This window comes from Periophthalmus magnuspinnatus, chromosome 8, assembly GCF_009829125.3.
Source record: "Periophthalmus magnuspinnatus isolate fPerMag1 chromosome 8, fPerMag1.2.pri, whole genome shotgun sequence".
Lineage (NCBI taxonomy): Eukaryota > Metazoa > Chordata > Actinopteri > Gobiiformes > Gobiidae > Periophthalmus > Periophthalmus magnuspinnatus.
Window position 1 is genome coordinate 23,342,587 of NC_047133.1, and position 144,179 is coordinate 23,486,765.

The 144,179-nt window shown below is 39.9% G+C and overlaps 7 protein-coding genes across 8 annotated transcripts in view; 5 read left to right on the top strand and 2 right to left on the bottom strand.

The window, feature by feature from the left end:
* Positions 1-18,215: 18,215 nt before the first annotated feature.
* col5a3a (collagen, type V, alpha 3a) lies at positions 18,216-54,992 on the bottom strand. Its single transcript, XM_055223658.1, has 67 exons — positions 54,721-54,992; positions 46,693-46,860; positions 46,088-46,301; positions 45,840-46,002; positions 42,000-42,113; positions 40,830-41,243; positions 39,994-40,101; positions 39,807-39,914; positions 39,666-39,719; positions 39,557-39,598; positions 39,412-39,474; positions 38,929-39,003; positions 38,706-38,789; positions 38,512-38,568; positions 38,379-38,432; positions 38,215-38,268; positions 38,078-38,131; positions 37,632-37,685; positions 37,330-37,383; positions 36,889-36,933; positions 36,027-36,080; positions 35,846-35,890; positions 35,564-35,617; positions 35,396-35,440; positions 34,779-34,832; positions 34,393-34,437; positions 33,421-33,474; positions 32,583-32,627; positions 32,426-32,479; positions 32,244-32,351; positions 31,813-31,866; positions 31,164-31,217; positions 31,034-31,078; positions 30,293-30,346; positions 29,949-29,993; positions 29,475-29,528; positions 29,318-29,371; positions 29,186-29,239; positions 28,989-29,096; positions 28,672-28,761; positions 28,167-28,220; positions 27,890-27,997; positions 27,595-27,702; positions 27,470-27,523; positions 27,294-27,347; positions 27,105-27,212; positions 26,971-27,024; positions 25,537-25,590; positions 24,675-24,728; positions 24,531-24,584; positions 24,350-24,457; positions 24,219-24,272; positions 24,085-24,138; positions 23,925-23,978; positions 23,746-23,799; positions 23,530-23,637; positions 23,351-23,404; positions 23,220-23,273; positions 23,033-23,140; positions 22,909-22,962; positions 22,678-22,713; positions 22,197-22,250; positions 21,660-21,939; positions 21,425-21,537; positions 21,241-21,309; positions 20,574-20,807; positions 18,216-19,754 (listed from the first exon to the last, which is right to left on the bottom strand). The coding sequence occupies exons 1-67, from the start codon at positions 54,803-54,805 to the stop codon at positions 19,611-19,613; spliced, it is 5,568 nt and encodes a 1,855-aa protein (XP_055079633.1). The 5' UTR covers positions 54,806-54,992; the 3' UTR covers positions 18,216-19,610.
* Positions 54,993-60,575: 5,583 nt separating this feature from the next.
* rdh8a (retinol dehydrogenase 8a) lies at positions 60,576-66,323 on the top strand. Its single transcript, XM_033971184.2, has 6 exons — positions 60,576-60,970; positions 62,676-62,837; positions 63,541-63,720; positions 63,913-64,006; positions 64,093-64,276; positions 64,930-66,323. The coding sequence occupies exons 1-6, from the start codon at positions 60,865-60,867 to the stop codon at positions 65,155-65,157; spliced, it is 954 nt and encodes a 317-aa protein (XP_033827075.1). The 5' UTR covers positions 60,576-60,864; the 3' UTR covers positions 65,158-66,323.
* A 33,617-nt stretch (positions 66,324-99,940) lies between these two features.
* On the top strand, positions 99,941-124,472 carry notch3 (notch receptor 3). Its single transcript, XM_033971606.2, has 33 exons — positions 99,941-100,198; positions 100,924-100,996; positions 110,099-110,241; positions 110,320-110,655; positions 111,244-111,366; positions 111,450-111,683; positions 111,760-111,915; positions 112,096-112,281; positions 112,974-113,087; positions 113,822-113,935; positions 114,743-114,976; positions 115,057-115,167; positions 115,254-115,446; positions 115,757-115,902; positions 115,994-116,227; positions 116,309-116,461; positions 116,545-116,773; positions 116,864-117,065; positions 117,185-117,341; positions 117,418-117,602; positions 117,688-117,820; positions 117,923-118,180; positions 118,266-118,378; positions 118,458-118,984; positions 119,073-119,399; positions 119,479-119,627; positions 119,705-119,930; positions 120,036-120,126; positions 120,208-120,376; positions 120,470-120,774; positions 120,873-121,020; positions 121,103-121,200; positions 121,278-124,472. The coding sequence occupies exons 1-33, from the start codon at positions 100,138-100,140 to the stop codon at positions 122,721-122,723; spliced, it is 7,374 nt and encodes a 2,457-aa protein (XP_033827497.1). The 5' UTR covers positions 99,941-100,137; the 3' UTR covers positions 122,724-124,472.
* Positions 124,473-125,195: 723 nt separating this feature from the next.
* LOC117375364 (microfibril-associated glycoprotein 4-like) lies at positions 125,196-127,090 on the top strand. The gene is made up of 5 exons (XM_033971664.2): positions 125,196-125,237; positions 125,308-125,499; positions 126,030-126,126; positions 126,584-126,751; positions 126,822-127,090. Exons 1-5 carry the CDS (start codon positions 125,223-125,225, stop codon positions 127,073-127,075), a joined length of 726 nt encoding a protein of 241 aa, XP_033827555.1. The 5' UTR covers positions 125,196-125,222; the 3' UTR covers positions 127,076-127,090.
* A 2,738-nt stretch (positions 127,091-129,828) lies between these two features.
* On the top strand, positions 129,829-132,064 carry soul5 (heme-binding protein soul5). The gene is made up of 7 exons (XM_055223935.1): positions 129,829-129,909; positions 129,989-130,048; positions 130,189-130,267; positions 130,869-130,974; positions 131,104-131,306; positions 131,762-131,910; positions 132,001-132,064. Coding segments are annotated over exons 1-7 (663 nt in total). The 5' UTR covers positions 129,829-129,907.
* Positions 132,065-136,204: 4,140 nt separating this feature from the next.
* On the top strand, positions 136,205-139,257 carry nr5a5 (nuclear receptor subfamily 5, group A, member 5). Its single transcript, XM_033970535.2, has 7 exons — positions 136,205-136,418; positions 136,746-136,861; positions 136,950-137,091; positions 137,207-137,955; positions 138,070-138,189; positions 138,269-138,416; positions 138,782-139,257. The coding sequence occupies exons 1-7, from the start codon at positions 136,319-136,321 to the stop codon at positions 139,027-139,029; spliced, it is 1,623 nt and encodes a 540-aa protein (XP_033826426.1). The 5' UTR covers positions 136,205-136,318; the 3' UTR covers positions 139,030-139,257.
* Positions 139,258-139,275: 18 nt separating this feature from the next.
* The window catches only part of camsap3 (calmodulin regulated spectrin-associated protein family, member 3), a 17,774-nt gene continuing 12,870 nt past the window's right edge, over positions 139,276-144,179 (bottom strand). Inside the window, exons 11-18 of one of the 2 annotated variants that reach the window (XR_008648770.1) lie at positions 142,954-144,179; positions 142,744-142,868; positions 141,967-142,259; positions 141,790-141,883; positions 141,554-141,663; positions 141,235-141,353; positions 139,586-141,127; positions 139,316-139,521 (exon numbers count right to left, since the gene is read on the bottom strand). The exon at positions 142,954-144,179 is cut by the window's right edge and continues 842 nt beyond it. Coding sequence is in view for 1 of the 2 variants with exons in the window: in XM_033970532.2 (XP_033826423.1) it covers positions 140,828-141,127; positions 141,235-141,353; positions 141,554-141,663; positions 141,790-141,883; positions 141,967-142,259; positions 142,744-142,868; positions 142,954-144,179 (2,267 nt within the window). In the remaining variant the exon portion in view is untranslated. Of the gene's footprint in view, positions 141,128-141,234; positions 141,354-141,553; positions 141,664-141,789; positions 141,884-141,966; positions 142,260-142,743; positions 142,869-142,953 lie in introns of both variants that reach the window. The other variant, XM_033970532.2, reaches the window with a different exon arrangement.

Genomic DNA, 144,179 nt, shown 5'->3' on the forward strand with positions numbered 1-144,179 from the left:
AGGGCTGGTTCATAGTGCATTCAGAAAACATTAGTAGTTCAGAAAGCCTTTATGGTTAAGCACAGTGCTGACATGCCCCACCCCTGCTGCTGCTCTCCGTGGCACAGTGCACAGCCCACTATTTTCCCAGTTGGTCCAAAGCAGAATACAGTAAATCGAGTCAGTGAAAAAAGCCAATAAAAGATAAAATAAAAGCAAGAATATTTGGTTTATTCTAGCTTCCTGGGGCAATATTTTAACACATCATCTGTATATTTGACATGTGAATAGCACCTCTGATTAATAGGGGCAAGTATGTAATATTGAATCATTGCATTAGGTCAGCATGATGTCCTGTCCTAGAGGGTTGTTTATCACACAAAGTATGCCCCATTTTTCATTGTCAGAGATGTAACACATGCCTTTGTCTTTGCACATGCCCAAGAGAAAGGGCAGAATGGACCTGCAGGGGAGGTGGTGTTGTGAGAAGAAGCTTTTTGTCCCTTGCTGCCACCTCTCCATGTGAGTGCACTCAAGGAGGATACATGTGTGCAATAATCCAGCATGTTCAGCCACCATACATTTTCTCCTCGGTTTTGAATTCATAGTGCACTGGCTGATATTTCACATTTATAATATTATCTGTACCTTACCCCCATACGATAAAATGTATCTATGTGTATCTGTGTTTGTGAACGGTACATAGAGTGTACTGCTTTGTGCGGACCTGTGACTTTTTTATATAGATGCAATAAGTGGTGTTGTTTGGAGAGTAAGATGAACAAAGATGATGATTTGAGATTTGTTGGTAGTTTAAAAGCTTAAAATTAAATCAACACACTATCACTACTATCTATATTTTAGCCTGTACCCCTGCTGTTTAATCTCTACATGCTGCTGTTAGGCCAGTTAATACGCAGCAATAATGTGTCTTACCACAACTCTGCAGATGACACTCAGATCTATGTTTCACTAGCAGCAGGTGAATATGAACCAGTGGATTCACTCTACCACTGCATCCAACAGATCAGTGTGTGGATGCAAAACAACTTTCTTCTGCTAAACTCAGACAAGACTGAAGTCACTGTCCTTGGCCCACAGAAAGATAGAGAAAGTGTCAGCAGTCACCTCCAGTCTCTCTCTCTAAAACCTTCAACTCAGGCTAGAAATCTAGGGGTAATAATGGACTCTTTACTTTTTTACTCTTTACTATCTTAACTTTAACAGCCACATCAAATCAATAACATCTGCAGCTTTTTACCACCTAAAGAACATTGCAAAAATCAAAGGTTTACTGTCAAAACCAGACTTAGAGAGACTTATCCACGCATTGTCTCCAGTAGGTTAGACTACTGTAACGTCCTGCTCACTGGTCTCTCCAAACGAGCCTTAACACAGCTGCAGTACATCCAGAACGCTGCTGCTCAGGTCCTGACAAGAACCAGGAAGTACGAGCACATAAGTCCTGTGCTCAGGTCTCTGTACTGGCTTCCTCTAGCTCAAAGAATAGACTTTAAAGCAGCTCTGCTTGTGTATAAGTCTCTCCATGGCCTAGGTCCAAAGTATATCTCCAACATGTTAGTGCCATATGAACCATCTCGCAATTTGAGGACTTCAGGGATCGGCCTCCTGCTGGTCCCAGAGTCAGGACTAAACATGGGGAATCAGCATTTAAGTTTTATGCAGCTAAAACCTGGAACAGTCTTCCTGAAGATGTGAGACAGGCCTCTACTTTGACAATGTTTAAATCCAGGCTCAAAACAGTTCTGTTCAGCTGTGCATATGACTGAAAGGTTTTTATTCTGCACTCTTCTCTTTTAATGGTAAATTTATGATGATTAGATTGTATGATTTGTGATTATTTATGTTTTGATTTGTGTGATTTCAATGTCTTTCTTATTCTGTAAAGCACTTTGAATTACCTTGTGTACGAATTGGGCTATACAAATAAACTTGCCTTGCCTTGCCTTGCCTGTACATGTTCTGATATGGTACTTTTTCATGACAAGTAAAAAGTATTAGTAGTAAAAACATGCAGTCAAAATGTTTTTTATCCAATATGGCCGGCTTCCTGTTCATCATAGAGCAGTGCTTCAGTTCATTTTTAGGCATGTTTCATGGAGCTCTGTCACTGCTCCGAATTTTGTGAGTTTATGCCAGAATTTGGTTGGCTCCTCTCCTGTATAGGTCCATTTCTAGGCCACGCAGTTGAGGGAATGGGCATTGAACATCCTCACGATGCCCATTTTATACATTTTTTGTATAATTATTTTTTATACCCATATTTGAGACTTTTGGTTGAGGTTCAGAGGGGGAAAAATTTGATCATTTTGTCAGAAAAAAATAGCAAAACAAAGAAAATACCTCTCTCCAGTTACCCTTTGTTATTATCGAGGCACAAGAACTAAAATAATCAGATAACCCAGTTATAAGATCAGATTTTTGGTGTGCATTTATATGCACAAAATATCTGATCATTAAAAACACCTGGTGACATGTGTCAGGATTTTTTAGTAACTGTTGTGTTTGGAAGACAAAATAATTCATTCAGCTTTTAACATTTTCTTTTCATTTTTGTTTTTGTCACTTTAGTTTGCCAAAATGTGCATAATTTGCCTTGTACAATAAAGAAATCAGATCACTCACATGAGATGTATGTGTTTTCATGGCATTTCAATAATCTGAACCCAGGCTTGTCTGGTCCAGGTTTTATTTGTTTGTGTCTAGCCGTAGCCAGTGTCATCACAAATCAAAAGGCACATCTGTAATACGCTACATATTCTGGATGAAATCCCATGTTTTTATGAATAGGATGAGATGAGAGGTTTGACATAAAGGTCATTACCCAGAGTTCACAGACTAACTGGATTAGTCCATCTGAACATATCGGTCCTCAGGTTGTGATTATTATTGATCTATATAATGTCTGTCCTACTCTTGAGTTATTGTACAGCAGGGCTACGGCTGCTCTCCTTATGGCAGTGTACACTATGAGGCAGATTTGTGGTTCTATGAGTAATGCTGATTGCATAAAATGCAATGCTTAATGTTTATTGGACACACAAGACACCTTCCTAGAAATCACATGTCGATAAACAGCCAGATGGAGGAGTGTTAACCCTGACACTCAAAGATAACACAGATATTTAGTGCAAAAGCCGCATGCAAACATTTCCCAGCATGCCCCTCACCGCCGACAGACATGTTTCCTAATGACTCTCTAATCAACTTGCGCCTGTGTAAACAGCATGTTGCACCTCATTCAGTTTTCCCAAGAGCGCCTATGTAAAGCCCATGGAGTGCCATAGATACACACACATCCTGCTGAGTCGATCCAACTGCACATAAACACGCTTTGTTACTTTTACCACATTCCAGTCTCTGTTTACTATGTACTAGAATAAATGCGACAATATTTTCAATTAGAGCCATTATGGAAGAAGATTTAAGAAGAATATATTCACCTTATTCTGGAAGTTGCCATGGGTGTCACCATTGCCTTTCAGGCTGTAATACTTTGCGTGGCGTTGCTGCAAATAAGTTCTATAGGGACTACAAAGCTGGTGTAAAGCCTCCCAGAGAACTGGTGCAGTGTTGACTTGTTGGTCACATGAACATTGAAGATTTCACACACATTAACCTATTTCATTTCATATTTTACAAAACGTTTCTTAAATTCTCCATTGAAATGAATGAGATTCCCACTTAACCATAAGTGCCACCACAAAGAAAATGCAAAACATTTAGTCACATTTACGGCAAAAGTTGGTCAAGGTCAATAGTATTAAGAAATGATCATTATCATCCTGTTGTGAAATCTGGTGGTGTAGCAATCATTCGACTATGAACCTATGCAAAGCTTTGTTGTATTAAGCTATTATATTGTAATGTACAAATTAGCATATTTATTATAATCTTAGCTAACGGCCAAATAGAGCTTTATGTATTTTTAAAACAATGCTACAGGCATGCATACATTTTTCTTCACAATTGTTTATTTAAAATCACAAGGAGGACTTTGTTTATTGTTAAGAAAAACACTTTTTTTTCTCTCTCTCTACAACAGATTTGTATCAACACAACTCACTATACAAAAAGGCCATTGTTGCCTACATTTTTCTTCCGAGTCAATCTTTGGGTCGTGAGGTTAAGAGTGCTCTGTTACCATGGCAATGCTTTGGTAAGTGGCCAAAGGGGAAGGTGTGAAGCGCCTATGTGTCTGTCTGAGGATGGAATTAAACATGGCTTTTTGCTCCCTCCCTTGAATCGTCTCACTTTATACCTGCACGTATCCACGGCAACCAGGGGCAAGGACAACAGAGGACTTTAGCAGGGGTTTTGCACAAGAGATGTCCTGCCATGCTTCATGCCGGTTTTTTTTCTGCTTAATTCGCCAAACATCATCAATCTCCATTTAGAGGAAGTGGACCATAACAAGCTCACTTCACTTTTTAAAACTGTGAGAAACAAGAGTTATTTTATACACCTAAAGAAGTGCTTCTCAAACTGTGGTACGTGAGCTCCTTCATGTTGGTACTTGGACAGCTCTTCAGTTTGTAAGTTTGTCTAATTTAGAGTAATTTTATTTCTTCGACTTAGAGCATTTACCCCTGAACTAGAAGAAACAAAATTTAGCCCTAATAAAGCATGAAAAAAGACTGAAAGTGCCCATATTAAGCTATTTTCTGATCTATGTTATAATGTTGTTTCCTCATCACAAACAGCACTGGAGTTGTCATTGTTTCATTCACACACGTTTAACACACAAATATTTGGGCTGAGTTCTTCTCTCAAACAGAAAACACTCTGTTCCACCTTGTGATGTCATGTGGTGATACAAGAAGTGTTCCACTGTGTTTTTAAACCACACACCTTCACTAGAATCATGTGGATGATTTCAACTCTGGAAGTGCCAATCTCTACTGAACAAAAGGTAAAATGTAGCTGTTAACTTGACACTTCATGACATCATGAGGTGGAACAGAGCATTTTAACCTTTGGAGATGTAAACAGACTAATAATAAAGTATTACTCAAACATGTGTGAATGAAACAAAACACAACATTTAACATGGTTTAAAGCTCACAGGAGTCGGTTATGAATTAAGCCTTTGTTCATCATGAATGTTCTCTATCTACCTTGTATATCACTAAAATCCACCTGAAGTTATAAACCGCCCCTTTTCTTTGCTGTGCGCCTGTTTTACCACATTATTCGGCAAATACCATCAATCACAGTGAGCCTGATGTGTATGCAGCCTGCTCATGTTGCTGAAAACAAAACCAAAGCAAAGCACTGGCCTCCAAAGACCCATATAAACACTAACAGACTGGCAGGAATTCACATCCGCAATGCCAAGAGGTGCATCTTTTAAGTGAGGCCACCTGGAGCAAAGCAAAAATACATGCATTTCTCAAAAACATCCTTTTGCTTTTTTCTTCTACCTTTCATTTTTCCCTCCCCTTGTTTACACCGAGTACAGATGCTTAATACTTCATAGCCCACATTTTCGGTTTAATTGGTTGAAAAGATGATGCACAATACACATTTAAAAAAAACGCAAGCGAGCTGAAGTCCACATCGCCCGCGGCAACAGAAAACCAGCAGCTATTTGTTGTTGACATTTTCCCTGCTGTTTTTTCTGCTCCATTGAAACAGTGGCACATTCATGTTTGTAACCGCCTGTGCTTTTTTCACTCTGAAGCCTCATATTAAGGCAAACTTTGTGCACATCTCACGCTTTGTAAGCACATAAATGTGAACAGGAGTGTAGTCATTTTTGTACAACTGGAAAATGACTGTATTGATGTTGCTGTACTGGAAGTAAGGCTGTTGTTATTTGAGGTAGGATAGAAGATGTTTTCCTCTGCATTGCCTCTGTAATAGGCTAAATTAAGCAGGATTAAACTGTGAGAGAACTGACCTTCAGAGTTTCCTACATTTCTGCATTTGCTGCCATTGCGAGGCTAATGATACTTTAATATAATGATCTGATATATTGTGTTAAGTTCAGAGTTGACACTTTTTTGTATCTGTTTATGTGTTGTTGCTAATGTAACTGCTTTTGTATACACCACTAGGTTGCTATGCCAACAGGTAAATGTGAAGGTTTTATTCTTTAGTTATTGGTCTGGCTGTGGCTCTAGTGAGAGAATAAACAACCAGAAGAAATTTGAGGTAGGTCTGTTGAGGCTGAGGAAATGTGGCATCTTTCTTTACACCAAAAAAACTACAGTACAGTAAAATAAAAAATATTGTTTATAATTGGACTTCGTGAACACATTTTGAAAACTGAGCCCTGAACCAGAAGACCACCATTTTGAGTCAAATGACATTTGACACCTAGAGATTTTGGTAAATCTCGTCTTGTATGTTGCTAGATGACATTTTACTTTGTGCATGCTAAGATGGAAAATATGGAAACCCCATTTCATAAGGATCTTGGATAAACCAAAGAAAAAAAGTCCAAGTAAAAAATAAATGTGGAAAAAAAAAAAAAAATCCAGTAGCAATTCTTGGGTCCATTAGTTTCCATGTGTCCTGGAGTAGAAAGTAGACAGTGAAAGCACTTTAGGTTATGAATCTCTCAATTCCTGTGTAACTGCATGGACTGAGTCTTTCTGTGACAGCTCTGTACTTCTGCTGAGAGGAGTTGCAGTTAGCGCAACTCTTCATCTGAACTTTGACCTTTTGCCAAACTACTCTTCTCACTGTACTTTATCTTGGCGCATCCTTCTGGCTCTGACAATTGGCTGCAACATCCTCTCATAGTTGGTATCTCCTCTCTCACTCTTCTCTGTGTCACTGTGCTTTTGTGGAGCCTGTTGTATTCACAAGACGAGACCCTGACTGAGTGGGAAAGAGCAAGAGAGACACTAGTGGGATAAAAGAATGGTTTTACATAATTAAACAGATAGAAGTGATTACAGCGGCTTATCCACAGAGCACGAACTGCGCACATCCAGCCTCATTATGAAGTTAAAGACTCAAACTGTCGCTGATGGCTTAATTACAGTTTCACAGTGGAACCAATGTTTTAGCGCCAGTGCAACAGTTTACACAAAACATTTGCCTGACGCCAGACAAGGAGCTGCCTACACTCCTCAAGTCTAAATAAGGTCTGCTTCTACATATTGTATGCAGGATTTCCATGAAAAAATGATTTCTTCAGGTTTTTACCATTGCTGCTCTAAAAGGGAATGAATGTAAAGGAGGGATTATAATGATGAATAATGAATCCCAGAATAAAACAGATAAGGTATATCAAATATGTTAATAATGGTTTAAATAATTATAACCATCTTTCCAGAGTTTGCATCAGTTTGTGTTGTTGGGAGATACAGAGTCACCAGCTATAGTTTTTCAGGACTTCTTCTCGTCATGTAATGTGGACTCTTGTAATGTGTGGATGCTGTATGGTTCCTGTTTTGACAGTTCTCTGACCGCACAGAGGAGCAGCAGCAGCAATGGACTGTGGACTCAGCACTACTCATCACTGTGAACCTGGGCACTGGCCTGTCTCTGCATTATTGAATCTCTGAGCCGCCTCCAAACCTCACACTGGACATAACCTGGAGGAACATGCAGATTTGATGAATCTATATTTTCACTGGAACATTGTGGAACATTGCTGATTGCATTAGATGGGGACTCTGAAATGCTACTTATGTTGTAGCGCATTGACTTCACGGGATGTCCAGAGATGTGTGTTATATTATATGCAGTATCACACCTCTTTACACACAACCCAAATGCACATATGTGCATATACGGCATGCTCTCTCCCCTCAAGGCCTTCATTAGATAAAAGGAAAACAGCTCTTTCCCGAGCTGCAGTGCAATTATTCAGTGTAGTCAAGCATGTCTGTGTGTGACAAAGCAAATTGCTTTTTCACTGTGCTGTTCCTGATACAGATAGAGCTTTGAGAATCTGAGGGGGCTTCGCACCACTGCTCCCACCGCTGACAGATATGGCACTTATTTACCCCTCTGTGTGTCCATGTTTACAAACCACTCCACTGACGCTGGGCATTTCTGTGCAGTGCTGCTGTTCTCTCTTGTTTATGGCGATCAATCAGCTTAGTGCGCTTCAGTCAAATCTGCTGTGATTGATAGTGGACTACTGTAATATACGGCATTATAGTCTGCATCAGAGGAGATTAATACTTCTGTATGCCTCCTACCATTTCTCCAAGCTCACACAGGCACACACTGTTGTATGTATTGTCTGATGTCTGTTGTTGTATACTTATTTATCATCTTCTAAATTTGCATTTGATTCTATAACTAAATTAGGCATAGATATTAATAATAATATATATATTTTTATGTGATTCAATATGAAATGGCCTCAATATTCAAAATCACATTATGTCAGTACAGATTTTTCAATCTGATCTTTGTGATGATCAAATATAAAACTGGTTTAATTTGCCTGAAAACACTCCAGAGGAAACCATCTTTTTAAGGTGTGGCAGATAATTATCCTTGCTGTCATGTTAAGGCAGGTGAGAGAGGACTTCATGGGCTTTATTTATCTTCTTTCTGTTCCCTCCAGTAGATCTCGATCGATAAGAAAAACTGGGAGTGGGAGACAGACAGAACAAGCCAAGTGCAGAGAGCCAGAGCGGAGAGAGTACAAGGACAGAGCAGAATTTATGTGTGCTGCTGTCGGATGGTGGCCACACACTATAAGACGAATGCTTATGGGGCGCTCCTGAGTCTCCCCTGTGATTATCCAGCACCTCCATTGATTTTGTAATGATTTTGGCTGTCGCTGAGATATTGGCTGGTCATAGGTGTTCTTACTTTATGATGACACTTACAGCTGATGGGAAAAGAAAGCCAACAATAAATACCTGACAGTTATAGAGAAAAGCTTTATTTTGTAGTTTGTTTAACAACAGTAGAAGATGCTGAAGTCAGTTTGTATACAGCACACGGGCCTGTCAATCACCAGAGAGCTTTGTCAAATAGAACAAATAATAAAAAACTGAATGATTAACTTATTTCATTATAATTTCAGATTTATGCAAAAAAAAGGAAATTACTATATTGAGTTTAACCTATCCTTGGCTTTATTAATTACATTTTAATATTCTGATTATATTTACTAATTAAAGTATCAAAATATTTAGCTTAATTTTACTGTTCTTCTATCCACCATCTGTCTTGTCTCCACATTTCTTCACCTGGAATGTTCCACAGTCTGCATTAAACATCTATCTTTTAGCATTTATTCAGTTAGATGTGTTTTTATAACTAAAAATACACATTGAAAAGCTTACTGTGAGTGGGCTTGCCTCTCCACAAACCTCACCTGTAATTTCGCCTTGTCACATGGAGATAGATTAGTTTAATGCAATACTGTGGAACATTCCAGGTAAGGCAAAAACTCATCCATGGAGACAAAAAAGGTCGCAGACCTTCCACCAGAAGAGTTACACAGTGCACTTTTAATGATCTATGTTCAAATATATGTCTCATCCTGCAAACCTGCCTGTTGCCATAGGTACATGTTGTCAGGCCAACAAGAAAACTAACATCATGTAATGTCATGATCAAAATGGCAATGTAGATGTTTACCATTGAGCTGCTTTTCATCATCCTCCTTTCAAGAGAATTTATAAAAATAGATATAACATTCACTCAAGTTACATTTCCACAAAACTAGTACTGCCGGTCTACTCTGCATACAAAGAACAGCTTTGGGCATCACAAAAATATTCATGATTTATACTTGTCAGTTCTGACCATGTGTGCCTGGAATATCTAATCTACTCCTGCATTGTAGTGGCACTCATATTTCGAAAGTGAGGAGAGATAGAAATAACATGAGAAGTGGACGACATTGAAAAATGGTAGGAATTCAGATGTGACCCTATATCATACGCAGCAAAGGCAAGCAGTGAAGCTCAGTGTAAAGTAAGGTTGAACGCTGGCCTTGTGGAACTCGCTGACCGCTGTAATTATTCTGCATTTTCTTCAAAAATATCTGCAACACTGTGATAGGCTCCCCGGAGATGTAACTGGCAACTCATTTTCTCCGAGATTCAATTCTATTCTATCTGCCGCCGTCTTTTACATATAAAACACTTTCTCAATTATTCTCACGACGTTCATATCTGTATTACGTGGCACGCTCGCCTATTCAAAGTGACTACTCATTTGGCCCCTCTCGCTGCAACTAGAATCAATCGGAGGCTCATTGGAAGACAGGGGCAGTAGGATAGAGTGTGGAGAGTGCACACTACAAAAGGAGGGAGTAAAGAGTGACGGAGCAGGTGAGGCCCATGTAATTATACGTGCCTGCGATGCCAAACAAGTGGTTGGACCGTTGTGCTGTGTGTATTCAGTGGGTCTAGTTAACTGTCTCATTTGTTTTTATTATTACTTGAATAAAACGACAGATAGTTTTCTTTTTGCCACAATATAAATAGATATTGAAGAGAGTTATTACGTTTCAGCTCGATCTTTAATACAGAAGAAAATGTTGAAATTGAGGGGGTTTACCACAAGGGTCCATTTTAGGGCCCATCTTGTTCAATTCCAAAAATGCTGTGGTAATTTCTGTCATAAAAATAGCATGTGTTGTATTTCAGGAAAAAAAAAAAAAAAACTAAAACAAACAAACAAACAGTGTATCAAATGCTACAAACACTATACAACTATGTCACCTGCTTGTTTCCATGGAGATAGACAAGTTTAATGTCATACCAGACAAAGGAATAATACGCAGGTGGCAGCAACAAAAAAGTTACATAGTGCTGGATGTCTGCTGCAAAAGGTGAATACTGTATTTTGCATGGAACTTTTTTAAATGTAGAAAATGGCTGCTGACACTGTGAAGAGATCAGTGAGTGGACTCGAGTTTATTCAGCTCTATTTTGGTGTTTTTTAGATTTCAGATTGTGATGATGTTATATTCCCAGATGAGGGGCAAGAGCCAGTTTCTGTATTGATTGCATTGTATTTTGTTATGAAATGCCCAAAATATAAATGCCCAAATGTTGAATCTGATTCTTTCTAGAGCCAAGAACCCACTGTACTACAACAAAAATCAGCATTTTAACTTTATTCATTTCAGCCACCTCCATCTGTATTAAATATTATAGGCCCATAAAATGTTGAGATGTCATCTGAAACCCAGCAATATGCGAATGGCTCATGTTAATATTCTGTTATTTTCCTGCATTTATCTATCTATCATCTATCATTTCTACGGAAAAGTCCAAGTTGGCCACGTGTATTTAAGAAGCGCTATGAAGGACTCTCTTGTGAAGCCTGTCTCCTGTCCTCCTTAGGCCGTCCTTGTCTATTACCTGCTGTCTTTGCAATTTCCTGTGTGAGCTACACTGCCTTATACGCCTCGCGGTCAGGTCATTTGTCAACATCTAAGTAGAATTTGTGTTACGCTTGTAGTTATAGTGTCAAGCGGATAAATACAACACAAAAACGAAGTCTGCATTTGCTCCTGAATGTTATTGACAGGCACTTGTGGCGTTTAACCCAACTGTTAGGCAATTATATCTTTCCAATACACTATAGTTTGTACAGGGCAAGAATACACACAGACTTTGGGCAGACATAAAAGATTTTTGTTCCCCAGTTACTAAAACAGCACAGCTTCTCGCCGCTCTTGTTAGGTTTCGACTGTGCCTGTCAATAAAGTGTTTTCAAAATAGAGCAAGTGCAGAGGAATCAAAACATATTGGTTATTATGTGTGTAATGTGGGTTCAGTCTGAAAACAATCACTTAAGGGAATGATTTCTACTGAGGAAATTTATTGTTACTACTTGTTCTATTTGTATAAAACATCTTAAAATAAAACAGATTTTAGATTTTATATATATATATATATATATATATATATATATATATATATATATATATATATATATAAATTGCAAAAGATATCTTGTCACCTTCAAAAAGAACTGTATCTTAACACCAGCGGTGGAATGTAACAAAGTAAAAGTAAAGCAAAGTAAAGTACTTAAGTAATAATTTTAGGTATCTGTATATGTAACTAAATTAAGTAAATTTATTTATAAGAGGATACTTTTTTTTTTTTACTTCACAACATTTGAGAGAAGATATGTGTACTTTCTGCTCCACTACATTTTTTTTACAGGAACATTTTTTTTTTTTTTTTTTTTTTTTTTTTTTTTGAGACCTGCTGAAAAGGCTCAAAGGTTATTTTTAACACCTTTATAGTTTGAGCTAACAAAATTATAGAAATAAAAACAGCTCGGAAAAAAGCTATCAATTCAAGTATTTCTGTTGAACAAAATTCAGCTCAAACCTTTATCAAAATCAACATTTGACACTTCATTAGATCTCAAAATCTGCGCAAAATACTTTTATTTTTATACGTTTACTCAAGTAATTTTTTCATTTGATGCTTTTACTTTTTTTTTTTTTTTGCTCTGGTATCTGTGATTTTACTTAAGGAACAAAAGTACTTCTTCCACCACTGCTTAACGCGCAACACCCTTTATTTAGCTGATTGTGTTGCATTTATTAACACATTAATTTCATCATTATACCGTCCATGAATGAAGGGTTAAAATCCTCCCATTACCCCTGTCTTACACAGATTGCGGCTTTTAGCACCACATAAATTCACTGAAGTGCACTCAACACAATAACTAGGTCGCCTTGTAATAGAATTTTAACATTCTTTGCGGGTTATTAAATTTAAAGAAAGTCAGACAAACTCGGGGGATTGAAAACTTTTAAAGAGAATATTCCTTTGGTGCTCTTGTTTTAAAACTATCATCTTTTTCAATGCAGAATCCTCAATATTTACATGTACCAGGTGTGTGTGGGTTTTTTTTTTGTTTTTTTGCAGGGTTGTATTCCATTGAGAGCTATGGGAGCACATGAGTAATAGGCACACAGAGGGGAGAGTGGATGTGCGTTAGGCCCAGGGGGATAGAGATGAAGGGGATACAAACTCGTGGGTTAGCTAGTGCAGGCTGTGGAGTGTATATAAGTATGTACTGGTGTATACTGAGGGGCTGCTCCTGTCTGCACCTGACAGACAGTCTCCTGGTTAATGAGCAGCTGTCGACCATCACTATTCATGAGTGCTATCAGTGATCTGCTCTCTGCCCTGGCACCCCAAACAGAAAAAAAAACCTATTACTACTGCACATGTATAGTGTAGTCTGTACAAGCAGCCCTGGAAATGAGTACTGCAGAGGATATAAAGTCACATTGGTCATTGATCATTGGATAATGTATCAAATAAATCTTAAACTTAACAAAGCTTCCTTTTATGTTTGTTTTTCAGTGCTGTAACTGGGATTAAATAACAATCATTCTTTTGGCTGTGACAGTCAAAAGTGCCTCTAAAGGATACTTCCTCTTGTTTGGATCACCTCTTGTCTTGTAGGCTTTCTTTTACTGAATTGCCTGCGTGTCACTGAAGTGTGTTAGGGAATTACCACTTGCTTAGTGAGTCGGTCTCTCCTACTTTCTGTTCAAATGCAAGTGGATCTGAAACGACCATTCTTACTTGGGAGGTGCCAATGATCGCTGCTAACTGGTTAATGTCCCAGTGTCTCTCAGTAATGAAAGATGTCTATTCTCAAATATTTTCATGTGATTCAGAACAAAATATAGAACTTTCCACAGGATTAACAAGCAAAGAAATGTTTGTCAATCATCTGTGTTTTTTTTTTTTTTTTAACCTGTAAACCGTCGTGTTTGTTTTGACGCCAACAGACCATATGTTTCTCTGATTGGTCAATCTGCCTGTCGACCACATTCAGACTCATGAAGACTGGAAATGGTTTCAGACTCAAATATTTCTGTAAAAGTGTATGGTCTTGGCTGGTCAGGCAAAATACACAGTGCAGTTTAGTGTAATATGTTTTTGTGCGTAAATCGTGACTTGCAGTGCTGTTGGAACTAAAATTGTACCAACTAATAATTAATACTGCTTTTAAACAGTGTCATTAGATCAGAGTAATGTTCTTTGATGTGCTCTGATCTCTATTTGTTGAAGACTAGTTCTGTCAAATATTAATGTATTACCTCAAATTTTGAAATGAAGTCTTAGAACGTGTGTGCAAATTTGAGATTCCTCTCCCTTCTCCGAGCACATCTAATTGTCTTGTATAAATAGGCTGTAACTATTTTTAACCAAAGAGCAGTAGTTCAAACAGAGAAAGATCTCATCAGCCAAATATTTGCTGCAGTACTTTTCACAGCAGTTTAATTTGGAGCAGTGGAGACTCTGACCACACAATGAGGCAAATAACACTAAAATCAAACTCACACATGACTCCTCTTTTTAGAGATTCATGTTTATACTGGTCTTCACTAAAGTTAAAGCCTTTCTATTTCAAATACTGCTCTTATTTTAAAATTAGAGCTTAGAAATATAGAACTGAAAGTAAACAGTAATTTCAGCGTGCTGCCAACTGCACACATACATACATTTGAACACTGGTAGATGATAGAGTCAGAACTAAAAGGTTTATTATTTTTATTTTCTGTATAAACGAATGCGAGTAGACTGGATGTAGAGTCTTATGTGACTGGAGAGTGTTTCCTGAAACAGAGGGGCAAGGACAGGAGAGTTTGGAGGAATAAATCCACACACCTAAACCTTCAAATAGAGCTACTAAATTGGACCTGGAGGACTAAAGAGGAGAGTGAAGGGAGAGAAGGGGCGGTGTCTGGGGGTAAAAGGAACAGTGTGATTGGTCTAACAGGTATCCACGCTTCAAACTCCTGGTAGCCTGGTGTTTTTGATCAGAAACACCGGGTTGTAATCATGGCAGTCTTGTGTGATGTCACCAACTACTTCACATTGCAGAAGCTACTGAAGGCAGCACACACTTAGATATTTTTGAACAGAAAACTGCAAATTACCTAGTTTATGAAAAATGACAGGAACAGTTTGATGGTATTAAAGTACAATGGACACGATTCAGCGTTTGTTGGAAGAACTCATCATATTTAGGTATCGGATTTTCAAAGGAGGAGGTTGGAGTTTAAACTGTTACACAAACTCTTTGGCAAATTGTTGGTCTTCACATGCACGTGTTTTTGCAAACTTTATAACTGCTTTTTCACACGCCGAAACAGGGCACACTGCCAACACGTTATCTTCCCAAAACACCACTGTATCAGACGGCATTCTCCTGGACTTAATAAATGAGCTTTCCTTCACTAAAGTACAGTTCCTTATTTCCTTATATGTATTTATGTATATATATTCAAAACTTGCATCGTTTTGTAATAAATTAAGGGCAAAGGTTCTGAAAGCGCGTGATGAAAAGATGAGAGATAAACGTGAAAAACGCGGGGCTGCAGATATTATTCCCTGTTGGAAATGCAAAAGTGTGGTTTGATGTCTCAGGTGGAGTTTGAATTATTAAGGGATGTGAGAGCCAGGCACGGGTGCACTCATTACTGGCAACATATGAAAGCATAATTCAAACGGTGGCACCAACAAGTAGAGGGAATTAGATGTTTCTGCAGCCTGTAAGTGATACCTGGGCCTATCTGTTCCTTCTATTCAACTACACAGATTACTTCACATCCCAATCTCCTACTGGAGGTGAAAATCCATCTCCAAAAGCAATGCAATTTCAACAGCTAGAATCTTGTCTGCATTAAATGAGGCTTTGAGGACCAATATATTTCCTCTTTTACTTTTTCTGAACTCACCTCTGCCAGCTGCTATTTATAAATGTCCACAAGTGCATTGAAAAATCGCGTGTCACATTCTCTGACATTGAGAAACAACCTTGCCGGTGCTATTAGGGGCCGGCTTCAATGATCATTTAGTGACATAGAAAGATGGAGTGTGCGAGGTGGAGGTGAGGAGAGGTTGAGGATTTCCTTAGCATTCAAGATGGTCGACATGGGTAACCAGTCACATAAAGGTGAATGGGAATGATTACTTGCTCTGACTAGGAGCTGAGGTCTGTGCCAGCCAGGAGTGCTCTTGCTGCTGGATGCACTTTGTCTCTCTCTGTCTCTCTCTCTCCTCAGCTGCCAGGCCTGATTTATGGGGGAAAATCATCTTTATTGAGCGATGGGGTCATGTTGCTTCCACTCTCAAGCTCACATTCACTCAGTAAGAAATCATAACACACACCAAATGAAACCTACAGCTCCTCTGAGACTGTGTCTGTGATATTTACAGATAAGGTTTGTTCAATATTCTGTCTAGTTTTTTTTTATGGCGTAAAGGTAGAGGCAATTCATTACATCAAAACAACTAATAAATAATTGATTTCTGGTCTGGGTATTGTTGCAGTTAGAAAATATTTAGCTAATGTTTACTTATAGATGCACTAACTACCTGCTTGTGTCTTATAGTGTTGCCTATTGCTCCACACTATGGCATTAAAGCTATCTCTCCACTGTACCAAGCAGCTCACAGTAGAAATTTATGATATTTGATTTTTTGTTTTTTTGAGCAATAAAACACCTGTAAGCAAAATGGTAGGTAAAGCAAATGTGGCAGACACCTTTAAACTAGTTGTTCTTTTAATGTGTTAAGTGCTTTTTCTTAAAACTGTATTCATTCAGATCTACTATTGCATGAAATGGCAAATTACGTGTGATGATCTGTGCTTTGTTCTGTTAAAAAAAAGGAAAAAGATGAAAGAATTATGTGAAAGATTGATCTGAACCGTTAACATCGATTGGTAGAAGCAATGGTATATAATTTATTACAGCGGCGGAGGTGATTTCTTTCTCCTCAGAACACTCACATCCTAACATATGGGACCTTGGGTGTTCAGACCATCTCCAAACCGTCCATCCATCCACCCTGGGCTTTCTATCATCATACCTAATCTAAGTGCTATTTTTTCCAACTGGTCAGCTAATGTTAGCTTTGCAGATAAGGGCTTCTGACGGAAAAGGCATTTTCAGAAATAATTCCCCGCCCTGTGTGTGATAAAGGGGCTGTGGATGGGCCCTGGCAGGAGAGACGGCAGCGTGCACACTAATAAGAGGAACCCTGCAACACTCAACGATTTGAAATCCTCCAACACATTCAAATGAGTGTATGTTCTGTGAAGCAAGTTTTAAATAAGCTCTGAAGGATTTGGAATTTCAGGACATCGTTGTATGAAATATTAGATTTGCAGAGAGAATCTATTCATCCAGGTCAACAAACATAAAAATCAGAATTGAAAGGATTTACTTGGCACATACATGATATTTTATACATTTAGTACTTTGATCAAGCCCGTGGTAAACGTGTCTATTTATTGAGGAGAACCTGCTTGTCTATTGTTACAATTGTTTTTATTAGTTAGTTTGTTTCTTCTTTATGGTAAAATTACTTCCACGGTCTTTTTTAAATAGCTTTAAATTTGTATACAATACCATGAAATACATCTTGGCCAGGGCTTTCACGTGGATGGAGCAAGTCTACTTAGATTCCAACAAAAAGTCATCCCAAAAACAACATAACATGGGTGCTTGCCTCAGTAGCATTGAAAGATAAGTCAAATACAGGGACAATATCTTAACTCTATCATTATTCTGCTGATTACACCTCTCACTAAGGTAAGTTTAACACTGCAGTATTAAGTAAAGCACCCACAGTATCAGTTTACAACCCAATCTGAAAAGGTCTAAAAGCATTGCAAATAGAATCACTGTGTTGACAGCTACAGCAACCAATAAAGGATGATCTTTATTCTGAGATATTGGCAACTCATGACCTTTCCCGGATGACACTTGTGCTTTGGATTCTAAAAGAAAAAAGCACATGCTAACGTTTATTCTGTCATTGATGCTAACCTTGAGCAATGGGCCCCAATGGGAAGAGCGTCTTCTCTTCAATGTGCTGATACAGTAAGCTTCAATGTGCTGGTGTGTGTGTTTGTGTGTGCGTGTGTGTTCTTGTATGTGTGCATGAGTGTGTGTATGCATGTCTGTTTGTGTAACCTCAAGATAAGCAGAATGGAATAAGCAAAGCAAATTACTAACATATTTGTATTAAGTCAGTATTTCTTACTCTTATTATCTACACACTTACGACCTAGCCTTGTTCTTGTCAGTTATCTCTGCCATGAAGTCATGTTTGACCCCTTTTACCGCTGAACTAGAGGATTCACACTATGCATCCGGGTCTGGGCCACTATGTCAGCCTCATTGCAAGATTGGATCAGTGGCATGGTTGTGGTCTGATGCTTTAAATTAAGTAGTAAACCTTCTATTGTCACAATTCAAACAATATTTTTCATTGTTTAAATCCACAACAATTTTACTCATTCAGACAACAGGTTATTTTTCACAACAGAACTGTACAGTATATAACATTAGAACAACGAATACTATACAAAAGAGGTGAACAGGACAGGAGGAGATGAGCTCATTGCTGCAATGAGTGAAGCAAAGTAAACTGCCTAACTACTTTTGTTTGAGCTGAAAATAAAAATACATTCACGTTTACAAAGCAAGTTTTACAAAGCTTACAATTGCACTAAGCGTTTCAAATAAATGCCTATGACACATGGACCATGAATAATGTTAAAAATAACAGTGTAATAGAGTGTATAGTGTGTATCCATGATATAATACCATAATGATATGACTGAAGACGTTAATGGTCAGTCTTTAATTAGTGCTAACATTTGTTCTCATCCAGTGAAGTAAAAGGCACCTTTATTTTTGTGAATTTAAATAAATAAACACCTACGCTGAAAAACATGTGTTGTGAGACTTAACATTACCCACTTTTGCATTTACCCATGATAGTTTTAGCACCAGTCAACAAAAAGGAGTTATCTTTTACCAATGATCAAAGTTAAACCAGGCTAATATTATGAAAAACTGCCTATTACGCAGCTTCATCTAACTGTACTGTGTTACATTATAGCTGGTTTTGATACATATAGTCACCTTCATAATGTTATGTCTGATTTGTGTTCACACATCTAACGTGAAAATAAAAACATATGTAACCGACTTTATAATGATAAATGTCTATTCAGTGTGCACTTGTATCACTGAGATGCAGTTTCTATAGAAAGGGCTCATAAAGCTGTGTAAAAAGAAGTGAAGAGCTGCCCAATGAGGGAAACAACCTTATCCGTTCAAGTAAGGCTCAATAACTACATACACTTATTGAATACTAATCAAACTAAATCACTGGTGAAGGGTAGAAAGGACAATTTCTCCAACACTGGAAATTAATTGTGTTTCTGGTACAGAATTAATATGCAAGCCTGGTTCACTGCTATACAATTGTCTTGCTAATGAAAAAATAGCATCTCAGGTTTTAGTTCAGTCCCAGAGTTTAAATTAGGTAGTTTCCATTCAATGTCTAGAAGGACCCACTTATCAGACCCATCACACAGAGTAACAACACAGATACAGTGGTGTTTTTCAGGCAGTGCAGTTCTCAAGGAAAAAAATACAGCACACTCAAAGCAGAGTGAGAAGAACAAAACACAATTAAATACAAACTGTATAATGCAAATTCCCTTTGGTGTTTTCACTGTTGCATATGTTCCGTTTAGAGTCCATTGTGGCTGTAAACTGAATTTCAAGCACCATTCGGTCACCACATAAAAGTAGTAATAAATATTGCTCATGGTAACTGTCAAAGTCTTTGCTTCTTCTGTGCGTTGTTGGCAAGTGGTTAACCATTGAAACATACTGGTCCTACTCGGAATCCAAACTTCTGATTGTTGCGACCAAAATCCACAGGAGCAACGTCAATAATAGGAAGCAGCTCAGCAGAAGAGTTGACCTCTAAGACTGTCCTCTCCTGGCCCGTACGAGACTGAAAAGGAGAAGAAGTCTTTTAGCAGCATCAAAAGACCACATGTCAGCCTGCTTAGCAAAGAAAAACACATTTCTATCAAGACTACAAATAATAATAATAATAATAATAATAATAATAATAATAATAATAATAATAATAATGATAATAATAATAATAATAATAATAATAATAATAATAATAATAATAATAATAATAATAATAATAATAATAATAATAACTCTATTAAAATATACTTTATAGTTTAAAAAGTTCACCGAAGAAAAGATCTGTAGTGTTTTTAAGCAATAGCATTTTGCCCATATGGTGGATTAGTTGCTCATCCTGGATACATAACAGAAAATAACAGAATAACAGGGAGCTCCCAGAGGTTGGTGTGATCCTATTGAGAGTTGCTCTACCACACTGAACATTCAATTATTAGATAGTAGATTAGTAGAATAACATAAAAAAAATGTGTCACTGTAATACCCTGATTTGTCAACAAGAGCTATAATTTCATTGCCATCTAAAGTATCACTGGGCCCTTTCATATGCCCACTAAAAATCAGCTAACTAGAATAATCAGATATTGCAGTAATAAGATTGGATACTTGGTGTGTGTTTGCATGCACAAAAGACATCTGAACTAATCAAAAGTCAGATGTAACTGTTTACATGTCATTTCAATAATCCATAAATCAAAAAAATGATAAGATTTCATGATCTGCCCTCTCTCTCAGTATGACACTTGTGGAAGGGTTTCTACTTATTGATCTCCAATAAAAGCACACTTGTATTTAGTTTACTATAGAGTAATTACATTCTTTGAGCACTGACCTTGCACCCATCATACACAACGTGGATAAAGGGGCTCTTGCTCTGGCTCAGCTCCTCCTCATTGTGGGCTCGAAGGCGCAGGGCGTGCTGGTAGGATAGGGATGTGCTGTCGAACCATCCCGCTGAGTTCTGACAGGTGTAGGTGAAGCTCTGTTTGGCCGTGGCACTGAGCAGTTTGAGGAAGGTCATCTGAACCACATGCACCGGGTTCTCGTCTCTGTCAATGTAGGAGAACTAGAGGACATGCACAAGGAGGGGAAACGTGAGCTGGGCTGAACGCTGGGAGACAGGGCTCACAAGTGCAAACTGGGCACTAAGTTAAAATGTGTATTATTTATTTCTGTAGTTTCACTGAAAGTAGAAATGCCATTTGAATACTGTCATCATTACACACACAATATAATGTATCATAATCACATCATATAATCAGTAAATAGGGCCACAGCATGCTAGAAAAGACCAGTACGTACTGAGTTGATCACCAATCAAGTAAGTAAATTAACTCTTGTTCACGTCTTGTTTATACAGTACATAAACCTAACACAGAATATATATACACAGAATGACGTGAACATTGGTGATGAATTATGGCTATATTTATGAAAGAATATGTCTGACAGTTGGAAGCAGACAAAAATCAGTGTAGGTGAATTTGGTTAGCAATTACCTTCTTTCCTTTCCTGAACTGACTATACCACTTTCCAGGCTTCTCCCTATTCCACGATGCTAATTTGACCTAGACAGAGGGAAGAGAGAGAGAGAGTATGCTGAGTCTCACAAATGTACAGTGGTGAGTGATTTGAATGGTGATGCAATATGACAGCATTTGCTTTGTGAAGCTTGATAGTTACCGTCTCAATCCTTTTGTCAGGATAGAGACAGGTCTCCCCTTCTGCTGTGAAGTTACAATAGACCTTGATAGAGTCCTTGTGACAGCCTTGGTTTGGATCTATCCAGTACTCTCCTACACAAGAGACATCAATCAACATTAACCTGGTGTTTGACAATGGACACATTCTAGATAATAGGATTACTGCTTCATTTGCTGCTAATGGGCTGAGTGTGCGGCTAATGAAATGGCTTTACCGTTTTTGTAATTGGGCTGGACCATCATAAGCTCTTTGCAGGTGCGGGCCGGGCTCTCATAGGTTCCTAGGGGCCGCCTCATCAGCTCCACCTCAGTCTTCATGGAGGCGAGCGAGGCAAAGACTTCCTCCATGCCCTCTGCATCCTCCAGTGCCTCGTCCCCTTGGAAGAACTCGCCTCCTGTGGACAGGGCTGGATCTGCTGCTCGCTCTAAATGTCTTTTTTTCTTGCGCTTGCCTTCCCTGATGGGCAACGGCTCCACGTATGCTGCAGGTGGTCCCTAGAGGTCAGATTCGGGAAAAGTTTTATTGCCTTTGTCAGTCTATAAAATTCACTGTTACTAGGAACTTGCTTCATGGTACAACATGAAACACTGAATAATAATGGTCAAACATAAACTATGGTTAAAATAAAGGCTTATATAAAATAAGGTGTTGAAATAAAATAGACTAAATAAAAATACAAAACTATGCAGTATGGACAGACCACAGGTGTGCATCCAAAAATAATCTGAGATAGAAAATTCAAGGAACGTACTGGGGGTCCGGGTGGTCCTGCTGGTCCGGTGTCTCCTCTGGCGCCAACAGCTCCCTGTGAAATAGAGCAAAGGCGTGTATAAACCTCTGTGCACCTGAAAGGCTCTCACACATCTGACTAGAGCCCAGCCTCAGCCGAGCAGATATGAGGTTGTTTATGGGATTATCCAGCTGTGTGCATTTGCACTCTATGGCCAAAGCCTTAGCTTTCAAGATACATTATAGTGCTTTTCATAATATCACATGCACCAGAACCAAATCCTATTAAAAGACCCAATAGAGAAATCACACATAAGCTGAGCGTAGCAGTGCAGCCGGATTTTAGCTCCAAAGACATGCACTAGAGTCACTGGAGCACAATTATAAGGCATGGTACATTTATCCAACAAACTTACTTTCCCCCTTTACGCAGCATATGGTCCTGGCAGCTGCTGACCAAGCGGAGGTGTGAGCACAAAAATAAGATGGATTACTGAACTCACCGTGTCTCCCTTTGATCCCTTCTCACCAGCTGGACCCTGAGAGCCAAAAGGAAAAGTCAGTCAGAACATATGAGTCAATTTAATTTTAGTGTAATACATGCAGTTGTTTTGTGAATAAATTAATAAATCATAAAATACATTTAAATACTTTTTTTTTGAATGGACAGAAGGGATAAATAGAGTTTTACCCATATTGACTTTCTAAGATTTATTCATAAAACTCTTACTTACAGATAAGCCAGGGGGTCCTAGTGGGCCTGTAGGACCCTGTTGACCAGCTGTACCCTGCATACATAGCACATATATTTTATTAACCCATACTATTCTGAATGCACGGATCAAATCCATTATGTACCTGATCTCCTTTAGGCCCTTGAGCACCCTCGCTGCCTGGTAAGCCCCTGTCTCCTTTTTCTCCAGGCTCTCCTGGTGGACCAATTAGACCGATCAACCCTCCGTGACCCTGCGCACAGATATGCTTCATGACCCCTGCTTCACAGGGATTTGGTGTGCAGTGTATCTCTGTCAGGTCTAAAACCCACCTTATCTCCCTTTGTTCCTGGGTCTCCTTTAAGTCCTGGCAGTCCTGCTGGGCCCTGGAACATTGGACATGGCATTTGTGTTTCATGTTAAACATTAATGTAAATACATGTATTACATATGATCATCTTACTGTTGGTCCTGGAGGTCCGGCTTGTCCTGGTGGACCATTCAACCCGTGCTCCCCCTGAAAATTATTAGTCACATATAAACTGTTGCAACACCTCCATTTTCAGAATATCTTGTAAAAAAGGAATGTGTTAGCCTCCATAAAATCCATTATTCTTTACTATTTTGTCATAAAATACTAACCGCAGGCCCTGGGATGCCTCTCAGTCCCTCGGGACCGTCTCTCCCCGGCTGTCCTTGAGCTCCCACTGGGCCGGTCTTTCCAGCAGGACCCTGTGTTCCTGCTGCACCCTACAGAGCATAAAAACACATTAGACATTCTACCACACCCTGACAATGTGATTTACAAGCATGTAATTATCTTACACGTACAGTGTATGTATAAAAAGCTTTACTTACTTTGGCCCCTTTCACTCCTTGCTTTCCTTCCTTTCCTGCTGGACCAATATGACCCTAGAAGAGAGAACATCACCAATGATGAAATGTGACTCATTAACAAGTCAGCAAGTGTCCTCCATAGACTTCAGTTCCAGTCTCTCAACATTTCCCATCTACCGTGGGCACAATCATTAAGTTACCCGTCGTCCAGGAGGGCCAGAAGGTCCTGGTTCCCCAGATGCTCCAGGGGGTCCCTACAAACATGTCAGAATTAAGACATTTTAAGCAGCTCAACAACACTAGGTAAAATCTATCAATTAATGAAACAGGTTTATAAAAACAGGTTTATGTATCACTTACTGCTTTTCCTGGTTCTCCATTGTCTCCTTTCGGCCCTGCTACACCATCTAACCCCTAGGTAAAAACAGAAAGCATAAAATTACAAAATGTCTGAAAATAACACAAAATATATGTAATAACTGCATGAAACTTACATTGGCACCAGGTTCACCAGGGGGTCCAGGATCTCCAGGAAAACCAATAGGACCCTGTTGATAAAAGAAGTGGAGGATTATCATGTACATGCACTATATAATAAACCAATTCAGTCTACAGAGACACTTACAATGTGTCCCTTGGCCCCATCCTCGCCAGGCGTTCCTCTTGGTCCTGGGGGTCCGGCTGCACCAGGAGGACCAGAGTCACCCTTCTCCCCAAACTCGCCTTTAGTTCCCTGCAATAACAAAAAACTGTATGTCAGTAATTAAAAGGACACTGAAGGGAAAATAACAAAATGTATGACTCACAGCAATACCCGGTTCACCAGGGGGGCCTGGGTTTCCAGCTTCTCCGTCCTCACCCTAGGAAATAGAAGGCCTTTAGAAACGGGCCCTACATGCAGCACATTTGCTCAAACACATGCGGTTAATTTGCTGATGGCCATAACTGACCTTCTCTCCAACAATTCCAGGCTGACCAACTCCACCAGGCAATCCAGCATGGCCCTGTGAAGAGACAAAACAGGGCTTACTTTCAAATAGTCATGCGCTTTGGTTACAGTGACTTGTTTGTCAGCATTTGTGTTCAGATGCATAGACAATGAAGTGGGTCATATCCCTTTTGGTTGTGCGTGCTTATATTTTAGTGTATGCATGTTAGCTGGAAATGTGCATTTGATGTTTTGAGACAAGCTGAATAAAGTCTTTGGTGCACAGAAGAACATGAGCGCTCACTCTTTAACTGTAGCTGTCATCTACTCTCACCTGACTCCCTCCCACCATTTCTGTATCAATCCATTTATAGATCCAGTCCTTTCTCACCACTACAGTATTTCCACTGAGGGAGCACTATCCTAGCTCTGCAGTGAATAATTGACCAGAGTGACTGTGACTGTAGCAAGCCAGCCATTACCGGGGGTAAATATAACGGGCTCTTAGGGATGATAGTCTAATACTGTTTAATGATTCATAGAACGGTATATATAACTCCCTCTGTGGGATTACATACTATTAAATCATTTATGTTTTAAAAGAAGAGAAGAGAACAATTGTGCTAAATAAGAGAAAGTCGTGCATTTTAGTATAGTAATAGTAAACATGATGCATGATTTGCTCTTATTAATAATGATACATGAGATGTAATATTTAGACCAGTTTATATTAGAGATTAGATTTGTTGTATAAAACAGCAAATGTTAGCTGTATTTGAAAAATGTATCAGTGTCTGATGTATATAATAATAATATATGTATATAGTGTTAGGAGTCACAGTAAAAGCAGTAGAAGTGGAATGACAGAATGGTTGTCACTTTACCTCTGCACCAATGGGACCTGGTGGCCCTCTTGGTCCATGCTGTCCTGGGGGTCCCTGTGAGAATAAAATGATATTATATTACACAAATGTCAGAACAGCTGCCAAGTCCAAGTATATGATTAGAAACCCTATGTACTGTACGCAGAGGCTGATTTTCACCTGATTGAAGCCCTGGTGTCTTATGGTACAGTGCTATTATCTTCACATTGATGATTATTACAGCAGTGCCATGATGAAGACATCCAGACAGGTCATTACCCTCAATATGACACCGCCTGTGATTCTTCCTCATTTCTCCATAACCTCTCACCCACTCATTTTCACACTTTCTAATACAAAACAACTCGTCCGGTATCGGCAATACCATTTTCTTACATCCAGCCCCGACACTAGATTTCGACTCTAGTACTGCACCACCAAGCAATTAATCCTCACTGCTTTCCCAATTTCAGCTTTCGAGCAGTGGGTCGCTCTGATGTCTCTGAGTGTGTTTTTAAAGCGCTAGAAAGACACTGCGAGGGAGTGGAGAGAGAACACATATCTTGTGATGGGGAGCTGCTTAAGCATTAGAGAGGAGAAGTGTGTGATCCGTAGCACTCACACATGAATGAAACTTCCCCACAGAGTCCTGACTGTCTCTTGTGCTCTTTTTCGCTTTTGTTTTTGGTTCCATTTTGATGCATTTCTTCCCTAATCTGGCTGCTGGAGAAGGCAGGCCATAGAGGATGTGGCAGAGCTTGCGTTCATGGTTGACAGCGTTGTGAGAAGATGACTGTCACAAAGGACGATGCTCATTAGACAGCACAGGCTCAAGCTAATCTGATTAACAGCTGTCACACCGCACAATCAGCAGCCGCCTCCATCGCACACACCACTGGTCTGCTCCTCTGTGTCCTCTGCTTGACAATCTCTTCACCATCTTACCAATGATGTCATGATGTCTTGGTATTAATGGTACAATTATTGTGAACTGAAACATTGTGATTTTACCATTGTCATGATAATGGAACATGAGAGGCAATACCCAGTGAATTCCTTTATTCACACGGTCTAATTAACATTTCCTGTCTATGTCCAGCATATTTTCTTATTTGTTTCTTTTTGCTGTGACATACATGTGATTTCCATACAGCATCATAATAAATGCTTGTAATAAGTACTTGTTTTTTGGTTCTAAATGTATTCATTATCTCTAGTAAAAACGAAAACTCCTACAGAGCAAGACAAGAGATTACACAGATCCTTTTATTTAGCACAGGTGGTTTTGTAAATGAAGAATTGTATCTGTAATATTCAAGTGAAAATCTGCATTCTCCAGCATTTGACATTTCAAAGTCAAAGCTATCAAAAAATCAAGTGTCACCAGAGAGAATGAATTCTTTAAATCATTGCTACAGCATTAGACTTAAGATGAGTGTGAATTGTCGTACTTACCAATGAACCAACATGCCCACTTTCACCCTTCTCTCCAGGCAGTCCAGGCATCCCCTGTACACAGACACATATATATGAAGTGTGACTACTGTATTATCAAAGTGTGTATCTGTTTAAACCTGAACATTTCTAACCTGAAGTCCAGATGGACCTGAGGCCCCTTTGAAGCCTCTTTGTCCCTCGTCTCCTTTAGCCCCGTTCATTCCCTGCTGACCCCGAGGCCCAGTCTCTCCATCTGAACCCTACCAAAGAAACACTCAGGCACTCAATATTATGGACTCTGAGTTTGTAAACTGTATGATTATTTGAGTGAATTGGCATACCGGTGGTCCAGGTGGGCCAACAGGTCCTTGAATTCCAATTGGTCCTGGTGGTCCCTAAAGCAATAATTGAACAATAAGTAAAAAGTGAATCCTGTCAGTTCAACCTTATTAGCATGATGCACTTAACATGTAAAATGAAAACCTCCATAATGCCTGAGCTTCTACATGATACTCACAGCTTCTCCTTTGTCTCCTTTGCTGCCTTTCTGGCCCACTACTCCTGTTTCTCCCTATGAAGTAAACACATCATGAGTCTCAAAATAATCTCATTGCTAGCAACAGAGCAGCTCATTATAAGTACCTTATCTCCATCCTCTCCTGGAGGTCCAGGAGATCCTGCAACCCCGGGTGGTCCGATAGGCCCTTGTTCACCATCCTTCCCCACTGGACCCACAGGTCCTTTCTCTCCCTAAAGAACAGATGAGAACAACAACAAACCTTCAGCCAACACAAGGTGGTTGATAGTTCATAAAATATGCAGTGTAACTTGTACGATCTTGTTTAACTTTCTTTTTTTCACTTGTTTAATCCCAACAGCAGAGCTCATATGTTCCAAATAGTCTGTTACCAAAGAAATGTTTTGTCTCAGCTCTTACCGGATCTCCTTTCTCTCCCATAGGCCCAGCAGGCCCCACGCCTCCGGGCCGTCCAGGCTGGCCAATAGCGCCAGCTGGCCCAGCAGGGCCCCTCTCTCCGGTGGCACCCTGAAATGAAACGAGAGGTGAGATAAACATGATTCACTCTCTGATATTAGAGCTTTGGTCAAGATTACACATCACCATGGAAACAGCCTCTATTCATATGTTCCTGTGCTGTGTTGAAGGCGTATGTCGTATACACTTTGTAGGGTTCAAGAAATGGAGTATAACTTACCACTAGTCCTGCAACACCAGGCAGACCCTCTCCACCCTTCAAACCTGCAGGACCCTACATCACACAGGCAAAAAACACATTTATATCAAACGTCTGTGTAATCCCTCAGTCATCCAGGTCTGATCCATAGTAAAAGCCAAAGTTAAATCTGTCGACTGAATAAAAAGTTGTAGGAGTGAAACTATTTATATAAAAAAAATATTTGATATGATTAATGATTTCTTTCTTGTTAGGCAGACAGTCTGTTCTCTTGCTGGCTAACTAAAGTTAGTGACTGCATTTAAATGGCAACAAAAATTGTGACTTATAGAGTAGCTGTTAAAATGGGAGGCATATCTGAGAAGTTGCGCTGTAGCCTGGCCCTGCCCCAAACTTGAAGTTAAAGCCATTAACTTAACAAGTCAAACAGTTTGTATTTGACTTTGAGTTATTACAAATACATTTTCAGAATGTATATATTTTTCAGAACAATTTGAAGATGATGACACAAAAACTAATGAATTACCATTGCTCCTGGAGTCCCTCTGCTGCCTCTAAAGCCCTGGAGTCCACCTGGGCCACTTTTCCCTGGTGCACCTGCTGGGCCAGCATCTCCCTGAAACACACAAGTGATTAGAAAGGAGCCAAGTGGCTCACAGACAGCTGGCTCCTACACAAGGCTAAAGTAAAAGACTAAACTAAAACTAAACAGTGTAATACAAAGCAAACTACTCAGCATTTTGCACACAACAGAGCAGGATGAATATTTCACAACCATACACACTGTACATTAGCTCATGTGACATCAGATGAGTGGTTATGACCTGCACAAAGATATCTGACCTTGGTTCCTTCCTTTCCAGCAGATCCGGGTAAACCATGTTCTCCAGGAGGTCCTGGTGACCCTGGGTGGCCTCTATCGCCTGTTGGTCCAGTGTCACCAGTTTTTCCCTTTAAGAAAAGACATGACAAATTTTATCACTTCTTTCTGAAGATAAATAACATACGCACAAGATAGTCATAACAGTGCATTAACTTACCTGTGGTCCCACAACACCTGGAGGCCCAGGAGGCCCATTTTTGCCTTGAAAACCCTACAGTATATAATATATCTGTTAAAATGTGGTCTTGGCATTTTCAGCAAGTCATCCTCTACTTTACAAATCACTCACTGGTTCGCCTCTCTGTCCTGGATGACCGGGCAGTCCATCTTTTCCAGGTGGACCCTAAACAATATTTTTGTTAATAGAAGTAAACATAAACACAAAACAAAAGCTATATCATTTGAACAGACAAATATAAAACACATTTTGTAAAACAGTATCTTACATTAGGTCCCCTTTGTCCTGTTTCACCTTGCCTTCCCTGTGGTCCTTGGGGTCCCTGGAACACAATTGCATTACAGCTTATGTGTTTATATTGTAGTGTTCTGGGGTAAGGAAATGCACCAAATTTCTTCTTGTTTATTTTCTTAACACAAGGGCTACAGTAGGCCATAACCCACACCAAACAAGAACAAAACAACAGCAAAACAACAGCAGTCTCAACTCACCAGAGCCACTCCCAAACTGACCAGTAACTGAAGAAACAGAACCTTCCCCTTAACTTGTCGGCATAGCAACCAAGTGTCACATACAAAAGCAGTTACATTAACAAGAAGAAGAAGAAGAAGAAGAAGAAGAACAACAACAACAACAACAACAACAACACCAACACATAAACAGTTACAAGAACAACAAACAAACAATATACTCCCAGGTGTGACTGCTACATGCTTCCTTTGACATGTACTTAAATCTTTACCTGTTCACCGGGAGATCCTGGGGGGCCATCTTGTCCAGCAGAACCCTTTTGGATGAAAAAAAGGAAGCAGTACGTTTTAGTCCTGCGATCACAAACAAGTTATTTCCCAAGCTGATCTTTGAGGACGAGAGTGTAAACCAAGGCCTCCCCTGCCAGACACCATCCTCACTGCAGCAGATGGTCTGTCATTTAGAAGTGAACAGCAACAACCCGTTCCAGCTCAGTCTGTTCATTCATCCATACTTCATGAGGCAACCAGGTGTGTGTTTGCAGAATTACGCTTTGTGCATATGACTTTGTATGTGTTTATATGTGTTTGTGTTTGTGTGTGCTGTTGTGGTCACCTTTTCTCCCGATTTTCCAGTGGGCCCTCTTGCACCTCTCCCCCCTCGAGCTCCCTGTTAGAAAACAAACAAGTGTCTATGCATAACTTATCTGTGAGTGCACTGCAGTGATGCAACATCATGGCTGTCTCCCACTCACCATGGCAACCACATTTCTAATTGGTTGTGTTCACCTTTCCATTGACTTATAGTACTGAATTGAATTTGGAATGTTGTCAGGCAAAAACAATTCTTAAATCTTATCGAATTGTTATTAGAGGGTAGGGATTTCAAGTTAATGCGGTTAGTTCCTAATCGTGATTATTCAGGTCACAATACAAGAAGTAAAAAATAACTCTGAGCCATTTGAATTCAATCCACACTCCAAAAAAAGTAAACTCAGAACTATCTGTCAGTTTATGTCATATTTATTTCAACATTCACAAAGTTTGGAATGGTAACATATCAGACAATAATGAAAGAAAAGTAATAATTTCACTGTTGTTTGGCCATAGTGTTGATAATTGAAAATATTTGTTGAATCGAAATTACAATAATCATAAAACTAAAATTGTATACACAGTACTTTAGTATTGCATTTAACTATTGTCTAAACTGCTGAGCCCATCATTGCTGCCATCGGAGGATTCTGCATTAAGATAAATGTTGTGACAAATGTACTTGGACAGCATCATATTTACAATATGAACACATCCTGTTAGAATATGGCACTGTTAAAAACAGCATTAGTTGAATACTCACATTTGGACCTCTCTGGCCCCCTTGCCCCTGTTGTCCGGCTGGACCCTGCATTGAAAAGGTGAACGGTTATTCACAGAGTCATACATTTAATCATCAGGGACTGTCATTACTTATGCAGAGTTGTCCTTACTCTTCGTCCTTTCTCTCCAGAGGCTCCTGCCAAACCAAGGAAGCCCAGTGACCCCTAAAGACAAAAGGTTAATCAGCACCAACTTTCAATACATCGCACATCATGCACAATGACTTATTTATCCGGTTAAAGTAAATTGAATCCAGAAGTTCAACATGGATTTAAATACATCATTCATCAAGAAGTAATGAATTGATGTCACTGATTAACTACTAATAAAATTACCCTTTTTAAATAAGCTATTCATCACACTTTATTTTTAATCAGACAGAATACAGACTGCGAGCGTGAAAAGCGTTTTGTTTTTTTTCAGGGAAGATTGTAAACACAAAACTACAAAACCTCTGTTAAGGAACTGACCCTATCTCGCAATGGTAAATAAATGTTTGCATATATTTCATTTCATTTTTGAGGTGAAGGCTTTTTCCATTGAGTTGTAGAAAAGCATCATATTCCACAAAAATATAAAAGACCATTGGAGCTACATAATTAGTGATCTAAATTTGAAATAAAACCACTGGTCACACATGATAATTCTGAATTTTTAAAGCAAGTTCCCAGGATATTTTAATCACTTTTACACAGCGCTCTATTATGGTTAATACAATAAGCACAAGCATGAGCATGGAGTCATCATGGCTTTTTTTACCTTTTGTCCTTGTCTTCCTGGATATCCGGGCAGCCCAGGTACACCAAGGTTACCCTAGGAGCAGACCAACAAAACAGGATGATAAGGACTATATAAAAGAGATTTGAAAATATTAAAGTGCAGGATAACCATTTAATTAAGTGTTGAATGCCATAGTGCTGACTGTGCACATGATGCTACAGGGCTATCTCTGAAGTATTGCACACAGTCATGACAGAAAGATTAAATGCCTCAGCGTTTACTGTGGTTCAGCAGCCGTTTGGCTTTAACAGGGAGGTAAGTCAGGATGTTATATGTAAATGGGGACATAAAAGTAACAATATTTCAGCATATGCCTGGCTGTAAAGGCTTGTGCAAAATGAGTTTCTTCCAGCCTTTTTGGTTATACCTTTAGATGCTGATGTTTTGTAGCATGATAGATAATATTGTACCTTTTCACCAGCAATACCCGCTGCTCCTGATTCTCCATTTGGTCCAGCTTGTCCCTTCTGTCCTTCTGGTCCGTCCTCTCCTCGGGCACCCAGGGGTCCACTATCACCCTAAAATCAAAAAAGCATGAGTAAACAATAAATATATGTCAAGCTAGTTAGCATAGACTTTAGTCAGTGCTTACTCTGTCTCCTTTTAGGCCCATATCACCTTTGAACCCAGGGAAGCCATCTTCTCCCTGCAGAGCATTTAGGTCCCATTAGGTCAATAGTATTGACAGCTCACTGATGATGAATCATGTCATTAAAATGTACTCCATCAATCTTTTGTGCAAAGCTCACCTTCTCTCCTTTGTTTCCTTTCAAACCTCGGATGCCGTCAGCTCCCTAAAACCAAAAAAGAAATACAGTAGTGACTCAAAGCAATAATAATAATAATAAATAATTTGATTTATAATACACTTTACATTTGAAGGCAAAACTCAAAGTGTTACATTAAAAGAAGAACAACAACAATAAACATCAATAGACAGATTAAAACTAGTAGGAATATGCTTTTTCAAAAACGTTTTTGAAAAAGCATATTAAACTTTTTTAATAGCATCCACCGTCTGTGGAGCCCTGAGGTGGTCTGGTGGGGTGTTCCACAGACGGGGAGCAGCAGCCTCGAAGGCCCTGTCTCCCATGGTCTTGAGTCGTAGAAAGAAAGTATAGTGTGCTCTTAGCACAAGTTAATATAATGAAAATGTGAAATTATTATATTTATAACAACTTGACAGACAATTGTGCTCCAGCCTCCTGATGTAATGCTTGTATAGCAGTATCTCCTGTTTATTTATACATGTGCATTGTTTTTCTCTTGACCTACATTCACATAAACTCACAATTGAACACATTAAACTTTCACTACACAGCTTTAAAGCCAATATCATTATATTTCTTTTGTTCAAAATAGATGTTTCTCCAGTCTTCCATACCCCTCTAACCCTGACATGCCTTTTATTCATCAAATGTTCCTGTTCATGTTAACAGTTCCCCTGAGATCCTTAGTGCTTACCCACCACCTGCCAACTGTCAGTGCGGTACTTAAACAACTTGTCCACAGTAAAAAGATTTAGTCTGGCATAAAGTGTGGAAGAATAACAATCATGCTGGACATTAAATCAAAGATTATGATTACCTTGACTCCACGGGCCCCTGGGTAGCCAACAGGACCCTGAGCACCAAGTAAACCCTAAAAGAAAAGCAATTAAATGCAGTTTTATTAGAACCAAGTTCAAAATTCTGTGTTGGAGGGACCAAACAAAATTTCTGACTATATAAATATGAATCAAAAGGCACTGGGTCAAAATGCAGTAACATGGTAAAGTAGAAATCAAATATAACTACATATGCCATGATCCTTTGCAAGAGAATTCACCGAACCCTTCTTTATTGAATTTTTTTTTTTTTTTTTTTTTCCAAATTCAAGACATATGTATGTTTTACTGGTGCACAAAATGAATCGTGCATTAACATCACTGTGTTCAAAGAATAAAACCAATTCAATGCATGAACCCACAACAAATTACATACATACCTTTTAACAAAGACAACACCTTTTTTAATACTACCACACTGAAATCATTTAAATTTTTAACCTTATGTATTCCAATAATTAACTTATTGTATTTATGCTATTTATTATTTTTAACATTTTAACACACACCCATCACCTAATTTCCACCAGGCTACAATAATAATGAATATTTACTGCAAATCAGTGTGACTTCTGCTGTTGCCTTTGGGAGACCAGGTCAGAAATGCAGGGTTTCACCTTGGCCACTCTCATGACATTTTTATAGCAAAGTCTGTTCCTTTTCTTCGTTTTTATGTCGTTTTATATTTTTATGCTGTTCAAACGGCTCATTTAAGTCGGGCGGGTACTTCAATAGGCACATCAAAGGGTGCATTTGTTGAATATTGGGACACGGCCAGTGTCTGGAGACGCTTGCAGTCCGCGAATCATATGAGTTGGGTGTGTGTCTTGACCTCTGCCCCTGACACTGACACTGACTCACCGAACCCCTAGGGTTCGATCGAACCCAGGTTAAGAACAACTGCTCTACAATAACCATTCAAATCAATGTTATTTGTTTATTTTTCTACTTACTTGGATACCCTTCTCTCCGGGGGGGCCCTCTCTCCCGGGGTGACCCTATAGTAAAAGAGGACTGATTTATAAAGCACTATGGCACAGATCCATCATAACTGTGTAATTAAATGAAAAGCACTCACACAAGGCTAATGCAAAATGAATTAGAACAGTGAAGGTCTCTCACAGAAAATTATTGTATTGCTTTTATTGCTGTTTGAGTCATTTACTTTTGGTTCAGGGGCCTATATTTAAAATGCTCTGGTATATAATGTAGACTTATATTTCATTTTATTTATTTGTCAGCCTTATTGAAGACTGAGTGCCATTTAACTTAATATGGTTGCCTTTCAGAAAAGCAATTTCTGTTTAATTCAATTTCATGTGTATTTAGGTGTACTCACAGGAGGACCATCGATGCCCGGTAGACCCTGCATTCCTTGTTTTCCTTGAGGACCCTGCATAAGATAGAAAATATTTAAAGTAAATAATAAAAAAAAAAGTATTTACGTGCATACTTTTCTTAAGAGATTGAAGGAGTACAGAATACCTTTTATTACAATGGCTAGAACATAGTACATTTGTAAGTGGTATAAAAAGTAATTCCACAAAAACTGTTAAATGAAACAGTTAAAACATGTAAAAATAATAAGTTTATGATTTGTTTAAGTGCATTTATAGCTGTATTTGGGACAGATCCAATTTAATTTAGCAACTTCCACTTGGAATTGGACTAATGTGATTTTAATAATGACCAGCCTTTACATAAACAGTTTTTACATATATTAACTTCACAGTCACACCTTCTACTCTAGGCAATGCACCACCCAAGGTCTTTGCTAGCGTCTGTCATGGCTACGTGTGTTTCTAGGATATTGATTTTCTGTCAGACTCTTTCTTGTCTGAGCGCTGGCCAAAAGTGGTTGGATCGCACAGTTCTGCTCTCCTCGGGGAGTGTGATGACAGGGGTCGCAAGGTCGAAGCTTTAATTCCTAAATTAAGTGAGAGACATGCTACCTACCTTCTCTCCGGGCAATCCGATGGGACCTTGAGGACCTGGCAAGCCCTGAACCAGAACAAAGCATCAATCAGGTCACAACAGTGGTGGGAGATTGGACAATGGGTGCACAGTCTATTTATTGTGTATCACTATAGAGCTTAATATTTTACTTTGGACTAAACATTTTACCTGTGCTCCTGGGTTTCCTTGTTGACCAGGTGGGCCTAAGTCTCCATGTGCCCCCTGTAAATGTATAGCATAGTTTATTTCTACCTTATTTTCTTTCTTTTTATGCATTTGAGCTACTATGACCAAGCAATTTCCCATGAACAAAATCAGAAAATGTTCATTCTATTTTTGCCTCAATGTAGCAGTTCAGCAATATAATCAATACTATCATTATGCACTATCACAACAATGTTCACTATTTTATTAATGTATTCAAATATATTCATGGATGACAACACTGACCAAGTTTCCCTTTGACCCTTGAACTCCATCAGCGCCACTGATGCCCTAAAAATGGACACACAGTTCATTATACAATACACTAGATGGCATTGTACCAAGCAGATGACACATTTTTGAGCTTCATGTCAGCCTTGCATTTTTATTTTACATGGGTGAATTGTATCTTAACTGGACGACTTACTGGTTGACCAGGTGGACCAGGTGAACCCCTCGGCCCAATCAGACCCCGTGCTCCCTGAATACAAAACAAAGAAAGCATTTAACCTGCTAATCACATGAGTTTGTTTGTTGAATATTAATCTACAAATTTGAATCAAAAAGAAAGAAAACATCACAGAAAAGCGTGTATGTATGGATAGGGCTGTGCATGTAAAAGCTATGACAGTCTTGTGTGTTTGCGCATTCGTTTTTTCGTCCTCTTTGTAGACCGGCCAAGCCACCTGTTCCACTGTCACATCTGTGATCTCCTGGGAGGTGATTGATATGGAAATATAATCATTCAGGCCAGGATGTTATCTCCTCTTCCTCCGTCTCTACATCTTTCCTCTAACGTGTCTCTTATCGCATTTATGTGCAGACCAAATTTCTGTCTCTTTATTGCTGTGTCTGGGTCCCCTCCATTTCTCTCCTTGTGCTGTGTTTTTGTTGTCTTACAGAGTCTTTCAACAATGTTTTTAAATGTATTTATTTTTGAGAATGCTATTTCTTCAAACTCCCAGAGATCCATTTGGAGGGACAGGACCCCGCTGAGCCCTGACCTTACCCACAGGCAGAGAGATAGGATGTGAGTCATAAGCAACCACAATGAGACACTAAAAGACATATTTTGATGTACGAAATGTTTTTTCTGAAAAATATACCACCTGAATCTACAGAGGAGATGTGAGTAATGTGTCAAATTACTTTTTCAGCTCCTTTTTCTAAACAATGTCTATAGAATCTAGCTATACAAGGTTCACCTATACCTATTTATACTTGTAAATGTATTAATTGTATGCTTTTCCAAATATATGTATTATACATGTCCATTTCCAGTTACTTACAGGCTCACCCGGTTGTCCTCTTGGTCCCACAGGTCCGTCAGATCCCTAAAAGGAAAAGTGAAAAGTATGCAAACATAAACACTTTTAATCAGATGTAAGCTTGTCACATTCATATCCACGTAGACATAATCTGTGGAAGAAGCTTATTAAAAAAATTCACTGGCTGACAGATGACTCCCTTCAAAGAAAGACTAATAGACTTAGCTCCACAAATTCACCCATTTGCTTGTGTAAATTGATACAATCTTGACAAGAGATTCAGTCTGTCACATGCTGTCATATTTGTTGCTGTTTGGTTGCACAGATTTTTTGTCTTCAGCAAACTGTGAAACCATTTGAACTGCCTACAGTTTGTGAGTCTTGTTCTTGACACAATTCTGTATTTGTCTCATTGTCTTTTATTGGTGAATTTGTTATCTCAAAGTTTGAAAGTTTAAATACCTTCTCCCCTGGTTCTCCAACAGGTCCAGGAGGACCTGGCTTGCCTCTATCACCCTAAATGATAAAAAGATCAGTCACAATTCTCAAGAAATGTCAGACAGTTTTGTTCAAAGCAAAGAAGCATCAAGCAGATGCTTTTAGTATATTGTGTCATTACAGAAATCACACAATCATGAGGATCATATTATGCAAATAAACATCTGCCACAAAGCGTGTCATGCCTCCACAAATGCTGTGCTGGTATGTGGTGTTAATGATGAAAAATAAAACAGTGACAATGTCACATTATGGAATCTACTCACTCTGTGGCCCTTGTTTCCCAGGAGACCTGGCAGACCATCAAAGCCCCTGTCGCCCTGAGAAGTCATAGAGGAGCATTAAACCAGAACTCACATATGGTAATGTGTAAACATTAGCAGAATAGTGCTCAAAGTCTCCCCTGACAGAGCTCCCCATCTGCCGCATGTGTATCAGAGATACAGCGTGCACACTGCTGTAGGTTTAGTCAAACGCTGCTTTCCCCGATAAAGACTGCATTCAATCACATAGGCATCAGGGAATCGGGTTTATTTTTTCAATCTGTCGGCAGCTTTAAACTATTAAGTTGCTTCATGTCAAAACATACATATAGATTTCACACATGTGCTCGAGTTTAATTTTTACCTTGTTCCATTCACACTTGACGTTCTCCAAATTGTAGAGAACTCCACTCCAATTATTCCCACATATAATAGAATAAGCAACAAACCTTAGCGCCAGTTTCACCTGGTGCTCCACGACCACCATCTGCTCCTGCGTGTCCCTATTTAAGGTAAATAACAACTGTTCTTAAATGTAATTATGTTTTCAGTGATGGGCAAAATCATTTAAAGCCAGATGACTTACTCTCTTTCCTGCCTTCCCATTAGGCCCTGGAGGACCTGGCAAACCCGCTGGCCCCTAAATGTGAAGAACCAGGCAAATCCAAAATGATGAGAAATACAACATACAATATAGTTTGTAAATAATGATGCTTTAATGATGACTAATAAATGACTGTATAGCTTTACAGGGGGGCCACTGTCTCCACTGTCTCCTTTTATACCAGACGTTCCCGGGACACCCTGAAAATGGAAACTTTAAGTATAAAGCCTATAGGTCACTTGTTACTCTATATGTAACACTGTATGTTAGGTGTCTTACCTGAGGACCTGGTCGCCCTGTAAGACCTAACGGTCCTGGAGGGCCCTTCAGTGAAATCTAGAATGAAAAACACAACCACAGAAACTAATTAAGTTTAATATTCATAATAAAACATTTCACTTGGAGCAATCTGTATTAATAACCATCATATCTAACAAAGTTCTGATTAATAGAGCTCTTATACTTTACTGTACCTGGGCCTGCTGCAGGATGGCATGTGCTTGGGCTTCTTGAGGAGATATCACTGGCCCCTTTTGGGAATCACCTCCATACTGGAACTACAAGCAAATGAAAACCATCAGTGCAGTTTGCAGTGATTTCTGAATGCAAATTATTAAAGCAACACAACCCCCCCTTGTGGCCGAGTTGCTGCACTGCAGTGGGAGAGGCTGGGCTACAGGAGCAGAGTGTTCTTACTGGCAGCATTAGCACTGTTCCAGGGGGACCTGGAATCCCATCAGCCCCAGGAAGACCTGGCCGTCCCTGTGGACCCTGTGAAGTGAAAGGATAAATGGTATAGACTGAAAGTATACTCTGAATGTGTTTTTGTGTGAGTGTGTTCTGATAAATGAGGAAACAATGAGAAACAGACTGCATGAGCAGACAATATCCAACATCTCAAGTCAAAGTGAAGGGACTGGGTACTCATAGACAGAATCATGGAGCAAATCAAATGGCTTGCACAGATATTATTGAATAAAATCTCTATTGCAATGACTGTAGCTGCAATGACGAAATAAAATACTCTTTTCTCTAAATAACAACTCTACAGTCATTGCAGGTTAGGTTGAATTTTATTGTGTTATACCTCTCCTACACATGTGCTCAATAATGATTCAGAATTAGCTTTCTTTTTCAATAAAAAAAAAATAGATACACATTTGGGAAAGTAAAACTCACCACATCACCCGGATCACCCCTCGGTCCTGGGGGGCCAACAGGTCCAGCTGGACCACTCATGCCCTGCAGAGAGAACACAAATCTCAGTGAATATCAGTTGGATCTGTGATATTAACATTCAAATACAAACTGTTATCCAGCTGACCTGGGGCCCTTGTAAACCTGGAGGCCCTTCTATCATTGTACCCTATAAAAATGAGACATATTAATAAAAACATTCTGAGTTCAGTTTTTTAAAAATGACTGAAGCTCACCGGCTCAACAACAGCAGGTTCTCCCTTCTGGCCCTTCTCTCCTCTAGCAGCACCCTTTTAAACACAAATACGCCACATAAAGCCAATCGTAAATAATTAAAGATTACACCATCTATCACCTATGTCTGAATTTAAACGTACCTGTCCCGGCCATGTTGTTTCTATTTCTCGTTCTGCAAAATCGTAGCTGTCTTCATAAAGTTCATATTCTTCAGAGCTTGTGTCGTTCTTAAAGTCATACTCAAAGGTCTGTAATATAAATTAAACATTTTATTACTGTGTGACATAAGGACATTATGAGATGTGTTGAGTGATAAAGTCAATCCACCTCATAGTCGGTCACATTTGGCCCCACTGTTACTGTGGAAACTGACAGAGCATCATACAGGTCATCTTCAGGACCCTCCACCACTGCTGTCTTCACTAGCTCAGGATCCTGGAGGCCAACGCAACAAAATACATGAGAAAAACAGAAGCTGTTGTAAATTCTTGGAGGATAATAAAATCCCATTGATGGCAGGTGAAACATGCTTATTTAGGGTGCAGCTCAACAGGTGCAGCTCGACAGGTGCATGGTTAATGCGCACAATTAGATGACAGCAGGTGCACATGGCAGGGTGATACAGAGTAAAATAACAACTAAGCAATGGTGGAAATTAGTCTACTCAATGAGATGATACGCTTTAAGCACCATGCATACTATGAAGATACTGGCATACCTTTAAAATTAAATCAACTTAATATAAACACTACATTTATGATGATTGCTTTGACAAAAAATCTACATCTTTTTTTCACAATTATAATAATGTTGTGAATTTTACCCTATTTATGGGTTTCAGCTTCCTGTTATTTGAGGGCATTTTATTTTGTTTTTCCACAATATTCATAAAAGTTTTTTTATGTATTTATATGTATTTCTTTTTATGCTATGTTTTTATGTTCTGTTTGAATATAGGTAAAATGCCAGTCGTATAGTATGCATGTAGAATAGTATTAGGATCACTACCTACAACACAATCAAAGACATTCATGATTAGAACAGCGATGGTTACGGACATTGCATAACAACACTTTCTACAGACGTTACAGGGGGTATTAGGGGAGTGGTTAAATGTGACGGTGGGGTTTAGGGACATCTACTGGTGAACATACAATTTCTACCTCCTTTTCAACCTCAGGATCTAGTACTGTACTGGGTCCTGCGGTGGAGGACTCAGAGACGAGGTTTGACTCCTGAGTGTTCAATTCCGACAAGCCCTTAACATATTCTTCGGTGGGACTGACAGTGGGAACGGTTGCTTCAGTTGTGGTTGAGGTCAGTGGCACCTCCGTGGGCTCAACTGCTTCCAGGGACAAATACTGAGGTAGTGCTGTAGTGGCGTGTAAGGAGCCATCTTGGAACTCTTCTTGATGCTTCTTCTTCCTGGATCCCTTCTTCCCCTTGCGTTTACCTTTGCCCTTTGACCCCTTGTTCCGATTCTTTTTGTTCTTTTTGCCCTTTTTCCCCTTCTTTGATTTTTTCTGTGAATCGTCGAGTTTTTCATTTTGAATTGGGGCATCGGACTTCAGGGACTTCTTTTATTGGAAAGGTAAAATTGTGATTAGGGGGTGGGAAGAAAATGAAATGAATATATTAAAGGCTTTAAAAAACACAATTAAAAGTTACAAGTTGCAAAAAGCTTGAACAGTTGGATAGTTGAATCACCTTTTAGATGGCACTATATCTGAAAATGAACCAAAATGACCATTCACACAAGTACAATTATGCTAGCCAGAACCATAAACTATAAAATTAGGATCAAATATTTTTTATACTTTCTGACTGGGTGTAGCAGACTAGTGTGCGAATGTTATGGGAAGTAGGTCAATGGGCTGACAGATGTCGAAATGCACTGGCTTTAGCCCATACTGCTCAGCTGCTGCTTTATACAAGCCAAATACAAGCGTTTCACACATCCAATAATGACCCATCCCTGGAGCATACGCCAGACTCAAAACAGCCAAATGCATATAATAACATTGTTCACATGTCATCTCTTTAAACAATATACATAAAAAAACAATTCTAATTCAAGTTATGTGCCTAAAACAAGGGCGACCTCTTACATCATGGACCTAAAATGTCTGGAATTCACAATTATTTGAGCATTTTGTCTCAGTCTATCAAGCTGACAGCGAACACTTGTCTCGCTGACCCCAACTTGGCAGTCACCCAAGACATTAGGTTTTCATTTGGAAGCCTTGAAATAAGTAAACAAAACAATAAAAATACGTCTATCGCTTGCTTGTTCAATAGTATTATGTTATTATATTGTTTGTGCTTTTTCTAACCTGTACACTCTGGATGCTGTACGGCAGAGGAGCGTCACAGTCGGGGATGTATCGTTCACAATAACTGGCTGCGGCATCAGGGTCTTCCGAGATCAGGAGCTGTTGAATGTCTCCCTATAAGACACACACATATGTAGTACACAGATAATATATTAATAGAAATTAGTATCAGAAAGTCATTGTTTAGTCCATTTCCTACCCGTAATATTGAACACTGCTGTACTTCCCAGTACAGTTCAACAAAATATAACGTCAGCTTTTGTCAACTTGTGTATTTATTTATTATGTAGCGCTACACTCAAGCTGCTAACAATTATCAAAGTGACACAACAAGTTTTAAATGACATAACGCAGCAATCTTTTTCTTTTTCTCCATAATGATTGCACTTAGATTTATGTTTTTACAGGCCCAGAGATTTAGCAATGCATATTCTTTGAGCAGTAAAGTGAATGTAACTTATAAACAATATCCACATTCAAACAAGCACAGGCAGAGCTGTGTGTTTGACAGGCTCAGATTGCCGCAGTGATAGGAATCAGAAGTAACTGACAGGCTGTTGCGCGCATTTTGTGGGATGAAATGTTATCCGGAGACATCTGGAGAGCCATTTGTGATCAATTAAGTTGAGTTAAATGGTTGATGCGATTGTAATTACACTCCAATCGAAATCTTTCCTAATGATACTTTACTGAGCAGAGGTGAAATCAATCATAACATATCAAGCCTGTTTTACCTGCCAGCATCTCATACATCCATAATAAAACTCATTAGGCAATAACTGGGAGCCATACATTTCAATTCACTCTGGCAATTTGTGCTTTAATATATGGAACAGTAGAAGCTGTTTTTCATTCATCGTGTTGCCTTTATAGATGGGCCTGCAGCCAGACACAAGCACAGGAAATTAATGTGCGCTAAGGTGATAGAAGAAAGGGAAGTCAGAGAGAGAGAAAAGCAACAGGGAGATAATCCAATCAAATATAATCTTGATTCTAGATCAAAAGCACCACTTTCAGAAAACGCTCACCTATTTTATAACTGGCCCCATACTTGGCCACCAACTGGCCTGTAACAAAATGCTCCATTTCTGTAAAGACCTGTGCATCATTACAACAGAATACTGTGTAATAGAAATGTTTTATGGTGATATGCCTCATTGTGGACTATATACTTTTATTATTAGGGCTCGATGGGTGATATTGGCAAAAGTGAATTTCTCCATATGTTTTTGTATTTTCTTTATAATAGTACTCAGACAGTATTTTAAATGTGCTAAAATGTGCCTGTAAATGTAAAAGGGTAAAAAGTGAATGAACTATAAAATAAATCATAAAATGCCATAATTATCACTGCATATCCTTGTGGAAGATTACACAGCCTAGATACATACATACATACATATATATTTATTCACCTTACATACATACATATATATACATATACATACATATACATATACATACATATATATATATATATATATATATATATATATATATATATATATATATATATATATATATATATATATATATATATATATATATATATATATATATATATATATATATATATATATATATATATATATATATATATATATATATATATATATATATATATGGGGGGGGTGCATGTGTATGTGTGTATATGTATATATTACATTTATCTAGGCTTTGGACTTCTACAAAGAAACCATTGCTGACCCCTTGTGGCTACATTATAAATTGTGCATAAATTTAGTTGGATTTGATTAAAAACTATAACCTTACAACCACAAAATAATAAATAAAAATCTACTACACTACTACTATACTACATGGATTGACTGTTAAAACCATTTATGCTTAAGCTGCTTAACAAGATGGAAATGTTCTAAACGCCTTCAGTTAACTTCACTTGGATCTTATCGTAGCAGTTAGCAAGTTGGCAGCACAAATCTGCGCATAGCAGCCAAGAAGCAGCACAGCCCATTTGAGGACAGTTTGCTTAGCTCTGTTTGCAAGCGCAGTGTGAAGTTTGGAAATCAAACTTTGCGAGTCATTTGTAAGCAATCTGGAAGCAATAGAGAAGTTAGTGGCTGCCCACAGTCCACACAGGCTCCCATGCAAAGCTCCCACGCTGGAAAGACTGAGCCCTCTCCCAGAACCAGGGCCTGGGAACAGAGACCCAGAGGTCAGCATGGATGATCCACTGTCCCCTGGAACCAAACGCACCCCATGTATACAATGTGAACTACATTTACATAAGCACAGACTGATGTGTTTAAAAACAGAGAGAACTGTGACAGTAGTTTATACAGGCCAATGTGAGATGCCACAAGGTCAAATTTTAGTCATGAAAATGTGTTTCATTTGTCATTTACATACACATTCATATGTTTTGGAATAGGGACTAAGTTTAAAGGTGAACATGTATATTATCTAGTGGAGGGTCAGCCACCTGCTTGTCTTAATGAAGATGTTATTACTTTGCCTGAAACATTCCTTAGTATGGCATTAAACTTATGTATCTCCATGACGTATGTAAAGGCTCACAGTAAGAATGCCCAACCAAACCACGAACATTTACATAGCAGACCCCAATCAGAAAAGTTACTTAGTGCACCTTTAAATCAGGTATTTTTTTCTAAACGCCATGCAAGTCTTGTCCAAATATCTCATCACAATTGTAAAATTAGAAAACTTGCTGGCAGTGCAGCCGCCAAAACATGTCATGAAAAAGAAAGATTGAAGCTAACTGTGAAAATCAATCAACTCTAGTTAAAGTGAAGGAAAAAATAATTGCGGTTTTCAAAACACAAGCAATTGCACATCTAATTAAAATTCAACAGCTGAATTTGAAAAAAGGTGACAGAGTGATCGCCTGGGAGGATCTTGACCTCAGGTAAAGGGTGTTGATGAGTGGACATTTTTGAAGAGCTGGTGATTAGTCCAATGAGTAACCCAGGGCAGTGGGTGTGTGCTGGGTTGGCCTGACGCTGACATTGTGGGTGAAAAGGAACAAGTTAATGGTTGAATGGTTTAAGCAGCAATAGCATGTTTCTGTGCTCTCTACATTTCTACACTGTTTATCCCTCTGAAGGCTTACAACCCAGGTCACTTGAGGGACACATGGAAATAAAGGATTGAATAAGATATTTTTCCTCAATTGTGTTATATATCTTTATTTGGCCTTATATTCCACTCTGTTTTGATATAAGACAGCACCACATGATCATGGCCACAAGAGACTGAGACACTTATGCATCAGGTAAAAGAAGAAACACAAAGGCATTAAAACAGAGATTTCTGAAAACAGTTTGATTCTAAAAACCTTGTTGTGACATTGGACATGACCCGACTGTAAAAAATGTTGTGGGCCAAATATATCTTCCTGTTTTGTAGACAGTAGTTTCATCCAGACGGGGAAAAACAAATATTTTCTTTTCTTTGTAAGTGGACATGTCTGGACAACAAGTCCCCTTTTCAGCCGTTTCAATTCATCCTTTTTTTTTTTTTTTTTAACTTTGTTCCAACATTTGATTGACAGAGACCCTATCACCCCATAACCTCTTGAACCGTGATTTTCTTTTCAAATCTTCTAAGAAGATTTGCTGTTTTACAAGAGGATTGTGTAGAATTGAAAATACTTTAAATGCAAAGGGAAAACCCCATCTTCACTGTTTGTTTTACAGAATCTACAGATATTTCTAAGACTGCATCAGTATTCATGTGTAACATAGAACATACCACCCATACCTCTCAGTTAACACCACATCTATAATGTTCATGCCTTTTTGTTGCCGCCTAAAGAGGCTTGTGTGAGCATGTAGGTGATTTGTGTTTAGTATTTCTTACCTCAAACACTTCTTCATCCAGCAGTCTGGTCCCAAACACAGTGACACCATCTGTGCTGACCACCGCACTGTCCCCACGAGGCAGATCCAGAGTCTGAGCCTTCTGACAGTCCAAGTAGAGAGTGACCGACTTCCCAATGACGCTGTAGGCTATTCTGCGCCATCTGAAATGGCACATAATGTTCACTGATAAGACACGCATATTTTAAACATAATGTAAATATCATTGGGATTTTTGAAGCTACCCACTTTCCGTCTGCTGTGTTGATTTTCTTAAAGGTGGGGTACTGTTCAGGAGTAGGATGTCCATTCTGGTCTTCATAGAGGAACACAGGAGAACGTCCAATCTCTAGTCCTAACTGCTGCACCCCCTGATCATCATAGATGGACAACAAGAAGAACTGAGAGTCCTTCTTAGCTCGCACTGTGGCCATTAGAGAGAAGTTCTCTGGAAATTTTGAATCTGGAAAAATATCAAAAGAGGTATTTTACAAGTACCAAGTTTCACATTGATAAATGAAACTATAGTGAGTGAATTGTTTGCAGTGGTCTAAACTTGTTACTCACTTTCCTGACGCATTACTAGCATCCTATATATTCACAGTGATTAGACTCTGCTTTCAAGAGTTTAGCCATCATAATGCTAAAAACAACTAGTAGCCCATGTTACCAGCACTCCAGCCTTACCTCCTGGTATACAGATGACAGAAATGCTTCATAATTAGATGCAGACATCACTCATTTTGACATTAGTTCTTTTGTACAATATACCTGTACACGTTTACTTTATTATATGAAAAAATCTGGTACAGACTCTTTAAGTATAATATGAATAAAGTTGTAATACATTTTACCTGGAAACAGTTGTTTGGTGGGGGCACTGAGTTGTATCTTTTTGCCTATTCTGTAAGCCAGGTCGGTCTCCTGTGTCACTCTTCTGTTACTGCACAGCCCCGCCTCCAAAAACACTCCCTCCATGTTTTCTGTCAGATCCAACTCTCTCAAGACGTCAATGTGAGCAGCTGTGAAAGAAGAAAAGAACAGTTAAAATGAACAAAACTTTCAAAATGGTGGCATGTTTTTGAATGATCTGTTGTTAATGTCTTGTCTAATGAGTTTCAGAGTGCAGTCACTTCCTGTAATCGGAAGGCCCCATCCTCTTGGAGTGTGTCGGCAGGTGTCCAAGCTGTGATAGCTGTTATTATGGTGTAGGGGTGGCACTCAGACTTACTCATAAGCCAGAGCAGAGCACACCTGACAGCTGACACCTGCACACAGCTCACCCCACTACAGTAATACGTCTGCTTCTATTACAATTAGGCCAATTCACACATCAGACCGTTAAACTAAACGCTAAATGCACTTCTCCTGTATTCTCTGGTTGTAAAAGAGAGAGCTGATCATAACACTTTATTCTACTGCAAAATGATGACTTCAGATGGCAGTTGTTCCTTTGGTTAGCCTCATTTTAGTTCATTGGATTTACACTTTTATGTGGCAGAAATAACTGGGCATGAAATTGTTGATAAAACACAGTACAGCTGGTCTCTCTCAGAGCTATATTATTCTAACTGAGTGTTTTGTACAATTGAACATCAAAAAACAATCACAATCATTGGGCTAAGTGAATGAATGGCCAATTCCTGGTTCAAATCCAAGTCTGGACACAGTATATTACAATTGCAACATATCAGCCAGTGAGTTGAGTGGCAGAGTGGCAGGTTTACTCCCTATTTGAGTCACAATTATTCACTCATTTGCAAATTAGGGACAATTTATTCCCAGCATACTTTGCAGAGTAAATGTGCCAAGTTGGAAATTTGTGTCACAGACGTAGGTGCATGATAGAAGTTTAACGTGAGCGCGCTAAAGCCTTATGTAAAGTAAGTATCAAAAGTCGAAGTCTAAGTAGGTCACACTAGCCTCGAAATAGAACTGTCAAAAATCAATACCTAGATAGAAATTCTTAACCAGTATCGAAACTGGATAATCAACTGTACAATTATTGAAACTAACAGAATGTCAGAATGTTGTAAATACGACTTAGTTGGTCTTGATGTACTGTATATCATAACTAGTAAAAGACTGCAAGGTACAAATACACAATCAATCAATATCGAGTATCATTTTTTTCCTTAACATAAGTCAGAAATGGGCCCTAATCAGCACCAAGTAATTAAAGGAAAGATTTGATACCTTATATCAGGGGTCACCAACCTTTTTTAACCTGAGAGCTACTTTATGGCACTGAGTCATACGAAGGGCTACCAGTTTGAGACGCTCTTCTGAAATAACACATTTTCTCAGTTTTTTGCCTTTAGTTATACATTTTTAATAATGATAAATTATAATCATCTATGTGAACACACTGATCATGTTGCAAGACACTGATCACATTAATGATTTCTCAAAATGATTATCAACAATGAGCAAGGAGGGAAACAGATATCAGTATTCAGAAAAAAAGAAAAAAGCCTGTTGTTTACCCAAAGCTGCGTTTAGCTCTGGGCTTGTTCTGCCCATAGTGTGCGCCCCCGTGGGGAGTGCGCGTCCCCGTGGGTAGTTAGTGTGGAGTTTTGTGAGACGTAGTGAAGTGTCCCTCCACATTGTGCCGCTTTGCCGTCACCACAATCTTAAATCGTTGTGAAAGTGATCTCTTTATTTTCTACCATGTTTTGGAGTAAGAAACTGCATTCAGCACATCCTCACAGCGCTCGCGACCGGAGCACTGGTTTTGTCACACGCACAATACTGACCTTTGAAGTGAGTAGGTCAAAGTTCACCTTAACTTATCTAAACTTCACGTATAATGAACATATGTTTAAGATATTGTCATTTTTAAATCTATATAAACGCAAGGGTGATAAAAAAAATATAGCAACAGAATAAAATTAAATTTTAGATGCAGCTCATTAGTGAGTTGTGCTATTTTTAGAACCGGTCTGCAGGCGACTCATGTGGGGCTTGGGCACGACATGGCGCCCCCGGGCACAGGGTTGGTGACCCCTGCCTTATATTATATGATATATGTACATCACACAGTATAATTATGTGTGCTCTTCTCAACAAAGCAAAGACACTGTGCCCTAAACCTTATTTGAACCCCCAACACCAAACCCATCTTTACACTTTAGTGCAATCCTTAATGTCTGTGTTAAATTAAAACTCAATTTTATGCCTCATCTTTCATGAGTTGTGGGAGGCTATGACGGCAAATCAATTTCCTCTAAGTAGCAAAGTTGAACGTTTTTGTTTAGTTAAAGCAGAAAAAATCCCCCTTTTCCAGGATTCCTCTGCTGTTGGTCTGACTGTATCTCTCATGCATATTCCTTCTGAGGTCAGGGAGTAATCGTGGTTGGATTGGTTTGAATAATGCACTAAATTAAAGCCATATGAATGTAATTAAGTCAGTGCATGTTTATACTCTGGGTATATGGATAGTGGCAAACAAAAATAAGTTACAAATTGAGTTTCTAATTAGAATGAAATACGAGGCAATAATACAAACTGTCAATACGGCAATTGTAGCCAGTTAATGAGCTATGCCTGTAATTAAGATGGATGCCACAACGGATACTGAATGCCTCACAAGTCTTTATCCTCCACAACAATTTCTCTTGCATGTTCCAACTATGTCCCGTCCGAAGTTGACCCTCTCCGAACAAAAGTTTAGCTCTGTAACAATGCCACAGGGAGAAATTTGAGACAACTTGTAGAAATTCCTCCCAGAAAAGAAAGCGCTTCCTCAAGTTAAACATTGGATACTGGCATCCCACAACTAAGTGTGCAAAATAAATTGGCCAAGACTTAATGAGCATGTGAGAACAACCAATGTTTGACTTTAGCCGACCCCACTGTCCCAGAGTTTGTGTGACTAAAGAAACAAAAACACAAGCTAGAAAGTCCCTGGTGATTGTATACTGAGTCATTCGGTGCAGTAGATGTGGCCTAGTTGGGGAATATAGCAAACAATTTAAACCATACAGTCGATAGAAAGTAGTTTTTGGATTTATTGTGGTCAGTGTACTTTGAGGTTGTCTTCTTTTTCTGGTAGTTCAGTATTTTTTATGGTTAAAAGCACATGTCACTTATTCAAGCAAACCAATAAGATGAGTGGGTGGGGAAAAGTAAATTACATGTGGTTGTTGTTAAGCATAGACTTGTATAAACAGAAAATCCCTCAATATTGACATGACAATCTTTCCAGATTCTCATACAGGGTCAGATCACAATTAAGAACTACCCCTGCGGAGTCTTGGTCAGTTATGATTCAGTTTGATGAGCAACAGGCCAACAATGCAGCCTGTCTAATCAAAACTCTTAAATGTAAGCAGCTTTTTTCCTTAGAATGTGAGAGCAAGAACCAAAACAATCAACGCTCACTTGGTTGTGTGAGAGTTGACAGGTGCAGCAGGTGCACAATGGTTTACATGACATGAGGCACTGTGTTGCTTTTTTCTTCAATATTCCAGGAGACAGCTGTGTGTGCCCAGACTATGGCAACCTGACAGAAGTGAGGAGAGCAGCACCCACTCGCGATCACCTATGCTGTTTTATCCCTTTTGTACACCGCACTCTCCATCTGTGTAGCTTGTTGCTGTCCTCCAGCCTCCTTCAGCCCACGGCATCTCCAAACATGCGCGCACGGTGTTCTATGTCTAAATGTCTCCACTGACAGCATTCATGACTCATGCCTCCTACACTCCCAGCCCATTGCGCACACTGTCCAAATACAGGGGAATTTCACTCAAATATGCAACCTGAGCTCAAACTCCGGTCGGGTCTAATAAGGCAAAAAATTTATCATAATTTTCAATGTATAAACAATCCACTTTTGAACTAATCACTGCAATTAAAATCAAAATAATCAGATAGTCCAATTTCTTCCTTCAAAGTCTGAACTCTGCACACAACATTGAGCTTTTACTGACAGCTGTGGACCTCTGGAATAAAAAGATCCAAGCTCATAATTAGATTCTGATAAATGCATAATACTGAAACCTAAATAGAATAGAATAGAATAGAATAGAATATGTCTTTATTGTCATTGCAACATGCCACATGTACAACGAAATTTTAAAAGTGTTGAGCAGTTTAAGGTATATATATATATAAATATATGCACATTAATTACATTTGACACTTATGGGTACAGGAGTAGACCCTAACCCATATTTCCCCAATACCAAAATAACTGGGAAGGAAAAAGCTTGATTCTATAAAACTATTCAGAAAACTCAAAATTTGTGATATTTATGTTTCACTGTCAAAGTAGACTTTTGATACTAATTTCTGGATATCAATTTTTGGACAATCTTACATTCAAAACAGTTGCAATGAATTACAAAGGAGCAGAAATGCATCAATGAGCACCATATAAAATTAAGATTATGGGATATTACTGAGATTATTATGGAGTAAAATGAATGCCTGGGTGACAGCAGGGTGTGTGAAACAAGAGCATAAATCTTGCACTTGGCTGAACTGATGGCTTCATCTATAAATTAAATTCAGACCTAGCCAGGAACCTATCCCCGGAACTCACATGCGCAACTCCAACTTTGTAACAGAACAGCCAAAACATATGAATAATTTTGGCACACACTTCAGAAAACTCCACAAGAGAAAGAAATCTGGGAAACACCAAAAACAATTGCACAAGAAATTGATAAAATCGTCCCATATTCCATAAGGAGGGTTTGTGAGTTAAACTTGACATCCAGACACGCAGACAAGGGCAAAGAATGGATGTAATACATTTTATGGGGCCATTTCTGGAGGGAAAAGGAAATGCTTTATGTCGGAGGTATCCTGACAGGAAGAGGTATAGCCAACAAGACTTAACACGCACAAGGAAACACGAAAGTCTGCAGCTCTGATTTGGCTCATTACAAATTCACACTTTCTAGCTCTTCTTCTTGACTTTCATCTAATTTATGGATTATTTTAATTAGGTCAGTGATATAAGACACTGACTTGTCGACTTTTTGCCTAATGAGGGGAGGTACAGAGGAGATGAATGCTGTAAAATTGCATAGAAGTGCATTTCTTTTAAACACAATAATGAAGCTAGACAATGATTTTTTATGTTGGCTTCTTTTAACCACATTCTGTTATATTTTTAGAAACATCTTATGCCTCCCATCTGACTAAGCCTTCTTCTTCAGTTAGACTTTCAGTGAATGTATATAAATCATTATAATACAACTGGGTCTTTACGTATCTCACATGGTGCCATCAGACAAGTTACAGGTTAGTTCTGTGGAGAGGTGACCCCACTCACAATAAGTATGCATGTTTTTGAGCAATAAAAGCACCCTTAGTGAAATAGATATATTCGTTTAATGCTATACTGTGGTAGATCAGAGATGATATCTCCATGAAGACAAGCAAGTAAATAGTTTCAGTTTTCATTGCATGCAAAAATAAGTTCCAGAATGAAATGTTGTGTACTTCTCCATATGTGCCTCTAGACTTACCCATCTTCAGTCTGATTTTAGAGCACTTGAGTGAGGCCATTAGTTTGATACAGCAGCCCTCACTTAGCCTCTCAGACATAACACTGGGGGCTTCTATTATGGCCTGTACGAGGCTGCAGAATCAAAGCATCAAAATTATACACAAAGACACACCCTCTGCACACTGCTGTCTGTCTCTCTCTCTCTGCTAACAGTCTGTGACAGCATTAGATTCTGAGAAAAGTCTGATTAAGAACATGTTTTTGTATGTGTGCTGTGGCAATGGCATTGAATTTCCTGTTTATTTTTATTTAGTCTTTATTCATATTATTGGACCATTAATCTGGCTTTAAACTGAATCGTGCTTTTTGATATGCCCATGCAATTTTTCTAGGCCTAGTTTTGTTTAGCTGAGCATAAATCTGAAATGATTCTGTTTGCACTTTCCTCATTTACAAACAGTGATTACAAAAGATGATTAGTCTACTGATGTTTTTGTTTGTGATGTAGTTTTATTGCAGCTTTCTTCTTCTGTAAAGCACTTCGAATTATCATGTGCACAAACTGTTCTCTATAAACGTGCTATTTTTACCCCAGTCTTACTTTTTCATTCATGATATTTTGCCAGATTTCCGGTAACTCCGGCTACGGCCCTCCGGCAGAGCACACAATGAAGAGTAAGCAACTAGTCACAGACACCCATTCACTCACTCATTCTGTCACTGTGAGAAATTCTGTGTAACCAGTTCATCTTTCACATCAGGTCTTTGAACCATCAGAGGAAGCCAGAGTTCCCAACCCAAGGATGTGACCTACAACATACTAACTCGAAGCATTTCTTTCATGGCACCTGAACAAATAAATATTTGCCTACTTAACAAACAAGTCATTATCACATCATTTCAGAGCTGCTTTTTATATCAGGAATACAAAGCTGGAAGCCAGATGTTGCACACTAAAGTTCCCAGAGTGATGCCATTAACTGATTCATTTTATATTAGACATTAGATGACTATTAAACACTTGACATATTTGCAATGATTTACATTCACAATCAGCGTCTCCACTCTTACTGCTTAAACCCCCTGTTACAAATGTGTAAATACGTAACAGTGGGATTTACAAGGGCTGACTTCAAATCATCCATTTTCTGGTGTTTAAATTTGCTGGAAATTTGTAGTTGAATCAGAGAAGAACAGGCTTGGCAGCATCCTTTAGGAAGTCTGTTGTGAATGATTGGCAAAAAGGATGGATCAAACAGGATTCAGTGAGGGGACTACTGCCTGCACTGTATCCAAGGAAGAACCAAGCTGGGGGGAGGAGAAAAAGGCATGCAACTCAAGTGATAAAGCATCCAATAAAAACATGCACTCCCTATTCCCAAATGCTGAGCGAGACACAACCAAATGTGTTAAGGCCAATGAATAGAAGGTCTAAATGAACTATAAAGTGTCTAACGCTGTCAACAAATCTCACTTTACCAGCAGTTGTAGTTGCGCATCTGTGGCATCCAGACATTCACGAGATGCCATTAGAGTCCAGGGTCTGATGTGATCACTGAACTGCCGGTTGGCTCATTTCCTGAAGTTACTGCTTTATTTCTGCCGCTTGGATTCCAACCAATTCCTGCCAGCTATAAAGTGCCGGCGCGTGGAGTCATTATTGTAAATGTAAAGCACTTCTAACGGCCCCTGATGTAGCCTGGGGTTAGCTTTTTATCAAGGCCAGACCGTAAACAGCAGCACCTGCGAGAAAATCGGCCAGTAAACGTGACAGCTACAAGGTATGGCTGCTCTTCAGAGCCTAAACTTCAAGGATGCACTGCAGCAGGACTATGGATACTGGACAAACCTGCACTAAAACCGGTTATATGAAGACAAACTACAATCTATGGCCTGCAAGGGTTTATTCAACAATGGCACAATAATTACAACATAAGCATTTAAGAGTGTTAGTGTTAATCTCTCCAAACCTATGCATGTCTGCAGAGGGCACGTTAAACAGATCCATGACAGGAATTTTAATCTACTCAGTTGGTCCAGTGTTCAGCCAATGACCTCGTTCTCAAACCAACGTTAAACCTTTTCGCAGTAAACCTCCGCCGGTCACAAGCAAACTCCAACATGACGTCAGCGCGTGCATCTGAGCGTGTGCGCACGAGCCTCCTCTCGTCCGAAGACCAGACTGGACAGATGCATGCTTCGTGATGTTTCGGATTAACCTTTGATGGAATTTCAGCTTCCATAAAGACGTAATAAGCGCAAAACCACGTTAAATGCACCGTAATAACTTTTTCACGTAAAGCGACGGGGAACGTGCGTAAACGTGACAGGGACAGGCAACTTCACTAGACAGAGGCCAATTATTTTGCTTTTTTATATATATTATGTCTCTATTTTGTGTGAGAACTCCAAAACACGTTACCTGCTTGAGTCGACACTATGTGTAGTAAGATGTACAGTAGCAGCGGTATCCTCCTGCGCCCTTTCCTTCGTATTAAACTGTCCATCTTCAGAGGCACAGACGCGGAGGCAACTCCGCCAAGCTGAACTTTGTTCGAACAAGTGAAACTGAGCAGGAGCTAAGCGTCCATCCGTGGAAAGGGAGAGGCGCACTGTGTAGTTCCACTTGGTTGGTCTTGTTGCAGAACTTTTTCTTGTGTATAGATGGACTCCACGCTCCCTTCTATCCCACTCATTCAATTTCTCCCTCTCAGCATCCCTCCCTCCCTCTGCTCTCCACCTCCGCTCCCTCCCATACGTGTCCCGGGACGCGAGGGGCAGCCCCATAAATCACCTTTTACGCAGGATTATTTGTTAGCTCTCACTTCTTAGAGGCAGTCATTATTGTACTCTGAGCGAAAAAGCATTGCTCCTTTACACAAGACCTGTCAATTTAAGTCCCTAAATCTCGCCGACCATATCAGAACTATGGAGAGAACTTCATTACACCAGACCCCACCTAGTGTTATAAGGCACCTGTAGAATTAACTTTACAGTGAGCTGAAGTGGAAATAAGTGACCCCAGACCTACAGTCCCAGACAGACTCGAGACTGACGGGGTCATAATGCTGCAGAATGTGTCAGATACACTCCACACATTTGATCTTTACTCCATTCTATTAGAACGCTTAATTTCTCTTTTTTTAAATGAACTAAATTACCAAGTAATTGACCTGAAGCATTCAGATTCCTTAAACGTTTCACTGCGGAGTTGTAGGAAGCAAAATAATTGCAAATTTAATGATAAATAACTTAAATAACAAACTCATAATAGTCTGAAGTGTATAATTTCATAAGAAAGCTAATTTATTCTGGAAGATACTTGTATATGGTTCAGACATGCTTAGAGTGTTGGACTGTCTAATTGGATAATCACCAAAGATGATGTTTTGTGTCCAAGCTTGAACAGGCCTTTGTACAAGACTGGGGGCTAAAAATGCTAAGTACATACAGGGAACCATAGCCAAACTTTAATTTCTCAAATGAGATGAGTCTGCCATCACCAGAAGAGCAAGAAACATGCTTTATGAAAAAGCCCTAATCCTTTGGTTCAACGTGAGCCCATTGACCCCTGACCCCTGTTGCCTGTCCTCCGTCCCAGAATCAGAAGCACATTCCTCTAACTTTTTAGCAGATAGTTACTAAGAGTCCAGTGACTAGTCTGAGCGCCCAGTGAGAAATATTTCTAGAGCATGTGTTATATGGCTCTCCTAAACACTGGACTTAGGGGTAGTTCATTTATCTTCAGCCCTTTCAGCCATGACAGAAACCTCGAGTAATACCTCTGACAAGAAACATCGACATTTTTGTTTATGGACATTTTCAAAGGTCAGAATGATAAATGAATGTGGATACAAGCCAGTAAACTGCACTCTCTAAAATAAATAATTTGTTTATTATCTATTCCAGTGGTTCCCAAACTGCAGTATCACTAACACTGATGGCACATGGGATTCTTGTGACAGTAATGGAGGATTATCTTCCATTTTAGTTTGATTTGTTTGTACCTGGACATAACATGGTCCTGGTAAAGTCTTTATACTGGCGGCACAAACTGTTTTCAAGGTGGTTGTAACAGACAAACATGTGAGAACTACTTGTCCATACCAAAGGGATTCTGAGCTATTGGATTATTTGTAGCATGAACTTGGACTTTGGAGAGTTTTTTAATATAAATCAAGTCGCACCTTTGATTGTTGAATGATATGCTTTGAAATGACTGAAGAAATAGTGCTGGAAAAAGTTTAAATTCTCCAACCAATCATTTTATAATGCTGACTGACTGAAATCATTCTTTTTAATTGTTTGATCACGCTTCAACACTAATAAATGAGCCTAGCAGACCCTGTGATAGCATCATATTTCACTTTCACTCCTCTAAGTCCATCTCGCAGTAGAACATGCTCGGACAGGACCGCAGACAGACGACAGGGGCAGCGAGAATATGAAGGTAAACTTTAAAGTAATGGTGTCTTTCTTCTTGTCCGTTAAGATTTATGAGTTCGAGAAGGGATATAACGTCTTGTATTTGGAAGTTACCTGTGGGCATGTCACATCAGAAGTCATAGCCAGTGGGTCCGTTATGTAACAACTGTCACGATTCAAATATGCAAACAATAATTAGATTTCAGAGCATGCTTTTTTCATCTGTCAGTCAAACCAACATCCCTAAAAAGTTTGATTTTTTATGCGAAACTGTATAACCTGCTTGTCTTTTGACTTTGTGGCACTTTAAGATGTATATTGTCAAGGGTCACTAAAATATAAGTGTTTTTTGTTTGTTTTTTAGAGCTGGATTTGTAGCACAACAGCTAAAGTATTCATCATTTCAATATAGAAGATCAAAATGAGCCCAGTTCTCTGTACTTTGGTCGACTATTGCAAGAAAAGACACTATCCTCAAGTTACCCGCTTTATATTTAATCACAAAGGTTGTATATGTTTTTCACTGAAATTGACAAGCCCCCTCTCCTCTGCCTTTACCACATCAACATGACTGACATCTGAGCATGTTCCCTGAGATTTCAGACAATCTTCAGGCATCTTCCCTTTGTATTCGTACGGCTGGTGTCTATAAATCTGCAACAAACCGCATACGCAGACTTCAGTTCAAAAGATCACACTAAACAAGTACTCGCTATTTCATCACTTATGTTCTCTACTCTATCACCAATTATAGCAAGTATTTCAACATGCCCCTTTGAGACATGCGCAGGAAGCAAGATAATATTCTATAGAGACAAAACGGAGGAAACCCAGAAACCCAGAATGTTGTCCCATATTATCAGCTGCTAAACCTCGCTACGCTACACTGACTATAACCTGATATGTGAACTCTCTCTTTTACTTTCTGCATTTTTGGCTTTTTGGACTGCGAGAGGAACTGCCAGTCCGGTGATAATTATAATCATTAGAGATGGGGGTAGACTAAACTAATTAACATCTAAGGACCATGCCTGTTAAATGACCTGCTCAAACAAATAGACTAAATACACCCAGGCAGCAGGCACACTCAAAACTACACTGCCCTCCAAGCCTCACTGACAGCAACAGTAAACTGATTAAAGAGAAACAAAAAACTGACAAGCTGATTTTGTACAGTCATATAATACATGTTTGAACCATAAAACTGTTACCATTACTTCAAAATGTGTAGTAAAGGAAGTAAAAGTACATGTGTTGTAAATTTATTGCAAAAAGTAGCATGTTTTTTCTGTTGAAAACATCCTTCATTAAATTAAAAAGTGTTAGTAGCTTATTAGAAAAATGTCGAACTGAAATATGTAGTTTTCTCCACCATATTGACCTTAACTATCTATTCATTCTCTTCAGACAGTGAGAATATGACATAGTTGTTCCATGTTATGTCCTGAATTCAGTGTGTTCAATGCATTCCTGAAAAGTCTAAATGACGTTTTATGGCGGTCACTGGTCAGTTCTGTCTGAAAGCTCTCTTTGTAGAGTGCCCATTGTGTGTGGTCTGCAGCTGCCACCAGATTTGTACTTCATTTTGCCTCTGTCTCAAACCCTCTTGTTATTTTTAAGCACTGACTCTTCCTAAAGCTGTATCTCACTCATTTTAAAAAGACTTCTAAACAAATGCATTTCTGGGCCCATGTATCATTTTAGATCCATTTTGCTTTTTAGTTTCCAGACTACAGACCCCCAGTGTCTTTTTTCTTTCTTCTTTTCAGATGAAGTTTGCATTCCACACCTTCTCAGCACAAAAGAGCAGACAGCGTCAAACATTCCAGTCTCTCATGGACACGACACATTTTAATACATTGTACAATTTGCAGATTCATTCATCAAGGTGCACTATACAAACTTTCTTGCAGAGGGTTCAGCCCCTGCTTGTCTCCATGACGATGCTATAGTTTTGGCTGGAGGGTTCCACAGTTTTGCATTAAACTGGCATATCTTGCACTTATTAAATCACAGGTGGTTTAATTGCTAGAAATACATTGAAAAACATACATTCTTACTATCTCCACAGATCTACTGTAATCTGTGACCTGGACTGGCAGCTGCTCGATTCAAGGAGATAAGTTTAATGTAAAACTGTGGATCATTCCAAGCAAATGCAGTCATGTTAGGACATCACAAATACAACTGCATTATCAAACACACTCATTTACTATTTCATTGGAATATTTTAACTTTTGCAAGTTATTAAGAAAACCATTCTTGAGAGAGGTCTGTGCTCTTCAAGTGCTTTAGTTTATGCTTGGACACAAACACAAAAAATACCGTACGTCTAACAGGAGAATGTAAGTCCAGTTCAATTTAAAGTTGAGATGGTGTGAGTAATCTTTTGTGTCGCCTGAAAAAGTGAAAGGTTATTGTATGGAAAAGCATGTATGGACCTGCATTACCTCCTCCTCCAGTCTCTATCTTCACTTCTTTGTATGTTGAGACTAAATGTTTTGAAATTCCACGAAAATAGCTCAGGGCTTTTGAGTGTCCAGCATGTCCTCCATCACTGTCCACTGTCCACACCTGTAGGCAGAGACAGGGGAACACCACTCCCCTTAACTGCTGTTCACTCTATAGTAATATAATAGAACTTTAAACTGCAGTTTTAATGTGCCAGGTACCAAGCACGGGTGTGTTTTGTTCACGTTACATGAACAAACTACAAATCTATTTTTGAACATTGTACTGATAAAATCAATGAGTGATGGGTGAAGATTAGAGCTTTAAAAGCCTAATCACAACAAGAGTAATCTTGCCTCCAACAACAACTCCACTTTGGGAGCACAAAATGATAAATAAAATAAAACTATTTTGACTTGAGGCTTGGACTAGTTTGATTTTGAAGCTTATGGAAAATGCAGTCACCCCTTCTTCTTACAGCTGCCAGTGATCACACGTCTGTTCTAAATATAATACTTTAATAATAATGTACTTTGAAAATCAGATTTCATTTACATCAAATTATTCTGATAATCTTATAAAGAACTGCAATTGTTTGTTTTGATTTTACTTTTATTGTTTTGTTTTTTTGTTTGTTTGTTTGTTTGTTTGTTTGTTTTTGTTTGTTTTCTTCATAATGAATGAGATTAGAGTTCCCAGAAAATGTCCAAGACTTTTGAATGGTCCAAATCAGAGTTTTCAAATGTGTAATATTATACAATATGTGTTGAATCATATACTTATTAATTACATTGTTTTTAAGTCGTGTACTCTGGCATTTTAAAAGAGACAAATCTTCAACCTAATCAGGTGCACTTTGACCTCTGACAACATCAACCCATTACATCATTCTTGTAACAGTTAACCTACTTGTTTTGAGTGTTGAACCAAGTACCTATATGTTTTGAGTTGTACCTAGTAAACATGTGAACGGATTGGACAATGCACTAGTGTAATTTTCAATGAGGTAAAACTGTACAAAGTTTATAATGAGTTTGTAGAGGAGTCTCAGAGGTGTGAGGTTGGACTTCTTCTTCTTACCAGCAGATGGCGGTGTAATGCAACGCACTGCGCCTCCAGCTCTCAATGAAAAGTGAGTGAGGGTCTTTATAGATGCAACATGTTTTGAGTGTGAATATATTTATACAAAATAGTAAACATTACAAACTATGCCTAGGCTTACAGTATATGGGTAATGTCGTGCAACCATTGTGTTTTAATTATGTAAATGTTTTGGACGGAGTATTGTCTGATGAGAATTAAAGTAGACCTCCCATGGAAGCATAGGCTGGACAGTGGACACACAGTAGGCCTAAGTTCAGAGTCAGAATCTAACCACAGTGACACAACAGACTAAGCACTGCCCCTTTGTGACACGCACGCACGCACTGCAACATATTTTAAAGATTTTTTTTTTTCCTGTTTGCCAAGCTGCGACACTTATCAACGCGATACGTGGTCTGCAGAGGTGTCGAAGCCGTGTCGCTTTGGATGTTGCTTTTATAAACCATGTGACTGAATTAGGCGCTCACATGGCCTAGTGGCTGCATGATCCGCTTTAGTTTTTTTAAGTCCGGGGAACGGTAGCTCCCTCAGCAGCGACCATCCGGTGCAGAGGCCGCTGGAAACACATCGCCTATCTGGATAAATCATGGCGAACAGCGGGCAGAAAGTTGTGTTGATCACCGGCTGTTCCTCCGGCATCGGGTTACGGATCGCCGTCACGCTGGCCCGAGATGAAAAGAAGCGTTACCATGGTAAAAGCGCTTTCTTTTGCGTTGATTCTGAAATTAGTCGCGAGCTCACTGGTGTTTGCAGACCCTCTCCTTGTTTACTTTCTGTGTAAAGGTAAAGGTTAATTGCTCCATGCCTCTTTTGCGCACACTACTGTACCTCGCCTGTGTTTTGCGCAGCTACCCATATTTTGATAAGTGCATGGAAGTCTTTGTCATTCAATCAGCTAGGCTTAGTAACACAATGATTCAGACCATCAACATCTGTAAACTCTTTTTGTTGAATGATTACTTGAAAGCAAAGTTTCTAGGCTACTGCTCTACGAGGATGCCCGTTCGCTCGCAGGCGGAATCATAAAAGGAGGCTTGTCAGTTCTCTTTCAAGTGACTTCTCCCGCACAAAGCCCCCTTTTATGGACCTGAATTGTAGACCGCCCGCTCCGGTTTAGTACCGTGTCTAATGTGGCTATAGTCCCTCAGAGCGCAGAGTGTTGAAAGGGGGACAAAGTTTGAGACCTGTACAAGCGAGGGTTCACTGTGAACCAGGGCCTGGTTTTAAGTCTTCATTGGTGCTCATTGGAGTTGGGATGTACTCACTCTGACAGATTTGCTCTGAGCGCCTCCTCTGCAGTGTCCCAAACGTCATTACTGTCACCTGGACTTAAAACCATGTCATGTCATGGCTTTTGATCATTCCTATGAAACCATTTTCTTATTGTATATGAGCTGCCATTAAAAGGAATTTAATCATAGCCAAAGTGAATAGTAATTGATGTATTAGTAAGTTGCCCTGGTGAAAAAGACTACAGAGTTGCTGAAGCACTAAAACCTCCAGAATACTTTCTTGAATGTGCTGCAATGTGGCTCTTTCAAGAATGCATAAAGCTGCCCAGGAGCAATTCCTGAAGGAGCCGAGGAACAATGGGCCTCTTGTTCAAGTCTCAACCAAATGCGTAAATCTCTTTGTTGCTTCACTGACACACCATTTGTTAATCGTAAGATTAAACTTCATTAGATTTTATTAGGCAACATTGTGCCTGAACAATTTTCTTGCACTGATGTACTCCACAGTGTACGTTTCTATAAAATACTTTCTCTGGGGAACAGTGTGTCTGTCCTCTGCTCATCCTGTTTACAAAGGAAATAGGTATAAGACCATCTACAAGCAACATATTGTTTACCAGCAGAGCTATTGTGCAACAGCACTATCTGCTTCCATTGATAATGGCAGTTAGTGGAACGAGCTGAATACAGCCAGGTCATCACCAGCTGATAGCCACTGGCTTTGTTCCTGATAGATGACTGTGTTGTGCAGACTAACCCTGTTCCTGGTGTGAAGTTCAAAGACCAGGGTTTTAGTGCAGTGCTCTTTAAACTAAGGCGACTTCTAGGAAGTCTGACCATGCGCCCCTCTCGCTCTGAGCACATACCACTACAGTGCACTGGAGACACGCTGTGGCACTTTGCACTGATCAGGTTTCACTGTCCCATGTGTCACCTTCCACTGAAGAAACTGGGCTTTTCCTTTTATAAGTAATGCTTTTAACTATAGAAACAAAGGCTTCCAAACACTATCTAAATATTCTTTAGTTAATAAATGCAGAGGTTTAAACCATAACAATCTGCAAATCACTGAAGGAAAGGACAATGTTTAGAAGAGCCTTAAGTGGAAAAGTAAAGATATAATGTAATAAGGTTGTTATAAAATAGTTGTATTTGTCTTTATCAGTTATTGCCACAATGAGAGACCTGAGGAAGAAAGACAAACTGGTGGAGGCGGCTGGTGATGCGTTTGGGAAAACTCTGACGCTGCTCCCTCTGGACGTGTGCAGCGATGAGTCAGTTAAAAGTTGCATCAACAGCGTTAAAGACCGCCACATCGACATCCTTAGTAAGTATAAATGCAAGTACAGGCATGCTCCCACAAGCTACCACACTACACTAAACTGTGTGCTTATTAGACCTGTCACAATAACACAATAAGTCTGATATGTTTGTGATACAGAAAAAAATCACAATAAACATTGAAACTACCTTGTGCCACTGAAACTATAACCCTAAAGCAGAATAACCCCAGTAAATCTCTTTCTGTATGTCTTGCTAAATATCTTTAAAAACATGAGCTGCAACTAATAAAATGCCAAATTAAACACTTCAGTTAGTTCTACAATACATTAGTACAACATTGTCATTAGTGCAAAGAAAATTTACAAGCAAAAAATATTCTGCCCCGGAAACATTGTTCCATCTTTCAGTAACTGAACAATATGCCAATAAAGTAAGTATTGTGTCAGACCTAGTGATTATTTAATCACAATCACGGCAATTCATGACAGACTTTGAAGCAGCTTATACACTTGCAACATAATCACGTCTGTTTGTTGATGAAACTAAGACATAATTTGTATCCCACTGAACCTTTTACCCCATTACACAAGACTCATTCATTTGTATGGTGATGTTACGTCACTACAAATGTTGCTGTTGTTACTTGCTGACCCCTGGTGGTAGTCTAAAGAAAGACAGTTTGTCAAAAAGTGTAAAATGTACTGAACTTTGATTATAATTAACATAATATTTTATTTCTTTTGTAGTTAATAATGCTGGTGTAGGCTTGCTCGGACCATTGGAAAGCATCAGTATTGAGGAGATGAAGAGAGTGTTTGAAACCAACTTTTTTGGTGTGGTTCGAATGATTAAAGAAGTGATGCCTGACATGAAAAAGAGGCGTTCAGGGCACATTGTGGTCATGAGCAGTGTCATGGGGCTCCAAGGTAATATATGTTTTAGTGATTTGTTTTTTTTCAGCATGTTTATTTTTTACAATAATGAAGTTATAAGTCAGGTTTAGTTGTAGCTGTTATTCAGCTCAATACACAAGAATTAAAGAGTTGTAATGGGTCATAATAGTATGCTTGAAATATAATACAATAGATATCACAATGATTTTACTACATGCTTTTCAGGAGTGGTCTTCAATGATGTTTATACAGCCTCCAAATTTGCTATGGAGGGGTTTTGTGAGAGTATGGCTGTACAGCTGATGAAATTCAATGTCCGGTAAACACTTCCCTTCATTGTCTTGTACATTAAACCTAATTATTTTACCATATACATATCTAACATTTTCATCTGACCATCTACAGGGTGTCCATGATCGAGCCTGGCCCAGTGCACACAGAGTTTGAGACAAAGATGATGGATGATGTGGCTAAAATGGAGTATCCAGGAGCAGATGCAGACACAGTTCGATATTTTAAGGATGTTTATCTTCCTTCTTCTATAGATATATTTGAAGCCATGGGCCAAACACCAGAAGACATAGCTAAAGTAAGACATTCTTGTAAAATCTTGTATACATTGTAGCACCCAATGCTAACAGAACACACAGAATGAAATATCTGTCTGGCTAAACTGTAACTAATGCATAATAATCCTATTTAATATTTAATAATCCTGTTTAGAAATACAGAGAGAATATGGACTTAAAACTACTTTATTAATATATAAGCAAAAGAAAAATAAAATTCTGTCAACTGGACAAAGGTTTTAGAGTGAAGACGTTTTGCTGTTTATCCAAGTGGCCTCTTCAGTTCTGGTCAGATTACTGGTGGACATGGTCTTATATGTATCTGGAGGGAGGAGCTACACTGAAACTAACAAACCTATTTGTTTACAGTTTCTGTTTGTTATCTTGGTCTATTGAACTGTGCCAGAGTCATTTTGCATAATTGTTCACTTAAAAATTACTTCAACACAGTATCTCAGCAACACAATATAAAAACACTCCTTAATAACAAATGGTAAATAGAATAGCAATAAACATCTAAATAATTAGAGTAGAAAATAATATATGGATATAAGTAAAAATGTATCGGTGTACCTCTATAAACAGATGGACATGGGAGCTTTGATATATGTTTATGCTTCACTCAGTAATTTTGGGGCAGTATTTTACTAACAGAAACCCTCTTTGTTTCCAGTGCACTAAGAAAGTCATTGAGTCGAGCAGCCCGCGGTTCAGGAATCTGACCAACAGTTTGTATACTCCGATTGTGGCCTTGAAGTATGCAGATGAGACCGGGGGGCTGTCTGTCAACACCTTCTACAATCTGCTCTTCAACTTTGGGCCTCTCATGCACATCACCATGAGCATCCTCAAGTGCCTGACCTGCAGCTGCCTGCGGAGGCGCACTATCTCCCCCAACTGAAGAGCTATACCACTATCTCACTCTGATGCCAGCTGTCGCCAGGTCCGCCTACTGCCTTTTACGGTCATGGCCTGGGATAAGCAGGTAGTCTATGGTTATTAAGACAAGCAAACAATGTGCCTTTTAGTGGAAAACGTAACCATAATAAGCTTTGAGAAATCATGCACAATTGCACAAATTGCCTACTATTATATATAGTATGGACCCATAAAGACATAAAGACATATAACGTGATGCAGTCACCTACTAAGCATAAAATGAATGTAATTGCTATTAATTATATATTAGTAATCACATTTGATTAACTCCATGCTGTGTCCCAAATTACAAGCCTCAAACTAATCCTTTGCACAAAAAGTATACAAATATTTGTTCCAGCTTAAGGCCATGGTGTAAATATGTATAAGTAACTATAAATAAGTTATAGGTTCTGAACTTTCTCTTTGTATCATTTTGCATTGGTTTACATGATTGTATTACTCTACAATGACATCAGTCAGTATTAATAGTGTTCTGCAGTGTTGAAATAGTATTTTGTAGACTTCCAACTAACTTAACTTGCTTAAATCCCTGAAGTGATGCTTCATTGCGTAATGGCTGCACAGTGTTACTAGTTTTACTGGAAGTATTGCAGTATGATGCGGTCACACATTATTGGACTACAGCAACAACTGAAAAATCCTGGACTTTTTAAAGCTGTGGACTCACATAGAGCACAAGAATAAATAAATATTTGGACTATACTGAGTTACAGAGAAGCAGTAACTTTGTATGTAAAGCTTTGTTAGTAGTGCCTGTAAAGTGTCCTAAAAAGATTATGCCTTTTGCATTTTTTTGCAATTAATGTTGCATAAATTGTGCTTGGAATTGTTATACCTGGATGAACGATATTTTAATCCATGGATGATTTAAGTTGTATTTTTATTTTTGAATATACAAAATCAAAGTTTTTGTTTTTTTGTTTGATTTGTTTTTAATTGCGTCTCTGATTGAAAAAATAAACGCCCTGATTTGCCTCGCAGCTTTGTTTTCTCAGAGCAATAGCAGGCAGTGACCAACAGGGGTCAATATTTTCCTACACCATTGCCTCACTACCAACCTGTTGACAAGCAGAGCTATTGGGTGTATGGGAATGTGTCCTCAATGGGCTGTGATAAGGATGAGGAATACAAGTAGTTGCTTTAATCATTATCTCTGTGTCATTTTACCAGCAAAACAGAATATTCTTTAACTTTAACTACACTTTTTTTTTTAATTGTATGAATTTTGCTTAAGTTTTTGTTTATTCTTCAAGTGCATGGCTCAAGTTAGTGTTGTGTTGATGAATATAAAGAGGTCATGGCCTGCTCCTCCCTTGAACCCCCAGCCTGCTTGCACACACCCCGCTTTGTACCATGTGAGAGAATGTGACCTGGTTCCCATCCACGAGGAGGGGTGAACTCCAATGACAATCTACCCAGACGTACTATAACACAGCATTGAGACTCCCCTCACCAGCTGCCCTCTTTGCTACTACCCCTTGGTCCAGATAGGGGCTTGATAAGACCACTTTCCGTACTTCTAATCTTCTACCAACATTGCAGTGGGTATGTAGTGATACTGGACAGTGACTAACTTGTTGCGTACTTGTTGTTTATGTGCATATTCACTCTATGTGTCTTCATCAGAGGCGACAGCTCAGCAACAATAGAACAAAGACACTGTCAGTCACAATCAAGATGGGTGTGTGCGCGGTGGGTGCAGGGCATGCGGTCCACGGGATGCAAGTGGTGGATAGGGGGAGTCTATGTAGGACGCCGTAGAGCAGAAGGAGGGGGGTGTGTCGGATTTTGGAAAATGAGAATCGAGGCTGCACGTAGACCTTGAATGGGAGATCTGTTTACTAATTGAGTGAACACTGAGTTACAGCAAAGTCTCATTCAACAAGAGGTCTCACACCATTATTGTGCATCTTTGTTTCACAATCAAGAACATAATAGGTTTATAATGAGGGCAGCATGACATGGTCTTGTCTTAACTGGAACACTCATAGTCTATGGTAGAAATAGGACTAGTGCAAGCTCTGTTCTATAGGGTCACATTTAATCATTAAAGACATTGTCATTTGTCCCCTTTTACAATGTGAAGCTTGTTTCCTTCGCTACATAAATTTATGAGAAGGATTGTGTGGTTAACAATGGCGGAGTGGTTTGCTAAAAATTGAAAAATGGTACAAGACTGATTTCTATAATACATGAGTACTACACTACATCGATCCAAAGTACTTGAAGTTAACAAATCGCCCAAGGAATAAGAATATGGTGCAGATTGTAGATGATGATGTCAGAATCTCAGAAAGGTCTGTGTAGACAGTAAGAAATCAACAAAGAAAATTCACAAATTTAACCTGATTTATTTCAAAAGTAGAAATAAGTTCATATATATTATTAATGGTTATTTTATATGTGTATCTAAGGTCACACCTGGTGCTGAATAGAGCACAATTTAGTCATGATTTGGTCTTGGTTTGGTCCTGTTCTAGTTCTTGGTGAGTCCTGGTCTCGTCCATATTTAGTTTCTACTCTAGTTTTGGTTTAGTCCCAATTTTGGTGTGTGTACATATAGACTTTAATAAAATTTTAGGTAATTCTCTTATTTTTTGTTTTGTGGTCAGCTCGGTTCAACCAATAACATATAAACAGAACCCAAAACGAGCCCTTTACTGTGTTGTCGTCTGCTCCTTCAATTATTTCATCTACTTGTCCTCTTTTTACTGCCAGTGCCAACAACCAGCCACACCTCACTCTGACACAACCATCTCATAAGACAGTCAACCCAACAGACAGCTGCACATTTAATATATTTGTAAATAGGCCAAATTGTAATATAGTAAAGACGAGAGAGTCAAATTAAGAAGGAAGATGTCTGCGGATGAGTTCATTGTGGCTCTTGTCTAGACAGAGTGCTTGAGTCTGATCCCAAGTCATGGATCAACACCTTTCTGAGTTGCTGAGTTGTTTTTTTGTTTTGTTTTTTTCCACACCCAATGATACCAAACTGGAATTCAAAGGTGACTGTGCACTTTAATCATTAGACGTGTTAGGAGAGATCTTTTGCTGAGACAAATGCACTACTTATAATGAGCATTTATAAGTTATTTTGTAGTTAGAATGCTAGCACGTAAAAACAACCAAAGATATCTTCTTTTTTGCTATAGGAATTGAGTATCATAGCGATTATTTACGATCATTTAATCAGAAAACAGTATTCAAAACACACCGAAACAGGAAAGTAAAAATAAAATACGAAATACCCATTGTTTTACAGTTGCACTATGTCACTTTTCTGAACGAGGATCTGTCACCTGCTGGTCTCCATGGAGATGTTATTGCCTCAAGTGTTCCACAGTATAGCATTAAATGAATATATATCTCACATCTATTCTAGTATGTGTTATATTACAAAAAATACCTTGAAAAACATATCTCTTTACTGTGAGCGGGGTTACTTTTCCACAGTTTTAACCTGTAAACCTGGAGATGTCACCTGCTTGTCTCTGTGAGGACATAGTAAGTTATACACTGTGGAACATTCCAAGCAAAGCAATAACATCTCATCAATAACATCCTCCAGCAGAAAAGTTACATAATACACATTCAGTGGAAGTTTACGTTAAAATAGTTTACTTTGCGTTGTTTCCTTTTGAAGGAGCTTTGAGGGACTTCTTGCAGATGATAGAGACAGTAGCTCAGTTGGTAGAGTGCTTGTCTACTGATCAGAAGGTTGGCTGTTCAAATCCTGCTCTTGAAATAAACATTATTGGGTCCAATCCACTGAGCCATAGTTTGGTGGCACAATTCAAGCTCCCACACATGAATGCTGTTGTTGTGTCCTTGGGCAAGACACATGCCCCTAATGTCTGGAGTGCGAATGGGTGAGTGGTTCCTTGATTAAAAAAGCGCTTTGAGTGCCTTGAAAGAGGAAAAGTGCTGTATAAAAATGTGACCATTCATTATTTGACCATAGCTATAAGTCTTTTACATACATATCCCACAAATTAATTGGATTATATCTTTCCCCTATTCACTTTATAGTGAATGGTCTAGTCTCTATTAATCCCTCTAGTGTCTCACTGTCTGCTTCATCCCTATAGCTCCTGATGCATGACCCTTCACTCTTGTTTATTCACACGTGGAGAGGGGGTCATCTCATCTCTTGGCCTCGGTAGCGCTGCTTGTTTTCACAGCCATTTTGGATCACTTTGAGCCTGGAGCACAATCAAAAGAAATCTTGGCTGTATGCTTACAGCCATTCCCATTGTTTTACACACACAGAACCACTATTGTTGCTAAGATTACAACATTAGCGCTGTCCTCCTTCTCTGCTTCTCTTGAATATAAACAATCTGGCAGGAATTTCCAGAGCAAGATTGAGTTTGGGCATTGCTACCATGTTTTGTTCCACTGCATGCATTCTCTCACAACAAGCTCCAGTTTCGTGTAGTGAAACTCGGTGATTAGAGCTGTCTACAAGCATTACACGTCGAACAAGAATATAGGTTTACACATTATGAAAGATAATATGTAGAAACGTGAGCCTGTTGTTTTAATTGTGGCCAGTGAGGTAAGCTTGGTGTTATACTCTTTAAGCCTGCATGTCAAACCTCCCCTTTTTTTCAAAACCAGGCATTCCAGTTTACACACGGAAAACAGCAGTAAATAGACATCTTAAGTGAGCGCTATTTTGCATTCTCACAATTGTGTAGCATATTTCTAACTGAAGCATATCATCTTTGCGTTGGTTCCTGACCCAAGATAACGGGTTTGTCACTTTCTGAGTTGTAATTACACGCCTGGGAATATGATGAGAAAATATTTTAATTTGAAATTCACAGGGGAATAACAATACGTTTGCAATCTGGTTTCGACTTAAAAAACATGAAGGAGGGAAGAGTTTGTTGAAAAGGCATAATTATGTTTTTAATGTTGTTCCCATGTGAGTTTGTCTTAACCCTCGGGCAGACTGTGAGATAGAGTGATACACTTTATGACACTGTGCCAACGTGTGCTAATTGCAAGTTTAGTCAAGCAGTTCTCTTAAATGTGTCTGTACTCTGTATTTCTACTGAAACACCATCATTACTGTCAAACATTGCATAACCTGTAAGTTTAGTGTTTCACTATACAAATTATGACCACAAGATTTATCTAGTGGTGGAATAAAATATACAGTATTTTTTCCAGAGGGGAGTCCGTCACGAACCTGTTACCATGGAGATCTTATTGTTTGTCTGTTACAGATGTTTTTATTCGTCAAAGATAAGTTGAAAAACAGGTACTCTTAGTGTGAACGGGGCCTCCTCTCCACAGATCTGACCTGGAAGTATCAGAAACGTTACATAGTGCACCTTTAATGTTGTACATCAGTGTTTTCAATATTAGAGTCATTGGAACAAGTTTCATACTGTGTCCTTTAAATTTTTTGATCACAGTGTTCATGAGGCCTCTACACAATTAAAAGATTGAGAGAAATACTATACTATTTCCATAAATGTTTGAAGAGACAGCTGTGTTATCAATACATATGATGGACTGAACTTGTGTAAACGTGTATTATATTCCCTACTTCTCTCTAATGTCTGTGTGCTAAACAATGCCCTAGTTCCCGAGTCTATTAAACTGAAGTTAGTTCCAGGCCTGGCTCTGTCCCAGGGCCTCTGCTCTGCCAAACCCTGGCTGTTGTAGACGACATCAGCCATCGCGCCATGAATCTGATCTATTCACTGTCGCCGCTGTCTATAAAGATGAGTAACAAACAAACTGCATCAGGCACACCCACTGCCAGGAAGCCTATCTCCGCTCCGAGGGCCCACATCATGTTTATTCAGCCTGAGTGCAGCACAACTTGGCAACTTGGATGAGAGTAATGAATAGATACAATACAAGGCCATTGGGTAGTAATAAAAAAGTAAGCTGTTAAAGTATTGTATTTCTTAGAGTAACTACAGCAAATCATCTGCCTCTGACTTAAAGCTTTCGGAACTGGAATGATTCAAGTTGCTTTTCATTACGTCTTTTTTTTTTTTCATTTGGCTCAGTAGTCCCAAGCCACATGAAAAAAAAAGTACCGGTAGGCTACACACATTTATGGTACATTATGGCTAGACTGAAACTTTACATCTGTAAGTAGGCCTTTCCCAATTGTGCAAATCATTAAAAATATGAGAAATGTCAACTTCAAAAAGTACCTTTTTGCTTACTTTTAACTTTTAGTAACTATATCTAAATTATTGTAACTGTGTAATTGCAAAATGCAGTACCTAATAAATGGAAAGTGCTTGTTAGGCAATGTAATAAAACACTGAATGAGTTTACACCAAAAGTATTGTGAAACATGTTTAGTTGTTTGCTGGCTGTTTTTCTGTCCATCAAAACAAAAGAGTGCCCGTCTATTGACTGTGAAAAGATGTTGGTAGATTTGCCCCAGTGAAGAGATGCCTTTGTTGGTTATCTCCATTGGTGCGCCGCCTCCATTTGGCTCAGGCCTAATCAGAACACAAACACGCCTCTGTCATTTGGCTCTGCTCCCTCACTCGCCCTCTATCTCTCCCTTTCTCCCTCTGCTCTCATTCAGCCGCTTATTAACTTACACTACAAGTCCAGTCTATCGCTCAAAATCTATCATTCTTTGTTCTCCTTTTCAAGTTATATCACTTATATATCTTATTTCTTGTTTTTTCACATTGTGTAATCTATTGATCTGCATATTGTGAGTCTCCCTAAGGTGCCGTCATTGATGCCTAGAATACATTATTAGAAATACGAGTCTAAACAGAGTCTACAGTCAGGTGCTGCTGGAAAGTGCCGCCAAAAAATTATAGTGTTATATAGTGTGATAGTGTGCTGCACATGCTGATCATGAATCTGGATATAAATGTCTGTGTCAAATTGATTAGTATCTTCATAATAGATTCAAGAAATGGATACGACCATATAATCTGAATCTTTGTGTTGGAACCAGTGGCTATAATAAAACTGTCATTATAGTCTTAATAAACTGTAAGTTGAGCAAAGAAACATATTCAGCAGAAAACACGGTTGAATAGGCCTTTCTGTGTGAAGCTTGTGTGAAGTTTGCTCTCCCCGTGTCTGGGCTGGTTCTCTGGGCTCTCTGGTTTCTCCCATCATCCCAAAACAAGCACAACAGGTACAATCCTCCAGATTTGGTGATCCTGACAAAGCCTTTAGCTCCAGTTCTGCCGATGGGTACAAGGGTGCTGCACTGCGGAAGCCCAACACCCCTGACAGGTTCCAGCATTATAGGATGATGATAAATTTCTCTACAGGAACAATAAAGGATACCTTACCTTAACAAAAAAAGTACACTAATGAGTCGTTAGTTTTGAATGTTTGTGTCCGGTATAACTGCAAAAGGGAGACAAAGGAGACAAAGAGGGCCTAACACAGAGAACAAATAGTCTAAGCTCTGTATATAAATGCGTCTCTGCTAATAAAAAGGTGGATTTACCATTATGACATCGTGAATAAGCATGTGTGAGAAAAATATTCTTATAAAGTTGTTTTATGTAATTACACAATAAGCGCACTGGCTTTTCCCCTGACCTATGAAGAAAGAGCTGCCTGTGACACTGTGAGGTCAGGTCAGTGCGGAGAGCTGGGCAGGACCCTCTCATGTGAGCACCCACTGCACTGGAGCAGGGCCAGTCCAGAACAGGCCTGGTGTTTGGGCCTCGGTGGGAAAAGCCTCCCTCGGAATGTGACTTTGAGAGGACTGTGTGGGACCACTTACAGGGTCGTCCTTTTCTCAGTAAAAAGACGTCTACTCCTGAAACTATGCAAAGGTTAAAGGTCAAGTGTAGCCAATGCCCATACTCCACAGCACACAAAACATACCGTTTATGTGGCCACTCTGTGCCACAGGCCTGCAGGGCGTTCTGTGTCCCCCACACTGAAAAACTCAATGGTACATGCGACCAATAGAAATGTATTCTCGCTTGGTCCTCTTCTAGTTCTGTTTTAATCTTGGTCTAATCCAGGTTCAGGTCCAGGTTTAGTTCTGGGTCTAGTCTCAGTTTAGCCCCAAATTCGATGTGATTTGTGTGAACGCCCCCATCAATGTATTGACTTCTATAACATGAGCAGTTTTCCCAGTTAATTCAAGTTGTCTGTACTGCTTAGTCTTATAGTGCAGCTAGTGACAGCTCTCTCAGGATCATGTATACATGTTTGCATATCTACTGTTTCTAACCGTTAAATTGTACATAATTGTATATGTTCTAATTACAACAATCTTTCGTTCCCAACCTCATCAGCCCTGTGCGGCAACGGTTAGTCTGCTCTTCACAATTAGACCCAGGGGAACTTCAACCACACTGACCTGCACACCCCCTCCTTCCCCTCCTGTTTTACACAAGTCCCCACAGGAAAATAATAAACAGATGAGGTGAATGGGAACAGCTCCCAGTGAGAGCAGCCAGGCACTTGAGCAAGCAACCATCCTCTGCACCGGTTCCCAGGATCCAAGAGCAGAGAGCAGGGCAGGCCCGAGCTTGACTGTCCCTCGTCACTGTGAGGAACCAGAAAAACCTGACAGGAATCACCGTTACCTGTCACCGTCATCCACAACTTATAACTCCACACAACCCCTCAGCAAGTCCAGGCACACAAGCTACGAAACTGAGCTTAAAGCTACTCTCAGTACATAGAAACCATTAATGAAGTTGTTATGACTTACCATGGGTTGCTCTTTGAGGCCTACAGTGCTGTCAAGATATTTTTCACAATTTATAGGGAAAATTAGTTGTAACAAGAAGCCAGTTTACAAGCCATAAATTATGCTGTTAGATCGTATAGTTCAGAACAGTTCAGATCGTATAGTTCAGAACAGTTCAGTTTATTCTGTTTTACCACCATATGATATAAGGGTATATCTCTTAAATTAGGTTTATTTTATATTGATTTTTTTGTTTTGTTCATTGAAGGTACACTACGTTTTCTGTTTACCAGGTTGTCTCTATGGAGATGTTCCACTGTATGGCACATGTAGCATTTTTATTGCTCAAAAATACCTTGAAAAACATGTAATAGGGCCGCCTCTCTACAGATCTGACTGGTAACTTGACCCGATTGCATCATCTACTTGTCTCCATGAAGATAAATACGTTTAAAATCCTACTGAGGAATAGTCCAGGCAAAGCAATAACATTTCCTTGGAGATAAGAAGGTAATGGACAAGAAGTTACACAGTATATCTTAAGAAGTTGGTATACTATAGCCGTAGCAGAGGTCTGAACTGGATTACTATGTTGTGCAGTCACTCCCCCACAAAATATTTCCTTAACACTGCACTGGTGTCCCTGTATGTCTGAAAATACATGACACACATCCCGTCATGTACCGGTTTGACAAAAGCTGGTTTGCTTGGTTCCACTTCCCACTCTCCACTTGGATCGCTCCATTCTTCCTCCGTCTTTTGGCGAGGAGCACTTTTGTAAATTAAACACAGATCTCCATAGATGCAGGACTGACAGTTCCAGCTACGTGCCAACACTGTTAAACGGCTGGGATTCAGAGGGGCTGGCAGAACAAGATTCAAAGACTTATTTTAACAAGAACAGGATATCGCAGCCTGTTTGCACATATGAGGCATCTTGTTCTTGGCCCGATGGCACCACTGCAGTTTACAACAGGAGGTTTGTGTACAGTAATCAAAACTGAAGCATTAACAATGACGAGGTTTCAGCAATGGGGCCACACATATGAATATTTACTTCTGTTTTACAAAAGATAAACAAACTCACAAACCATAAATGCTAGTGGCGCAGAATAAACTTGATTTGATACCAATTTTTGTGTGTTAGACAATACGGTTTTGGTAAGAACTCATTATCAGCATCAATCAGAACTGAGATGTCTGTGTCTGGTCAGATTGCTGGTGACCACTGCGTTATATGTGACCAGAACTGAAGAAGCGGCTTGGATTAGCAGCGAAACGTCTTCACTCTTACATCGATTTGTCCAGTTGACAGATTTAACTTCATCTTTTGCTACAGAACTGAGATGTTTAAATGCAAAAAAATACCTTGAAAAACACTTTTACGGTGAGTTATCTTGCCTCTCCACAGGTTTTCGTAAGGTTTTATGTCATAAAATGGAGCATTCATGGCAAAGAATCTCCATGGAGGCCAGCAGGTAGTGGACCCTCATACAGTGGCAGGTAGTGGACCTCTCTAGGCTCACCCCAGTCGCAGTAATGTTGTGACCCAGAAAAATCACCATGGTAATCTGAGAAAAAATAAGATGCTATTTTTTTACTTTTTTTTTTAATTTTTAATGAGGATGACAAACTAGAGTACTTTTGTAATAGTCTGGAAGAATTGATAAAAAACGTATCACATAAGGATTAAAACTTCAATAAAAACGCAGCTTACGTTTGACTAAAATATCACTTGATAGAAGAAGCTGACAGAAAAGTGTTAGTGATCGCTGTATGATGTTTTGAGACTACAGCATATTGACTTCTGTTTCATGGCTGTCATCGGATCACTCCTTAAATACTCCCTGCAGTGGGGTGGTTCCGTATATGACCCCTTCTTATAACTGATACTCCACTCCCGTCCACTGTGTTTGTTTTCAACTTAAGCGTGCTGAAACACAGACAGGCACCATCATGATTCAACTGCCATTATTCCATCGAAACTTTCCCAATACATGAGCGGTGAAAGACATAAAGCGAGTAGGAGAAAAGTCAAGTTACATTAGATGCGTTACTAATCCTGAAGATAATATGTTCGTTAAGTAAATGAATAGGATAAAGATTAGGTAAACGTACATTAGTGTAGTCTGGGAACACTTAAGTACAAAAACGGCGAAATATTGAGCCGTATAACCATTAAGAAAACTAATTATAGTTCTCCATTTCTGAAAATCGTTCTTGCCTGCATAGAGATGTTATGACTTGTCTGGGATGTTCCACAGTATGTCATTAAACTAGCTCTAAGTAGACAAACAGGTGACACTACCAGGCCAAACTACAGGTCAGATCTGTGGAGAGAAGATAATAATAATAAATGTTTATCAACTAACATGTTTATCAAGGTATTTATAATTGAATAACTGCAAAATCTATACATTTAAAGCCATTTTGCAATCTCCATGGAGACTCACTGGTGGAATATCACCAGAAAAATTACATAAGCTACACACAGCACCTCTAAAAGTAATTATACAAAACAAAAAGACCCTGTGTGGGATAGTGGCATAGGCTGGATGGCATTTTGGTCAAGCGTTGGTCAGTTTTCATATGGGAAAAGTACACACAGAGCAAACCCTTTTATGGTGAAACTCTGCAGACCCTCATTCCTCTGGTATTAGTAAAGGCTATTTTGGGGCATTTTCTACTCTCCCACGCAAGTAGGACAATTTTGGGGTTAGTTCATTTATTTATCTTTTTATGTTTTTTTCTATCTAATGAAGCCCTAGAGAGGAACAAGTACAGTTGTTTTTGGCCTTAAAGTCGATGCCAAAATGATAGGCTGTTTAACACTCAACATGCCTGCCTGTGAGGAAGTGTGGCTTGAACAATCAGTGCACTGGAAACTATTAAGCTTTGATCACACCACACTCCTCTAGTGACTTCAATATGAGGAGTATAAAGTTAGTTTATCCGAGGACAACAAAGTTCTTCTTCAGTATAATGTACATTCCCAGTGTCAAATACAGCTTGGAATTGGATACAACAGCATTCATTTACATTGTGCGTTTTTTCAGTTAATGTACAGCAGAAAGGAAGTGGAAGCAGGGGAAAACCGTGGGAGATGCTTTTCTCCCATAACCCCATGCCACAAAGCTGAGAATAGGGTTGTAGACTGTTGTTTGCTTCACATTATTACTCAACTTTACTCTACTGTTGTTCTGCATGTTAAAAATGTTAAAAATGTTAAGTCACTGTAAGCACTACAGTATTGTCAAATGAAAAATAATGAATGAAAAAGGGTTCTATAACAATACAACTGAAAGAAAGTAGACATCTGCAGAGTAATCCAGTCCTGCCTTGATAAGGATGAGTAGGAAACATGTGGTTAAGCAAAGGATGGGACACATTATCCTAGTGAGGTGGAATCTTCTGTATGACATAATAAAGAATCCCTTAATCCTTTGAGTCAAATGGCATTACTCATAAAGACTCAAATGAACTAATGCATTGATCATTCACTCCTCGGTCACATTTGTTAGTGGTACGCGACAGCTGTAGTCACAGGTGCCCAGGGGCAAAATGACGACATGACATGTGGCTGACATTTTAGGACTTCTCTGACTTTGACTGAGACACGTTCAACAGGCAAGGTGAATGTTATGGCATATCAATAGGCAAGATGTATATTTGACCAATGAAATAGGACTTTTCACCAAAATTAATCAGATGATCTACATGTTACAGTTTTGTACTAAGCCTCCTATAAGAATATAAGATGTACAGTATGACTTCTTTAACAGTCACCTAAGAGAAAATCCCACTGTTTTTACAACGGGATGTGTGGTTGACATTTGCACTTCCAGACACCTGTGGATTGTGTGCCAACATGTTTTCTTTTTCCTGTTAGCGAGGCTTAGGCAGCTGCACTATATCCATAATGTCAACGTCCTCTTCCTCTGTTTTAAAGTATGTACTGTTACTAGAGGATTACCCCAAAAGCTTGCACACACTCCCATAAGCCCCCATGCGGGTTTCACTACTTCAAAAGATAAGAGCAGGCCTGTTTTTGATGTAGACTTGATCATAGAGGCCATGTGAATCTGCTGGCATTATTTCACTAAAGTGCAACAATAACACACGTATCACAGTCCATTGGTTCTCTGTTTGCAGCAGTGAGTGTGAAGAGAAAACTGTCGTACTATCTCACAGGGATCGAGTTCCACACAAGTTCTTTTCTTTGCAAGATAATGCTTGTCCAAAAAGCAAACAGTAAGTATAGATTTATCATGTGAAAACTGACAGCTCAGCTAAATGTTTAGGGAAAGTTCAAATTGTATATCACAACCCACACACAGTTGATGATGGTGGGCTGCGTCGTACTGAGGCCTGGAGTTCTGACACCCCACAAACGGAGGCAGGAAGTGATTTCACTAAGTGGATCCATTTCTTTGTGTGGAGGAGTCAAAGCCACACATCCTCAGGGAGATGAACTTTGACCTTTCTGTGCTGAGAGGGTCTTACTTTTCAAATGACTGATACTTTTGTCCCACTCTTGTTAAAGTAACTGTATACATTATTACACTAAATTAAATTAGTTAAGTACACTGTCTGAGGAGCGTCAGAATGTTTTCTAAATATACATTCCAGATCTTGTGATACTGTAAATTAGTAGAGTAGCAGCAGCAGTAGTAGTAGTAGTAGTAGTAGTAGTAGTAGTAGTAGTAGTAGTAGTAGTAGTAGTAGTAGTAGTAGTAGTAAGAGTAGCTGCAATAGCAATAGTAGTAGTAAGAGTAGCAGCAGTAGTAGTAGTAGTAATAGTAGAAGAAAGAGGAGAAGAAGAAGAAGAAGAAGAAGAAGAAGAAGAAGAAGAAGAAGAAAGTAATAATTGTAGAAGTAGCTCAGACAAACTTACTGTAACACATATCTGTGTAATCCCTCAGTCGTCCAGGTCTGATCCACAGCAAAAGACAAAGTTTAAATCTGTCAACTGGACAAATTATTGTAGGAGTGAAGACGTTTTCGCTGCTCATCCTGAACTGAAGAAGAGGCTTGGATGAGCAGCGAAAACGTCTTCACTCCTACAATAATTTGTCCAGTTGACAGCTTTAAACTTCATCTTTTGCTTGCTGTAACACATATACACATAAAATACCCACACTGGTTTCAAGTTGTGATTCTTCAAATTCTTCTGAAACACAGTTGAACCTTTTAATTAATTAATGAAGTGCTGGTTTCCATTGCAAAACCTACAGTTTCCACCATCAGGGAGTTACTTCAGTGGTACAGTATTTAGATACAGTATTTAGGCCTCCCATCGAGATTGTCAGTGCGCATGAGGAAGACAGCTTCTGGATGCAATTTGAAGGATCTTTTTTTAGCGCTCTTACATGTGGGAAGCCGGAGTCATTGAGCCCGCGGCGTCTGTGGGAAGCTGCTCCAGAGATCTGGGAGGGAGAGAGGGAAATCTGGATGTGCGGCAGGAATTCTCACTTTCAACATGGGGGGCTTTTGGTTTGGAGCCCCATAGGTTTGTTGAAAGTGAGGCATACTTATTTTGATTAGCTCAATCCAGTGTGTCGGAGGAAAGGGGGGAGAGCACAGAGTCATTCTACAGGAAGCGGAACATGCAGCCCACACCACAGGCAGGTCTCTGTTATGTGGGAATCCTCCACCGCATGACGTTGTAATTCATGGAGAAATGCCCAGAAAAGATGTTTTATATTTTACAGTTCGGTGCCAGTTTTAGGGCATTTTATAATAATGTTCAAAGTTCAAATGTTCTATTGGATGTTCAAATGGGTGTGTAAACAAAACAACAAGAAAAGGAAAAAAATAACTGGTGTCGGAAGTACCAAGTGAAGTAACCCTAACACTAACTCTAACCATAACCATAACCCTAAACCCTAAAACCTAACCATAACCCAAAGTTAGATGTTTTGTAGATTTAGTTACCAAAAACGACTCTCACAATGGTTTACTGAACTGTGCTAGTTTTTTTTTTTTTTTTTTTTTTAGGAAAAACACAGTATTGTAAAAAAATAATAATAATAATAAGGGAAAAAAGAAAGTATATCTACATCTTTCTTGGCTTTTCATGCGTTCAGCTTCCTGTTATAGACGACATCATGAGAAATTGCTCATTTTTCATCATTCTGAAACCCAGGTCTATTTTTAGGATTGAGCCGAAATGCAGGCCAGAATTCCATGATGTAGAACTTCCCTTTTAACTGTCAAAATGCAGATATTTTGTGCTGGTTTATGGCGACACATCTGCAATTACTATCCACAGTAAACAAAACATGACATAAAATACAACATCATCTCTGTCAGTACAAATGATATAAGGGGAAATCATTTTTTTTATAGATTTAAAAAGTGCCACATCCATCCGAAATTATAGATCATCTGCTGGAATGCCCTGAATGCTACCGATTCACACACTATATGATTTGCACTGTAAGTCAAGTCAATCCAAGGGGACTAGATAAATAAACTGGTACATGGAGTCCACAAAGCAAGGCGGATTTCTGGGCACAGGGCTACTGGTGCAGAGTGCATCTTTGCTGTTCCCGTTGGTTCCCAGAGTTGGAGCCAGCTGGATGCTAACTCCACAGCTGCCCTCCAACATGATTAGAGAGAGCTGGAACACTTGAGCAGTGCGTGGCCATTGTTCTCCCAAACCCATCCAAACTCAAAGAAAGAGCAAAACACTCAAGTCCTGCTGTTATTTTTCCATTCTGTTTTCTGAAAGGACAATGGCACATAATGATGTTTAAACCCATTTGAGCCTTGATGTGAGATTAATCGTAGCTGAAGAAATGGAATGGAAACACATTTAAATTACTCCTCATCACGAGCATCATTAAACAGGCACTGTGTAACATTTATTCACTATTTATTCAGTTTTTATTGCTGAATAACACATTTTTAGTGAGTGGGCTGAACTATCCACAGATCTGTCACCAGGGCCATCACCTGCTTGTCTCCATGGAGATAGATAAATGCAATCTCATACTGTGGGATATTCCAGACAAAGCTATTTCACCTCCATAGGGACAGGCAGGTGGTGGACCCTCCCCTAGAGAAGTTCAGATTTTTACTCTCCTTCACCTCCTGCTTAGTTCTATAAAGCTATGAGGAAGAATGTAACTGTTCATTAGTTTCCACAATTGCAACAATCAACTGCAATTTAAAATCTATTTTGCAGACCCCAAAATTAAACTTTCACACCCAAAGTTTTGAAAAATGTATCAAAAAACTGGAAGGCTTTTGTTGAAATTGACCTTTGACCCACTGTCTTGGCTGAAACATCTCTATTTCGTGCGTGGCTTTTTAAAACGTCGCTGCATTACAATTTGCTGTATGCAGCCATAGCAATCTGCTCTTGGGGGGGAACGGATCACGATGAAAAAGAGCATCAAATCGGCGTGCTAATTCACAGTAAATCCTCTTTAAAGATGGCGTTTCTTCCTGCCACTCACACGCACACAAAGGTCATGACCTCCGCAGTCTCCGGCTACAGAAGTTTTAAAAGGCAGAACGAAAACGTCACAGCTCAGCCTCTGGCCCCATGCTGCACCTAAAGAAAGGCGAAACGCGGCACCCGGACTTGCTCCGTGAAAAAAAAAAAAAAATACAAAAAGGGTCTGAAAGATGCGTGGAGGCAGATGAGGCGTCTAGTCTCATGTGGAGCACGGGACCTCGGCTGCTCTAAAGTGGAGGTCAGAATGGAGAGATAGCAGGTGGTAACCAGATTGTGTTACCCAAAGCAGTTGTAGCCATCAAGACAATAGCCATATCTAGTGGTTTGAAGCATAGCAGATAGTATCCCTTCATTTATCTTCCGGAGCTCAGTTTGGTAAAATTGTTCACTATGGAATCAGTGCTACTATGGGCCTTAGACAGTGATTAAAAAATAAAAACACTGCTATGAATAAGTAGCCCCATATCCTCAAAATACAACAATGGCAACACAAAAAGGAGACCCAGAAACAGAATCACAATTCCCTTAGGTCAGGTTAAGAATCAAACCCTCCTTGCTAGAAAGCAGGAGTAAAAAAACCCTCTGCTACAAAGTTACCTCAGTAAACTGTATCTTATTTCTCTTATAACTAAACTTTAGAATATCTCTAAAAACATATACAATAGGGTACACCATTGGATCTCGGCTCCCCTGGAAAAGAGTAAAAAATCTCAGTGGCACTACTTAATAAAAATCATCTATATGTATCCTCAGATTCACATTTTCACAGGTTCTAATTCATAGCCTGGTATAATCCCCTCAGTTCTGGCTCGAGACTGGCATTAAATGTACTGGCAGCAGTCACCACTTGTAAATATAAACAAACTTACAGTCAGTGTTTGGGTGAGTTGGACTTTCATTAGGCAAGTATAAACAAACACATTTCAAACTAGAAAATAAGTACATGCTATCTTGTTGCCATCTTAAACAATAAGTGTGGTGGGAAACTCATTTTAAGGTTGGGATCTTTCCACAAATCTATCTCCCTGAGCCTCTGGATGCACAATGGCTTATCTGGTGCCTAATCGGTTTCATTGCCTGGTCAGTGCAGTTATCTGAGTTGCCACGGTCCACCAGTCCACCCATAGACCTTTAGTGGGAGAGGAGTTTCCATGCAGTCATCAACTATAAAGAGTAAGTGTGCTGCTGTGTGGCTTCTATACTGTGGGAAAGTGTAGCTCATGCATGCCCTGCTTATTCAAACCCAACTGTTTTAAATGGACATTCACAGGCAGGCAGTCACATTAGTCTACTTAATAAACTCTAGTCTCGAGAGGATTGAGAGAGGAGCGACAGAGGTCAAACATTTTCCACTCACAAGAAAACTAAACACAAACTGGAATGTTTTAGAGCATTGGAACTGTTTACACAGTTGCAGCACTGTAGGCTGGTGGAGGTATACATGGTATCTACACTGGGACTAGTCAGATACCAGCCAAGACATAGCACAGTGCTGGAATCATGGGCATCATTTTGGGGACTTGACCATTCAAAAGTCTTCTGAACAAGTGTCCCGCATTTCCAATACTCTGAAACCCATGGATAGCTCAATGTTAGCTTAGTACAGAAGGGTAAATTATTCTACAGATTTAAGATCACGTTTGCATAGAAAATTGCCAAAATTAGTATGAAAAGGAACACTTCTGTCTTCTAAACCAGCTCCACCTAATAGTAGCAGATTTGAGTAATCCACTGTCTTCATGAGACACAAAACATTTTCATTTTGCAGCCTAAAAAATAAAATGAAAAGCCACAAGTTCTAGAGGTTTGCAGACTGTTCCAATACTCATGTCTCCTACAGCATCCCCCAAGCCAACAACGGCCACACCCTTGGCCTGTTTTCACCCAGCCCCTCAACATGTTTTTGATAATAATTATTGCAGCATAGTGACAAATCACAGGACTTATCTTTTACCGAAATAAGTTTATGAGGAATTGTTACACCAATGTTGGTGTTGGTCTGGTCCTCTGTCACATGTCTGGATTTGAATGTGAAAACATAATTGTCATAGAATAGAATACAATATTATGCTTATTGTACATCAACTGCAATAGTGGCTTTTTAATATGAAATACCTCAAATGAACCATAGATTCAAACATTAATGGGAAAGACTTGCACTTTCACAAGCGAAGAACAATGTGTATTCTGTACGTCTCTAAAACTGAAACATAATTTTGGATGAGAGTGCTCAATAACTCACTATCGTTTCCAAATGTTCTTGTGCAAGACACATTCCATGGAGCCCTAGATCAGCACAGCCACTCTCCATGTCATTAGATTACAGGCTGCTGAGGTCAGAGCAGCACTGAGGAGCTCCATTGTTGAGTGTGCCGTTAGATCCCTGTCCAGAGGAGAGGGAAGAGGTCCTGGCCCGGGCTCCGATCGGACCCACAGCTGTGCCGGCCGGATTCTATAAGATCCAGAAGTTTAGCCGCGACAGGTGGGGCATTAAAAGTGTCCCGAAAACCACTCTGTTTGGCTTAGACTTGATCCCCTCTCGCAGACGCCTATGGAATGGCACATTCCCTGGCATGCTGTTAAACCTTATGCCAGAGTGTGACAGGCCTGAAAGGAATTGGGTCTACAGAGGTCTCCACACTAATAATGGGGGAGGAAAAGAGGAAAAGGGCAATATTTGATGTTGAAAAGCAAATTAAAGAAGGGGATAGCCATAACATTAAATTATTATTAGATTAAAATTGCTACCAGAAATACAGTCCACCTCTTGTCTTCATTTAGCATTTCTTCAACTACCAATTATCTATCTATTTATCTATTATTGGTGAAAAATAAATTGAAAAACGTGCTAAGTTTCCACTGATCTAACCTGTATGTTGGCCCAGTGGCGTCACTTGCTTTTGTCTCTATGGAGATAAGCTTAATGCCATAGTGTGGATCATTCCAGGAAACGCAGTTAGCAGACCCTCCACCATTTTTTCCATTTTTGTCCAAATAATTTGAAATGAAAATTTTCTGTCGAAGAGCAAACTAAACATGGAGATAGTAATTCAATAAAAATAAAAATGACTAAAATTAGAGTACCAGAAATCCAATCGAAATCTGATCAGTATCACAGATCAAATTTCATTGGACACTTGTAATGAATAATCAATTTGTGACCACATCATGTCCTCCTCCTTCCTGTTGTTTTCAATTTTTTAAACTCAAAACAAGAAAAACCCAGGTTTTAAAGGGGTTTTGTGTTCCTCGAATCCCTCATTTGGAAGTAGTAGCAGCAGCTGTCATTGTCGCTCTCTGGGCTGGCAGCATTACTCTTTTAATGGGTGATTAGTGTCAGATATCGGCCTGGAGCTGCCAAGGCTCCGACTGTGGGAAATAGTCTTTCTGGTTGCACCTGATCCAAGGCTCAGTTTAAAGTTTCGTCTTTTCTAGCAAGGATGCAGAGATCTTTGACGCACAATGGGGGACATGAAGATTGGCTACGAATGGTACATTTCATTAAGTACACCTTTCAAACTACTCCAAACAATTCTCCTAGTGCAAAAGCAGAAAGAAAAAATAAAGTATCTTCGACAAAGCTCCATTGAATTTTGTTCACCAGATGCACTACCTGATGCTCCTGATGCCCTATCTGAGACTAGTAGTACAGAAAAGCTGTTTTTGACTTGTGAGACCTTCAATTTGCTTAATGTCTCCTCCGCTCAGTGCAAACAACAGAAGTAAAGAAGCCCTGGGTCATTTTTAGAACCAAATTATCAATAGATGTTATTATATATCCTGTCAAGGCTCCAAAAAACTGGTACAACTAGAACTAATTGTTGGCTTTCTGACCACCACCAATCACACATACACACTCCATGTTCATACTAGGCAAGGTGAAGTGTTTTAAGGACACAACAACAGAACATTCCAAGAGGGAATCGGCTGGTGGTTGAGTGCTCTAACCACTGTGTATAAAAAAGCCTCTCTCCCCTCTCCACCCCCATCTCACTCTGCTTACTGTCCTGTCCAAAGGCTATGGGCCAAAAAACTGGGCCAAAACTGTCTTTAAGCAAAAGAAAAGCTATGGGGATGTGTTGGAGAACAATGGCATATTCAGATTTCTGTTTTGTATCATGAAAGACTTACTGATTCTGGCCTGCTCTTCTCTCCTCTTTCTCATCTCTTGTATGGAGCAACAAAGTCTGGAAGCATTTCTGTGGTGTATCCTCAGCGCTGCAGCCACAGAGCGATGAAGAACATGTGTGCTCACAGTCACCTGCATGTTTCTCAATACACTCAGGAACTGAAGGAGGGCTGGAGGAAAGTAAGTAATACATCAGTGTTTCACATACTTTTACATAGTATTTGGGATGAGTTCTTTCTTCCATAAAAATGCAATAAAAGTATAATGGAAATGGTAGAATTGTGGGTGCTATCATAATTGCCTATGTCATTTTTCAAAGTTTTCAGGGAAATAGAAAAAGAAATGGCCAAGAAGATGACAAAAGTGAGTTGTGTGTTTTTTTCTTTTGGCTGTAAAAATCTTTCTGTTTGGCCGAGGACAGAGCCAATTAGATCAGCAGATGCAGCCGGGACAGAAAACTCAATTTGCCTAAAAATGACTTGTTAGAGGAGTACAGTTTTGAAGAAGGAGTACTTGAAGACAATTTGTTTTGTGTATTACTTTAAAATAGACTACTTCAGACTTCAGACTAGTCTTCATTAATAAAATTCTCCAGTACAGTTATTCCAAACACTGGCTTGAAAAAGAGTAGATATAGAGTGTGTGGAGTGAATGATGCCTTTCACTGCCGCTGAGAGCACTGGGGAGACAGCGGTCTGTGCTCCGCTGTGGTGTTCGCTCAGAGACAAAGGGCTGTTGGCAGGCGCAGGGCCGCGGCTGCTTCAAACAGGCCCTGTTTATTGGAGCTCCGCTTGTGTGCTGCCTCACCACAAACTCAAGTGTCTGAGATCTGCGCTCTCCTGAAGACGGGAACTTCTCAGACCACACACAAGGCAGATTTAAGCCCCACAAAAGCAAACCAGGGCACAGGCCGACACAATGACACTGGCTGTTTGTCTTTACGACTTGTCCCACTAATTCAAACGCATCTCAATTAGTTAAAACCCTCCAGATCTTTACTTTTGCATTTAAAAAGATCATAGCTTTTCTGTCTCACTTGTCCTCTCTCAAACCAATCGCAGGCTTGCTTTATCTCTATCCCTCTCCTGCTTTGTTTCCCATGGTGCTAACAGTGGAATGTGTGTCTGTACATGGTGATATACAGTGTATTTGCCATTGGGCAGAGAGAGAGGAGACCTTCATTACTACGAGATACAGATAGAAGTTGAGTTCAAGGTTGAGCTGCAGTTCCCAGAGGAATCATTCAGCTCAAGTCCAAGAACCATGATACAAATCTGTGTTGTAAATCTGAGCACAGCCCTGCAGCGGAGAATTAGGAAGACAGCATGGCGAAGTGTAAGATTTGGATCAGTGTAGTACAGCGTAATTGGCAGATCAAGCTCGGGCATGCCAGAGTCTTATCTAAACTTGTGTTTTAGTGAGTTTCGGTACTCAGAGTTGACACCTGTGCAGGACAAGAGTTTTACTGACAAAGATGTACGTCCTCTTTAAATGAACATAAAATTTGACAGGAAGGATTTTTCCCACATTCTCTGTTCCATGCAAATGTATACCTGGACTATTTAACTAATACATCTGAACAAGGTTATTTGGTTGCATAATTATAATAAATATCTTACTAAATCACATACTGTCAAGTGTTTTCAGTATTTTATTTCTAGAAAGCACATGTGCCAAGAAAAACATTTTGTTGCAGAGCCTGAAAGAGCCACAACTTCACAACAAAGATTATATAAATGATGCACTCCATACACAAGTGGTGAGTAATCTGATACAAATGGTCTTTATAAGTGAGGTATGAAATCTGTGGTTCAAACTTTCAAAATATATCACACAGTGAATATTTATATGCATTTTTTGGTTCTCATGGCACTGCAATACGGAAAAGCACACGGACCATTTTGGGATCATTTAAATAACTTGTACCATGGGCATTTTCACACAAGAACAAGAATTTTCATGCGCCCTCAGCCAAGGCCAAAGAGCAGTCTTATCTAGTGTGCATCGATCCCAACCGTGGAGAGGCGTTTTCCCACACAGTGCCTGGTCTTGTAGCATAAACATTAGGAAGGTCACAGTGCACGTGGAGCTCAGCACTTACCCCAGGCTTAGGCCCACAACTCAGGGTAAAGCTACACACAGACACCTGACTCGAGCACAGCAGACACTAGAGAAGCAGCTGTGGTCCTGATCTACAGCAGCACCAACAGGGACAGAAGAGAGGTGGAGGGACCAGTCTTCTTCAGAGTCCTATATTACGCAAAATTGTCTCTTGTGAGCTTTAAGTCATACCATAATGTTGTTACCTTTTCAAAACCATACCCAGACTTGTGTTTTGTTTCATTTACACATTCACACATTTCAGTACTCCTGTATTATTAGTCTGTCTACATCTTCAAAGCTCAAAACGCTCTGTTCCACCTTGTGATGTCATGAAGCTGTAGTTCTCAATGTGTTGAGTGTTTTCGGTTTGAGAGAAGAACACAGCCTAAATGTGCAGGATTTGTGTGTTAAACATGTATTAATGAAACAAAACACAACTCTGGGTATGTTTTTGATGAGGATGCAATATTATAACAGATAATAAATAGTGCAATTAATCCTCTTTAAGTATTCCCTGAGTAGGAAGTACATTTAAAGTACATATATTGCAAGTGTGCTATCACAACCGCTGCTTCTACTACTATACTCATACATTGTCAACATACTCAGTTGATTAAAAGTATTACCACTAGTATGTGCTACAATGAAACCATACTCATTCAATGTATTAAATAACTACTACTAACTACTACCCACTACTAGTACTATTGCCATAACATTTTATGACCACTACAAGGGCCGCAAATACTCAAATCAAGCTACTTATTGGTTTCAGCTTCCTATTATATGGTGCCATTCTGAGGACTTTTCACCATTTAAAAGGTATATTTTGACAGCACTCCTAACTTTTCATCATTCTGAAACCCATGCACAGAGCCAGAATCATTGTTTGGCCTTCACTTATTATTAGAGATAGATAGATAAATACTTTATTAATATTATTATTAATTAATACTACTCGCCTAAAGGTACATGAGTAAACTACTTGAATACTGATTGTAAAGCAGATAAAGTGTGCAGTTAATAGTGTTGTTGTTCTCCGTGAGTTTCAGAAAGATGAAATATTACACTTACACTGCATTGCAATTAACAATTCAAAAGAAAATATGCTATCTTTTGAAAATGTTGCCCATAAACAGAAAGCTGAAACCCATGCATTAGTTTGTATGTAAATGCCAGTGTTGAGTCCATAAAGCCAGCGCTGCCCCACACAGTGCACATGTTTCAGTCATCAGGAGGATTGTATGCCCTCTGCTCATGACGCTTGGGTCTTTTCACTACTTTGAACAAAACTTCTGCCCACAGCCTCCATCAAAACAGGCTCAGATGAAACGGCTTTGGCCTTGTTAAAGTAAGGTCAGCGAGCTATAAGCCACTCTCCAGTTCAGGGAAGAACAAATAACTCTTGAAAGCCCACCTGCGTCAAAGCTTCACTCTGTGCTGTCCAGTCAAAACTATAATGCAAAATTCTCAGTAAATAACAGTAGGTGTGGCCGCAGTATGGTGTAATGGTGTACTTTTAATAGTGGAAGACTTCTACAATTAGTCCCAATTACGGTTGTTTTTGTACACAGTCAGTTTTTCATGTCCAAATTAAAACTTGTAAATAAAGTTTTCTTCCATCAGACATAATGAAATGGAAAATGTATTTTAAAAGAGCAACTCTGATGTCCAGGAAATCCAGGCATGACTCATTCTGGCAGCTGCTGCAGTGACAAAAAGGGGACTTTCTGAAAATGTAATGATTGCAAAGGAAAAGTTGAGGTTGCTGTTGTTTGATATGTTTGCCCTGTTGCCCAAACCAGTCTCAATCCAAACAACACCACAAGTTTATACATTTGGTCCTGATTTACAAAACCACAAGAGGAGATTGCATGTTAGTATTTCCCCTGGTCTTATCACTTCAATCTTTTCCTTGCCTTAAAGGTGCTCTATGTAGATTTTCTGGTGGGGGGTCTGCCACTATCTTGTCTCCATGGAAATTTTATTGCTTTGCCTGGAATGTTATGTGTCATTGTGGCATTAAGCTTTTTTGAAGGATATAGCCATACTTTGCTGTCAAGCAGAAGCGATGACATCCATTTGGAGACAAGCAAGCTGCATACCTTACACCAGAAAAGAAACATAGTGCACATAGTAATTCTGGTAACTTGGCCACAAATGTTTTTAATTCTACTAGAACGGCAAACATCACAATTATGGCTTCGATTGCATTCACTGCTACTGCTAAGGATAACCAGTGGTGCCAGTGCAATTACTCAGCCATTCAAAACTTCCCCCACTACCTGGCAATCACATCTAATCCTCAGTATGAATCGCCAACTGAAAAGTAGCATTCAACAGACACTTTTTTAAAACGTTCCCAAGTCTAAGAGATTTTCAGCAGCGTGTATTCTGACCCGGGATCATCAGCCTGGGGCCAGTGTGATTTGATTGACCCTCTTCCTCCCGGTGCCCCTGAGGCTGCCCTCTTTGTAGCAGTATGGGGTTTTGACTGTTTCCTCCTCCATGTTTTTGCGATTGGAGCTTACAGAGAGCAGCCAATTGGAACAAGCTGTCGAAACAGCATCCTGAGAGCCCAGGTCACTCCGGAGATATCTCATATATGTGGGAAATGTCTAAGGCGCCCTGCTTCTTTTCATTAAGAGATTAGCTAATCAACATAGTATTTTATGCATGAAATCAGTTTACAAAAAAATTATATTGACAGATTTTAATGCGTATTGAAATATAACTAAAAGTAGTGGGAGAAATAGTAGTAGTAGTAGTAGTCGTAGAAGTAGTATTAGTAGCAATAGGATGTACTAATGGTAGTAGCTGTGTAAATAGTGGGAACAATGGAATGCTTTTTCTAATTAAAACTTGATATGCCCCTTTGATGATCAACCAGGTCTGTTGTATACACTGTTGTTGCATGATTGTATACATGTGAGAGTGTGTTTGTAACAGGAAAATAAATCAATTGGTATCTGCCATGCTTGAATCACAGTAATTACGCGCTATAGCTGAGCCAATAGTGTAATTAGAGGTTAGCGCAGTGCGGAGAGTGGACCACATCTGGGATTCTCTGGGGATCCCAGGTCTCGACTTGTTCAGCAGAGTGTGAGAACCTCCGTTTGTTTGTACACTAAACACAGCGCTGCGCCACACTTACCATTATCACCACATTAAGATGGCATGGCGAGATATGCAGTGTCTTTGTGCTCAAATGATTCAAGTTACTGGTGTTTTGTATTGTGAGAAACTGGAGAGACAAGAAATAATAGTGTGTATTGACTTGAGGAGTCCTACTTGTAAATGAATGGAAGTAGCAGGTGACAACACGTGCAGCAAGGGATGAAAAAAAAAACTACAGTCAGAAATAAGTAAAACTATGACACTGTTTTAAGCCATTTTATATCCTTTTTTGCCTTTATCTATAGAAGGGAGCTACAAAAGTGAGAGTTATTTTATTATTATTTCAAAGAAGATATATTATGTTTTTTTTTGGTTTTTTTTTGTTTTTCTGGTATTTGATATGAAACTGTAGCATGCATAGATCATTATATTACTTTTTTAGAGGGCGGAGATAGGGGGTAGGTGACAACAGCAAATTTCAATGCACTCAAGCCTTGAATGGATGGACAATACAGGATTACTCAAATATGTGTGCATAAATAAAAATATGACTTTGAGTAACTTACAGACTTAATTAAGTTGCATAATATGTCCCTTTCAGTATAGCTAGAAAAGTAGGCTATGTATGGTTAGAGCTGTAGCTAAGTATAAAGTGATTATAATGAATAATGGGGTGCATAGGCTGTAGTTGGTCAATGACTTTTGTTTTACACTGTTGTTTAGTGTGATTTCCCTGGCCTATAATCTCACCTTTATCTTCCCTTGCACAGGTGTTTGAGTCCGAGGCACGGCCTGCAGGAAAGTGTGAGCGCAGGGATGACTGCTCCTCACTCGCACCTCCTCGTGATCTTTGATGGCCGCGCTCTGGAGGGTCCAAACAGCTGCTCCCAAATTAGAGAGAAGGACAGGAGCAACGGGACAGGAATGTGAGGATTGTCTGGACTGCCCCTCTCTTCCGCCAAATCCTGGGAAGACAGCAAAGATAAATCTGCAGTGCATGTGTATGCTGAAGAAGCCAGTACACTGCATCCAAGCACCATGCATTCCTTCCATTACAGCCTAAACATTCCTTGGTAAATCCATGTGTACATGCAGAAGATAAATAAGGTAAAACTACTGAGTGAGATGTTCAGAGATTAGTATAAATATATACATAAGTACAAAAGAACTATTAATCCATAACAGAATCAAGTACAAGTCGACTATTCAACAGAAATAGTGAACTAGAAAAAGACAGGGCTAAACCAGGAGCATATCAGATCTAAACCAGGACTAAACTAGGACTAAACCGGGATGGGACAGGGTCTAAATCAGGACTAACTGAGAACCAGGCCTACATGGCAGAAGATGTCTTAGATCATCCAGAGGTCTGCTAAACACCACAAGTACCTGCTCCACAGTTTGAGAAGCACCGCCTTACATTCCTCAGTAAATCCATGCTGGCCTAGTGTACACGCAGCAGACAAATAAGGTAACATTAATAAAACTAACAGCAGGGAGGGAGAGTGGTCAGATAGTTTTAGGGGTCAGGGGTGTCTCGTATACCTCAGACATTATCGCACTTTCTTCATTAGTTGCCATAGAGATGGTGACCAGGTCAGAGAGGTCGGACCAGCTAAAGGCAGGGTTATAAAGTTACTAGGGCAATACTGCTAGATTCAATAGTTGGTGTAGTGGTCATTCAGGAAAGATTAGCAGCCTTTTGATACCCACCCAGGTTATAAAAGCCTTATAAAGACACAGAAAACAAAAACACAAGGGGAGACAATCAGCAAGGAGGAGCCTTACAAATTTTGCTCACAGCTAAACTTTTGTTTCAAGACACTGAATGGGAATTACAAAGGGTGACGTTACACAGATAAGGGCAAACAAGCAGGAAAAGATGGATAATGTGGAAGTAGGATGTTTCCATGAAGGAATTTAAAGGAACTAGTGGCTGGATACTTCATTGAATGTACTGAGCTTGTGCAGGAAGGCATGTCTCAGATGCCGTGGTGATTCTTTCCTCCTTCTGGCACAACAGGCCTGGAAAGTTGATGTTTTTCAATATATTTTAATAAAAGAGGAATTACTGTCACGGCTCCTCTCTGCTCTCGCATGGGGTCAGGAATGTCTCTTGCAGATAATGTGCATTTATGCTCACTGCCCTATTTTCCCCTATTGTTTAGCATTTGATATAAATGTTTTAATGAATGAATGAATGAACGAATAAAAAAACATACATACATACATACATACATACACACATACATACATACATACATACTTTCATACATACATAAATACATACATACATACATATAAATAAATGTAGAGTGTTTTGGTCCTAGTCCTGGTTTAGACTTAGTCTAGGATAAGTTTAGTTCAAACTCAACACTAAAAGCACTCAAAACCCAATGGTATTTGGATAAGTTTAATGCTTGAATCTAAAAAAAAAAGACTATATTTGAGGGGTCAGCATTCTTTCATCTCCGGTTAAAGTATATTCGTTCCTTAGGGCAGAGGACACTTAAGCCATACCAACCCCAAACACTTCCCTGTGGCCCCACCCTTTTCTTATTCCATTACGGCCCTCCTTATCACTACACATGCCTCCGGGCCAGACTCTGCCTCAAGCTGATTGTGTGTCCTCTACCTTTCAATTTACATCAAGTGGTTTAGTTTTCTTAATTTCACTTTGGCTTTACAATCCAAAAGTGGCCTTACAGCTCCAGAAAGGAGCTGTAAAATTCAAGCAACTGTTGTAACATGTCTGTGACAATTATTGCAAGGGGCCACTTCCCTCCACTGTCCATCAGCAGTTGGGAGACATTATTTAGGGGAAGAAAAAAAAAAGAAAAAGTTTTTCAATTTGATTATTTCATTTTTTAATTTTTTTAAATGCAAAGGCTGACAAACATACACATAGTAGTTAATTAAGAAAATAAATTAAGCCAGAAGAAAAACTTAATTTACATTGTATATTGACTTTTTATTCAAAGAAGCTATCTGCAAAAAGAAGTACAAGTTTATTCTTTCCAAGTCTAGAGATAAACTGTGCAAAAACTGATAACAGAATAGATTTGCTGAAATCTATAGACACAGGGTCACAAGGCAGTGTTTACAGCCAGTGTCTGGAAAAAGTCTGGAAAAACATGGGAAAAGATCAGATTCGCAAATCACTGCACTCTTTCTAAACCAAAGTGCTTTCTGTGAATATGTGCTTAAAAATGTAATAATCAAGAGAAAACAGTATATCATAAAACAAGAAATAAACGATCTGAATGATCTGAATCAAACAAATGTTGGTTTTAGGTGAGTGAAACGACACCGCACACGGGGGTGGTGAGGGCTCATCATCCCATTGTTGTTGCTTTAGTAGTAATTACACCTTAGTGGTCCAGCAGCATGTGCGTAGCTGGCTGTTGTTTAGATTGCACACTACACAGATTTAGTCTTTTTTTCCCTGTTCTTTTCTGAAGGAAGACTCCTGTTTGGGAGGCTGTGCTGGGACATGCAGAGGCACAGGTGGGGCTGTGGGTGCAGCTTCTCTCACCTTGGTCTAAGTGTGGGAACCTGGGTGCTGCCAGTGGTGCATGGGTAACACGAGGCCGGAGGGAAGTATGGTGTAATCTCCACCGCTCCAGAGGAACACACACGTACACAGACAACACGGTTAACTCAAGTCACCTGTAAACAGCAATCAGCCAATCAGCTCTAGAGGAAATCACTTTAGGTCTTTGGGGTTTTAAATATAGTCAGAGAGACAGAGTGGATTGGACCGAGTCCAGAGTTTGATTCAAATGAATGAATCTGCAGAGCCTTGACATCCATGTTTCTCCATTAACAAATCATGACTTTCCCTGGATTATTTATGAAAGAAGAAACATAAATCATTTTAGAATGCCATATTATATTTAAATTTGTTATTATCAGAAGGTTTGGTGATCACCACTATGACTAATATGCAAATGTAACAAATTCAAAAGATATCATATCCAAGTGGTCATATTCTTGTGTGAGAGCAGAAAAACCTCAGACCTATGTGGATTCCTAAAATATGTCATGAAAATAACTGAAGCGAAACCACCCACTGAGAGTAAACCTCACAAACCCCTGTTTAAGCAATGAAGTAACAGCATCAGTGAGTTAAGCTTCACAAACATAAATATTTTACACTTTGGTCTGAATAAAAAATTCCAGCTTCTACAGGCTGGTTATGATGTGGAAGTCCATCCTTTTCAGTCATGTGGAGGAATGACAATAAATTGGCGCTGTAATAAAGATTTTATAGAGCTGTTGGTGGGAGGCAGGGGCAGTAGGCTGGCAGCTGTTGCTGCTGTGAGGGGCCCTCGGGTCCCGGCCGAGGCCTAATGGCCGCACCAGCTGTCGGAGTTGTGTCTGTAGGGCGCAGGGCTTCGGAAGGCGGGGAGGGCATGAGAACTTCCACCCCCCTGTCCTGGGGGGCGGGTCCCGCCTTGTCTGCCCTGCTCTCAAAGGGGGTGATTGATGGCGCAGGCCTGACACCATGCTTCCCCAACAATTGACTCAGGAGGGACAGAGGACAAACAGAGCGCTGCTCACCCCTCTGAGTTTTTCTGCTCTGGTTGAAGAAACAATGCAATCTCTCATAGTTTTAATTGAGTCATTTTTTCATAATGTTTTATCAGTGAGTCTTTGAGTGAATTACTTGAGGTTTAGTGAGGGCCATGTATTCACACAGAGATAATCAGAGATGTGGGTGCACTATAGTCAGATTACATTGGTCTGATCTTGGGTCAGTCACATGTCAGAGTGACCCTGTGGCACAGGCTAACATACACCCTGTTGTAGCAGTGAGCCTTCGTGCCCTCTTCTCCAAATCATTGGGTTATTGCTGTCAGGGTCAGGCACATTCATGGTCCTCTTCACTGCTCTGTGCCCTGGACATAAGCGTGCGTCTGGTCACCTCAAACCTGCGCACGAGAACCATAGATCTGACCTTTAGCTCAGAGACCTCAGGAAGCTCTGCAGCCCTGTCAGCATGTCCCTGCACCTCCATCCTGCTCAGATTTACAGCCCCACGGAGGAGGACAGGTCAGAGGTGAGGCACGGGAGGAGCACAAATGAGGAGCAGAGTAGGGGCACAGAGCAGAGGAGCAAAGTACAGAGAGCAGAGGAAGAGCAGAGGAGGAGCAGAGGATGAGCATACAGGAGGTGTAGAGAACATAGGAGAAGGAGAGGAAGAGCGGAGGAAAAGCAGAAAACAGAGGAAGAGCACAAGAAGAGAAAAAGAGCAGAGGAAGCACAGGGGAGGAGCAGAGGAGAAGCAGAGAACAGAGGAAGAGCAGAGGAGGAGCAGAGGAGGGGCAGATCTAGAGCAAGGGAGGAACATAGAGGAGAAGCAGAGAAGAGGAACAGAAAGCAGGAGCAGAGGAGCAGCAGAGAGCAGAGGAGATGCAGAGGAGGAGCATAGTGCAGGAGCACAGAGCAGGAGCAGAGCATGAGCAAAGAGGAGGAGAACAGGAGGGGGTGGGGTCACAGAGCAGAGGAGGGGCACTGTCCGGCAGCTGTTCACGCTGCTCTTAAGGACACATTTCACACAGAAACAACACGATGCTTTTCTGAATTCCTCCAGCTGACCAGTCTCAGCTCAGAGATGTACTCTCTGACCTCCGTTCAATGCAAATGTGTCTTTTCAATAGCGTCGCAGACTGCTCTAACATAAAAAAAGGGTTTCAAAACTGTGGTGGGTATACCATTGATACAAATATTTGTCACTTCACTAAGTATATAAACCCTGTCATCTTTAAAATACATCAGGCATCAAACTATAAAAGACAAACTGTTTAAAAATCTTAAAATTACAGTTTCCTCTCATTCCTTTTGTTCAGGTCCTGTGCAGGAACAAGACGTGTGTGTACACATAGAGGATTTAATGGGCGTTTAGAGAGCTTGTGTGAAAGTCAAACACTTTTTCCCACAATCTAAAGAATGATCCATCATTCACGTGTGTTTACTTTAGATTGAAAAAGCCTCAGCCCGGCTCTCTTCTCAATGTGTGTGCTAGGTGATTAGTACGAGGAAACAAGAAAAATGAGTGTCAGAGGACTGCTTTTAGTGTGAGTTTACTGCTCGGACATGACAAATTAATAAATCATTTTGAACGCCAGCAATGAACATACCAACAACATGCATGGACATATGAAAAAATAGATAAGTCCCACTTAAAATGCATTTTGTATAATTTTCTTTTTCAATTAAAAGTAAGAATTAATTTCCTGCACAAATAATTTTGAAGTCTGAAGTATCTACCATTTTATCTGCAAAGCTCTCCACAAAATGACCATACACAGTAATGCTAAATAAAGACATCATACAAACATGATAAGGAGAAAAAAGCGAAAAGTTGACAATAGCAGTCCTAAATACTACGTTGTAATTGGCCACATTTTCGGTCCGTAGGGGGTCTTGGATCCTGATTGGCCGTGCTCTGTTTTGTAGAGGGTTATTCTAATCCTTTCCACACTCTCGGTGGGTGCTCGTAGCGCTTTTCCCACATAAATCAGTCTGGCCTCGGTGGTAAAGTCATCACCACTGTGTCCACTTACACTGCCTGTTAGCACTGCCCTTACAGGAGTGTGCTAGCTGACACCAAAGCTAAACTTCAGCCACCAAATGTGCTATTTTTACGATTAACAAGACTGGAAAAAGGTCTGACTTGCATGACAATCAATTCAAGATGTGTTGTTGCAAAAATATTAGGTCACAAGGGACAGTAAAAACTAACTAACTATTCAACTTGAACACATGGGTGGTCCTCATCAATAGGTTTTATCAGCTTGGCCATATATTCTGTCCATTCTATATATTTTGTATGTCAATATCTAATAACACCTTATTTTGTTCAAGCCTTGTTTTAGTTTCTATTCACTGACAATGCCAATAAAACGTTTTTCTGATTTCTGATGTAACTGCAAAAAGTACACTTATTTTACATGTCAGTAAAGACCGATAAATAAAAAGAATTTTCTAAGTATTTCAAAGTTGTTGTTTTTAGATAAAACCATAAATAATGTTGGCAGAAGTATAAATCTTAAACTGGCCCAGTGTTGTTGTTCTGATTGCAGATTACAGCTGTGTGCTTCGCGAGAAGTGATCACGGGTGCCTTCACATCTCACACTTTCCCTCCAGAACAAACACAAGTCTTCTTTCATCTGCTTTCCTGTGTTTACGGAGTGCTGCAGACGAGAAGCATACAAGATAACAAGGCACGATGATATAACATTTGAATAGTTTAAATTGTCCCTGATTACAAGTTTTAAAAATGCATTTACGTTTTTTTAAGGAATCAAGATGTTGGGCAAGTCATGATTTATGCAACTTGACCATCTGATCTGAGTCTACCTTATATAAAAGCACAAAAGATTAGTAGAATACCTAAAGAGTCAAATCATACTAAACACAAGAAGGACGAATGCTAGAGATAGTAGTATTGATCGATATACTGGGGGTGATATTTGGGCTTTTTAGCGTATCGATTATCGGCCTTACATCTCTAGCACATGCCAGTATATTGCAACAGTCAATCTGCTGCCTTAGAAATACACACAAAGCTTTATTTTAACACTTAAATATGAACAGAGCTGCACAAAACATGACAACAACTCTTATTGGTCTGTGATAAAAATTAGATTGTAAATTTAAATAACATCATTTGGGGGAAATAATATAAATCGGCCCAACATATCGGCTAAAAAAATATTGGCAGAGCTTATCGCCCATCAGCATATTCACTTGAGAAAACATTTGGGATCTATTTTGCATCAGTCTTTCTAGTTATACAGTGCAGTGATATCATTTTGTATTACGAGGCCACAGAGGTTTAACATGAATTGGGTGTAAAAAAGAAACATATGAGCCACTGTTGGCATATCTGCATGTAATAAGGAGCTTCCAGGAGGAAAAAAAGCTAAAATGCAATGGAAAAATCAAAACAAGGCTTACAAAATGCTGTAAATACAACATAAAGTCTGGGACATTCTCCAACTGGCACTGAATCAAAAATCTGCCAACACCTGTGAGATCGTGCAACAAGTGTCAACTTCCCAAACTCAAAACAGACATATCGCAGCAAGATGAAAATGATTTCTTACATGCAAAAACCTACTTATGTCTATTCTGTTCTGTCTTTACAATTCTGTCATTAAGACTATAGAACACTATTACAGAATGGCTATGGAGCAGTAATAAGTACACGTTAATTAAGGACAAAGTGATTTTGTACAAAAACACATCAATTGACGACTTTCATTAACACAATAGATGACGAATAAGCAGGTGTTGTGTTAGGGGCCTCACAAGCTCTTTTCACTGACCCCTATAGATGACATCACGCACCCAAACGAACTGCACTCCAAACCAGCCTCCGACACAACGCAAGGCAGTAATTTATTCAAGGCCAGCGCGGGCCAGGAGTGCGATGGAGAGAGAGGGGGGAGAAAGGGAGATGTGAGGGGGGTGATGCCTGGTGCTAGGGCCTTGTGTTTGAATATTAGTGCACTGCCCACCCCTGCTGAGAGAAACTGTGTCATAATACCGGACCCCTTTTATGATTCAAATAAAGCCTATTGTTTCTGTAAGCGACTGGCTCCACTCTGTGTACCAGAACAACTGAGGCTCTATATGCTGGCTCAGTGCACCGCCGTTGGCTGAGAAAATGCACACAAAAACAACATCCAATGCAGCACTTAAGATAGAGTGCATGGCAGCATATGTGTTAAGTCCAATCTGCCTTTAGGCTTCATTTCAAAATCCTGGTTTACAAACTCAGTACATTACACTGACATAACTCTCCATATTTAGCTATTTTCTATGTAACTGATCATGGGATATCACTGATCAGAAGCTAAAACTGTAGCAAAAGTGAACTTAACATATGGATAAACCATGAAGAAAATCAGGAGAGTCAATGTAAGATAATCACAATGATCTATATACTGACAATAAACCAAGAAGTAGGCCTATTCCTAATGTAAGTATTGTTTTAATACTGTTATTGTTCCATAGTAACTCTATTGTCCAGAGTACTCATCTATACATAATATTATATGAATGGCCTAAACAAGTAAAAGATTGGAGTGGGAGAGGGAGAAGGCCGTGCGTAAAAGTCCTGGAGCAGCCCCTGTTGCGTGCGCGCGGGAGGGGTGAGAGGGGGAGTGAGAGAGGGAGCGGGGGCGGAGTCAGAGCGGACGGTGGGACACTCAGGGGAAAAAAGTTTCTCTAAAGTTTCAGGAGGAGAAAGAAGAAGCACAGCAGCCGTGGCCGAGCTGCGCTGGATAATACAAACGCGCTTGGGACGTAACACGATTTTTGAGGCTACGTTTATTCACAGAAAACTTCTGCGGTTCCGGAGCCATTGCCCATTTTTCGCCTTTGTAAAGGATGTATTTTTGTTAAAGACCATCTTCAGGCGTTGGAAACGTTTCCATCGAAATGGAAGGGAATATCCCATGGATTATTTTGGCGTTTTTGTTGCTTATACATCTGTGTGAAGGTAAAGCTGAGTTGTGTATACTTAAAATCCACAGTTTAGTTTGACCAAAGGGATATGTTTGGATAACTTTGTCTTGAGCGCTTCTTTATCATGCGGGGGTCTCTGGGGTGCTGCTGGGCATGTTTAAACTTGTTACGGGAGTAAAGTTGTAGAAAGGAAACCAGTTAAAATTTAGAAACTTCACTTACGGGTGTTTTTTTCTGAGTTTCTGGTATATTACGCCTTCATCTTTATAGAAATGTAACAAATAGTGATCATGCAGTGATAAGCCCGTGTGGAAGCATCAGGTGCCCAAGTGGATTGGTTTCTCAAACTGATCATGTTTTAAAACGTATAACTGACCAGTGTTCTGATCAGTATTTTATAACTTTCTGTATAATATTGTGGAGGTGTGTTTTAAAAAAAAAAAAAAAAAAAAAAAAAAAAAAACCTTTGTTAAAAGTGTAAAGTGAACACCCACTGTGGCCAAATCTTAGTGACATTTAAATGCTTGATTATGTTTTTATTGAAAACTGTGATAATGAAAAACTGCACTGTATTTTGTTTATATGCTCTCCGTGGCTTATTTTATTAAAAACTCTGAGGTTTTACACAAACTAATGGTATGCTAACGGAGCCATTGAAGATGCATGGATGATAATGAGGAGGCCATTGTTAGGCATCTGAAGTGCTGTGTATGGGCCCCGTCTGTCTGCTGCTCTATTCATTGTGTCCCGTGTCCACAGGTTTCCGATGCATGGATAAAAACAGGCCGTGTGAGAACGGAGGGACGTGTATAGAATCATCTTCAAAATGCATGTAAGTGTAACATGTTTGTGCACATAAAACAACATCAGTCTGTGACACAAAGACTATGATAAGACACTGTTAGTGGAACAAAGCACGAAGGAAAATACTTTGAATTATAAACAACATTTAGTTTGCCACAAAACAGGTTGAGCATGAAATTAATTAGGCAACAGTGGATACTTTGGATCAAGTCACAACAAGCAGGACTCCCTCAGTCACCACTTGCACCTGTTCAAGGCCTTTGTCAATCACTGCACTGCATTACTCACACAGCCTACATCACATTACATCACTATGTTTTGTTTTGTTTTTTCAGTTCTCTTCTTTAGTATATGCATTTTAGATTTTAGAGTTACTTTTCTGGAACATTTACATCCACTTTTTGGCATTTGGAAATTCTTTCTGTGAAGATAGGGCTTTTGTTTTTCAAATTTTGAGAGGGGAGGGGGGGGCCTATTTCCAGTTAAATGGCATGTTGCTCAGGGTGATTGGTTCTTTGAAAACCTGCTAAGGTCCATGGAGACAGAGTATTTAAAATGGAGAGGTACAGTCTTAAGGGAGAAGAATTCCTTGGGTTGCAGCTGCTTCCCTCCAAAACCAAACCGACTCATTAGTTGGTTTTGTAATTTACCAGAGTCTGGAGTCTGGCCAGTGTACATTTGATTGGTTTACACAGAAAATAATAAAAATGTGCTCCATCATCCATACTTTTACAACATTTTAAAGTAAAATAAGGCTTAGACATATATATATAAAAAAATGACTTGGACGTTATCCCCTCTGCGTTTTTTAAATCATTACCCAGCCAAGTCAAGATGCCTGTGAGTTAATTTGTAATTTTTAGGAGTCAGTGAGTTTTCTGGGTGAAACCAACCTTGGGAGGATATAGAAAAAATGTTAACCTTTTTACCACGAGAGGAAAGTTTTGCAGTTCCAGAGCATATTTGACCAAATTGAAAAAAGTCACAAGAACTGCAATTGGTTCCTACTTTGTATATACAAGTGCTTTGTTTTAAAATCCCATGTGTGTCTCATTCGAGTTCAAAAGTTATTCTTAATCACACTACTAGCATGTGTCTGGTTTTGTAAGTGCCATTGATTAATCTTTTGTTTATCTCTAGCCTTTTGTGTAGTAGGCAAGTCCATAGTGCTATGTACATATGTTAGCAGTATAGGAGTTGTCCATGTGTAATCCTTCCACATTTAGGCCTGGCAGAATAACAAGTTTAGCTATCACAATAAATGATAATATTGAAACTGCTTTATACCACTGATGCAATAACCGTAAAGCAGTGAACTTTTTTCTAAGCCAACAATATTGTGACAAATGTATCTAGGAATAAATAAAAAGCTCATTAAACACTCAATTATGTGTGATAGATATTAATTATTCAAACAATTACAGCTCAAATGTTATCATACAGGCTTAATACCATAAAAATAAAGAAAAAAATCACTACTAAAGCAGAAGAAGGTGCACTCAACTATTTATCCTGAACAAAAAATCCTTTCTGTCACTGAACGATAATTCTTAAATTATTGTGACAGACCTACAAACATCAGATTTCTAATACAAGACATCATGCTGGCACAGGATTGGTTAGATTGGTCCAGGACCGAGGTAAACGCTGCATCCACTCCACCCCTTCCCCTGGGAACCCAACGAAATTAGAGATCTCTCCAAAGCAGCAGAAAAGGCCCTTTCTTCCATTAGATACCTGGGTGAAACCTGGCCTGGTCCAATGAGGTGACTAGAAAGGCCAAAGTCGGTACTCAACAAAGAGAAAGGGACAGAATGAACCGAGACGCATGTTTTGGCATTTGGGTGGAATTTGTAGGAGTTTGTTGTAACTTAATACCACGCAGGACGGTTATGTTCAAACTACTTTTTTGTTAATAGTTAGTACATTTTTCTCCAAGCGAACATCTTCTCGGGTGACAGTATGTAAGACAGTATACATTGTTGCTGTCCCAGATTACTAGTATCCTGTGCCTTAGCTAACAATGCTATCATATTATAATATAGCTGCTGTATTCTTCGTGGCAGTTTCGGTGCTTGCCTCTACCCTTTCCTGGGAGACCTGGTTCAGTCTCAGTACAACATTACTCATGAGATCTTTGAATAGCACAGCATTCCCCCCTCTACACTGGATATTGCCTGTTGTACACAGATACCATGGCAAGTATTGGCTTTAAGTTTACCCAAAACTATTGTGATATTCACTTTATTTGCAAAGCGTCAGTATGATTTTATCAATTATTATCAATATGACTTTATGATAACAATCGAGAAAGCTGCAAACCAAGTACTCTTTGTTCAACTTCCAAGTTTTTTAAATGATTAGGGAACCAGGAAGGACATCTGGTCTAAAAACCTATGTCAAATCAAAACACACGATGATGATTTTCTGTGACAACTACAGAATGGTCCAAAGAAAAAAGAAGATCTTATCGGATAAAGAAATACATTTTTAGGATTTAAAAAAATTCTCAGGCTTACTTCAGTATTTAGTGACGTAGGTTACGCCTCATTATCCACTGGAGGACTTTTTTATACTTGACAGTGAAAAGTGAATGCATGTCACTGAAAGTTTTCAAGGTGAGCGATCAGGAAGTCCGGGTGGAGCGCAGAAAGCCCCCCAGCACCCACCCGCCCCTCATGTGGAATGCGCTGCCGTCGAGCCTATGGGCCCATAAGCCTCGGGAGAGATAATTAGGCAGATTGAGAGGGTGTCATTCAGAGCGCATCCAGCTGGAGGGATCCGACCAGGGCGAGGAGAGGAGGCGGGGGTTGAGGTGCTGTTTGAGGGTGGGGTGGGATATGGGGGGTGTAGCACGGGACAGCTGGTGGATGTTGTGATGGTAATCCAGTGAAGTCAGATCTGGACAATGGGGGAAAGCATAGGGCCAGGTGCTTCCATTGAGTGGTCTGCTGCCCCCATACTGTGTGAGACAAGCCAGTGGAGGAATGAAGGCTGCAGCTCGCTCCCTTTAACACATGTTGCACTCTCACATACCAGTGGAAAGCATCTCAGCCACCGGTTTTCAAGACAAAGGGCAAAAGCCTATGAAAGATGTGATGTAGTGTAAGAAACAGCTCTATTATGAAGAACAAATGCTATGCCCTTGGCCTCGGTAGCAGAAAACTGAGTGTAATGTTTGGGTTGTCTGTTCCTCCCTGCCTCAAAGGACTTGATAAAATGGCCCATCTCTGACTTTGATAAGGAGCAGACTGTTGTTGTAGTGAGACTGATCTTTGCTAAATACTAAAATAGTAGTAGTAGTAATATAAGTAGTAATATAGTAGTAATATAAATATAAACAATTTTACTAGTAATTCACTTTTTGGTTTATGTAGCTGCAAAGATCTAACTAGAACCTTGTGAGGTGAGATTCTCTGACATTGGTTTTCCTGTCAATGGATCCAGAATATTAAACAGGCACAAAGAGTGAAATATATAGTCGCCATAATGTAGCTTTAGTAATTCAAAAGTAATATTTCCAAAATAAACACTTTGGCCAATTGTATTAATCAGACAATAGCAAAGAGAAGCCGATTATTTTGTTGGCTTAGGCTACACCTCGAGGCTAGTGTTTTCTTTAGCATCTTTACGGTGGATTAGAAAGGAATGCTTACTAAGATTCCTGCTATCCCACCAGTGCGCTGACTATTGTCCACAGCACCCATCCTTCACCCCGGCAGCCCTGTGAGGAATGCCCCTCAACAATACTGTTAACCCACTGTCATTCAGCACATGACGTTTGGATTGACTTGTTTGACTTGCTCTTAAATTGACTTGGCCAACGTTGATCTTTCATGTTTCTATATATTTCATAGTCTTCTGACAGGCAAATGGAGCCATTGTAATGTCATCATCTATCACGGAAAATATCTCTCTCTGGTGAGATGCAGACAACTAGTAGGAAAAAAATGTTGCTGGTTTTTGGTTCCCTTATTTTGGGTCATTAGGAAGAACTGGAAGCTGTGGTTCCCAGGCCCCATCACAGGAAGTGGTGGCTTTTGACCTGTCTGTTACGCATGTCCCTGTCTTATTGGCCTAGCTTAAGTGGCTACTGTAACCTCCTGATTTATCTCTGAATTTTGTCATAAGTGAACATTTCAAGTTAGTACTAGGTCTACGAACAGTTTGCAGTGTCATTTTTGGTTATTTGTCGGCAGTAGGGGCATCCATTTTGTTATATTCACTGCCCCAACCACAAGTAAGCCCCTCTGTGAAGTCTCATTCCACGGCCTCCAGGAGATGAAGACTTTAAAGCGGCTCTGATTGAAGTCATGTCTGCGAGCTGCGTTTTCCAATATTCTCTGTGCTTATGGAGAAAAAAAGAGCTTGGTTTTTCATCAAACGGAATACACTGGCCCTTTGATTACACAGACGCTTCAACCACACTTAACAATTTTACATTGTTTTTACAGAATGTGCCGTGGTTTCGGAAAGACTAGACTTTTCCTTATGTTAAGATGAGGAACAGTGGCCAGATTTAAATAATTCACATTCCCTGTCTTCTCTACTTCTTTCTGTCTCCTAAGTCCAATATATTTTGGCATATAACGCATTCATGCCGATATTATGGTCGTTAATATGTTATCGTTGAGGCTGATTGATGGATTTGGAAGTCTTCTGGTCAAAATCGTGTTTCATTTAGTCTGCAGGGTGGAGTTTTTGAACTTGAGTGAAGATTAAAAAAAAAACTAAACCAACGTGGTCATGGGCATGTCTTTGCTATTTCAAATATGAGAAATATTTTTCCACATATATTTTGTTCTAGATTAAACTCTTCATATGTCCCTCATGCACACCCCGCTGTTTTGTAAATTGGAGTGATACTTCCCAAACTGTCCTTATGAAACCCTTTGCCTCAGTCCAGCTCGCTCTCACCATGGGTTACTGTTGCCAGGCTACAACCCAGGCCTGTTGGTCCATGTAAGCTCAGGCCTGCTGAAAGACAAGCTGTTTGTTTGGGTCACTGCACCCCCCTCCCCTCTCTCTCCTCTTCTCTCTCGCACCCTCTCCCTCTCTCTCTTCGCAGCACCCCCACTGCCCAACAAGATCACACAAAAGAGTTCGGACTACTTTAGCTCCTTTATTTGGACCACAAAATGCTCCCCCACCCCCCAGGTTTTTTTCTCCTGAGAAAGCCCTGGCCGAGCTGAGCTGAAGCAGAGGAGGCAGAGAGGACGAGAGAGGGGGGCTGCTGAAGGCCTGCTGTTGCCAATATGATGTCAGTATGGACTTTAATGAAAGAGAGGACCTAGTTCTTTGAGAATTTTTAAAAGGGAAAAAAGAAAGAAAGAATACACGGTTTGACTTACAGATATACTGCGAAAGTTGTCTAAAACCAAATATATAAAATGACAGGGCTTTGTTATGTTGGTGTTTAAATCTCGCCTTAAGCCAGAGAAGAGCCACTTCTGTTGTTTCTGTTATTATCCAGTTATCCAGGAAATACCCTCGGAGACTAGAGAAGTCTTTTATACTTGTTGCTTTGTAGAGCATGACGTGGTATATGAACCGTGGCACAGATTACAGGCTCTTTGTTCACAGGTGAGCTCGCCTATGACCTCTGGCGGGGTAGCTGCTATTGTATACAAGAGGATGGGTTCAGGTTACCCAGCTTCATTGACCCAGAAAGCAGGAAATTTTGTATTAGGTTTCATTTGGGTTTCATGGGTTTAAAAAAAATCAACTAATTGTAAATTCAATTTTAAGAACTTATTTTTCCTATTTTGCAATTTCCTCAGATACTATAGGAGTTGGCATTTTACCACAGGTGCTGGTTGTAAGTTTCTTCACAGTGTGTTATGGGTGTGTAGTGGCTGCATGTGTTTGCATCATTAGTTGCAGTGTTGATTTTGCTTAATGCTTGTGAAAAAGTGTGTAAACAGATTTTGTTATTGCATGCGTATCTCATTTGATGATTGATGTGAATTTGCTAATAATGAGAATATTTGGCTGTGATTTTCCAAAACAAGATGGCTTAACGTCTAGCTAGTAAAGACCACTCGGCTTTACCCTGACAGATGTGGACAGATGCACGGTTCCTAAAAGTTGCAGCTGTCCAAAGGCTTAATATGTGTTGACACCAGGAGATTACCGACTATAGGCATGCCTCCTGTGTCCTAAGAGACCTTTGCCTCATCTACGACTGCCCCTCTTCCTCAAAGGTCATAAGTCACAAAGTATGAATCAGGGGCCCATTGCGCAACAAGCGTCTGCACCTGCCTTACGCACACAGCTTTAGCAAGGCTTGGTCTGCTTTTCCCAGAGCTGAAGGAATCCACAAGGTTGTAAATAGCCTGATAAGGGATACTCAGGTGCACGAACACAAAGTAGCGCATTTCTCACAGTGTTTTGCATTGATACGAGCTCAGGCTGATTTGTGTGTTATGGGAGTAGAGAGCTGGCACTGAGTCAGGTCTAGACAAAAGAATGTGTTTGGGCTTTCTCAGCTATGAGAGCTGTGGTTGGAAGGCCAAAAACATTTTATTTGTCAGGAGAATCAGTCACTTTGAACCAATGCACTAGGCACATAACGCCTCCATATTTACAGTCAAGCTATCTGGACACACCTTTAGAAATCATAACACGCTATCAGATATGGACCATGCTGCTCTGTTAGTCATCAAGTGCTATTAGTTTAGGATGTAGTAGTAGTAGTGGACAATGGAAAATAGCTGCACACATGTCACAAGCCAGGTACTATAGGAAAGACCCCCAAGTGCTAACAGACTGCTCTAGAGTAGTAGTAGTAGTAGAGCAAATGGACACATTTCCAAAAGAGGGCATTAAAAATAAAGCTATACTAAATCAAAATACTTAAGTGTCACAATTAGCAAATTAATCAAGCAATTGCAAATGATAAAATAGCCCAGCTTATTCTATAAAACCTGCTATTTCCACAAACATATTCTGAAATGTATGGGTTTTTTTGTATTAGTTTAGGAGTTTATATTTCAATCTTCAATGCTCCTAGACATGCTTCAAATGTTAGCTTTGAAGTACATCATCCTACTATCAAATACCACTAAATACATTTTAAATCTAATTTCTAAATTGTTCTGCCCAAGTGCACACATTTTTAGATCACTTTCACTGCAGTTCATTAAAACAAGGAAGGAATAAGCAAGAAAAATGTATAGCAAGAAGGGGAATTGAATTGGATTCTAGTGGGCAGTGGACATGGCATTACAGGAAATATGACATGACATTCTTGGTGAGTAGACCACTCCCCCCTCCTCTGGGTTGTCCTCTTGGGCCAATCCCACAGTCTCTCCTGCCGAGCGGCCCCTCCCCCTCCCTGCGGATCCACTGACATTATCATCACAATCAGTCGGGCACCTCTGACATCTGACCTCTCTCCATGTGGGAGGAGGCGAAGGGGGGAAATGTTTTTCATGGGATTTTGGAGTGGGTAACTGTAGAAAATAGGCTGTCAAGATTTTTTAAAAGTATGTGAAATTAAATTGAAAGCATTATGTAACTTTTCTCTGAGGAGATGTAATTGCTTTGCTTTGAACATGCCATTGTACTTACACTGTACATTGCATTTAATAAATGGTCAATGAAAGCTTATTGCTCAAACATACCTTGCAAATAGGCATTCTTATTGTAAGCAGGCTTGCATCTCCACAGATAAGACCTGTAATTTGGTGTGATGGCCTGATTGTCTCCATGGAGATGTATCACTATAATGCCATATTGTGGAACATTTCACACAAAGCAATTACATCTCCATAGAGAAATCTCAAGAAAAATGGCATAGTATGTAGTTATGCATGTTGCCAAAATCATTTGTTATTTTTCATCTGGGGGAAGTCACTAAAACAGCAATTACCATACAATTTGCAGGTGTCTGAGCAATCACCTTTATTGTTTTTTTTGTTTGTTTGTTTTGCTGCAAGTAAAATTAACAATGAATTGAGAACTTATCTGTAGACAAATGAGTCCACATGGCATTGTTATGTTAATAAACCTGTCAATTATACAACTTATAACTCTTGACTATAAAAAACACATGAGCCAACCTGAGAAAGCCTCCAGAAAAAGGATATGATAAAGGATCTGCTTGTATCACAGCCATCAGCTGTGCAAAATCCAAAATATTTAGCTTGGGCTAACCTAGCGATAGCAAATTTGACATAAACATGTGCCATTATGCATACAAATCCAAACTAACACAAATTACGTTCAATTCTTTATTTCACATGGTATGTTACTCACAATGGATGTTTTTGGCTCAAGTTTGTCAGACAACGCAGGATGGTTGTCTCGCAAATGTGTACGCAAGTTGCTCATGTTTGCCCGCGGAGCTGTGACTTTTTTTGGCAGGCTCTTCAGATTGGTAGCTCATTGTCTTGTTGGTCTTGTTTTTCAAAGCAATAATAATTCCACTCATCAGACCTCACCAAACATGACATTCTGGTGCCGTAAAGGCGATTATAATCATGTGCCATGATCACGATTATTAAAAAATGCCCCAAACACTTAATTGCGGACCTTTTTGATCAGGATTAGCAATATTATCGTATGTTGTCCCAACCCTAGTCTCTATTCAACATAACTGTCCCGAAGTCACCAAAGCATACCTGGTGATGAATAACAGAAGACTCACTGTTGATCCTGCCTAGGGCTCCTCTCCAGTAAAACAAAGTACAGAGCCTGAAGGCAAGACCCAGAGATTACTGACCTGTCATCAACATTAAACAACCTGTTTGAAGGGGGGGGTAGTCCACAGCAAAAACTCAACAGCCGGTGTAGAGTTACTGCATTTTATTAGCCTCCAAAGAGAAGACTAATGTCCCAAAGGGGGGCTATATGTTATCTTTGGACACAAATTCAAGTTTAACATGGAGACAATTGAGTTATATGGTCACTGGGGAGCCTTAACCAAACATATTTGTCTTCAATTATTGTCATTATCTTATTCAAACCTAACACAGTAGGTTTTACAAAGCTTTGCACCAACATCAATGTTTAGTATTCTTTACCAGCATGGGTGTTACTTGTCCTGCATTTCTAAACAACTTTATCTTGCAGTAATACTACCATTATTACAGTGTCTTGCAAAACTCTATGTCTATGTTTTATCTAGATGCCGACCTGGATATATAGGCCCTCTTTGTCAATTCCTGGATCCCTGTCATCGGATTCAGTGTCTCAATGGAGGAGCGTGCAAGAGCCAAGTGGTCAATGGTATTGCACAATACAGCTGTGTGTGCCAGAGAGGCTTCAGAGGTACATCTTTACTTTTGAGCTTTTATTTAAGAAGAAAGAATGAAATGTGACAAACTGTACTTCTCATTTCATCTGTAGGCCAAGACTGTTCTCTAATAGATGCCTGTGCCACAAGTCCCTGTGCCAATGGGGCGCGCTGTGTTAATTGGAATAATCACTACAACTGCTCCTGTCCACCTGGCTTTCAAGGCAAGAACTGTCGCAATGATATAGATGAGTGCAGGAAGCCAGGTGCCTGCCTCAATGGAGGCCTCTGCATGAACACTCATGGGTCATTCCGATGTCAATGCCCACACGGGTACAGTGGGCGCACATGTGAAATACCCATCATCCCCTGCTCTCCATCCCAGTGCCTCAACGGTGGCACATGTCGACAAACCAGTGACCTCACCTATGAGTGTGCATGTTTGCCAGGTAAGCTACTCTGTCATGCAGTCATGTCAAGTGGTGTTTCCATTATTAATATGATCATAATAGTTAAATGTATTTACATATTAATATATAAGCTGCCTCAGTCCAAGAAATGTCTCCCCAGGCTCATGATGTAGTGAGTAGTTCTACTTCTCAATCCCAGGTCCTGTGTTCTAATAATAGCTGGGGATGGGAGTGTGGAGGGTGGGAGAGTTGAAACAGCAGTCCTTTTGCACTCTGCCCTGTTCACAACAGAAAAATTTATTTATGAGCTTTCTGGTTTCCACTGGGGAGCGTACAGGAAATGGCTCCTGCCAGAAAGGAAGTCATTGAAACTGAGAGAGACTATAAAACAAGCAAACACTGCTGGGAGCAGTGGCCTCTGGAGCAGGCAGAAGCCATGACATTTGCTGGCATTGTGTGGGAACCATCATGAAACCATGTAAACAGTCAGACACCCTGTGAACACTCCACTGCCCACGTCCACCTCCACGAGTGTGGGAAGTTTGTGTCTGTGCAGTGCAAGGGGACTCAGGCTCCAAAACCAGTGAATCTGTGCATTATCATCATCTTTCGTTCTCTCTCTCTCAGGCTTTGAGGGACACAACTGTGAGAATAATGTGGACGATTGCCCAGGCCATAAGTGCATGAATGGAGGGAAATGTGTAGATGGTGTCAACACCTACAACTGTCAATGCCCGCCAGAATGGACAGGTATACTGTCATTTGGCAGATTTTCTTAAAACCAAATGTAAATATAAGTGATCTAATGCCTTTATGTTTCTTCATTATATTAGGACAGTATTGTGCGGAGGACGTAAATGAATGTCTCATGCAGCCTAATGCCTGCCACAATGGTGGCACCTGCTTCAACATCATTGGAGGACATACCTGTGTGTGTGTGAACGGCTGGACTGGAGACGACTGCAGCGAGAACATCGACGACTGCGCCACAGCAGTGTGCTTCAATGGAGCTACATGCCACGACCGTGTGGCCTCTTTCTTCTGCGAGTGCCCTGTGGGGAAGACCGGTATGAGGAATTTTCTATAGTACATGTAATGTAAATATAGGAAAAAGAAATTATCAACAGGTGTTTTGCCCTACAGGTTTGCTATGTCACCTTGACGATGCTTGTGTCAGTAACCCGTGTAATGAAGGTGCTGTGTGTGACACTAACCCTCTGAATGGTCGAGCCATTTGCACCTGTCCCGCTGGCTTTGTGGGAGGAGCCTGCAACCAGGACATGGATGAGTGTTCTATTGGTATGTGTGTTATTTTAATGAAAAAAAAAAAAAAAAAAAAAAAAAAAAAAATATATATATATATATATATATATATATATATATATATATATATATATATATATATATATATATATATATATATATATATATATAAAATTTGATATTTGAAAGATATTTAAATGTGTTTTTTGGTTACAGGAGCAAACCCCTGTGAGCATTTTGGAAAATGTGTCAACACAGAAGGCTCTTTCCAGTGTCAGTGTGGCCGCGGATACACAGGACCTCGATGTGAAATAGATATCAATGAATGTCTTTCTATGCCCTGCCAAAATGATGCAACTTGCCTGGATCGCATTGGAGAGTTCACCTGCATCTGTATGCCAGGTATATTATTTACAATATACATTTCCTCCATCAGCAAGTGCATGGTTAAACTTGACCTTGTCATTGGACTGTACAGTGCAGACCCTTGAAGACTGTTGCATAACACCGTGGTGCACCTTTCTGCTGTCAGACCTCTGGTCCAGCAGACAGGACATTAGTCTGGCCTTAGTAAAGTTTTAGTCTGAGACACAAACAGTGAAACTCTCACGGACAGTCCAACATGCATCCTGGGGTTTTGGGAACTATACAAATTAAGAGTTGTGAGTCGGGTCTATAGGACTGGATGTGCGAGAGGGAGAGCAGTTAGGGGGAGGAGTGTGCTATGCATACTAATGAGTTGTAGAGTTGTGGGAATCGAGCTGAACAATAGGGACCCTCTGTGCTCAACTTTGCACCCCTCATACACACAGAGAGGGAGAGAGGCTTTTTCCCAGAGCCCATGCCCCTCCCCCTGCCTTTCCAGAGACAAGTCCTTCCTCCTTACCATTCTCATCATCATCAGCCCTGGCAAAGCCAAGGGTTGAGTTTTACAGATACCAGAGTAGCACAACTTTAGACTTCTCACAGAAATCACTTAATAAGGTTTGGTGTTCTAAAAGAGGATTTGACACATAATGGACATTCAGAAACTCAGTTTTAAAAACACTCTCTGCTGTTTGCGGACATAAACTAAACTTAAACATGTCTTACAGGATACATGGGAACATACTGTGAAGTTGACATAGATGACTGTGAGAGCAACCCATGTGTAAATGATGGCATCTGTCGAGACATGGTTAATGGCTTCACATGCACCTGTCAGCCAGGTAAGTTTTCTGTCTGTTCTGGCCTAAATCTGTCTTTATGTCAGCACGTGATGGAATAAAAAGCCAAAGTTTAAATGGCCCTTAAGAGGAAACTCTAGGCTTGCCACTGTTCAGAGCTCCCACTTGTTTAAAAGACAGATCGAGAAAGCTGCCTGTCCTGCTGCCAGAACAAAGACCCCATTGTGACCCGCTCCCTCCTCAGTGGAATGTGGACAGGACAGCAGTCTACCTCGTCCTGCCCGCCACTGAAGGGAACAGCAGTCATTTAATGAGATTCTTTTCCAACTCCGCAATTTACATCTGGGACAGACGTACCCCCTTAAACCCCCAGCCCGCTATTCAGTCTGTGGAGCTGATGCAGGAAGATTGTGGGGGTTCCCAAAGAGAAAACAATCCCACCGTCTCCTCTTGCCCCCACTCTCTGCAGCCCACGACTCATCCTTTTGAACTTTATTCATATTTATTATACTATTATTGGTGATCATAATATACATTTTAAGGCTTTTCCTCAAATGTAGCCATGTTGCTATTAAGACTCTGTAGTGAATTGTCAAGGTCACAAACTATATTTTTCAAGTGAATTCATAACATATTTTTAACCAGTCCAATGTGACCAGACATCAGTCACCAGGCCAGAGACCTCTGGCCTTAACGAGCACTGCCCTCTGCCCCATGCTGGACGCCTTTACTGGACCTGCCCTCTGACCTCTCCCCTCTGTGTTTGCATGTCCCAGGCTTCACTGGCACCATGTGTCAGATCGACATCGATGAGTGTGCAAGTACACCGTGCCAGAATGGAGCCAAATGCTACGACCGGCCCAATGGCTTTGAGTGCCGCTGTGCTGAAGGTATGTTCTGTCTTTTCTCTCAGTTACTGAACAGACACAACTAAGCATATGTGGCATATGTTAAGGTTTTGTTAAAATGCCACTGTTTGTTGAATCAGCAGTTTCTCTGGATGTCTGGCATGTAAACCTGGTAACTTGAGGCCCACCTCTTCTCTGAATGTCAGGATCATGGGGTCACTGAGCATAGGAATTTGTTTTGAAAAGACCATTGGTCATCACCCCTACATCTGTTCATCTCAAACCTGTCACATTATGCTACCATGTGCGTTCCTTCATATTTGGTTATTTTTTAAAGTCTCTGTAAAATTAAACTTAAGAATATTTTAGTTTGAGGTTGTCAATGGAACTTAAATTTATATTTACAATGTTATTTAGCTTGTTAATTTGGAGAAGTGGGGGGCATCATTGTTTCAGCGGCCAGCTGCTTAGTATTCCCTGTGTTTGTGGGCCCCTTCTGTTGAGTGCAGTGCTCCTGTTTGACGTGGTGCAGCCCATTGTTCCCTCCACCACACAGAACAAAAGCAGGACCGGGAGGCCTGTGCAGGGCCCTTCTTTAGTGCTTTGCCAAACTCAGCACTGCTCTAAACACACGCTACACAAACCAACACTGTCTAGCTCAGACACTGTTGTCTGGGCAACCAGTGTGATTAGGGTCCAAACTGTAGACGCTTTATAAAGTGAGAAAAAGTGTGAGACAGACACAGGAGGTTCAACCTACAAAAGAGAAAATACAATATTCTGGTAATTTTGACAAATAAAATGTAAATCATATGGGGAATTAAAACACATCAATATTTTTTCATGTAGGTTATGAGGGCACACTGTGTGAGAGTAACATTAACAACTGCCAGCCTGACCCCTGCCATCATGGGACATGCATTGATGGCATTGCCAGCTACACCTGCAACTGTGATGCAGGTTATACTGGGTATCGCTGTGAGAACCAGCTCAATGAGTGCCACAGCAACCCCTGTCAAAATGGAGGCAAGTGTGTGGACCTGGTCAACAAGTACATGTGTCAATGTCAACATGGGACCTCAGGTAAGTCACATTCAGATTAAGTATAAAACTGTAAGCATCTAAACACAAAAAAATGTAAATACGGTGTTATTTTTTTTCAGGCACAAACTGTGAAATAAACTTTGATGACTGTGCTAGTAATCCATGTGATTATGGTATTTGCAAGGATGGCATTAATCGTTACGACTGTGTTTGCAAACCTGGCTTTACAGGTAAGAACCACTCAACCTCCCTGATTGTTACTGACAAATAAAATTGAACTAGCAGCAGCATAAAAAAAATACTTTTCCACCTCCAGGCCCCAAATGCAAAGTGGAGATAGACGAGTGTGCATCCAGCCCCTGTAGAAATGGAGGTACATGTGTGGATGAGGAGAATGGCTTCCACTGCCAGTGCCCAGAAGGGTTCAAGCCCCCATACTGTTACTCCCAAGTGGATGAGTGCGGAAGTAGCCCTTGTGTCCATGGTACCTGCAGGGATGACATCAATGGGTAAGAAAAGACTACAAATAGTAAATGTTGTATGCTTGGAATATTGAGCTGTTCAAACACAATTTATTTCTTAAGAATTTCTAATAATTATTATCTAGGCTTTTGGGCTGTCAGGATCGAGCTCAGTACTGCCCCCTATCTCCATACCATTCCAATTTGCAGGCTATAACATTTATTTAATATTGTTTTCCTTTTCATAACAAATGACCTGACAGTTGTGTAACCCAGATGACTAAAATGTGTAAATGCGTAATGTACAGCAGCCAACAATAACCTTATATTTGTTTTTGTTTTTTTTGTTTTTTTTCAGCTATCGATGTGATTGTGAACCTGGTTGGGTGGGAAAGAACTGCGATCTAGACCGGAACGATTGTTTGCCTAGTCCTTGTCAGAACGCTGGCACCTGTATTGATCAACTCAATGGTTTTAGCTGCAAATGTCGACAAGGCTTTAGAGGTATCTTAGATCATTATTCTTGTGTCACTGAAGTGTATTTGTTTTCTCTCCACTTTGGGGTAGATATTTAACACATTTGTTTTTTTGACAGGTAATCTTTGCCAGGTGAATATCAATGAGTGTGCATCCAGCCCTTGTCTAAACAAAGGGACTTGTGTGGATGGTGTGGCCAGTTTCACCTGCATCTGCGAGCCCCCCTACAGTGGTCCTACTTGTGCAGAAGTTCTCACTCCTTGCTCCCCAAACCCCTGTGCCAATAATGCCATATGCACCCATACCGCTGACTACTTGGGCTATCAGTGTAAATGCCAGCAAGGATGGCAAGGTAAGTGTATCATTTCATTGTTGAATGTATTATGTTGCATTATGGAAGTACTTTTGTATTGATGTGCTGTGGTGTTTATAGGCCAACTTTGTAACAACGATATCAATGAGTGTGTTAGCAATCCTTGTAAGAATCGTGGGACGTGCACAAATACACTCGGTGGCTTCATGTGTTCATGTAGAGGTGGCTTCACAGGGCCAAACTGTGAAACGGACATCAACGACTGTTCTCCAAGTGAGTGTCCTAAACTATCTCAAGCTTGAAAAAATTACATACAACTGCTAAAACCCTAAACTTAATTTCTTCTGCTGTCTCAGACCCCTGTTTGAATGGAGGTTCCTGCACGGATGGGGTGAATTCATATCACTGTAGTTGCCTGCCAGGATTCACAGGCCCTCGCTGTGCCTTGGAGATCAACGAATGTCAAAGTTCCCCTTGCAAAAATGGAGCCACATGCAAAGACTACGTTAACTCTTATACTTGCACATGCAGGCCTGGTTTTACCGGCATCCACTGTGAAACGAACATCCCTGACTGCACGGAAAGGTAGGACTGACTATTGTTCCTCACCTGTTCATTGCATTCAAATGTAACTGTTGCCAATTAAACAACTCATCTGTTTGTTCTGCTTTATAGCTCATGCTTTAATGGAGGGACATGCACAGACAAAATCAATGGTTACGCCTGCACTTGCCGCTCTGGGTTCACTGGCTCTCACTGTCAGTATGAGGTGAATGAGTGCGACTCCCAGCCCTGTCTGAACGGAGGCATATGCCAGGACGCACTTGAGTCTTTCCGCTGTTCTTGTCCCAAGGGCTACACTGGCAACCGTTGCCAGGTACAAATACAAACTATACTACACTTTTAACATATATTTAAGATAAAAGCTGTTTTTCATTTTAATTGCTGTAAAAATACAAATAAAACTGTTATTCTTCTGCTTTTCTTTCCACTTAGACTCCAGTCGACTGGTGTAGACGATCCAATCCCTGTCAAAATGGAGGCCGCTGCCGACAAAGAGATGCTACCTTCAGCTGTGATTGTACAGGTGGTTGGTCTGGACGTTATTGTGACATCCCTAAGGTCTCATGTGAGACAGCAGCACGCCAAAGAGGTACTTTTTGTTTACCTTTTTGTTGTCAACTTATGTCTTTATAACTAAAAGATAAAAACTAAATACATTTTTCTAGGTATTCAAACAGATGAACTCTGCTACCATGGTGGTCACTGCGTCAACACAGGCATCGCTCACTTTTGTAAATGTCCCGCTGACTACACTGGCAGTTACTGTGAAAGCCAAGTGGATCACTGTGAGGACAAACCCTGCCACAATGGCGCCACCTGTAGGGGATATGTGGGAGGATACCAGTGTGATGTAAGTTTTCCATACTATCGGAAATTTAAAAGTATTCCAATTGATTTTGTGACATGAATTAACTGGTCTGTGGTTGTTATTGTAGTGTATGCCAGGCTACACCGGACAGAACTGTGAGATTGAGATCAATGAATGCCAGTCTCATCCATGCCAGAACGGAGGCACCTGCATTGATCTGGTGGGACATTACATTTGCTCCTGCCCTCCTGGGACATTAGGTAAGCATATCAAAAAACAAATGAGCCTTTATATCAAAGGCAAATCTAATCTTAAAAACAAAATATAAGTACACTAAACTATAATAACCCCATTTGCCACAGGTGTGCTTTGTGAGATCAATGAAGATGACTGTGCCCCACCCCTGAGGCTGCGCAATGCCCCTCCAAAGTGTTTGAACAATGGAACCTGTGTGGACCGAGTGGGGGGCTATCGCTGTAACTGCCCTCCTGGATTCACTGGAGAGAGGTGTGAGGGTGACATAAATGAGTGTCTCTCCAATCCCTGCAGTCCCTCCAACAGTCTGGACTGCATCCAACTACCCAATGACTACCTTTGTGTCTGCAAGCCAGGATACACAGGTAGATGAGACCACAAATGTTATGAAGTTGCTGTCCAGTTATTTGTAAATGTTCAATCAAACTAATTACACTTTGTTGTCTTTAGGTCGGAGATGTCAAAACCGATTTAGTGTGTGTGAGTCTCACCCTTGTCAAAATGGAGGGGCTTGTTCTATATCAGGCAGCTCTGCATTAGGATACGCATGCACTTGTCAACTGGTAAGTAAGCTAGTAAATTGGATACTCTTTACTATTATGTCTTATAATAGTGTTCTAAGTGTGATCATTCAATGTGCAGGGTTATACTGGTCCTAACTGTGAGAGAAGCATGTCTTGTCGGGAGCTTTCTTGCTACAATGGAGGAAGTTGTGCCCTGACCACACGAGGAGCACGTTGTACATGTCTGTCAGGTTACGGGGGACCCCAGTGTCAGCATCGCACCAATGAAGGCTGTTCATCTAAGCCCTGCCAAAACGATGGACTGTGCACAGAGGAGACCAGTTTCCCCTACTTTCACTGTCAGTGCCGCAGTGGGTTTAAAGGGAAACGTTGTGAGCAGGTCAGCACCGTGGCCGAGCCCCCAGTACCTTCGTGCCCTCTGACCGACTGTCACAGCAAAGCCAATGACGGCGTCTGTGATAAAGAGTGTAATTCCCATGCGTGCCAGTGGGATGGAGGGGACTGCTCTCTCAGAGTGAACCCCTGGGCGCGCTGTCCAGATCCTCGTTGCTGGCGTCTTTTCAACAACAGCCAGTGTGATGAATTCTGTAACAACGCTGACTGCCTTTTTGACAACTTTGACTGCCGAAAGGAAAAAGTGTGCAAGTAAGTTCAGTATTACAATTTTTTTTTGCTTTCTGTTACCAGGAGATTTGAGTAAAGTGACTTAACCAATTTGTCAATTTTTTTCCAGCCCCTTGTATGAGTCTTATTGTATTGCCCACTACGCTGATGGCCAGTGTGACCAGGGCTGCAACATGGAGGAGTGTGGTTGGGACGGCATGGACTGTGCGCAGACAGTGCCTGAGCAAACGGCTGATGGTGTATTGGTCCTGATTGTCCTTCTACCACCTGAGCAGCTCATGCGCACACAAACAGCTTTCCTGCAAAAGTTGAGTGCCATTCTGCACACTACTTTGCGTTTCCAAGTGGACAACAATGGTGAAGCCATGATTCGTCCGTACACCCGATGGAAGTCCCGCATCAAGCGAGAATTACAGCCACAGGAGGAAGTCATTGGGTGAGTCAGGCATTCAAATAAAATGCACCTGTTAATGCTAATTCAAAAGTTTAATCTGCTGCTTTCTCTGTTCTTGTAGCTCAATTGTATACTTGGAAATAGACATTCGTCTGTGTCCAAAGGAAAATGAAGACTGTATCAAATCAGCTGATAGTGCTGCAGAATACTTAGGGGCACTTAGTGCAACAGATATGCTCCCGTTTCCTTACCCTCTCAAAGAAGTCAGCGGTGTGTAACAAAATGTGCATTTTGCATCACTTTCTGTAGTATGACTCTGAAAATGACAAATTTTTATATTTCTGCAGTAAAAAAGGCATCTTCCCCTGATGTTCTACCTCAGTGGGTCAAGTTGATGCTGGTTGGTTCAGCCTCCCTCTTCCTCTTGGTGATCCTGGTCATCGGCATGTTGATCGCCCGTAGAAAGAGAGAGCACAGCACTCTGTGGTTCCCAGAAGGATTCTTCCTTAAGAAAGAGCCAAGCAGCAACAAGAATCGGAGGGAACCTGTTGGCCAGGATGCCTTGGGATTGAAGTAAGTTGTTTTTGCATGTTACCATAAAGTTTATGTACCACATAATTTGGTGTACAAGTAGATATTCATTTTATCTCTTTATTCTTAAATGAAAAAAAAAAACAGACACATTCCCAAAACAGTAGAAGAATCTCTCCTTGGAGATCACAGTGAGCAATGGATTGACTCAGACTGCCCAGAAGCAAAAAGACTTAAGGTCAGTTACTTGGAAATGTCATAAACAACTTCTGCGTAACATAAAAACCTGACATGGGACTTGTTTTGGTTTTTTGGTCAGGTCGAGGAGCCAAGTATGCTCTCAGACAGTGAAGATGCAGTAGACAGCAGACAATGGACCCAACACCACCTTGCAGCTGCAGACATCCGTGTGCCTCCAACTATGGCCCTAACTCCGCCTCAGGGAGAATTTGAAAGTGACTGTATGGATGTAAATGTACGAGGACCAGGTGAGTAAATCCTGTGTGCTCATGTTCATGGCTATATCTCTTCTATTCTTGTTTAATAAGGACTGAACTGAGCTTGTTTTGCCTTGTCACTAGATGGCTTCACCCCTCTGATGTTGGCATCGTTTTGTGGTGGAGGCCTTGAGTCAGAGGTGGCAGAAGAAGAGGAAAGTGAGGAGTGTTCGGCCAACATCATCTCTGACCTCATCTACCAGGGCGCATCCCTCGCTGCGCAAACTGATCGCACAGGCGAGACAGCACTGCACCTGGCTGCTCGCTACGCCCGTGCTGATGCTGCTAAGAGGCTCCTGGATGCTGGAGCAGACGCCAACGCACAGGACAACACTGGGCGGACACCTCTCCATGCAGCAGTGGCTGCAGATGCACAGGGGGTCTTCCAGGTAATCTGTCTAGAATATATTTAATTGTCTAATTTGATCTACAATAAGTTAAACATATGTATTTTACAAAATAACTTACAATGTTTGTATTCTCATAGATTTTAATTAGAAACAGGGCTACTGATCTGGACTCCCGCATGTACGATGGCTCCACTGCTCTCATCTTAGCTGCCAGGTTAGCAGTAGAGGGTATGGTAGAGGAACTTATCACATGCCATGCTGATGTTAATGCGGTCGATGAATTAGGTAAGCATGTTTTATCTTCTCTAACATACAGATGACAAACTTTCACATAAATTGGACCATTAAAACAAATGCTATATTTTAGGTAAATCTGCACTTCACTGGGCAGCAGCAGTGAATAATGTAGATGCCACTGTGGCATTGCTGAAGAATGGTGCAAACAAAGATATGCAAGATCTCAAGGTAAGCCCTGTAATGATAACAAACTGTGCTGGTACAATTGCAGTCTGGTCTCATTTTTTCTCTCTTTTACCTTTCAGGAGGAGACCCCTCTGTTTCTGGCTGCACGTGAGGGAAGCTGTGAGGCTGTGAAGGTGCTCCTGGCTCACTTTGCTAATCGTGAAATCACAGATCACATGGACAGACTGCCCCGGGACATTGCACAGGAGCGCATGCACCACGACATAGTGCAGCTTCTGGATGAGTACAACACAGTGAGAAGTCCTCAGGGCCATGGAGGGGCTGGACACCACCTGCCTGGGGCACACACACTCTCTCCTCTCATGTGCCCTCCAAGTGCCTTCCTCCCAAGTCTGAAAACCACCCCTCAAGGAAAGAAGAACCGCCGACCCGGATCAAAGGGCTCAGGCCTAGGAGGCCAACATAGTAGTCTGAAGGAGTCTGTGAAAGCACGCAATAAGAAGTTAACCTTAGACATGCAGAGTGCATTACTGGAGAGTTCAGTCACTCTGTCCCCTGTTGACTCTCTGGACTCGCCCCATGGAGGAACAAGCAATGCTGGCTACATCACCAACCCCACATCACCAGTGGCTATGCCTTCTCCAGGCCTCTTCCACTCATCTATGTCTGTGCCAACCACCCCGATGGTGCACAGTAGCCTAATGGATGGAGCTGGCCCCTTTGCGGTATCTCTGGCACAGCTCAATGACCTGGGAACTGGGGGCATGTCCCTGCAGGGTCGTGTGTCCATGCCCTCTGATGTTAACCATGGCTTTGTGCTGAGTTCAGGTCAGATGGGGCTCAACATGGGCATGGTCAGCCCGGTCAGTGTGCCCTTTGACTGGCACAGTCGGATGCCTCCGTCCTCTCAATGTGGTCAGCAGGTTGTGAATCTGGTCCATAGCAGTCAGGCAGGCATGCACCCGCAGAGCCCTGCACTTCAGCAACAGAACATGATGCTCCACCAGCAGATGTACCGCAGCTCCATGCTCCAGCCCACACCGGTCAGTGCTGCTCCCTCCATCAGTCCAGTCAAACTGGCCTCTATCGCAGAGCACCAGCAGCAGCTGATCAGTCTGACCACATCCACACCCCCCACACCCCAGAGCTCTCAGCCTGCCCCCTCCTTCTTTCAACAGCAGGCACAGCAGATGTCTCAGCCGCCTGCACAACAGCAGCCACAGACTCAGCCGGCACAAACCTCCACTCCAATAACACAGACCCCACAGCCACTGCCCCCACAGCCCAGTGCGAGTACTGCAGGGACAGAGGACTATCCCACCCCTCCCTCTCAACATAGCTACACTTCTGCACTGGATACGACGCCCAAGCATTACCTCCGTTTGCCCAGTGAGCATCCCTACCTGACGCCCTCCCCTGAGTCCCCCGAGCCCTGGTCCAGCCCCTCTCCTCAGTGTGTTTCTGATTGGTCAGATTCTACCCCCAGTCCAGCGGTCGCTGGTGCGGCTCAGACCCAAATTTCCCAACTCCCAGAGGCCAATGGAAAGATGCAAGTGTTTGCATGAAGCCCCTAAACACCTGTGTAAAAAGGACACTGGCAAAAATGTGTGACTGGCTTCTGGCCCGTCCGTGTTTATATGTGTCAGCCTGTTTCCAAGATTTTCATTGGATTTGGATTGACTGTATTGTGAGGACCGTCTGCTAATGATGATTGCAGAGAAAAATGTAAAGGGAAAAGTGTGTTGCCTGGTAAAGTAACAGGCAATTAATGAAGTAATTCTGTCACAGATGGACTTGTTTTTTATTATAAAAAATATATGAAGAAACTTAAGTCTTTAATTTCAAAGACTTAGGAATGTTTTCCTGAAACTAACATTTACAAGTAGAAAGAAAAAATTAAATGTTGAAGGGAATTCATTTATTTTTATTTATTATGTTTTTATTTTCTTTTTAAACATTTTAGGTGGAATCTATCTTTCTGTCCTGGTAACAATTCAAATGTGCATAAACTCCTTTGATACAGACTGACTACATTTCTGAGCAAACGTGGCTTCCATAACATTTATTTAGGGCAGTTAATTGAAAGAGAATATCCACCTGAGTTTATTTATTTAGGCCTTCAAACTTGGTCGAAATGTTAACCAGGTTCTAGCAAATATATAAAAGTAGCCAAGCATTAGTGATACTTTCTGACTTAATTGAACTGTGGTAATTATTTACTTTCCATATGAGTATTATGAGTAAGAATGTACATCAGCGTCTTTAAAGCACTTCAAGTGACCAGCCTGTGGGTCTGTGTGGGTCCAACAATATTCTTCAATGCATATTTATCATAAAAGGGTGGCACTGAAGCTATCACTTTCCTTTTGACTTTTGTAAGACTTCCAACAACAAAATGTAGCATCTCACTGAGGGCTTTCTAACATAGTCTACTGCCAGCCCAGACATCATTAAGTTTGTGATTATTCACTTAGCATTGGTCTGCTTACAGAGTCAGCTTGTCACTGCCTTTTTGGTTTTGTTTTCATTTTTTATACTTGTATATTTGTGAAATCTGTGGATACATTATAACATACTCAGATGTACTAAGCTAAACTTATACAGCTGCTATTTTATATCATTTTCCTGCCTAAAGGCTGAGTCTGTCAAATGGCGACATTGTTTTAGGCCCATGTCATGTCCCTCTATGGACTAAAACTAACATTCCTAGGTTCCTGTAGCTGAGGTGGTCTCGGGTGGGTTGCAGTGGGGTGATGGCTGCTGGTCTCTGTCTGCTTGTGCCCGGTCACTCCTCAGGGAGGTCTTTTATGGCATGCAGGGGGCGCTCTCTGCATCTACAGCAGCTGTCCAGGACCATAAAGTCTGCTTCTAAACTTTTAAGTTAGTGAAGGGCACAACGCTGCTATGTAGTGCTGCATCCTTTGGCTTTAACATAAGTTTAGGAGGGCACTTGTTTCCCCACTGCCGCTACCTGAGACTAGTTAAAGCCATAGTTTTTCTTGATAGATTTCTAAACATATAGAGAAGGACATTACTGATGTGGCAGCCTGCTATCACAACCTGTAAGTGTCATTGTTTTATTTCACCCTGCACTAGATTGTCTGAGCTGGGAACCACACTATATGTTGTTGTTGTTGTTCACATTTCATTGCAGACTGTGCACTCTGAGTGGTTATGTTTTTTGTACATTTCAACAACCCATTTCTGTTGTAAATATGATTGTTTTGGGTAGTTCTTTGCTTAAGAAGTCTTATGCCTCTAAAATGATTATGTACTAATAAGAACAAAAATAAAATGTACTTCTTTTAGCATTATTTGACACTGTGACTGATGATTTATTTAACTTTAAGATCATGTTAGTACAATAATTGCTACAGTTAGTATTAGTAATCTACATATAATATAAAAAAAGCTATTGGGGCAAATATTTTGATGCTGGTTAATATTTGAACATTTATGATGTTTTAGTTAAGATTTTAGTTAAGATACAATTACCACAGTACAGAGCAGCCAATGGAGAAGCAAAATATACCTTGAAAAAACATGAAATACACTTAAGGCAGTACATTTGGAAATGGGACACCCCCTTATCTTATAAATGGGGCCCATATATTTAAATACAGATAATACGTGTTACTGTTATCTACCTACTGTTACCTGCTTATCTATTCATTTCTTTATTTATTTAAAGCCACACAAACATACATTTTAAACATTTTTAAATACAAGATTGTAATCCAAAACATTTTGATAACAAGACATACTGATTGAAATAGCAAGACAGAACAGAACAGGACAGTTTGTAGACGGGACAAAATATATATATAAAAAATCATAAAGTAAAATAAAAATAAACCATGAGAGTGTGTGTGTTTGCAGTTAAAACATGTTGAAGAGAAGAAACAAAGAGACTCATTTCTAAACATAGCATTCACACACACAGTGGTAGTAATATTTAATAGGTTATTTTATTTTATGGCTGCAATAATTGGTACAAGGTCCAGGTGATAGCTTTCCCCTATTTCCCACATATTATTGAGAAGCAAATCTCATAGAGCACAAAAATGAGCACAAAAATGGTAAGCTGAAAGTATTAGTAATGTTTCACTGTAAGATGAAGTAACTGCAGCTTTTACTTGGTACTGATAGCATGTTTTAGGCTTGTTGCTGTTGATCCCAGTGGCCACCCACACCCGAGTCTTTATCCCTGTGGACTGCAGTGACCTGTACGACAAAGGCTATGGACACAGCGGAGTGCACAACATTTACCCAGCAGGGCCACTGTCTCCTACACAAGTCTACTGCGACATGGATGAGGGGAATGAAGGCAAAAAATGGACAGTATGTATTTACTATATGTTTATCCTGTCAATCAAGGGACTAAAGTGAAAAGAGTTTCTAAACATTCATGTTCACATTTGTCTTACCAAGCTGAAATTTAAAAACAGTGGTGGAAAGAGTAGTTACCATGTGCCCTTCAAGTAAGTAAGTACTGTAGTTAAGCGAAAGCACATTAAGTATTCAAAAATACTACTTAAAATTACTACTTTTGGAGCTTTACCGTCCTCAGTAAATTACACTGTTAGAATTACAGGTACAGGTTTACAATACAAAAAAACAAAAACTATATTAAAAAAGTATAATTGCCCCAAATATCTACTCAATTAGGCAAACAGTAACGTGACTTCTTGTAATTAGTAACTTTCCACCCTTGCATAAAAATACATCCTCACCATGGTTAAAACAGTCTAATTAGCCTCAAAATTTTGAAAAATATCAATATCAGGGATTTAGTAACCTAATAAAACCAGGTACTAGTAGCAGTCCTGGGAGCTGCAGTTTAAATGCACCTTTATTTGTCTCTTTTTCAGGTCATTCATAGAAGAAAAGATGGTACTGTTAACTTTTACAGAGGCTGGGACCAGTATAAAGCAGGTTTTGGACAGGCATCTGGAGAATACTGGTTAGGTAAAACATCTATGCATGTGAAGCCCAAAATAAATCATGGACAAATTCTGTATTAAATAAGATTCTTCTTTATCTTTAATATAGTACTATTCTGCTGTTTAAAATAAATTAAAAAAAACAGTTACAGGAAAATACCTGAATTATTTTTCCAATGGGCAATTTAAATTGAAAATATATATATATATATATATATATATATATATATATATATATATATATATATATATATATATATATATATATATATATATATATATATATATATATATATATATATAGAAATTAGGTTATTTAGTATTCAAAAGTACAAAATGCTCATGACAGCATAGCATTGTACAGTGTTATTTCCTCACAGAACACACTTTTCTCACATTTTGTATGAATAAATAATTTTGTGTGAATAAATAATTTAATATTGATACATTTTTTTAAACTTGCGTTAAATGTCCATACTAAGGTCTGGAGACCATTCACACTCTCACCTCGAGGAAGAACTATGCACTGAGAGTTGAGATGGAGGACTTTGAAGGAGCCAAAGTCTTTGCTCATTACTCGTCCTTCTCGGTGGGTGCAGAGGAGGAGGGCTACAAGCTCAGTGTGAGTGGATTTGTGGACGGTGGAGCTGGTGAGTTTGGAATGGAAACATAGTTCACAGTTTAGCTCCATATTTTTGAGTTAACCTCTTATCTTTTCAGGGGATTCACTGAGTGACCATAATGGCTTCAAGTTTTCCACATTTAACAAGGATCAAGATACTGGTGATGCAAACTGTGCCAAGCACTACTTAGGAGCATGGTGGTATGGACAGTGCCACAGTTCCAATCCCAATGGGATGTACCTCTGGGGCAGCTCTACCTATGGACAAGGAATCAACTGGTCCTCTTGGAAAGGGTATGAATACTCAATGAAAGCCATTGCAATGAAAATTAGACCAAGTGGACATGAATGAAATAATCACATTTTGATTTCCTGTCTATGTATCACTTTTAATATTTTTGTAAGCTTTTTGACACTAAATACATATTTGTTTGTATGGGTACACATATGGTGTGTTTGTATATACAGTATATACAGTATGTACAGTATTTTAGCCTACTATGGTCAATGATATAAATATTATTTCAGACCATTTCCACAAGGGGGCGACAGAGACAAATATTCCAATTTAGTTAAAGAGCGCGAGGTTCTGTTTATCCATTAATCCATTAATTATGATCCATTTGTAATTTCTGTGTTGAGCGAGTGAAACATTAAAAGCTGAATCAAGGCTGAAATACTAATAATAGCCATCTTTACTTAAAAAAAAAATCACAATAAGTCATTATGTAACGTCATTATAGTCATCATATAAGGTAATGGGTATAGTGTTGTCTGTTGTCTTGTGTGTTTCTGTTTGTTCATAAAGAATTAATAAATAGATAAATGGTAATAGGCTATGTGTGTTATATTAAAATTAGGTAATATCCAATTCTAAAAAATAAAAAATAAAAAAAAAAGAGAGAGAGAGAGAGAAATTGCTGAGGCATAATCACACCATAGGACTTCCACAGACCTGGTGCCATTTAAAAGTGCCCCAACAACCCCCTCTTTAGCAACCCACTCAGCTACTGGACTGACCGAGGTACAAAGTTTGGAGTTTTTGGACCGGGCTGCTGATTGTCTTTTACAGTAACAAACTTTACATAGATAGCCTTTTATTTAACATTTTATATATGCACATACTTTAGAAATGTGCATTGTTCTAGAGATTTAATTAATTTAGTGCCAGACCCCACCTAACCCTAACACTTGTCATACATTTGCCCTATGTGACATCTTCGTGATATTACTGTACAGTGGGTACAGAAAGTATTCAGACCCCCTTAAATGTTTTCACTCTTTGTTATATTGCAGCCATTTGCTAAAATCATTTAAGTTCATTTTTTTCCTCATTAATGTATACACAGCACCCCATATTGACAGAAACACAAAATTGTTGAAATCTTTGTAGAATTATTAAAAAAGAAAAACTGAAATATCACACAACCATAAGTATTCAGACCCTTTGTATAGTATTTAGTAGAAGCCCCTTTTGAGCTAATACAGCCATGAACGTTGCTGAACAGCCGTTTTCAGGTCTCTCCAGAGATGCTCAATTGGGTTTAAGTCAGGCCTCTGGCTGGACCATTCAAGAACAGTCATGGAGTTGTCCTGAAGCCACTCCTTTATTTTAGTTGTGTGCTTAGGATCATTGTCTTGTTGGAAGGTGAACCTTCAGCCCAGTCTGAGGTCCTGAGCACTCTGGAGAAGGTTTTCATCCAGGATATCCCTGTACTTAGCCGCATTCATCTTTCCTTCGATTGCAACCATTTGTCCTGTCCCTCCAGCTGAAAAACACCCCACAGCATGATGCTGCCACCAGGCTTCACTGTTGGGACTGTATTGGACAGGTGATGAGCAGTGCCTGGTTTTCTCCACACATACCTCGTAGAATTAAAGCCAAAAAGTTCTATCTTTCTCACATCAGACCAGAGAATCTTATTGCTCACAGCCTTGGAGTCCTTCAGGTGTTTTTTTTAGCAAACTCCATGCAGGCTTTCATGTGTTTTGCACTGAGGAGAGGCTTCCGTCGGGCCACTCTGCCATAAAGCCCCGACTGGTGGAGAGCTGCAGTGATGTTTGACTTTCAAGAACTTTCTCCCATCTCCTGACTGCATCCCTGGAGCTCAGCCACAGTGACCTTTGAGTTCTTCTTTACCTCTCTCACCAGTTTAGCCAGACGGTCAGCTCTTGGAAGGGTTCTGGTCATCCCAAACATCTTCCATTTAAGGATTATGGAGGCCAGTGTGCTCTTAGGAACCTTAAGTGCAGAAGTATTTTTATTTATTTTTTTTTGTAACCTTGGCCAGATCTGTGCCTTGCCACAATTCTGTCTCTGAGCTCTTCAGACAGTTCCTTTGACCTCATGATTCTCATTTGCTCTGTCACTGTGAGCTGTAAGGTCTTATATAGACAGGTGCGTGGCCTTCATAATGTGTGTACATTAATGAGGAATAAAATGAAGTTAAATGGTTTTAGCAAATGACTGCAATATAACAAAGAGTTACAAATTTAAGGAGGTCTGAGTACTTTCTGTACCCACTCTATATAACTTTACCACCCTGATGGGTCTGGGTTTTGTGGCATGTGTGAGTGAAACTGAACAGATTAGGGCTTAAATTTAAATCAGAGATTTAAAGGAGGTTGATTCTTATCCACTAAACACAGTGTAACAGTAGACTGGATGTTTTCTCCTCACTCCCACCAGAGAATTGAAAGACAAAACTATATTATTATCACTGTGTGTAGACTGTCCTCACATGCGTAGTCTTCTGGAACATTTTGCAGCATGTATAAGGTTCCATGAGAACTAGGATTATTACCCCCTGTGTGTTAACCTGACCCTCCACAAAGGATTTCTGCTTTTGTTGTTTAAAGTCTATAGAAAATACAAAAACAAACCTACTGGGGGAGGGATAGATACATCTGGATAGAAACAATAAAATGCAAATGTAATAACATTTTGATGGTATATTTAATGACATGTTATTGTTTACAAAATAAATAACAAATAAACAAATATTTATTTCATTCACCTGGGACACAAAATGAATAACTCATCTTTTCTTTTGTCCCTTTGCTGTGATAAGCTCTATTGTTTAGGTTAAGTAACCCGCTCAGGGTGTGGTCACTGAAAGGTTTAAATAAAGAGGTGCTCGGACTCCAAATCAGAAGAAGGAGAGGAATCCAAACAAAAAACATAATGTGAGTATTTAACACTTTTACTTTTTAAAGAAACTCTAAATAGAAAATGACTTAAAATAGTTAAATGATTCTTTTTTAGGATCTACCTTACAGCACTTGTTGGCTTTTTGTTGGCTCAGACAGCTGAAGCTGTTGTGGGGTATGTTCATGTACCACCTTCAGACAAAAAAATGTCTGAAGGTGGTTTATAGATAAAAATGTATCTATAAATTATAGCGTTAAAAAAAAAAAAAGTTATAACAATTATAAATAACAGAGTTTTCATGTCTTTGCCCTCAGGAGCTCAGAGGGGTCTGTCTGTAATGAGACACCACAATGTCTCCTGTTCAACACAGTCTGTAAAAGCCAAAACTTTGAGGTGAGTGTGCCACATGTTCCGACATTTACTCAGAACTAGAGCTGCAACTAAAAAAAGTTGACTAGTCGGCCTTTTTTTTTTTACTTACTTTTAATTGTTACAGCCCTATTTCTAAACAACCACATGAACTAATTGAGATTAGGCAAATCTAGGAGCGACACACTGGAGCTCAACAGTGACCGCCCACCCTTCAGTCTAGCTCACTTAGGGCTAATCAGCTCTGTGGTAACTACTGAACACAACACCTATAATTTTATTTAAAAAAACAAACAAACGATGTAGCAGAATCTGTAACTGACTTTCATTTCCATGACTTAATAGACCAGCATATATAATGAATTTATTCAAGGCATAAAAGTGATAAGGTTTTTGAGTATAAAAGACTACATTTGAATAAAATAATGTTACTTCAAAAATTATAACAATTATATCGTGACATTTCTGACATTTTTTTAAATTGATTTATTTATTTCGAGCACATGTATCGGGTTCACTTAAAGCACATTTCACAAATTAATCCTTATATAAGCTCAAAAAGGAGTGGGAAGAAGAAAACGTATTAAATCCCACCTCTGACATCTCTACTGCCTTCTTCTGTCAGATCCGTCATTATGATCCTGTGAAATGGGTGTGCACATCCTTCAGCGCCCCCACTTGGATGCTTGGAGTAGGACCTGCATTTTGGCGTATGAAAAATTACCTAGATGGCAAGTAACCCAGCAAATTAAACTGTGACCACCATTAGAAACAAGAAGCATTCTTTATATTTGATGCCTGTATTTTCTAATTCATGAGCTATACATTTGATATTTGTGTTGTTTGTAATTGTCACTCAGATAATCAGATCTCCATGAGTGCAGCTCCTGTCTTTATTGATATGCCAGCTGACGATCCTCCACAGAAAGAGAGCTCCCAGTCTTCTTGGCTTGATAAACTCAAGAACCTTTCAAAGTTGTTTCCCAAAATGCATGAGTACACAATCTGCTTTCTGCTCCCAATGGAGAATCAGAGCAACCCTCCGCAGCCTACTAATCCCAAGGTAACAATAAAATCATACACATCACTCATTTAATATAAGCAATAAGACTGTTTCAGACCTGGACAAACTGTATTGATCCACAAACAAAATTACTATAGATGGGTCATTGGTTCCAGTATCGCAGGGTCTTTTTGAACAAACAAAGCTCTAAAAATAACTATAAATTGGAATCAAAAAGCAATTAGACTAATAATGTCTGCATATTTACACAATCATGCAATAAAGTATTTTAAATCCCAGATAAATACATGTTATTATTTTTCCAAAAGCAGCACTTTATTTTAAGTGAATTCAACTATAACATAAATTTGTGGCCATTGCAAAAAGATTGTGTCAGACCATCCCTAGAAATGACTTTGTTACAGTAGCACGTTTACAATACAGTAATGTGGTAATGATTGAGAAGATTATTATTATCGACAAATCCAAAACTTATCCTTTAATACATGGTGCAGGTGAAGATCGTGGAGACTGGGGACAGATACATGTACGTCAGGCCCTACAATGACTGGGTGAAAGGGGACGCTGCTCAAGCTCAAGTGCTATTCAACAGTATCAATATAACCAGCTATGAAAAGAACCACTATGCCGTAGGATACAACAGGTGAGACATATATACTCTTATATTATATCATTTTATATGTATTAGTAAAGTGTAAATGGCCCTACTCATGTGTGTATAATTATTCCACAGTCCAATGAACCCCAATCCATATTCAGAAGTGTGGGTTTTGGTTGATGGTGAGCCACGCTGTTGAAGCAAGTGAAGATAAACAATGCTAAGCTAAGACAAGCTATACTACACAATATGCCTCAACATATACCTACTGAATGAATATAAAAGTAGGTATTTGGAAAAAGAGGTTCATTTATTCATTCATTGCATGTCACAAACATGGCGTGCTGTTTGATCACTGTTTAAAATGACACTGCTGTTTTATTTAGGCTTATCATATGTATAGTTGATAATGATATGTCTATAACTATGCATCTATGATAACTTCAATAAAGGCTGTGTTTGTGAATTACCTCTAATCTGTCTGATTTTGCTGATGAGTTAAAAGTGAAGTTGTTTTTTTTTTATAAAGGTAGGTTGATTGAGCACCAATTCTCATTTACAGTGACAAACTGGTCAAGATGCAGCAGCACAAGGAGTGCACAAATAGTAACGCAGTGAATACAACACTTAATAAAAATACAAATAAAACATCAAATCGTTCACACATTACACTATTTACAACATAATACTCATCTGCAACTGGGCCCAAGATTTCTTAACCACTAAGTCCCAAACTTCCTCGCCCTATGGGTGAGCCCCTTCTGTATACACTGACTGCTGACAGGATTACACTGCCCGCCACAAATCCAGTGCAGATAACACAGCTGTCACAGGGAGTGAGTTTGGGACAATGTATTATTTCTCTTTAATAATTTCCATACATTTTGTAAACCCATTTGCAGTAAATAGCTATTTATATAAATTTCTTCTAAAAATGTAAATACTAAGCCATGCATTAGTTCAACTGAACTAATAAATAGTATGCTAAATAATATGCCTGTGTCATCTCTCACTAAATATTATTTAAAATTTTACATTTCCAGACCATGTCCACAGGGGGGCGACACATGCCAATTTAGCTAAAAGGAAGGTGAACGTTCAGCTTGAAACTTTTTAAAGTCAGTATGCATGTACTGCATTTATACTATTATTAAATGATATAGCATATATGGAGAGTTCAATGGGGTCTGCTAAGGGAGAGTTTCAGAGACTAGTAGACTAGATTTGATTAAAATTAAGCTTAATTTTACCCCTGGGTCTTGGTGCTGAACCTGATGAAAGTTTGTGATTTGTCTTTTTGTTAAATTATCTATATATGTAATTATTAGAAATATGTAGTACCAGTTAAATGCAGAACAGTTGCAAAAAGTGTTTACATTTGAATCTGTCATATTCTGGAAAGTTGTGTATTATTGTTATTTGAAATCAAATGCATTTATTTACAATATGAGAACTGTGCAACTTTCTCTGAGGAATATTGGTTGGACTACCTCACACTCAGTTTGTGATTTATATGTTGATAAACAGTAAACCTCCTGAACCCGGGTGGAGCCTCAATTGTTACAATAACACCCAGAACACAACGCAGAGTGGTATCAAAAGGAGTGGACCGGTTATATTTTCACCTCTGTCCTGAGAGTGCAGTGTAACACTATGTAAAGCCACTTTTCTGCACAGCCTGATGCTTCAGTTTAAATCAGCAGATACAGGAGCACTGTTGAATTGGTGTCATCAGTTGGGTAACAGTTGCCGGGACACTCCTGTTACACACCATTATAATCTCTCAGATTTATAATGAGGTCTTTACACAATTTGTGAAACATGATCTTCCACAGGGGACTTTCTGCTCCTTTTGTCAAAGGATCAAGGTTTGAAGGGGTGCACATCTTAATTTCAGAAAATGTTGAAATAGAGAGACTCACAAAGTATTTTTGTATTTGGCTAAAATTAAATGCTCTGAGAAAGGTTAAAACTAAATGAAAAACTGTGCACTACTCATCAAGCATTTTAATACTGACTCTATACTTTTATTGTTCAATTCTACAAAATATAAAAACAAATCTACAACTGACGGAAAGCATCAGGTTATAAACTATAAATTCTAATTAAGTCCAATTAAGTTTAATTTAAATAAACTTCATTTCAAAGATAAACACAAAATTACATCATTTCATTCACCTGGGACTAATTATGTGGCAGTCACATCCAAAATGAATACCTTGTCTTTCCTTTTGTTCAGTTGCTTTCATAAACTCTATTATTTTGGGTTTTGAGAAACCTGCTCAGGGTGTGGTCATTGAAAGGTTTAAATAAAGAGGTGCTCGGACCCCAAATCAGAAGAAGGAGAGGAAGCTCGGATGAGTTGCCCTTCTGTAATAAGACACTAGAATGTCTCCTGTTTGATTTGTCAAAATAAGACAGAACTATGAGGTGAGTCTACAACATGATTTCTATCTAAATCAACCTGTTTTAGTCCTGTCACGTGTCAACACTACACTCCTGAACATATGGTGACATCTTTATTGTAAAATTAATCCTTCATAATTTTGTCAGATTCGCCGCTATGACCCTGTGAAATGGGTATCCGTTTCCTGCCGCTCTACACCAGCCTTCTGGTGGAGTGGACAAATATCTGCATTTTGGGATCTGAAAGGATACCTAGATGGTAAGTAGACCAATACATTTAACTGTTCGAAACTGAGCCCTAGTTTAATGTATGTTTTTCTGTGCATTAATTTGTGACTCAGATAATGAGATACTGATTGTGACATACTGATACTCCTGTTATTGTGAAAATTCCACAAGACATGTTCACCACGGGCGAATACATAATGAGTTTTTTACTGCCAAGTGTGCATCAGAGCAACCCTCCCCAGCCTACAAATAGTAGAGTAATGAGAAAAGCATACATTTCACATGCTCTTTCAATTCAGTACATTAAGAGTCCATCCTAAATGAAGTGACACCTAAATCGTTGTTACAGGTGAAGATTGTGGAAACTGGAGACATGTATGTGTAGGTCAGGGGTTCTATGGCCTGGGTGAACGAAGACGACACTCAAGCTAAACTGTTGTTCAAGAGTATCAACATGTCCAGCACTGAAAAGCCTCACTATGTTGTTGGATACAATGGGTGAGATTATAACATTACATAATATTATTGTCTATATCACTCAAGTGTCCACATAATTACTCATGTGTCTCATGTCTCGTGCAGACCCACGTACCACAATCCATATTCAGAAGTGTGGATTGTAGCGGATGGAGTGCCACAGTGCTGAAGCAAGTGAAGACTATCAGCTTGTCTCAGATAATGAGAGAAATAGCTCAAGAAATCTTCAGTTAAAATCTTAGAAAATGTATTCAATGTTATTACCTGTTTTTGAAGTTGAAATTAATGGATTATTCTATACACTGTAAATATAATCATTGTTTTTAAACCAAAAAACACACTCTTTATTTGTATCTGATATGTATGACTGATAACTTTAATGAAGAACTGTCTGATTTTGAAAAATAAACCAAAAATTTAAAAAAAAATGATGCTAATAATAAAGTTTACTTTATTGTAAAAGGCCCATTCAAAACAACAATTGTAGTTGAACACAATAAGATCGACCCACCCACGTAAACTACAGATGATATTTGTCTCAAAAAATGAAGACTTTACCATATTATACTTGAAATAAGCACTGATTTTCTGGTTTAATTAAAAGTAACGTTGGCGGCCAGTGTCTGGCAGTCAAACAGTGTTAAACAAGTCTCTAACATGCATTATTAAGATGTGTTAAAGCCACACATTTATTTTCTAAAGAAGAAAAGTATCAATAATATCTATATTATAACTCCACTACCACTGGGTAGAAAATGTGCAAGGTGCAGCCATACAGTTCAGTCACAGTGCTTTTCCAGTGGTCATTAAAACGTAATTGTCAATAATGCTTCTTTGTTTTATCTGTGTCATATGGCCTTGAAGGGTGGACCTGCCATAGTCTAGGCTTTCTCTGGTCTATACTCTATTCAGGGCCTTTTCTCCAAATAATTACAACATACACAACTTGTTTTAAAACACTATATCTAAATTTACATAACAATAACTATGTTCGATATCATTATGTTTCATAAAGTTATGCATTCACATATTTATTACAATGGGCATGATTTTTTTCTTTCTATAGACTCTTATCTTATCAGCTGTGCAGCACAATGCTTCCATGATAGTTTCATTCTGCCTCTAGACACTGGGCAATAGGCTGTCCCACTGGAGGACAGAGGAGTGCCAGTCAGGAGAGGTTTATGAGCCCCAGAATGGAGCGAAGTCCACTCTACTGTCTCACACAATAAGCTTCGGCTCAGCTGGGCCCTTTGGCCTTCCGGCTGGCCTCGGCACGGTGTCTGGTCTACGGTCTCCACAATGAGGACCAGGCCTGTGTGACTGTGGAGCTCCAGCCAGAATGGACCCACCGGGTTTCCCCCCACACCACAGGGCCCCCCGGGCAGGATCGTCTGTAGCCCACATGGAGGAGAGGGTACAGGCAGAAGCAGCACCCACATGTGAGTACATGACAAAAGGCATAATGTGACATTTAACAAGTCTATATGATCTGAGCACTTTACATCAATCACTGTAAACTTTTAATGAATTTCTATTTCAAACATACTTATATTTTTAAAGATCAAAGCAACTGTGGTGCAAATTATGTAAGAATCCTATCTACCATTACATCACATTGTGATAAGACACTGAGACATGTAATCTACAAAATCAATCAGTAATACAAACTTGCAAATCAGTCCATCATTATCATAAATACTTTCATTGTTTAACTGTATGTATGCACTTGAAACATGCTTATTTTAAAATTTTGTTTCTGTGTACAGCCCCAGAGTTAAACACAGAGACTGACACCAAACCTGAATCACAGGAGAGCTGTCCAGTTTGTGGAGACAAAGTGTCTGGTTATCACTATGGCCTCCTCACCTGTGAGAGCTGCAAGGTAACCTCAAAGTACACTATATACATCCTGTTTCTCAACGTACAATGTAGTTTAGATTTTTATTTTCTCACCTTTTCTCTCTCTCTAGGGTTTTTTCAAGCGGTCAGTGCAAAACAACAAACACTACACCTGTACAGAACAACAGAATTGCCCTATGAACCTCACTCAGAGGAAGCGCTGTCCTTACTGCCGCTTCCAGAAGTGTTTAGCAGTGGGCATGAAGAAAGAAGGTACCACTCTACACTACGCAATCTGATGCAATCTGCTACTATGGTGTCTTACTTCACTGAAATGCAAGCACTCATGTTGTGATCTATAATAAGTAGTATTCTTCTGTGTCAACAGCTGTACGAGCTGACCGTATGAGAGGTGGAAGAAATAGATTTGGCCCTTTATATCGTCGGGACAGGCAGATAAAACAGCAAAGGTCTTATCAACAGACAAATGCCGCCCCCTACCGGATTAAAATGGAAAGTGCAATACCACACCAATCTGTGACTTCAAATGACCTTTACCCTGCTGATTGGAGCTTAAATACGACATTGTCTTCAAGTACTTTTCAACAATGTCACATGTACCACACAGATATGTCTCATCCAGAAGCATCCGCTCACTGGGACTGTAGTATGAACCCCGATAGAGGGATCACTTCTTCATCACTGCACTACCCCAACAGGCTTCCTCAAACCTTAGTGGCATGCACCCAGGAAAAATCTCTTACATCTTTTGATTACCATACAGCTTCTACCAGCCATCCATTGGACAAACCGACTAGCGAATCTTACACACCAAGAAATGCTCTAACGGTATCTTCAAATGTAAACACAGACCCCAGTTTGGACCACACGTCACCCCTAGCCCAAGGCCCTTCCTACAGCTCACTTCCATCCAACTTTTTAGATTCACTTCTTGAGTCAGAACAAGATGAAAATCAGTTATGTGCAAAAGTCCTTTCCAGTCTGCAGCGAGAACAAGCCAACCGAGGCCAGCACGATCGCCTAAACACATTCAGCATCATGTGCAAAATGGCTGACCAGACACTTTTTGGGCTTGTTGAGTGGGCCAGAAATAGTGCACTTTTTAAGGAGCTCAAGGTAAAAAGGAAAATAATAATACTACTTTCAATAATTATGTACATTAATATTTGTGCATGTATAAACCTACCAGATGTGGTAGAAGTGGGTAAAAGACATATGTACCTGTCATAGGTAGAAGACCAAATGCAGCTGCTGCAGAACTGCTGGAGTGAACTGCTGGTGTTGGACCATCTCTGCAGACAGGTGACCTATGGGAAAGAGGGCTGTATATATCTGGTCACAGGACAACAGGTAGTAAATCATTTCTTTAAGAACCTAGTTTTAATAATAATCTGCTCCTCATCCATCACCTTTTGTCATTGAAGCGCAGATTGAGGTCTCCACCATCATCTCACAGGCTGGAGCGACACTGAGCAGCCTCGTGTCCAGAGCGCAGGACCTGGTGACCAAGTTAAAAGAGCTAAAGTTTGACAGAAAAGAGTTTGTCTGCCTCAAGTACCTAGTATTATTTAATCCCGGTAAGTTTCCAGGCCAACGTAAAAATAGAAATAACAATAAGACATTGATTTCAGGAGATTTATGCTTTTTATCAATGTGCGTTTAAAAAGTAAAACGCATAAGAAACGCGCTATTTCAGTCAGATGACCGTTCCTCCTCTAATAAACGCTATTTTGAGGACCATTTACCCATGTTTTTACCTTTAAAAATGTGTTTATGTATTCTTATTTTACCACTTAATTTGCATCCTAGCCTTCCTTGACTTTTAAGATATTAGTCAAGACAGTACTTGGATAGAAACTCCTTCATTGATTTCCTTACTTTTCAAACAGCCTTGATTTTGTAGTATGTAGAGGTACAATAGTGTTGACTTTCCCGTGTCCAGATGTGAAGTCCGTGGTGAGCCGCAGACAGGTGGAGCAGACGCAGGAGCGCGTGAACAGGGCGCTGATGGAGCACACCCAACAGTCACATCCGGGACATGCAGATAAGTTTGGGCAGCTTCTGCTCCGCCTGCCCGAAGTGCGCAGCATCAGTTTACAAGTGGAGGAGTATTTGTACCAGCGACACCTACTGGGAGACCTGCCCTGCAACTCACTGCTCACCGAGATGCTGCACACTAAACACAACTGAGCCTCCATGAAATTATTCATTTGAGACTAAAGAAAATGGAAATGTGATGTCAGACTGGATGAAGTAAATATTGTATAATGGCCATTGTAATTTTGTAATAATAATAAAAAAGGTTCATGGCCATATATAGAAAGTACCCCACGTTTATGAGGTTTTCATGAAGATGGAAGTTTTCATTTTGCTCTGTAACAAAAATAAAACAAAACAAGATATGGAAAAACAAGAAATAAAGACATGATAAGAAATGAAATGATTACCGTAAAAAGTATTTTATTTTTCTGTTCCAGTTATCAATGACATGTCATGAAATGAACACACATGATTGCAAAGCTCAATCTTAGAACAAAAACTAAGGAACAAAGACATGAATGGCTGACATGAAATGAATGACAACAAAACCTTAACCAAAACAGAAATGAATCAGAACTTTACATTAAATTCACTTTCTAAGGCTAAGACTAAATAAATATAAATACCTGTGTGACACGGGAACTTCAAGAGGAACATTGCACAGGAACGAAATATATATTGTTCTACTACAACCTTACATTTTTACAAATATATAAATAATAAAAAAATCATACAATAATTATCCACTCACTCTTTTAGATTATTTCACCATCATTCATAAATGCTACTGTGTAATTATTACCTAAACTATTTGAGGAAAAGGCAGTGCCACCAAAGCTGCTACTGTAGTGCTTAAGACTGGAGAAAGGAGTGGCCCAGTGTCCTTCTGGTAATATGTAGTGATATGGCACTAACCACCGTCCTCTGCAGAATCCCGTTGAGCTCATTACTGTGTGGACATACTGGCCCTATGAGAAGGGTAAATTACATTAAGTGTGTCTGGAAAACAAGAGAGGGGGCTGCCTACAAGGATTGATCTAACTTGCTTCAACAAAAGAGAATAGGGACCAGGCAAGTGACCTTATGGATTTATTGATCCCTAAACAAATGCATTCAAAGATTTAATAACCATTCTTACTCACTCATCCTTAATCATACAACTTACAATGCTTCAAGCAGCGATAGCTTACTGGTAGCTTACAAAAATCAACTTATAAGTTTATAGAAATTACTATCAGGAAAAATGCATTCATTTCCTTCACGTTTTAGTTTTGTTTCAAGATAAGATCCGGATTACATTTTACCATTGTAATCACAATGTAGAATGAATTCATTCATTTATGCCATTCTTCACTCAGTTTCAAACGTACAGTGAATTGTCAAGCAAAATATGCTGAAGCTGAAGCATGGGCAGTTATGTCCACTGATGACAGCAGCAGAACAGTGCAGCCCTAACACAGCTCCTGGCCCTTCACCATAGAGAGTGGTCACTGTGGACCTTACATTCACAAACCCACATACAAACAGCCATTGTCTTTTCAGCTGAGACACATAGCTACGAGCCCTGGAAGAGGTAAAAGGCAGCGAGAGGAGAGCCAGCAAAACTCAAAGATCACCTTTCTATTTCCAAAGTCTGTGGGGATAGGCAGTCAGGCACCCCTTCTAGTGTCACCTACGAGTCAGAGAAATGATTGCAAGGGAAAACTTCATTCAGGCAAAAACTTTACAATCAATAATGACCTTCAGAGCCAATCCGAAGCTCTTAAAATTCCAACTATTATGACTATAGTGTTTGGCCTAGTCTCTTGGCATCTTACCGAATAATTCTCATATTGAAAGCCGTTTAAATTACACAGTCAGCAGCTTCTTTAAGGAGGTACCACAAGTGCCACACTGGCCATATACTTGATGAGCGGTCCTGAATAAGGTCAGACATCTTAATTAGACTTCATTTGGGTGTCCCAAGCTTCTTCGGAGTCCCTGGTCGTTTTTGCCAAAAGTGGCCGGGTATAGTGATGGCATCCACACTCATCGACATAGTTTTGGACGGTATGACAGTGAATTGTTTTCGATCAGAGCTGTATTTGTAAATAGACTCCACCATTTCAGGAGTAATGACTCGAGGCCCGATGCCAGTGAGCCGCTCCATCTCCTCTGTCTCTGGGTTCATGGTGTAAATGGCTCTGAACTGGCAGCTGGAGTCTCTGAACAGGATGAGGAAGTGGTTGGCTGTGCTCTTTTCCATTTCCTACAGACAAAAATCAAGAGATAGGTCAAAGCACTTGACAAAACTGATTATTTCAAAGTCCAGAGAGACCTCTCTTAGGTACACTCTGGCACAGTGGCATAGATTACCTCCACAATCTTGTTTTTCTGTGGTTCATTGACCTTCCCAGCTAGGCAACAGCGAGTGATTGCATTATGGATTATAAACTTGTTGGACTTAAAACTTGGCTCTTTGTACAGCTTTGGTCCTGTAAAACATAGTTAAACAAGGGTTATTATTTCCCCAAATTTAAATTAAAAAACATGCATGAGTACTATGAATACAGTGAACAATTAAGTTTGATGTCGTGTGCAATCAGGATGCTGAATATGTTGCTATGGTGACTACTGAGGGGAAGACATAAACATCTGCAGATAGTGGTGTTGTTAAGCATGGAAAATTACTGACCTGTATATTCTGGTATTGAAGCAGGTGATGAAATAGTGGAACCATTTTCCCAGTCATTTTGGGAGCCTCGTCGTCCCGGTGACCGATGACGTGCAGGTGAGTGAGAGCGGCTGAAGGAAGCAGATGTGAAGTTTATGCTCATGTTTCAAGACTTCATGTTATGTCGTGTATGTCTCTTCAATGTAGCTTAGTAAAAAAGGCAATATATACAATTATCAAGTGGGAATTTCTTTTACCTGGGAGATTTTCTGACAGTAAGTCCTCCTGTGTCATTTGCCATTGAAGACAAATTCATGCTGGAGTGAGAGTACACCTTGCTCAGTTTGTTGCCTATGAAAGAAAAGAAATAACAATGAAATATAAAGTAATAGTAGTGAAGAGGTGTAGTGAGAAAAATGTTACAAAAAAATTACCCATCAAGCCTTTAGCAGGACTGTTGGACAGGACAGAGTCATCCCTGAAGACAGTCTTGGGTCTCTGTTTCTTGACTCCACGGACAGTGGTGGGTTTTTGCTTGAGCACTTTGCCCAGGTCTTCCATAATCTTCAGCTGTTGTCGCCTCTCATACTCCTGCCTGGTGAAGTCCCCTCTGCGCTGTGGGGTGCCCTCTGCTGGTGGAGTACGTGGAGTTGTGGGTGTGCCAGGAGTAAGAGGCTGCTCGTCAGCTTTGTTTCCCCAGCCCTCAATGATCATCCACTGTGGCTTGCTAATAACAAGATGACGATAAAATTAAATTTAAAAAAGGTGTACACAAAGGTGTAACTTTTCTAGAGGAAGGTTCATCACCTGCTTATCTCTATGAAGATATTATTGGTTCCTACAGTATGATATTAAATGTATCTATCTTGCCTTTATTCAATATTTAAAATACATTCCTAAAGTATGTATTTTAAAGTATGTATTTTTGTCATGAGCCCGGTCAACTTGAGCTGGTGGCATCACCTTGTCTCTATGGAGTGAAGACTTCTACAACTTTTTGTCCAGTTGACAGATTTTACTTTGGCTTTTACTATGAATCAGACCTGGACGACTGAGGGATTACACAGACATTCCAGGCAAAGCAATAGATCCATGGAGACAGGTAGTGGACCCTTCACCAGAGAAGCTACATACTGCAACTTTGACAGAAATACTTTTTTTTTTTACATTTAAGTGCTTCTGAAATGCATATAAATGAACATCAAACATACTTGGACTCTTTTTCCTTTTCTTGCTCCAGTTTGCGTCGTTTCATCTCTTCAGCTCTTTTCAGTTGTTTTTCAAGCAGAGCAGCTTTACGCTGAGCCATTTCATCTTCTGTTCGCTCTTTATCATCCTAACAAGAAATCAATGGTTTGTTTATTGAAATGTCCATTTTTGAAGTCAAATATTCTGTGGCATAAGGTTTTAGTTTTTTTTACCTTGAAAAAGAATCCCAAACCTCCTCTGAGCTCAGACTCGGCCTGTTCACTTACTGAATCAGATAACCCATCAGCTCCTGTTTCCTCCTCCTCTCCATCTCCTCTGAGAGCTGACAGGGAGATCTCAATCAGGCTACCACGTTTTCCATTCATTCCTGCTGCTGGTGCGTCACTCTCAAAGGAGCACTCTGAAGGAGCCCCCGAGCTGCCGCCACCACCCGTTAACTTGTCCTTTTTAGGCAAAGAGGAGGGTCTTGCCTCAAAGTCCATACTGAAAATACTCTGATCGTCTACAGACCCCACTTCGTACAAGGCGTCCTCTGTCGTGAGTTGTGGTGCTGGGCTGGATGATGGAGTCAGAGCAGGTGTGGGCACGGGGGTTGGACCAAATGAGCGCAAATCATCAAGGTTTTCGGCATCACCAATGGAAAATGCGGAAGAAGTCTGAACCTGAGATTGTGAAGGGCTGACCCGACGAAGATGAGGGATACGATCTACATCTTGTGGTGCATTAAGAAACCGTGACACCGTTGGGACCTTCATATCCGGTTGGCGAATATGTTGGTTGTGTTTAGGACTCTTGGGGGGCACAGACTGAGCTCTCCTTTGTACCATTTTGGGAGATTTGGGGGGTGTGGTGTGATTTATGATTCTACGTGATGGAGATGGCGCATTGGGAGATGAACTGAAGTCTCGTGTAGACTCTCTGGAGAGGCGAGAAGAGGGAGGTGCTGGGCTAGCCGGTATTGTCCAGGATTTGTTACTTGGTGAAGCAGGTTTTTTCATAAATTGGTTTTGTTGTTCAGTCAATCGCTGCATGTCACTTTGTAAGGAGCTTAGTGCTGCTGTCAGCTTGGAAACAGCATTGTTATAGTCTCCAAGAGGAGCTGCCATTTTATCATTTGATTGTCCCGAGGTGTTCTCTGCAAGGATGCTTGGCTTTTCTTTGGACAGAAGGACTTGTTTGTTAAGTGCTTGTCCTCCTTGTGCATTGGCTTGTCCTGATGCTGATGGGAGCTTCACACCTGGATCCTCAACATCCATGTTCAGTCTGTCCTCTAAAGTCAGATGTGACAGGTCATCCTCTGTAGATGAAGCAATTACTTGGCCACCATCTCCTTCACCTGCACCATCCTCGTCCTGCTCCTTCTTCAGTTGTAAAAAGGCACTTTTCCCCAGTCTTTGCCTGTGCTTTGCAAAAATGGCCTCTATGCGTTTCTTCTGGG

Coding starts and splice junctions, on each gene's coding strand:
- col5a3a (XM_055223658.1), bottom strand. CDS start 54,805: ATGGACAGTTTAATACGAAGGAAAGGGCGCAGGAGGATACCGCTGCTA. Junction 27,998..28,166: donor CTGGTGTTGCAGGACTAGTG/GTAAGTTATACT, acceptor GTTTCATTTCAG/GGTGCCACCGGAGAGAGGGG. Junction 27,025..27,104: donor CAGGTCCATCTGGACTTCAG/GTTAGAAATGTT, acceptor GTCTGTGTACAG/GGGATGCCTGGACTGCCTGG.
- rdh8a (XM_033971184.2), top strand. CDS start 60,865: ATGGCGAACAGCGGGCAGAAAGTTGTGTTGATCACCGGCTGTTCCTCC. Junction 64,007..64,092: donor CTGATGAAATTCAATGTCCG/GTAAACACTTCC, acceptor GACCATCTACAG/GGTGTCCATGATCGAGCCTG. Junction 64,277..64,929: donor CACCAGAAGACATAGCTAAA/GTAAGACATTCT, acceptor CTTTGTTTCCAG/TGCACTAAGAAAGTCATTGA.
- notch3 (XM_033971606.2), top strand. CDS start 100,138: ATGGAAGGGAATATCCCATGGATTATTTTGGCGTTTTTGTTGCTTATA. Junction 115,903..115,993: donor ATGTCGACAAGGCTTTAGAG/GTATCTTAGATC, acceptor TTTTTTTGACAG/GTAATCTTTGCCAGGTGAAT. Junction 118,379..118,457: donor ACGCATGCACTTGTCAACTG/GTAAGTAAGCTA, acceptor TTCAATGTGCAG/GGTTATACTGGTCCTAACTG.
- LOC117375364 (XM_033971664.2), top strand. Junction 125,500..126,029: donor ATGAAGGCAAAAAATGGACA/GTATGTATTTAC, acceptor TCTCTTTTTCAG/GTCATTCATAGAAGAAAAGA. Junction 126,127..126,583: donor ATCTGGAGAATACTGGTTAG/GTAAAACATCTA, acceptor GTCCATACTAAG/GTCTGGAGACCATTCACACT.
- soul5 (XM_055223935.1), top strand. Junction 130,975..131,103: donor TATGAAAAATTACCTAGATG/GCAAGTAACCCA, acceptor ATTGTCACTCAG/ATAATCAGATCTCCATGAGT. Junction 131,911..132,000: donor TATGCCGTAGGATACAACAG/GTGAGACATATA, acceptor ATTATTCCACAG/TCCAATGAACCCCAATCCAT.
- nr5a5 (XM_033970535.2), top strand. CDS start 136,319: ATGGACCCACCGGGTTTCCCCCCACACCACAGGGCCCCCCGGGCAGGA. Junction 136,862..136,949: donor TCACCTGTGAGAGCTGCAAG/GTAACCTCAAAG, acceptor CTCTCTCTCTAG/GGTTTTTTCAAGCGGTCAGT. Junction 138,417..138,781: donor CCTAGTATTATTTAATCCCG/GTAAGTTTCCAG, acceptor TCCCGTGTCCAG/ATGTGAAGTCCGTGGTGAGC.